The sequence below is a fragment of the Paramormyrops kingsleyae genome, chromosome 9, assembly GCF_048594095.1.
Source record: "Paramormyrops kingsleyae isolate MSU_618 chromosome 9, PKINGS_0.4, whole genome shotgun sequence".
Taxonomy (NCBI): Eukaryota; Metazoa; Chordata; class Actinopteri; order Osteoglossiformes; family Mormyridae; genus Paramormyrops; species Paramormyrops kingsleyae.
In genome coordinates this window covers 2,373,621-2,517,799 of record NC_132805.1, presented here as the reverse complement: position 1 = coordinate 2,517,799, position 144,179 = coordinate 2,373,621, and the positions used below count along the sequence as shown (strand labels likewise).

General features: G+C 43.5%; 4 protein-coding genes across 13 annotated transcripts; 1 reads left to right on the top strand and 3 right to left on the bottom strand.

The window, feature by feature from the left end:
* Nucleotides 1-15,911: 15,911 nt before the first annotated feature.
* Nucleotides 15,912-24,484, bottom strand: nr1d2a (nuclear receptor subfamily 1, group D, member 2a). Its single transcript, XM_023802624.2, has 8 exons — nt 24,048-24,484; nt 22,293-22,517; nt 21,507-21,595; nt 20,510-20,654; nt 19,340-20,022; nt 18,645-18,830; nt 18,088-18,298; nt 15,912-17,400 (listed from the first exon to the last, which is right to left on the bottom strand). Exons 1-8 carry the CDS (start codon nt 24,064-24,066, stop codon nt 17,204-17,206), a joined length of 1,755 nt encoding a protein of 584 aa, XP_023658392.1. The 5' UTR covers nt 24,067-24,484; the 3' UTR covers nt 15,912-17,203.
* A 4,860-nt stretch (nt 24,485-29,344) lies between these two features.
* On the bottom strand, nt 29,345-41,047 carry LOC111839057 (ubiquitin-conjugating enzyme E2 E1). 6 transcript variants are annotated; one of them, XM_072716023.1, is made up of 6 exons: nt 40,741-41,047; nt 39,719-39,879; nt 39,181-39,231; nt 34,568-34,700; nt 32,257-32,404; nt 29,345-31,169 (listed from the first exon to the last, which is right to left on the bottom strand). In XM_072716023.1, the coding sequence occupies exons 2-6, from the start codon at nt 39,871-39,873 to the stop codon at nt 31,072-31,074; spliced, it is 585 nt and encodes a 194-aa protein (XP_072572124.1). In that variant the 5' UTR covers nt 39,874-39,879; nt 40,741-41,047; the 3' UTR covers nt 29,345-31,071. The 6 variants fall into 6 exon arrangements, with proteins under 6 accessions (XP_072572124.1, XP_023658417.1, XP_023658418.1 ...); XM_023802649.2 differs by having other exon boundaries at nt 39,719-39,901; nt 40,741-41,041; XM_023802650.2 differs by having other exon boundaries at nt 39,719-39,810; nt 40,741-40,996.
* Nucleotides 41,048-45,128: 4,081 nt separating this feature from the next.
* Nucleotides 45,129-77,280, bottom strand: LOC111839013 (ubiquitin-conjugating enzyme E2 E2-like). Its single transcript, XM_072716022.1, has 6 exons — nt 77,075-77,280; nt 75,467-75,649; nt 74,407-74,457; nt 52,042-52,174; nt 48,346-48,493; nt 45,129-45,944 (listed from the first exon to the last, which is right to left on the bottom strand). The coding sequence occupies exons 2-6, from the start codon at nt 75,640-75,642 to the stop codon at nt 45,847-45,849; spliced, it is 606 nt and encodes a 201-aa protein (XP_072572123.1). The 5' UTR covers nt 75,643-75,649; nt 77,075-77,280; the 3' UTR covers nt 45,129-45,846.
* znf385d (zinc finger protein 385D) lies at nt 76,787-141,578 on the top strand. 5 transcript variants are annotated; one of them, XM_023802642.2, is made up of 9 exons: nt 76,787-76,925; nt 117,879-118,021; nt 129,177-129,263; nt 131,811-131,921; nt 134,618-134,759; nt 138,947-139,192; nt 139,425-139,606; nt 140,154-140,246; nt 140,881-141,578. In XM_023802642.2, the coding sequence occupies exons 2-9, from the start codon at nt 117,914-117,916 to the stop codon at nt 141,088-141,090; spliced, it is 1,179 nt and encodes a 392-aa protein (XP_023658410.1). In that variant the 5' UTR covers nt 76,787-76,925; nt 117,879-117,913; the 3' UTR covers nt 141,091-141,578. The 5 variants fall into 5 exon arrangements, with proteins under 5 accessions (XP_023658410.1, XP_072572121.1, XP_023658412.1 ...); XM_072716020.1 differs by lacking the exon at nt 76,787-76,925 and adding an exon at nt 99,068-99,087; XM_023802644.2 differs by lacking the exon at nt 76,787-76,925 and adding an exon at nt 106,712-106,848.
* Nucleotides 141,579-144,179: the final 2,601 nt, after the last annotated feature.

The window sequence follows — 144,179 nt, the reverse complement described above, 5'->3', positions numbered from 1 at the left end:
TTTATTTTTTATTTATTCATTTTCTCAGTAGATGAGAAAATGAGGGACTCATTGATCTTTCCCAGGAGCGACAGGACACATGGCTGCTCTCCTTCTCCTTTCATGGATCAGCAGCTACTATTTCACTTGGATCTGCCCCCGGAATACGGTGCATACATTCCCCTTTGGAGTATATGCTAAGGAACCAGTCATACATAAGACAGAAGATATTAAAAATCTTTAAAATTCACGTCATGAGAATTCATTCGAGACAAGTTATAACCATACCTCAGATATATTCTTCTGTAAGTACGAGAATGTTTTACAGGAATATTAATCTCGTCAACGGAAGAATGAAGACATTTTGAATATTGATGAAAGTGTACCACAGAAAATAAATATTAAAGCAATAATGCGCAGTGATATTCTGCAATATGTTATAGCCAAAGTCTTTTTAAAGTTCTTGTGTACAGTGCCTGTGATTATATATTAAGTGAGGACCAAAGTGTTTGAAATATATAAAATTCATTCCTGTAGAATGAATTTTGACCCAAACTTAGCAAGGTTGGGAGAGGTACCAACTGGGTAAAGTGGACAAAGTCAATCACTGACCTTGTTAAATGTTCACAGCTGTATGTTAAGCCCCACTGTATGATCAGCCCTGAGCTTGGCATTTGATGGCTGTGATCCCACAATGTTCGGTGTGTGATTTAGGGACAAGTGGTACAGTATAGAGACCAAGCTAACATTAATATTTCTTGGGGAAAAATTATCACAATAGACATGACTATTTACACTATTATTTTACTCTTGCACGGAAAATTCTGTATTGCATCTTAGATGCAATAGTTGTTTGCATGCACACAAATGTTATCCTTAAATCAAACGGACATGGTGAATGGCATTGATTTTTTTTGCAATACTGTCCTTCAGCCACTGTAGAACATACCAGGCGCTGCTGATACAGGCTAATTTCCTGCCAAAATTCAAATCTCCAGTGCTCAGTAAGTAGGTTACCTAATTATCCAGAAATAAATTTTGCCTCATACATCAGGCGGTAACACTGGAAAACAATTAAAGATTGTGTGAATCTCTCACTTAAAATGCCAAATGTCAAATCATTTCTGGAGAGGATCCAAGGCTGACAGCTTTGTTTGCACCAAAAGGTGATAAAAATGAAATATGCATCCTAGGCAAATGCCTTGAAGTGTTTTGACACAGACTTTCAAAATGAATACACTCAATATAGTGAAAGTCAATGGCACTTGGAGTAAAAGCAACTGTTCTGCTCTTATGAGTTATTTTATTGATATATTGATTGTAAAAGAAATTTTAATGCATATCATTGCACTCCCTTGACTGAGATTAAAACGATAATTTAAGTATAACTAATAGATATAATAACAGATGCAGTAATACAGAAGATTAATTTGGGGAATTATATTAGCTGCTTTGGTTAGCATAAAAACACTGTAAAAGGTTTGCCAAGACAAGCATCATTTAGTCCGCCTTTTAAAATGCACGATCACGAGCATTTGTAATGCTCATGCGCCATAATGTTTTACATCATTTAATGCGGAAAAAGAAGAAAAAAATCATTGCCAAACGTTTTGAGATGGAAAGTAAGTTTTGTTAGTCTGATCTATGAAGCTATAAAGTGATATCACGTAGGCATTTTCTACATTTTTTTAAAATTAAGAAAACAAAACAGTCATAAAAAAGAAGAAAATATAGTGATAGACCCAAACCCACATATCCATATGCATATAGAATTATAAGCAGTTAATTCACTGATAATGATACATATTTCTTTTAATTCATTTAATTGCTTGTCACAGCAGTCAGCATCACTCTTTTCAGCTGGATTCATTCTCAGCTGGATTCCCCACATTTTCTGTTATTTCTTGATATCCCCTAGGTTCCCTTTAACTAGGTACTTTCGGTTTTCAGACCCCATCACAAAATAATGAAACTGACCTAATTTTTCTCACTCAGCGGGGACAGATTTGGCTAAGATTTTTTTTTCTAATTGATTTTTGCTTCTCTTGGCTTCCTGTATTGATATATACCCTTCTCCAGCATAATTAATGTAATTTTTCATATCTATCTCTCTCTCTCGTAAACGATACACATTACACACATTTCTCCTCAGTGGTGATTTCTGTAACGGCAATGGCAGTCTTCTTAAGTCTCCTGCCAGTGGATTCAATGACCAGCCCTATCTAGTAGATCTATGGAGTGAAGCCTTTAATGGCTGTTTGAATTGGGTTAGTTACAGACAAAACAAAGGTTTTACAGTTTATGTCCTCTGCACTGCATCTGTAGGGCTCTGCACAAGAAAAGATGGAGCATGACCATCGCAGAACATCGGCTAATTCAGTTTGCACAATGAACATAAACTCTCGCACATTGCAGTTGAGATTCAAGACGTGTTACTAAATCAGGCATCGTACACGTATATCCTTAAATTTTCATTTACTCATAGAGGAAAAACGAGACCTATAAATGTGCAATATACACAGGACTGTATATCTGAACATAACGTAAAAGTATGCCGATACATACTACGGATTGTGTATTAAAGGCAATAATAAGAATGTTCTACATGTCCCTGCAGTGGAGGTGTTTTATGAGCAGAACACTGATAACACTGAATTGATCACTCAGTTTATTGTGATATTATATCATAAGCAATAAATGTCACTTGGTAAAGCATCTTTAAAAGTGGTAATGACTCCATTCTTAAAGAAGGATCAAGGCAGTATACCTTGCTGAACCAATTCATCGAGCAGAATTTGCTTAACAACCCGCTTGGAAGCCTCAGCGGGAACCAAAATGTTAAAGAAGTCTGCTATCTGTAGCAGATCATCCTTGCGGCACACATCAAATTGTTCGAGTGTGGGGTAAAGGGTGAACGCAACAAGGTCGAATTGGGCCATCACGATTACTGCAATCACCACAACACCCCCCCACACAAAAAAAATCCGCCAGACAAGCACGAAAGGGAAAGAAGGAAAGGACGAGCCCCCAATTTTGTTACGATCCAGTCTAGGGTTGGACCGCAACAAAGTGAAAGGGAAGGAGGGATTGGGGAGGACAGGACAACTAGGGCTAGGAGAAGGGAACACGGGACACAGAGGGAGTCTTTTTTTTATAGTTTTTTTTTATAGTTTTTCACAAACACAGTACAAACACTAGGTGTAACGAACGTCAGGAGTGACAAAGGCCAAAGAAACAAACAAAAGCACATCTACCGAGTATCCCAAGCTGAGCTACCTAAGTGAACACAAAGAAAATGGTGAAATGAAACAACAATGCCTAAATCTATCTCCCTGACCAAACAAACAATAATCCCCACGTTAACGAATAAACCAAAAAAGGCAGACACTCCCTACACACCTAGTGAAACACGAAACACCAAGCCGAGGCAAAGGTATCAAAAGGGAAAACCGAGAGGCGAAGTCGAAACACAGGCGAAAGTCCAAAACCAATCAAGCAATCAGAAACAAAGGCGAAAGTACAAATAAGGGCGAGGCGAGAATCGAAAGTCAAGGGCAAAACAGTCATACACGATCAATCAAACAAAGCAAAAGCGAACAGAGAGCGAGCTAGCAGGCGAGAAGCAAGTAGCGGGCAGACGAAGGGACGAAGCGGCGAACTCTTCAGCTGGCGAACCGGAAACGGCTCCGAGGGCAAGGGAGGCGGGGTCAGGTCCTGAGGGCGGAGTCGAGGGTGCGGGCGACCAATCGGCGAGTGGGCAGGACGTCCGAAGGACCTGCAGGCATCCTCCTAAACTTACGGCACGTAACACTTACGGCACGTACCCGAAACTTACGGCACGTAACACATCCATTGTGAAGTCTATACAGGTTTCCGGGTGGGATGTTATGGATCAGCAGCTTGTGTTGTGTTAGAGAAAAGACACCTTGAAAAGAAGAGCATTCAGTTGTTACCTCCTTGTGTCTGGCCCTTCGTTATATGATAGGACTGCAGTTTTAAAAAAAAAAACACAAACGTGCAGGGATTGTTAACCTGTTGGCACATGGACAAACGTGTCTGTGGCAAAATATTTTGAAAGAAAAAAAACTATGCAGATATTTATATTAAATATTAAATGTCGAGCACCAGGACAAAATCGGCTTTATTTGTGTATTCTGCTTTCCACACAATTGAAAATAAAGGACTTCTTAAATTTTCTTTGTTTATATTATTCATTTAGACTTCACCATGTCGGGGGAGGGTGAGTTGCAGGGGCCCATGGAGTTTTTTTGCCTAGGGCCCCCAGAGCTGCTATCAATTCCATCAGAATTTGCCATGTGACCCCTGCAAAGATGAGCTGACGAAGACCAGTGCTGTAGCTGCGGTAACATTAGCCGTCGACCTAATCCTCCAATCAATCTAGAAGGTCATGTGATGCTGTGCCACAAGCCACCCTCAAACGTTAAAACCTTTGTGCGCTTTCCTGAGAACAGAAAGAGATACTGTTGAATAATAATCCCATTACTCCTTGTCTCCAAAGTGGTGGCAAGAGTTGTAGACAGATGTCAAGAACTGCAACATAACCAGTGACCTTCAGATGCAAATGAAGACCATCCTCATCAGACCACACTGTTAAGATAACACTGACTGACATCATCAACAATTCTGTCTAAGTTCTATCATCTTCTGCTCAGTAATTATAGTACATGGGACATGTATAGAGACAGTTACGCCTACTGTGCAGCTGCTGAAGCACCTTCTAGGCCTTTATTTTCAGTTTATTTTTTATCCCATCTCTTCCCCATCAGAGACTTGTTGATGCAGTGAAGCATCTGATCGAGTTATTTTTATGCCTGTGTGTTTTGCGCCCGTTCGAATGATATGACCCCTACAAGGCTGTAACGGCTATCGTGAGAATAACATTCATTTTCAGAGGCAATTTACGCTTTTATCCAGCACGGTTTCCAGGGAACGTGCATTTGCTAACATCTCCCTGGCAGATCATGGCGTCAGTATTAAAATCATCTATAAATGAGGCAGGCGGCATGTGAGATGTCACCTGAGACACGCCCAGTTCCAGCCATGCCGTCATTCCTGTTCTCTGCTATCGTTTCCACATCAGGCTCAAATCAGTCACCAAATGTCAGAGTTTAGAGTTCACCTTCCGCCAGAATGGAGACCTTACCCTAGCGCACCCGACGGATCAGGCCAGGGCGCGACGTTTTCCAGGCTGGGACGGATTCAGCTTGGCTGCTCTGTTGTGTTACTAATACACTCGCACTTGCTCTGTAAGTCTGTCCTCAAATCCCAGGAATGTGGCTTCAGAGCAGTCAGACAAAGAAAAATTCGTAGCATGCTGGAAAAACGCAGTACTGACTATGCTGCCTTGCTGTGCTACTTATACCTAGGGATGGGACAAGAACCATTTTGAGAATCTGTTCTTCTTCCAGTATGAAGATATCATTACTTCTTAGGTTTGACATCTCCTAGATATACAGTACTAGGCAAAAGTCTTAATCAGTCAAAAAAAATATGCCTAAATGATCTTCATGCTGGTGTAAAACCATGATATTATGTCTAAAAATGTGTGAGTTAAGCCACATCAAAACCTCTCATAAAATCACCCCAGTATTTGCAGCAACCATTCAATACACCCTCTTGCACACCTCACATGGTTAATCAGTACCTCATTGACTTTTAAAACTGAGTTAGTTAGTTAGCTAGTTAGTTAGTCGGTCAGTCAGCCAATGTGAGCTGGGGGTGAAATTCAATGTATACATGTAATGGCAGGACGCCCCAGAGGGGAGTTTCGGGAACTGCAGTGCTGTTCATCTTGCCATCCAACCAGATATCAGTAACTTTGCGGAGAACAGAAGGAATTCCTGTTTTTTTTTTTTTGTTGTGTTGCTCTTCATTTTCACATGTTCTAATGTTGCATCGTGTTTTTTGTTCTGAGCACATATACACTTACCACTTAGATTAATAGCTTTAAACATTTCCTGTGACTGCCTAAAACTGTTGCACAGAACTGTATGATAATTCTGCTCTTTAGTGTTGTATTAGATAAGGATTAATAGAATGTAGCAATCCTTAAGAAATTAAGCCCACCTACAAGGTTTTTCTCCAAAAAGTCTGTAGTAGCATGTATTTAAACCTTCCTCCGTTTCACTGAATTTAATATTAAAATGTTCATTATAAAAGTACGACTAGCTAGCCACAACAGCCCCACCCCCCATGATTAATACGCCCTGGCAGGTTCCTTTCTGTTAACATACCCAATCTGTCAAGAACTAGCTATGGATCTCATGCCTGTAGGGTCACATCCATCTCTGTGTATCTGTCCAAACTGCAGCACTGGATGCTCATTTAAAACGTGGTACAAATCATCATTAGTCTGCAGCTGTCCAATCACTAGACGGTATGGTGTTGGTCTGGGGGGCGGGGGGCGGGGGTGGGGGACATCTGCAGCTGGCTCAGAGAAATACCGGGCCCCGTGTAAAAATATACACCAGCTCCGAAGTGGTGAAGTCTCCGCCGGATCCGATAAGAGATTTCACGGCATTCACAGATGGCGCTGCACACGTAACTGCCCAAGCTGGGCCGATAACTGATGTCATCCGGGGTAGCGCTGACATTTAAATCAATCTGCCTGCTTTACTTCTCCATCATAGCTGGAATAATAACTAAATTATATACAGCCTTTCACACCAGCAGCAGGTTGAATTATGACAAAATAATCAATAACAACAGGGTGCATCTGGTTACCGGAGAGCAGTTAGCATTTATACAAAGGGCTTGTGCATACTATCATTTCTGGAAGCGTAATTGGTGGTTTTATTTACTTATTTTTTGACTCTCTCCAGGATTTAGTGGAAAATTGTGTTAGGACTGTTAACTGAGTGGTCAGGGCCATGGCGGATGCCTGGCCAGAAGAAGACATCTATGTCCTTCCAGCAGTACAGGTCCTAGCCCACACGGCACCCTAGGTGAACATCACTGCTGGCACCCCCTGCAGGAGGCAATGGGAAATTGGCCAGCAAGTCGGTGCCCTCCTCAGTAGTGGGCCCTAGGCAGCCGCCTACATCGCATACAGGGTTAATGCCATCCCTGCCTATTTTTCTCAGACTTGAATTGAAGCGAAATCCCACACCACCGTGACACCCCCAAAGTCCTGAGCTGCTCCGTTTTCAGTTTTTTTTTTTTTCTATAATTTTTAATCCTAATAGTTCTAAATCAATTTCTTCAAGAACAAAAAAACATAATCAACTGAAATGACATATAAACAATGTTTGTCATTATGCAATATGCTCAGTACAAATAGTCCGTCACAAATAGCATGGCCTCTTAATAAGCTTCAGAAAAGAGAAGCACTATTTAATCAACAGCTGGTCTGTCAGAGCCCAAGTGAAGCGTTCTCGTCACCGGGGATCACGGCACTGGGTCGGCCTTTTAATTGTTATCCAGATGTGTTTTTTTTTTCTTTTTCTCAAAGGAGAAGGGAGCCTCATTTGTTGGGGATCTCATGATTAATTATTACTTCAGAGATTCTCTGTGCTGACAAGACTGGTATGGACTAACTACAGAAGGGGTTTCTTCTCTCTCTCGCTCTACATCAAAGTAGATCAGAGAAGCTGAGCAGCACACAGTCTAGGTGATTTTCATTAAGCTAGACTGGTGAATTGTTTAGTATGTAGCGCTGGGTTAGCGTCCCCCACATAACTTATGGAATTTGCAGTGCCTGGAAGTACAGCCTGGTCTTGTGAAGTATCTTCACCACAGGCGGGACAATTGTTACATTTTTTAACTTTAATTTTTAAATGTAGAAATAGGACAACGGAAAAGAACATTTTTTCCTTCCCAAGTAATGTTCTCAGAGGCGATTCTAGGGACCCTAGACAAAAAACTCCATGGGTCCCTCCAACTCACCCTCCCCCGGCATGGTGAAGTCTAAATTAATAATATAAACAAAGGGACATTAATAAACACAAATCCTTCATTTTCATTTTTGTGGAAAACAGAATACACAAATAAAGCAGATTTGTCGCTGCAATGTACTATGTAATCTGCCACCCTCGGGGGCCCCCTCCCAGCTCAGGACCCCTGTCCTGCCTGTCCTGTCACTATACCTCTGGTTGTAGTAGTTTGCTAAACATTAGTAGTGTTTGAGGGAATCTAAATTATGCAGGAAGACTGTATCTCTTCAAACAACTAACCCCATTCAACAATTGCTCCCAGTCTCCCCTAAAAAGACCCCTGTAATCCTGACCAGCAGCGCCACGATAGATGAACAATAACCATTGACTTTTGTGCAGTATATATAACAGATTAAATAATCAGACTGGTGTTTATCCTTGATTTGTGTGTCTGATGAGGTGAGTCTTCAATGGGAGACAAGTACTACTGGTAAACAATGAGTACTGGAACTATTATGCTCAGGAGTGAAATTTAATTTTTGGTACTGGTCAACTGGACTAGTTCAATGAAAAATGCAGTCTGACACACAATTTTTATACTAGTTAGCGGGCTAATGTTCAGTTTTTTGTACTAACGTTCCATTTTATTGTACTCTCCCTTTGTCTAAATTACTCGCCTCAGGCAAGAGGGCGAGCTTAATTTCCAGCCCTGATTATACTGCACATGAACTTTCAGTGCTCAGTTCAGGACATGGTCAACTGAGGGCAAAAGTATGCCAAGAACGCAACCTCCTTTTGGGTGGGTTTAGACAGAAAAGCAAATGGATGAAAAGCATTATGTAAAATGTCTTTTTTTTTGATACATGCAGATTTGATCAAAGATGATACTTTCTTTGTAAGAACATGTGCAGACAGACACTGGGTGTGTATGTATTAAATACTAGATAAAATGCACGCATTCTACCAATGTCAAAGGTACCTACTTTCCATTGGATGCTAAACACACAAATTAAACAATTCACCTGGGTTTGAAAAATATGCAAGGACGCAAACACAGCTCAGACAATTGGGGGGGGGGGACATTCTAGTTAATTTTAGTTAATTCAGGCTTGCTTGACATTCCAGGAAATATAACAGATCACAGGAGGATCCAAGGTTTTAAAGAGCTTTATATAATTTAGTCTGATTTTGTTTGTCAGGAGTTACAGATATTAAAAGAATGCTTTTCAAATGAAGCATTTCATCAATTTAGGTAATTCAAGTTATTCTCTTCAGTACTTAAGGGTTGAAATTTATAGTGAAACTCATAGTTTTTTACCTAGCAGTCTAATTCTGCTAAATTAAGTCCTTGGAGTAATGTTGAACTGGCGATTTGATAACCATCTAGTTCTCAGAACTAAGACAGCACTGATTCTCTTTCAGCTGTCAGGAGAATTTTTTTTAATTAACCAAGACTTTGCATAAGTCCGTATGTCAGAAGGGAAGGGCTGGGGCTCACTTTAGAGGTCACCTCTAAATCCTCAGCAAACGTGATTGTACTTAAAATCTTACTCTCAATTTGTAACAAATATGACACAAAGGGTTAAGTGTTGTAAATCTGTAGTCTCTTATTATTAAAAAACCTCACAAATCTGTGATGGGCCACAATTATGCAAGACGTCACAGGACCACTACAAAAATACACAAGATAGAAAATAATGCACAAAATGATACAATATAGATAGACAACGCTGTCTTCTGAACTGTCATGAATTAGAATTTATTTTTATTGAACACATATGAATGTCTGGGAATTTTAATAGTTTAAAAATAAATTTAAAATTTAGCTTCCTTTTGATTCACTTCATTGTTTTATATACCACTATTTTCATTCAGATTTGGTTTTCTTAAAGGGTTGGACAAACCCCTTGAGTTGCAGTGGTGCATTGACAGTGGTGGCTTGATGGTTAAAGAAGCGCACTTGTAATTGAAGGATTGCAAGTTTGAATCCCCGACCAGCAAGGCATCACTGAGGTACCCTGAGCAAGGTACCGCCCCCAAGCACTGCTCCCCGGGCGCTGAATTAGCTGCCCCCTGCTATGTCACGAAAGTCACATATGGGTTAAATGCAGAGGACACATTTCATTGTTGCGCATTGTGTGCTGTGGTGTGATGACAATGACTATTGATCACTAAATTTTAAGGAGAGGAACCATCCAGCAGCTGAATTGACTTAAGTCGTTCTGCACTAAAAATTTTGTGCTCTGCTATTAATGGACCGACGACAGCTGTGAGCTCCTGGGAGCTGCAGGAAACCTTCTGCCCCTCTGTCCTACCTGCACTTCACTTGGCCGTAAGTTACATACATACTCTCTAACGATGATGTAATGTAAACACATCCATGTAAAGCACCTTGGGATGCCTCTGTAGTGAAAGGCGCTATATAATAATGAACTGAATTGAATTGAACGTATGAGAGCCAGCAATTTAAAATTATAATATTTTTATATTTTAATACATGTTATCCATCCACGCACCTCCAGATTTTTATACAGTCATGTTCATAATGACAAGGTTTACTGCTGGTCTCGAAAAATAGGGCACATGACCGGGGAACTATGGACAACACACAGACACAGACACAGACACACACACACACACCCTGACAGTGAAACAGGACTCCTGCTATGATTCACATCAAATTCTCCTGAGAAAAATCGGTAATCCGCAGCAAAAACATATGGACACCAAAAGGGAAAGAAAACTTTGGAAAGCGACATAAACATTTTCAGCCATAATGCGTCAGTGAGGTAGATTTGGAGGTTGTTTATAGATCATGTCCAAAAAAAAAGAGACATACTGGTGGTTATATAACACTGACAGGTCTGTCTGGTGTTAAACTGCGTGTCACATTCACAAAACGGCCCCTTCTCTTTCATCTCACCTGCCAGGTCCCGGAGTCCCATTCTGGCCCAGTGGGAAGGGACCAGGGTTTATTTGGAGATTTTGTAATGAATTAGCATATGCTGCATCTCTAAGGGCAACCTGCCTCCCTTTCAAAGCAACTCAACCAGAAAACTGTCAGGTTAAGTTTGGTATCCTTTTGCTGTTGTCTTTGGACTTGCACCTGTAATTGTGATATTGCCTCAGCTTCTAAAGTATGGAGAGGACATTGTGCACAGCAATAAAACAATAGCCATATTTTTTGTTATTCAGATGTGCAAAACAGCACGTGCAAAACCTTTAACATTTTGAAGAGGATTTCGTTTTTATTAAAGTAGACTTGCAAATCACTAGGTACCTAATTAAAATAAAAACTAGCTTAGTGATGTCCACCTTGAGGAGAATTTTAAAACTATTATTAAAGAGCACATTCATAAAGAAAGAAAAGTGCATCAAATACCCTTTACTGTGACGCTGTGTGGTTTTGGTCTGATTGTGTTTTGCCACCTGCTGGTAAAATATTGTAACTACATGAGGCTGAACGACATCGTTCGTAAGTATGCCTTTCTTTTAAATAATTCTCCCCTACACATGAATGTATAAATTTTCGTATATAGACATTTTGTAATACATCATTACAATTAAACTAGTTTGTAGATTATTCTAAATACACTTATAAAGAACTATATATATATTTCAGTATTAAGAAGTCTTGGTACGGAGGCTACAATATAATATTTAAAAATTCTACAACTGAACATGCGTAATTCTGCAGTTTTCGCTTTCAAAACTATACATTAACGCAGTTTAAAAATACATTACATTTACTACATAACATTTGTGTTCTGCGCTTACCATAAATGCAGACTGGTCTTTACACAGAGTGGCAAAACCAGACTGAAAGTTTGCCACAGGTGTTTTTCTACAAGGTCACGAGCAAGCCTAATATAAACAACGAGCATCCTCTGTTTTCCATAACTGCTTATTCAATACGGGGTCACAGTGGACCTGGAGCAGATCCCAGGCAGCATAAGGCACTGTCATGGCCACCTGACAGAATTATAAAAAAGAAGTTTATTAAAAAGTTCTCGAACAAGGAATATTGGCAACAGCAACTGGATGGACCCCAAACTGCGTACACACATGATGCCAGGTCTTCTGCCTGTCAGACCTTCCTGGTCCCCGAGTGCTCAGTGCTGACTTGACCTGGGGCCGCAGACTGCGATATACGCAGATGAGACGGCTGCACTAGACTCGCGTGAGTAATCAAAGATGAGATCATAGGTAAAAGCAGGATCAGGTAAGCAAAAAAAATAATAAAAAAATCAAGGACTCTAAGTTAGACATTGGACCAGAAAATAATTCAATCCAAACCAAAACCTTAATCACCAAGCCAGCTAAAAAAACACACATAAAAGCCCAGCAAGCCGGACTAGGCCATGCCAAGACAGATCAAAGCACCGACAAGAAAGAGCTTAAACAGACCGGTAGACTGATGGGTATATTTGGTGGACGGTAATGACCCTGACTGCATCGGGTGACATGTCAGCATCGCGGTCACTGTCTTTTTAATTCGGCGGGGTCTATAAACACGTGGCTGCTGATTGGGTAACGCCTCTGACACGCCCACCAAACGAGAAAAAACGTAGCTGCACATCGTTTCGAGAAAATACGTCGTTCGATCCGGAAACCGTGACCAAACGTTGCACATCGTTTTAAGGATGTCTGTTCATTGTAAAGCATTACCAACATCCATGGTTGTGGGGTTAAGTTAATTTTAAAAATTAAAATAATCTTTAAGATGAGAGCAGCCCCAAGAAGCAAACTTATGTCAACAATACGCTTCTTGACCGACACTGACCGGTAGACTGATGGGTATATTTGGTGGACGGTAATGACCCTGACTGCATCGGGTGACATGTCAGCTTCAGCCTTCCACCTCATAATTTATTTTGTATGTATACACTCAATCCTGTGCGGATTTCTTTGGAGTATGCAGTGGTTTCTGCAACAGGATCAGTAATAAACAGAATTCAGTATGTTGAATCAAAGACGTAACTCTAACAGTGGCCTAATGAGTTTTAATTAAGAGTTTGTTTAGGGAGGGTTTCGAAGTACAGTACTCACCTGTGGTAATAATAAAAAGCACGTGGCGGGTTGTGCATACCTGTTTCCTTCACAGGGTTTGTTACTGGGTGGGGCAGGATTTTTTTGCGAAATATGAACAATAGTGCCGTGCCAGCGGTATTGAGCACTTGATTTTCTGCTTATTAGTGCAAGGGAATGAGGCAGAGTCGAGCCCGTCGCCTTTCATCGCCAGTCATCCAGGCGACTGGCAGACGCCACGCCGTCGGGCGCGAGAGAGACGTCTGGGGGGTATTTTACCCTCCACACCCCAAACAAAAAGCGAAGCAGGAGGCACGGTGCCTCCGCGCGCCGACCCGCGAACACTCGGGCGCTGCCGGCGCGCGGACAAGGAGACACGCGCGTGTCGGGTTTTTTTCCTCGAGGAAGTAAAGCAGCAGTAAACACCAGGTCGAAAACATCAAGATTCCCTCTTTATAATTCCTCTACGATGAAATACAGCACTTAATTATACGTGTATGTGTACTTCGGAAGCCGTCTCTGTGCTGAAAAAATGGACTCTAGCCTTCTTTTTTTTAATATTAAGCTATCCTTTTAAGCCTAAGACTAATTTACTTAATATACTTTAGACTGAGCGTGTGTAAAATTACATTCTATGTACAGCTAGAGCTGCAAATATTTGTTATAATAAATGCTTGTCATAATAGAAGCTAGAAATGTACCTGATTGACTTTCTTCAATCGTCTCTAATGCCATGACATGAATTCGTTACAAATAAAACCGTGACCTACCATGTACGCATCGCAAATCACTTCTTATACCTCACCACATGGAGGCAGTAAAGAGTTGTCTGTTGACCCATGATATCATTCTCTGCCATACATTTTAAGCTGAAAAGTCTGGAAGGAACGATTACAGATACAATACGGGGAAAAACAAAATACTCTATATTTATTTACTAAAATTAGGCAGACTGACTTCCCAGGCTCTTCGCAAGTAAACCCGTTACCCGTATCTTTCCAAGAGAGACGAAGACCAAAGGGGCCTGCAGAGGATGTATTGAAAGTGCCAATGACAGGATGTGGGAGGCAGTCTGTAGGAGGAACCAAGGAGATACAAACAGGCACAACGCCTGTTGCGCGTTAATTATGACTCGAAAAGAATTAAAATATGTATGAGCACTTCGAACAGGACCTGAACAGTTGTGGGCTGGAGTTAAATAGAAACCAGTTTGAGAATATGATTTTACTGGCAACAGAAGAAAAACAACACATTACACAAGAGTGACAAGAGTTTCAGATGTACATATGGGTACAGATATGTCTCCTGGCTAAATTTTTGCCTTGTGGCCTTGGCCTGTGCCAGCCCAGGTGTGCTTGCTGGAGTAAACTGGGTTGTCATCCTGGGTGCTAAACTCACTCCTGGCTGAAAGGGCCTCAAGAGAACAGCCTGAGCGCTGCTCCTTGTGCCATGTTTTCCACCTCGTGGCTGCTATATTTCAAGAATGCCAAGAATCATATTCCTCAAAGCAATGGCATTAAAATGATCTATTTTATAGCCAAAATCAGCACTTTCTCAATCACAAACTGTAACTTTTACTACTGTGATGGATCTGTGTAACAGATCATAGTACCACAACATAAAATCCTCAGGTTCCTTTTTGGTCGACTATAAAAATAATTTAACCCTGCTACTTGAACTCATATATTTTTAATTAAACACCCTGAATTTTTCCTTTCAGGTAGACCTGTTAATGCAACGGATTATGTTGTCAAACACAGTATTTTGTGAAGGCTTCCACAGCTGTGATTCTGGAGTTACTGCATATAAGCAGAACAGGAATTCTGAGTGGTCCAAGGTGGAGGTTTCTCTGCACCTTGTGTGGCACACGGCTAATGCATCATTGATTTTGCAAGGTTGGTTCACCCTGCAATTCCATTGTGCTGGTCAGAGTTGGGTAATTCAGGTCCAGAGAGTAAAAGTCCAGACCGGGATTTTGTTTCAACCAACCAGTTGTGTACTCTGTGACTGTGACTCTTTATGCTCAACTGGTTGGTTGAAACAATGTCTTGGTCTGGACTTTTACTCTCTGGATCTGAATTACCCAACTCTGGTGCTGGTACAGTGCTTCATGATGTCTTGTACTCCATTATTTGTATAAAAGAGCAACATAAATCTGAATGAGGAAGAAGATATGAGTCTTTGTACCTTTTATAAACCGCTTATGTCAAAACATAGTGTTAGCTATAGCACAGAAGGCGTTAAAAGAATTAAAATGCCAATGTTCTTTCACACATCAGGAAATAGCTTAAGTTAATTGGAAATGTAGTATCTATTTCCTCAAAATGAGTTGGTTATATGTGATTATATTTTATAAGCCAGCTAGCAGAAAGTATGACTTTACTTCAGAAAATATCAGTGAATATTTACCAGAATTTTCAAAGAACACTGCAACAAGCAAAAATGATTCAGTGAGTGACCAATATAGCTTGGGGTAGGTGGTGATTTAATCATTTTTACAGTAACAGGTTAGTGTGGTAGTTAGATTTGTCAGACTTCACAGAACAACAAAGAGAGAGTCACTTTTACCAGCTGGCTTGCAGCCATTTAGATCGGATTTAGTAATCTGGTTGCATCTGATTGGCATTGGTTTAAATCTTCAAGAGTATTAGTAGAACAATAAAGTGAATGTTTTAAATATTTGATGGATTCCTTCTGTTCATGTTGTTTGTGACTCATTAAATGAGCTTTGTACATGGTGAATAAAGAGAATTTTGTGTTTTCTTGTCACCATAGCAGCGTTCTATTAAGGCATTTTGACTATACTGTAATGTATACCTAGTAGACAGGTTGTTTGTGAAGAAATTTGTGTGTTTAAGTTTTTATTTGTTTTAGTACATATTTCTGGTCATTTCAGAGTGCAGTCAATTTGGAATAAACCTTTAAAAAAAACCCATAAACTATTGCTGTTTCAATTATAACAGACACTTGAACATTTAACACTACCTATTATTCAAAAAACCCACAACAGAACTTGCTCTTCTGTTTATTTATAACTTTACATTTTATATATATATTATATATATAGTGACAGATAAAATAGGGTGTGAAACAGGGATAGACAAAGACTGAGTGACTGATACTTATGTGAAAACGTATATATAATTAAGGATGTGTCTCTTTGGAAAGAGCACAGACAGATTACAGTGAGAGAGTGAGGACTGGGGGAACTGGGGAAAGCAAATGTGATAGAGAGCCGCGCAAAATATCAGACAATCTGTCAGGCAGATTGCAAGAAAAATGAACAGGAAGTTAACACAATTTCCAAAAATAGAAAAGGCCGCTATTAGATTAGCAAACCATCTTCATATTTGGGCCACACTGCGAGTTCTGGGTTTTTGTAGGTGAGCGTCATTTACACACACACACACACACACACACACACACACACCTACACCTGCCGGGAATTTGCTCGCCACAGACACGCATGATGCACGAAATGAGCCTGCGTACATCTCAAGTGTCGGCGACGAGCTAGCCCAGTTAGACGCAACGCGCACACAAACCACACCTCATCTCCGAAAGAATCTCAGCACTGAACTAGCAGTATCAGGCATTGCCAGGGTTAAGGTTAGGCACCAGTATGACATGCCCATCTAGATAGAACCCATTTTTTTTACATTACACATCATAGCAATGCAACAAAAGAGGAGAGTAGTATATATAAACCTGCAGTTATGCGTTTCACATTTGTCTCTCTGCTTTAGAAAAACATGATATCTGAAATTACTCCCCAGAACAGCAACAGTGCTCTCGTGTGATATAATATTGAATACTACTGAAACAGTAAAACCGCAATATGTCTGTCTGAATTTCCAACAGAGGTAGAATGTTTATAATGAAATCAGCACGCCGACAGATATCTACACCGCGATCAAGCCAAACAAGCTTTTCCTGCGGAGAAAGTGCTGGGTCACTACAGACTCCTTCTTCAGCACCACACCAGCTTCTGTGAAACCAGAACCTCCACATGTTCTACTTTGGCTTGGACTTACATTCATGCTTATTAAGTACAGTATGTCTCAAAAACACAAAGGAAATAACATCAAAATGGAAATAACTGGAAAGTGGATGGTTTTATATTGCACTGAACGATAACAAAGTGCTTCTTAAGTTCACAGATCTGCAAACCTTTGATAAATGTGTGCGTTTGTTTGGGCTTGGGGGGGTTCTGTGAGGCACACGCTGCCATTCACTCGTGGTCCCCTTTTCTGACAGTTCTGTACAAAGCGAATGAAGACGTCTGCATGAACGTTTCCTGTGGGTCAGGCATGCACTTTGAAGGTCAGCAGCTCCTCTGAGTGCACGCTGTTGAGGGAGCGCAGTTCCGGAAGCTTCAGCAGCAGCTTGGTGAAGGTCGCCACCGCGTTGGCGTGGTTCTTCATGATGAGACTCCTCAGGGCGCGGATCAGGGTCTCCTGCAGAGCCTCCACGGAGTTCACGTTCTCGATGCCGGAGCGGTCTGGATGAGGATGACACATTTGCTGAGGTTACACCAAGACTCCTGGATACGGGGTCATGTAGCTATAATTTAGCTACAGTCACAGGCATTTACGTTTTTATTTATTTAGCATTTATCTCGTTTTTTTTTTCCTCTCAAATCAATGTGCATTTTTTGAGACTGAAGCAACTAGGGCAGAGTTAAGGGCCTAGCTCAACCTGCTGACCCTGGGATTTGACCCTGGGTGACCTTATGACTGACAGGAACGGTGTCCTAACCCACTGAGCCACACACTACCCCTGCGAAAGTGCAAAGACTTGAACCCTGGTCTCACAGAAGTGAAGTAACAGTGCGAACCACTGCGCCACCCCCACTTCATGACTTTTGATTATATAACTAATGTCAGCTAAAGCTCCTGCAAGACATCCATCCATCCACTTTCCATTACTGCTGATTCAGTATAGGTTTACAGCAGAAAAAATTAAATAATATCCCTATTTTTGGTATATTTTGAACACATTCACTTATCTTTGCAAAGAAAACATACTCAATGTCCACATACAATTGGGACACAGTGATATTGTAGGTAACATTTTGGTCAGACAGCCACCTTCCCTCTGCTTGATGCATTCAGAGGATCTTTACTTTGAGACAGAAATACTCCGCAGTAAAGTATGTTCCCATGAAGCATGCGGCTTATGCACTGACCTGCAGAAACCAGGACGACGGCGGTGAACAGGCTCATCTCCTCCTCGCGGAGTTTCAGTGCCGCCAGCTTCTCGCTGAACTCAAACATGGACGTCAGCAGGTCACCGGCCCCCATGGAGCGCAGCGCCTCCACCCTGTACTTCTCGCCACCCAGGAAGGTCACCGTGCGGTCCGTCGAGTCGAACAGCGATGCAAAACGTACAACTAGCACCTGCCGAAACAAATCCTTCCTCAGTCCAGATTGAGAAGATTTATTTATTTGTTTGCAGTAATTATGCCATACTGGCTGACTGTAATTGACCAACTTCTAGAAGGGTCTAGAATTTAGTGAGAAAAATACAATATATTCCCAGAAATTAACTGCATGCTGTTGTGATTATATGCTTCATGCATATAATCTGATTTTGATATAACTCAAAATAATATTCATTGGCATAAACAGCAGTTACATAAAAAACTGGGGTTAAAATTGAGGAAGAGATTAAAAAAACATAAAGAGAAAAAGTCCAGATTAAGTCTGTTCACGTGTTATTTATTATATTCACAGACGCGCATACCTCAAACGTTCCAGCCTTCAGCAGGCAGATCTGGTCTTGTTGGGAGAGGTCCCGAAATCCAGGAATTCGCTTTGCAAACTCCACTACCTCGCGAACTGCTGGAGTGAAGCTCATGGAGAACTCCGCCCAGATTTCATGGCTGGATTTGCACGGGTTCACGAAGGGTGACAGGTTCATGGGACACACCTGTTATGGAGGAATGACGGCAGCAGAGGTGGAGTTAGTGACACAAACGTCTATTTACGGTATTCCTCCTAACCGACAAGTCAACATAATTGATAAGAAATCAACCCTGGACAAGGTGCCTTCCACTCTGCTGCAGAATATCATGACACACATGTTCACATATTGTGTCATAATGTGAAATACCCATTAAATCAAATTAACCAATTAAAAGATTCAGTCCTTTCAAGAATTCATTCAACAAACACAAATGTAATAGAATAATACAGTTTTATACTATAAAACTTTAAGTATAAAATATTATACTTTCAGCCTGGTTCCTTTGAATAATTTTAGAACAGTCCAACAGATTACAAACCACCAAATAAACTAGCTAGTAAGTAAATAAGTTTAAATAATAATTGCTGCGTTTACTTGATGACAATCTGAGCAAAATGGAAATTAATTTGTCCTGACCCAAAATTTCAGTTCTGGACCTAGAAACAGGTGTGGCAGTTGTACTGCTTACTCACCAAGTGCATCCTATTCCCTGTGGTCCAGGACGACCCAGCAAAACCTCCACCAGCCTCGACGATATGATGGCCTTTGAATGGCCGGCTATCTGTGTAGGCGGGACAGTGACTGGTAGGGGGGCTTTTATATTGCTGGTCTGGACAGTGGTTGAGGAAATCGTCCCTGTAGACTCTGTTGGTCTCTTGCTGGTCTTGTTGGGGGGGCAGGCTACAGTGTCCCATTGTAACGTGATCGTTCCAGTGATTCCAGTTCACTTGCTGCTCATCACTGCCGGCGCTCCCCTGCCCGGGGACGCCAGGAGATTGCGGGACCTCAGGCTCCGTGCCGCACTGCTCTTGGTTGTACATAAAGTTCTCCTTGTGCGCTGTGGTCACTGTCCCGATGACCTCTTCCTCCCCGCTGTCTGAAGAGAAGGAAGACGTGGATTGTGGGGAGGCGCTCATGGCTCCCCGGGGTTTGACGTTGTAGGGCTTCTCCTGAGGGCTTGGAGGGGAAGAAGCCGGCGAGCTCGGTGACGGGGAGCCTTTGGGATCGACGTGGATTTGCTTGGTGGGACAGAGAGCCGCCTGGTTGCCGTGCAGCTGATCATGCAGCGGGCTGCTCATCATGCTGTTCATGGCGCTCTGCATCTCCAGAAGCATGCGCTGCTTCTCACGCTTGGGAATGCGGCCAAACCTTACCGCTGTCGGAGGATGAAAAGAAAATAGGGGACATCATTACCAAATAGCAGGTACGATGTTACAAAATATCAGCTATGATTAGGTCATTTTTTACATTTCACAGCAAAAATACTTCCCATTTTCAATTGAAGATTTCTACCATCTATTCCTATGACCTCCTAAAACCTTCATGTGAGTGAGAGATTCTAAAACTCAACATTTCAGTAATAGATCCATAAAATTAATCGATCATTAATAACTCGTGTTATTGATTAATTAAGGAAGTATTTGCTTTCGTAAACTTTTTGCAGTAATACAAAGCAAAGGGGAGCACAATTACGTGAGGACCACCACACCTCTTTCGTCTAACGAAACAAGAACATCACATATCTTGACATTTTAAGCTGAAGCCATACGAAGGAGCCACTTTCTGAGTGAGTTTTACTCTCCACTGGACTCAGGTGAAGGTAGGTTGCCCTAATGATCCATCATTACTGTTCTTCAGCTCACCGTCTCTTGACATTCCCACTGACAAGCACTTCTTGAATCTGCATTGCTGGCATCGGTTCCTGTTTATCCGCATGATGGGGCAATTCTCATTCTTAAGACACTTCTTGTACTGGATGTTTTGCTGGATGCTCCGCCTGAAGAAACCCTGTGGGATTTGACAGTAAGGTCTTTTATTATGACATTGGTGACAGTAAGGTCTTTTATTATGACACTGGCTGCATCTCCACCCTTCACCCACATAACAAGCATGCGACTTGGCTCGTCTGCGGAAATGAGTGAAAATAAACCATCTGTTTATCTCCATTTGCAAATCTGTGACTTGTATGTGCGTTCTGGAACGCGCATAGTCATCAGTTGCCAAACTTGAAATAAAACAAGGAAGACGAAAATGGCTTCTACTATGTTTATAAGTGGAAATCCACATTTCAAAGTCTAATTAAGAGTGTTGTAAATCATCTTTCTTCATAAATGGAGCTGTGAGCAGAGGCTCAAATCGTTAAAGATATGTACCTATTCTGCATTAATTTGAAAAGGAAAATGGATTTGCACTCCGAAATGTCATATCATATTTACATCATTTCTTGTGGATAAAAAAGCCAATCAACGAAAACTCTCAATTTGATCATTATCATTATCATACAGATGAGGCCCGTTAAGAAATGTTTGTCCCTGCTTGCAAGTGCTTGATAAATAATCTTTACAGTATATTTATTTTCAATAAGTACTATTACCTTCTTCAGAGTATGAGCCACTTGTCTTCCTGGTTTATTTGTCTAGGCCACTATGCCACTAGTTCACGTCACCAATTTTATTAGTTGTTAGAAGGCAGCTCTCATCCTTTTTTAAAGATGAAGTTGCTAATTAAATGGTTAATTATTTTTGTTTGTCTGCACATGTTGGGGCCCGAGCAGATCAGCATTTACGGCAGGGGGTACAGGCCACCCACTGGTCATTTATCTCAAAGTTCAGTTTAATGGTCTCCGCCCGACTTCCTCACCTTGCAGCCCTCGCAGGCGTGGACGCCATAATGGAAGCCTGATGCCACGTCACCGCATACCTTGCAGAGTAACACCAAGCCACTGACCTCTGCCAACACAGGAAGGGAAACCACCCATATTACAACAGAGCTCAGTCCCAGGTCCTTCTACAGATACGATATAAGACGTCTTTTTCAAGTAAGAACATGCCATAAAACATGCCCCATCTTGCTCACCATGAGACACACAGACACATAAACAAGTGAGGGCAAACTTGGGGGTCACAGCACAGGGTCGGCCAGTGAGCAGCACCCCTGCAGTTGGGGTTAAGGGCCTCGCTCAAGGGCCCACAGACATGTGACTATTCTGCCGAGGCTGGACCTCAAACAGGAGACCTTCCAATGACAGACTTTGCTCACTGAACTACACATTGCCTACTAATATATATATATGTGTAAAGATCACACATGGGCTGCTGCTTCCCCTGGTATGGTGTGTGATAATGCCAGTAAGGACCGTGACCAGAAGGTCATCAGTTCAAATCCCACAGTAGGCAGAGTCACGTCCCCAGTGTGCCCTTGAGCAAGGCCCTTAACCCCAACTGCTCTAGGGAATGGCTGCCCCTGTGTTCTCAATTGCATGTCACTTTAGATAAAAGCGTCTGCTACCTAAGTAACTGTAAATATATTTACTAGAATGAATGCTTATAATCTATTTACATACCAGCAACACCACAAACAGGCTAAGACTTGCATAAGCAGTTTATTTGTCTTTACTAGACTGCGTGACGATCTCGGATGACTTACTAGAAGCGCCGCAATCAGTGTTGGGTACAGAGCGTGCCATCCTCTCTGACCCATGAGGGGGCCTGGTCACGGCGAAAGGAGTCTTGGCAAAGACGTCACATCTCTGGCTCAGGGACGGGTGGAGGGGCGGAGGAGACGGCTGCTGGCTGCTGTCGGAGCTGTCGCTGAGACACGACTCCGGGCTCGAGGAGGAGCTCGATGAGTGGATGTATGCGATGACTCCCCCTTGGAGGACAGGGGTGACAGACAAGCGGTGTCAGTGCAGACAGAACCCCAGGCGGGCTTTTGCAGTGTTTTTCCCATGTTTTTCCCATGTTTTTAGTAGATCACCTTAATGACAAGTCTAATGGCAATGTATATTTTTAAAGTTTATTTTTAGTTACTTCTGTAGAGGTACTCATTATAACCAGGGGTGCAGGAGCCAGGGGTGGGGGAGGTGTTCCTCCTATATTTAATTTGGCATCATTCGTCCCCCCAAAAGTAGACCTTTGCATTTAAATTATTCAGTAATGCCTCCATGAATATCAAATTAAATTCTTTCCCACGCCCATGGTTACAAAGACAAATTTCCAGTCTCAAACTGAATAAGTTCCATAGATTCTGTATTTAGACATTGTTCCATATAACTTTATTAAACCTTGTAATTTGCGGACAATGTACATTGTTACACTACCGTTAAAAGCAAAGTTACTGCCAATGGGTTTATGGATAGCAAGTTAAAACACTATTTTTGACTTAACCTTTGGAATGTACAGTGAAATGGATCGTAGTTTTCTCAACAACCAAGCTGTAACAATAAATGACACTAGTTATGACTTGTAGCCTGCCCAATATAGAAGAAATAACATAAACAGACCAAGTAGCAAGTATGATTTAACCACTGGGTTAAACTTTATTACGGCAATAAAACAATTCATTGCTGTTTATCTCTGTCGATTGTACAGCGTGTTCCCACAAAACGATGACGATGTAAGACTTCTCTTTGGCTTCTATTTAAACCCATGGATACAGTGGATTATAAACTGCCTTATGAATGAACAACAAGGGTTCCCTAACAGCTATTTAAAGTGCCTTATGGCATAGGAGTTTGAAAGTGAGACTGCGACAGCCCTTTCTCGGACCCGCGGAGGTCACGCATGACAGGCAGATGAATGAACGCGCTTCCCGGACACGCCTCCGCGCGCGCCTCTCACACGCTCACATTTTCTCCGGGAAAGCGGAAAACTAGGTCATGGCCGCGAGCTCCCACCCCTCACGTGGACTCGCAGCTTGTCGCCGCACCAGTACACCTCGCGCAATTATGCAACGTCTACGTCACATGCAGCGCTCGGCCAATCAGCGACAGCGAGCTGGGAGCGTGTACACAGTCACACATGGCTAGCGTGTTCGGTACATGTGAGTAAATGTACTTCTATAGGGAGCTATGAGTGCACTACGAACGTACATTTATAAATATATAAATACATAATGTCTGACATAGAATTAACAAAACAGGACGACTGAAGCCTTACATGCATGTAAGAGATATAATGGCGAAACAGAAAAAAGTGCGTTAAAACCTTGCACGTAGATTGAAGAAATATATTGTTACTAGTCATTTAGCCCCTAAGAAAATGTCATTCTGACGGTTATTTTCCTTTACAGACAGGCTACTGAATATCTAAAATCCCGGAAAGTGCAACAAATTAAAATGACACATTTCTATGGATTACACATTTCCATTTGTTTCACAATATTAACGATTTTCTGTCTTACCAGCCTTTGTCGATGCCATATCTTCCGACCGTTTAAGACCCGAAATCCAAAGTTTGAAGTAGTTGAAACAGAAAGACGGTACGTGTCTTTCTGTATCGAAGCTATTTATATTTGTAGGTTGGCGCTGACTCGTAAACACACCTAGCAAGCCAAGAACACTCTACACTTAAATGTGATCCCGCAGTCGACGAAGTTTACTATTTTTAATAAAATAAGCAAACACCGGCGACTTGCTGAATAGACAGTTCAATATTGGCCCATGCTTTCTTTCCTCTGCGAAATATCCCACTCGATAAATGAAATGGGTACTTGGACGCTGATGGAAATCAGAGTTGTGACTTTGACTGCTCTACTGTAACCTCGACCGTAATACTGAATTTTGCTCTTTAGAACAACTGCACTGGCTGTCCGGGACTGAATGTTCTAAGCAGCGCTAGCACGTGACCCAGCGCCCGGCCCCGCCCCCTGCCCCCGCGCTTGAGTCACTGTAACCCAGTGACACACTTCTGCAGTTCAAAGACGAGAATCCTCAGGGAACTTCCTCAAGTCTCGCTCGCCTCGGTTTGTCTCGTACTCGGTACCGATCTGATCAGCACAGGTTCGTGTGGGTTTACTGAAAAGTGTTTGGTTTCCAATGGCACGAAATGTTGAGATGTTTTGTGCCTGAAGTTATCAGATTTAGTATGTCGGTATCTTAAAATACCCGGAGAAATGGAAAGGCCATCGTTTAATCATTTAATATGTATAACCCATACTAGTTCATAAGGGTTAAATGGTTAAAGCATAAAATACATTTTTAGATGATATTTGAATGAAAAATATTTTTTTATTAGGAAAGGAATTGCACTAGTTTGGTGTGGAAGTGGAATAAGCTGATAAAGAAAAGCTTTATTTTGAAATGAGAAATTACAGATGCACATATATTAGACGATATGGGTGTTTCAGGAAAATAATTTTTCATATGGTTTTTGACATCTAAACCAATCCAAGTACATAGTGTCGATGTACTAAAATGTAAACTATTAGTATTTAACTGTGCACTGAAAATCAGTCAGGAAAGAAATCAGAGTAGTTTTATTTGAATAAATGGCCAGTCCATGTCTTCCACGCCACCTAGCAGAAATAAAGTTTCAAACCCCTTCTGGCATAGTTTCTAAGCTCTCTCAGTGAATGTAAACCGAATTTCTCCCCAACAATCTCGTTTAAACCCAGCAGTGGCGTGGTGCCTGTGCCAATATTTTAAAAAAATGTATTCTAATATAAATTATTCATATAATAAATAACATAGTAATGTACTTACATCGACCGTGAATAACACGTCGTTATACTTGCAGTAAGTAGCTTTTGGTATCTTCTACGCGTCGTCGATGACCGGTCACGCCGTCAGCGTCAGTAAACAAGGTTAGCTGGCTGTTGACAATGGCTAGCCACGTAAACGTGCTACTGCAAGTATAAGAGGGCGACTGAATTGTTTCTGTGTTGTTTTACAGATATATGCTTCATTAGCCTAAAACTGTCAAAATATATGTCGCACGTCTGCTCTGGTATCTATGTGATCAATGTGCTAATCCAGATCCCGTGACGCTGCTATAAGAATAGATGGCAGGTCAACTACGCTTGTAGTTAATGTACACTGTCCTTCAGTATTTGCTGGCTAGCCATACATAAACCAACACAGCACAGCCTTTACATTCCACATCTCACCATTTTGGACACATCTAGCAAACTATTTTCTGATTGATGTTAACTAGCAAGTCATCTAGCTAAGTATAATGTTGCATCTGCTTACTAGATCACCGCAAAATGCACGCCAACCGTAAACTGGTGATTCTCACGGGGTCTCGTCAGTGCAGTTGTGCAATTTTTAAAATTGAACTTCAGGGCTGAGATGGACCGTCGCAAAAAATTTACATCACCTCTTTGTCCAGCCAGTGTTACTTCTGTACTCGTAGGGAATCTCATTTGTCAGGTATGGGCCACAAAAGTATTACTCAGATTGTTAAACCTATATTTAATATGTGTTTGACTGCTCCTACGGTAACTGACTGCTGGCAACAACTTTAGTTTTAATCCGAAATACTTTGTATTTTGTAAATGGATAGTGTAAAATATATTCAATTGAAAACGTGGAATAGACACAATAAATCATGCGCCCATCAGATAAACAGATGTAATCAATTCAAGCTGCAACCTGCATGACTTTAAACAAGTGTGGTAGTGCTGGTTTTTGACCCTTTTGTTATTTTCCTGGTGAAAAAAAGAAGTGCTTTGCTGTGTTTACAATAACTGAAGATTTATATTGATTTATCAGAAATTGAAATGCCAGCAAAGTTATGTAACTACTCATTTGCGAAAAATACATTATATTCTTCACTTTCATAAATACAAACGATAACTAGATCGCGATTTGTATTACTAATTCGTTAACTGTATAACCAGGTATTTCCCCTTTTTACTGAGGAAAAGGAGGCCCCCTTTTTGCAAGCAGCACTGGAAACAGCTTTAAAATAGAGCAAAGCTGCCCATGCAGGGTTCACAATTTTCCAGAGCAAATTGCTTCAACAAAGGGACTGTCTGCTCCGGCGGTTTGTGCACCCGCGGTGTGGGCAAAGGGCAGACTGTTGGTATAGAGCTTCTGAGCATGAGCGCTTATTTGGAAAATGGAGCAGACTCATGTTGACAATCGCTGATATCACTTAAGGCAAAATGCCTCAGGCTACCATCACTGAAGGTTAAAGGCAATCTCCCCATTCAGAAACTAAAGGAAAATTCTTCACTCTGTGGTAGTATGCCAGTATTTATATTATTATTATTATTATTAATAATAAATACAAAGTATCATTGTGGTGCAATACGCTAAGCAGAGACACTGGCTTGAGGACTAAAAACAGGAAGAGATCGACCTGCACTGACAGGAAGTGGGATGGTGCGACAAAAACACATTGAATGCATCACGTGTGAAGCATGACCTAGTGAAACAATCGTTTCCAAATTTACTTTGTCATTTATACCTTTGTCCCCCATAGCACAATTACGTAACCCTCCTCGTGGAACAAAACAGCTACTGTCCACCTACATCAACTGCTTATAGAACGTTTTAAAAGCTGGGTCACTCTGATACGGTCATTTTTGTTCCAGATGAAGCTGAAATTTTGCCCTTAAATTAAAATTTACTTTAAGTGCATTCTGGTAAGAACCAGAGGTCTGTGACTGACTATGTACAGGTTTAGGGTTGTGGTGAATAAACGTAATTATTATGAATTTAAGTGCCAACCAAATGTTATGCTATTTATAGTCAGGACATCTATGGATTGAATGATAAACTAGATTAAATGCGAATGATGCTTTTGTTCGCTTTAAATGTTTAGTGATTTCAGTGCAAGACTGATGTGTCTCTTGTAAAACGATTAAATGTTTCAATGTTTAAACCTCCACACTTTCTTGGTAACAGCAGGGGAGTTGAACGGTCATGGACTCCCTGGCAAAAATCAAGGGGTCCCACAACTTCATAGGGGCCACAGAATGCATCTTTGGGGCCCAAGGTGAAGGGCCCGATCAGCAATATCTACTGTGAGGACCCCCTCCCCTCCACTGCCAACCCAACCCAGGATTTTGGGTGGGGTGGGGGGCAGAATTTCTAGATATACCCCTGGGTAAGAAGTTCTCTTAGATAGGAATGTAAAAAGACAAATGGACAACATTTATGGAAGCATTACATCCATGTATAGCTGGTTCCTCTATATCAGAAGATAGACCACATTAATTATCTTTAACAACTTCCTGATTTGTTATGTAAATAGTCAGTCTTAATCCTGCAGACCGCTTTGAATTTGAATTTTATACATTTTATACACATTTTATAATACCTATCTTTCCTTATTTGCAATCGATGGCCTATGTTTCAAGTTTTGTCATACACAACACGAAAAAATGTGAAAATTTGAAATGACAAATTAGTGGAATAAGCAGAGGGAAAAATTACTTTTAAAATAAATACACATACAATGGGATAGTAAAACAGAAACATGGGTATACACTTGTGTAAAATCACTGACATTAACCAGTCTTTACATAAACGCTGTAATGTTTTTGCAATAGTGTTATCTGACATGGGAGTCCAGGATAGTTCAGTTTATTATACATTGTTACCTACTCTGATCGATTGGACAGGAGTGCTCTCTGAACTTGGCAGTCGTAGTGTATGTTCAGCTTGCCAGAAAGAACAGCTTGTTGCTGAAAAGCGTAGGATCCTCAATGATGCTGTGGGCTCTCCTCCAACAAATAAACATTCTGAAGGCACGGGAGGACCTGCGACGTGTTGGGCCATCTTCAATGTGTTTGGGCAATCAGGCTCTGGAAAGTGTTTGTCTGGTCCTTCCTGTCAGTCGATTTAAAATCATCTAGACTAAAAATGTTCTTGGTTTTTAGGGGCCATGATCTCAAATTAGTTACTGACGACTAATTGGCCCAGACGTGAGCGGCAAATCTGCTTCATTTGTTCACAGTGCACTGAAGGTGTACTCAGAAACTGGGTTTTGGCCAAGCGGTTTCCTCATAGACCCGCAGAAGCAGGTTAACACCTGGATATCAAATGTGTGCCCTAGCGCAACTATGAACGAATGGCAGCCATCAAGAGCAAAGATGACTCTCCCCTGAAAGGATAAACAAGCTGACATTTACCTCTCAAGCCTGGGCAAAGGTAACATCAGATAGCTGTGTTTACATTAAACTTGTTCAAATTCAAATTTGTCACATGCATCATCATACACAGTACAACCTGCAGTGAAATGCTTTATTGCAATGCTCCGAGGAAATGACGGAGCAGCCGTCACGGCAGCCTACTGCAGCAGCGTCAGCTTGAACTTGTGCGCAAAAACACAAATTTTAAGTCTACAAAGTAAAATAGCAAACGGGGCAGAAAAACCAATTATCTTGCCCTACGTATTTGCTATTTCACAAATTCCGTTTGCGATTCACCACAAAAACCTCAAGCGAACATAAAAACATTTTTGCAATATTTGACTTTTTTTGGAGTACTTCCGTTAACAGTTTTTCATTTTGTTATTAGGGGGAACTTTTGACTGTTTGGATATTATCAATAGCAGAAAACAAGCCATTAACAACTGCTGATGGTTAGATGTGATAACCACCATATGTAACTAGCTACAGAATTAAAACTTTCATACCATAAAAGGAAAAATATTTATTTTTAATGCTGAATACTTTCATTGTTTTTTTAAATTGTGTGTGCTACCTCCCCTATATCCTTCTGAAATAAAAGAACCAAATCAAAACAATTTCACACAGTCCAAAAAGCCTGGTTTATTTTAGATGGGGAGACCAGAATCACATTGGAAAATGCAGCAATTGACAGATGCAGGCTGGAAGAAAAGCGCAAGTAGCTCTGTTAATTAACATGTATTAGTTCAATTGTGGACACTAATCCAAAGCAACCTTAAATTACAAAAAAAATAATAATAATAATTACAAGGGTTGAATGAAAAGTGATGCCTCTATTTCCATTTGTCGCAACTGGGATGGGAATTCTTATAATATGCTCTTTAACCTTTACTTCTATTTGTTTTTCTAGTCACCAGATAACTGCCAATGATGCAGAAGTTTGGTGGAGCCATCACATTACATTTTTAGCTTTTGCACTTGATATTAAGTTCCGTCCATGAAGGTCTTTAACACACTTTTGCTCAAAGGTATAAATAAAACTATGAAGGAGTCGAAGGGGCCAAAGAGGGGTTTACCCTGAAACATGCCAACGCCAAGCCACACACTTCACTGACCACCATGGAAGCAATAACTGAGGCTGAATCTCTGCATCCTTCCACTTGCAACTGCAACTTCAAACTCATACCAAAACCAGAAGACGACCTTCAAGGACACCGCTACGCATCCAGAGATATAGCTGAGGATGCTGTGAGGACATGATTACAGAAACGGTGTGGGGGATATATCCACCCATGACTGCTTCTTAAAGCTTCTTTATCACTGGTGAAAATGTATACAGCTATCTGGTGACTATGCAGAAAACCACCTGTATTTCTTGTTCAGAGCAGAGCTCCTCCTGGGACTTAAGCCAGCGATCTTTACTCAATGTTCTTAAACTCTGCTGCCCCAATTTAATAATAAACATTCTTTGCAATATTTACATTGCAAAAGCACACACGTTTTATTTGATACTGGGGATACACCATTTACAGGTAAGCATTTACACATTCTTATTCTTTCAGAAAGCTCCAAGTCTCATTCACAAGACAACAATCAAGGTAATGTGATTCATATCAGAGTCAATTTTGAATATTCAACAGCTACAACAAAAAATGTGTGAAGACTTGAACACTTCCCTTAAATTTAAAAAATAAAAATTTAATGTAAAACATCCAGGGGGAGAGGTGTTCCAGTGGTTTACCATTTACAATGAACTTATTAGCAGGTTCCACATGCACTTACAATGGAGTAGATATAGGATTTAAGTTCGCTTTGTAGCCGACATGTCACACCCCGACATTCCTAATTTCTTGTATCAATAAATAAAGATAGTAGTAATAAATAGATTACTCTGTCTCCACAAACAAAAAATTTTGAATGACCATAGGCTCTGGCAACCGAGCATATTAATATTTTTTTTGCTATCAAAATAAGCTGAGTGTAATAAATTATTCATCAAGAGGCTTTATTAAAATGTTCATATTTAACTGAAAATATCCAAAGAGGAAAAACTTATGCTTTAATATTCTTTACAAGTAGTCAATGTAAAAATGTATTTTTAAATTTCAAAGCACAAACACTGAAATCCATGAACACAAAGAGAGTAACTGACAAATCTAGCGTATTGCTGTTTTTTACTTTCTAGCAGGACTATGATAACTTACAATGGTGAAACCCAACAATCAGCGGGCAATAAAAGACCGCAATAAAATCTGCAATAGAAATTCCACCCACCCCACCCCGTCGGCATTCCATGAGCAGCTGTCAAAGCGCAGGCTCTGCGCGGGGGCTTGGGGCCGCCTGCTTATGTGGCATACCGCTTGGTCCACTGTTTGGCTATTCTGTCGTGCTCTGCTCTGTTTGTCATGTACTGAGTGGCGATGCTTCCAACCAGTGGGTCAGCTGGACAAGGAAAAAAAAAAAAAGATGTGTTCACCATTTCGCACAGAACAGCCATTAATATACTAACACAAGACAGATGAAGTGTTATGGAAGCACAGATCATCACAGCTCTGAGTAATTTCATAAGCGGTCCCTGCTTGAGTAAAAGTACAGAGGAAAGCTGCCAGGTCTCATCATTATGACAGTCTTGCGGACAACCACTGTAAATAAAACTAGTGAGATCTCATTTGTGCTGTTGGTTTGTCATATGGCATCCGCTAACATTTACTATCAATACATCGTGACAGTAAGAAATTATTAAATCAGCCCCACAAAAGAAACAAATCCAGATGGCATTTTTATATACGTATCTTACTTTAATGCAGGACTTCACTTTCAAACATTCGTGGCTCATTTTAATTACTTGAATTGTATTACTACAGACTCTCCTCACAAAAAACTACACTAGCATCTAATGGATGCCCTCTGTAGCTTTACTCTACTAAATAGGAAAAAACATTACTGAACAATAAGTTCTGTATTGCAGTGGAGCTACTTCCTTGTTACTAACCGTCAAATTTCTCTTTATTTGATGCAGAATCTCTTACAATACAAAAATATGGTGAAACATCAAGACACAAAATTGACACCTGATGAAGCAAGAGATCGCATGAATTGAAAGCGAATCAGGATTAGGTTTTAAAGCTACTTCAATACACCAGATTCAGGAAAAAAAACATTTTGCTTATTGGAATACGGGTACTTCATTGATCCCCATGGCGGAAGCACAGGTGAGAGGAGAGATAGAGACCAAGTACAGGTCATCTAGTGTTGGGGATAAGGCTTTGCTCATGGGCCCAATGGTGATATGAGTATTCTGTCAGCCACAAGGCTTCACCACACAGCCGGCACAGATCTCCAACTCACATGCTGCCCCCTGGGGGGTGGGGGCACCATTACCATTCCATACAAAACTACGCAGTCAGTCAATAAAAAAATAATAAAAAAAGAAAAAAAAAAACTTACGCATTAACCACTAAATACCTTCCTAAAAGGATCACCTTCTCAGTAAATGGCAGGGGGGCTAGAGCACTGCAGACACACCTACCAGGGTTACAGTCGGTGAGCAGGGAGCAGATGGAGAGCAGCACTTTGGAGATGGTGAGGGCAGGGCTCCAGTTGTCCTTAAGGATGTCCAGACAGATCACACCCTGACTGTTGATGTTGCAGTGGTAGATTCTTGTGCGAAATGTTACCTAACAGACAACAAAATTTCAGGTTTTGCTGTTACCTTAAAACATTTGTACTTATAAATATTCTATTCATATTTGCGTTTCATTCTCATTCAGTGTTATATTGGTATTTCAAGCAGTGACACTACCCTCTAGTGGTGGGAAAGAAACACAGCAAGCAGGGAGCACAAGGCATAGAATGCTTTTCTTTATGAGGTTTCCTATGCAGAATATATGCATAGCAAATCCACAAGCATTTTTCAGTCATTTTTCAAGCCCCATTCTCTAGAAAAAACATGCACTTTCCCATTTCTGAGCAGACAAACATACGAGTGTTGGAATGCCGTAAGCTTCAGTCTCGTCTGTGTAGCTTTACGGCAAACGTTCATTTAACTTATAAACCAGTATATCTGAATCCTTATCTGAAGGTGTGGTACCTTCTGATTGGAAGCATGCCAACATAACACCCATTTTCAAAAAAGGGGATAGAAGTAATTTGTCAAACTATAGGCCAATCAGTCTAACTTGTATAACTGGTAAAGTTATGGAGGCTATAATCAAAGAGAAAATGGTAGATTACCTGGACTCAAATAACATTTTGAGGGATAGCCAGCATGGATTTAGGAGAGGTGGATCCTGTTTAACAAATCTGTTGGAGTTTTTTGAGGAAGCTACTCAGGAAGTTGATGAGAAGAAGGCCTATGATGTCATCTACTTAGATTTCCAAAAGGCTTTTGATGTTGTCCCCCACAAGAGGCTCTCACTTAAACTCAAAGCGACAGGTATTTTAGGAACTGTAGCGACCTGGATTGATAAATGGTTAACGGATAGGAAGCAGCGAGTAGTTATAAGAGGCTCAATGTCACAGTGGGCCTGCGTTCATAGTGGGGTACCGCAGGGTTCAATTTTAGGACCACTAATGTTCCTAATTTACATAAATGATATAGACACCAATATATACAGTAAACTGGTGAAATTTGCAGATGACACCAAAGTGGGTGGTGTAGCAGATACTGAACTAGCGGCTCAGCAGCTACAGCGGGATCTTAATTTAATTAGTGACTGGGCCGACACCTGGCAGATGAAATTTAACATAGACAAATGTAAGGTACTCCATGTAGGGAGCAGAAATATAAAGCACAGGTATTTTATGGGACCTACTGAAATAAAGGTAGCTGATTATGAGAAAGACCTTGGTGTGTATGTTGATGCTTCCATGTCTCATTCTCGCCAGTGCGGGGAAGCAATAAAAAAGGCCAATAGGATGTTGGGGTATATCTCCAGGCGTGTGGAGTTTAAGTCAAGGGAGGTAATGCTAAGATTATACAATTCCTTGGTGAGACCTCACCTAGAATATTGTGTGCATGTTTGGTCACCATATCTTAAAAAGGACATTGCAGCCTTAGAAAAGGTGCAGCGTAGGGCCACAAGAATGATTCCTGGTCTTAGAGGAATGTCATATGAGGAAAGGTTGAGCTAAATCTGTTCAGCCTCAAGCAACGGAGACTGAGGGGGGACATGATCCAGGTCTATAAGATTCTAACAGGTTTGGATGCTGTTCAACCGAATAGTTACTTCAGCATTAGTTCAAATACAAGAACTCGTGGCCATAGGTGGAAATTAGCGGGAGAACATTTCAAACTGGATTTAAGGAAGCACTTCTTTACACAGCGTGTAGTCAGAGTATGGAATAGTCTTCCTGATAACGTAGTGCAAGCTGAATCCTTGGGTTCCTTTAAATCAGAGCTAGATAAGATTTTAACAACTCTGAGCTATTAGTTAAGTTCTCCCCAAGCGAGCTCGGTGGGCCGAATGGCCTCCTCTCGTTTGTATAGTTCTTATGTTCTTATAAGAGAAGCACATCATGGCCCCTAAACAGGTACCTTGAATTAGTACTAAATTGAAGGTGAGGAGTAAAACTGAATCTAGATAATGTCTATAATATGTTTTCTGTACTAGGTGAACCCTATAGGGAGAAAATGTCTTTTCTAGAAGTAAAGCAGCAGCAATAAAGATGAATGATGATTATACAATTCTGAAAAAATTTAGCTTATCTGGTTATAGATTCCAGTACAACACCTAGTAATACTTGTTCGGTTATTAAACAAACATCATGCTGAAATAAACTGAACAGTCATTACTAAGATTCTTGTATTTAAAATCGACAGAATGCAGGTTTGACAATACCTTGGGTGGTTTGAATGGGTAATCTGGTGTGAACGCAATGTCAAGGAAGAACACCCCTCCTTCATATACAGACCCAGGGGGCCCAAGAATCGTGGACCTCCATTCATATACGTTGTCTCCTTTTGGTCCAGCACTGAAAAATAATACCGCTGAATTAGAGCAGGATACAGAATCTAGACAGCAACTGTCCAAAATATAAATCTGTCACAGCAAGATACAAACGGGCCATTGTCTTGAAGCTTGGTGAAGGTATAGTGTAAAATACTGCAATACAAACCAACTGTTGGACAAACACACTAATTTATGTGATTAAGACATTTTATGGTACTTAAAATTCAGGAACTTCTGGCCACCCACCTAATGCAAATACCAACATTATAAGAACACAACTCAGATTTGGTGAATGATTGGTTAACACCTATTGCTTCAATAAAAACCTAGAGGGTAACAGTACAGGACTCGGTTTTGAGTTTATGGTTTGGTGCAATTTTAGTCCAGTATTTTTTTTAGTTGTTTATCATCTCAACTGCATTTAGAAGTGATAATAAACCAAACAAAAGGTAATGTGTTATCGACTTACAACAAATCCGTATAACAAAACCAGAGACGTGCACATTTGTAAAAATGTGTGGATTCATTTTTACATTTTTATTTTGCATCATATCGATCATAATGAACTAAATCCAGTCTAAATCCTGTGTTCCCAGTATGGCTGCATACCTGCAGAGATAAACACCCCTATAGCCTTAGTTATTTTTTGGCTCAGTCTGAATTTCTTGGCAATATGCGAGTTCGGTATAACAGCCAACAGACAGTCTCAGTCTTATCAACTACTCTCTCCAGTCGAATTTATTGGGAAACGAAAATGTTTTCAAACTACTGATTTAACTGATGAGGGTTTTCAAATTCTCACTTCACCACTATGACTGACTAACCAGCGTTAGCCAACTAACTGTATTCATTATCGCTTTTGAAGATCTATTTGTTAATTTAGGTTCCGTTCATGTCAAGAAATGTATGTTTCATTGTGCATTCTGAACCAAAAATGATGTCACCGAACAGCACAAGATGAATGTGTCTACCATTCCTTATCTGTACTGTGGAAAGAAAAAAGAAAAAAAGGCTCTTACTTCTGGCAGGTCCAATAGCAGCTAGTGTTAGGCCAAAGGCAATTGTTAACAGCATAGTTAGCACATAACTATCTACAGCATATCAAAAAAGGCCAGGTATCTGACAACACTGCACCCATTCTTCAAAAACTTTAAGAACTTGGAAAAGAGATACTAACCAAACAGCTCAGAAAACCCCTAACAATACAACCTAACTCATCTAATTCTCCAGAGTGGTCTAACAAAGGACAATTTCTCCATTCTGCATAAATATGGCCACTCGTGGGTGGGAAAATTGCCAGACAGCCCATTAGTTTTGTGTAGAAGATGAAGCTACTGTGGACACAAGCAGCAGGTACTGAAGACAGATGGGGATGGACTGTGGTTTTGGGCAATGTACAGAATTATGAAATCACAAGGCTCACCAACATCAAGTGTTTTTGCCACCATTGTATAAAGACTCAACGGGGTGAATGCACATTGCTCAACATGAAACCACACACATACACAATGACTCAGTAGCGTTTGAAACACTTCACCAAAATGAAGAACCAATAAGGACACAGAACAGCCTCAAGAGGGGGAAATCTGCCATCAACTTGTACCTAATACTCAGTGCAAACTCAGAGCTCATTACAGGTTCTGATGTTGCACAAAAAATTCATTATATCAAGAACATTTGTCAGTTGCCGTCTTCAAATGTGATGCATTACTCCTGATTAAGGGATTCAATTTTTTTCCCCTAGAGGAAATCTGTGCCAAGTAGTCATTTAAATTCTACTGTGAACACATATAATTCAAGTGGACCAGGTTGTCAGCGATGACAGTTTTGCTTGTTAAAGTGTTTTGGAGAGACGAAAAAGGACTACAATAGTTCTCTAAAACATGCATATTTTACGATAGTGTAATAAACGTTCAATCTCAGTGTCATTTCATAACAAAAACTACAAGCACAGTGAGCTAGGAATATCAGTGTGATGACAAGCCATGTCAATAAAAACTTAAAACGGATGCTTTATTTTACCTGATGAGCCACATAAATACTAAATTAATGCAGCATCTACAAAGGGTGTCAGTGACCATACGCATGCCACCATTCTTCAGAATTCCCAGGTGGACAATGTCGAGGGGTGCAAGAAGTCAGGTGTTACCAGACCATCCCGAGGTGCCATCTTTGCAGTTCACAGGACTAATCTGACATGGTCTGATGGGCCATTACAGATGGAGGCACAGGGGTACTTTTGGATGGGTTTCCTGTAACCTTGGCACTGTCAGGAGGCTGCCACCTTAGTGCCAAAGAGAGTTGTGATCAAAGCAGAACAGAACTGATGCCATTTCCCTGACCAAGTACTGAAACAGGTAGCTGAAATGGCAGAGTGGGTCTGTCCCTTTAAGAGATTTAAAGGGTCACACATAAATGTGCTAATAAACTGGCTAGTGTGCTGCAGCATTTCCCTGCTGTGTTCCACATGCAGGCAGGAGTCCATAGTGGGAGAAATGCAGCAGCAAAACCACACAGCAACACAGCCGGCGCTGGCCCCTCGCTCTGGCAAAGCCGGTGTCCAACGTGCATTTAGTGGCTCTGCCGCAGAGGCCACAGGGCGGGCTCACCCCCCTGCTCCCATAGTGCCGTGGTTTCAGAGGCAGAGTCTGGGCAGGAACTGCCACAAGAAAGGGTGCCAAACAGGTCACACAAAGCTTATTTACAAAATAAAAGAATATAAATCTAAACCCAGACCGTCTCTGGAGACCCACTGTGCATGCAGTCTTCATCCCTTTTTTCTGCCGTTTGCTTTTGCCTTACAGACCAAAAGGTCTGACCATATGCTTTGAAGAATCGTTTGCTTACATATCATTTGCTGGGATTTCCCCCCCGTCTATTTACTTTAGGAGTCACTTTGGCCAATCATTTAAACCTCTTGCTGAAATTATCACACAAGGTTTACTCATACTGACATATTAACTGACCGCAAATTAAACCCAGGCATTTGCATATCACAGAACACTAAGCACTTTTTCCCCCTGCCTCAGTATTTCTAACAGCTGCTTCAAATGTTTTAGCAAATATCAAATTATGCTATTCACACAACCATAAAACTTATGCTACCACCTGAAGGCATTACCAGTCTGAGAAATGAACTATCAAATCACATTGACCAAGGGCTCCACCTCTGTGGTTTCTCTAATGAACTGCTATACAGAGGCAGCCATGAGCATCAGCTCTCGCAAATCCATTAAAATAAAACAGCACATGGACAACTGCCAGTCAAACTCATGAATAGAAGAGAAATGCAGATATTTCTGTAGTCAAGGCACGGAATGTACATTAGAAATTCAACATTTCTATTTGAAAACTCTTAAAACAAAACTTATCATGCAGCAACCAGATTTTTTAAATGATAAAAACATTAAGGCTTCATTTATTTATTTTAGGCAAGATGTAGATTTAAGCCTGAAAAGTACCAAAAATGTACTCAAAATAATAGCCAAGAGCAAAAATTAACTTCCGTAGACTGAGCTTTTCCCTGTCACAGAATTGTCACATAAGCACTTTTGTACTTTGCATACAATATGACAAGCACTTCAAATTCTCAGCGGGGTGCCACATTTCACAGGCCCGGTGTCTACATTAAATTCAATGCAGACCACTCATTGTTTTACTTTTCAATGGTTGCTACCTGCCCTTACTAGTGCAAACTTTAGCTAAAACACTGATAATACCCAGTTAATTACAGACACACCCAGTTTACAAATATACATAGTATAATTGTATAGCACTCCATGAGGGTACAACTCTTATAGGCAGTCTACAGTTTCGCTGGAGATGCATTGCTACTTGTTTAAGTTGTAAAAGCAACAGTTAAACTAAGCTCAAAAATGAACATCAGCCTGTCACCATCATACAACACCCTGATCCACTTGCTTTCACACTTTAAGCCATTTTGGTTCAAATGTAGTCAAATCAGACTAAAATGCAGTCAAAACAGACATCTCAGTGCCAATGCCTGATATTCTCCCACACTGCTGTACTACATTTGAACAATTGAAGAACTTAGTCTGACCTACAAGTCAGCACTAGAGTGATGCTCTAACCACAATTTGTTGGGGGAAAAAAATGCTGAACTGCTTTCAGATAAAGCCTAAATGTATAGGAGGTACAGAACTGCGTAGAGGAGCAGGTTTAAGCAATTTACAGTAATTTTTTTAATTAAACCATGGCCATCTGCGTGCTTTACATACACTTCTAAACAAAAATATGGCAGCAGGTAAAGAACGCCAATTAATTAAAGCAAATACAGAAACACGATCCTTTTACAAACAAATGTGCAACGTATAACCATCATAGGTAGTTGGAAGTTTAAAATGAGAAACGTTGCGCAAAATTAACACATGCTAAAAACTCTAAAAACGCTATAACCTACAATCATCTGACCTTAATTTGACGATTAGCATGGATAAAAACGATTAGAAACTAGTTTACCGAAGATGGGTAAACAGACTTGCCTGCAGTTCGGCGGCGGATCCAGCGTGATGTCGGCCAACTCCTTCTGAATCCTGGCGGGGACAGAAAGCGGATCGCGCGTTACCTCCGCACACTCGGCACGCTCCCGATCGTCGGCGCGGCCTCGCCGACCCCCCGCACTCACAACATGGCCGTTTGCACTAAACGCCACTGCATGGTGTTTCCCCCCACCCGAAAAACACTAATAACTACTTCCGAAAGTGCCCCTGACGCAGACAACAAAAACTATACGGTGATTACAGATAGATCCCGAACCAGTACACGCAATTCAGTCAATCGGGTCGGAGTAACAAGCTGTTTAACTTAATATGCAAATGAGCCCGCTGACACCAGGGAGCGCGGCTCCCAGATCCCTCACGGTGAACACACACGTTCGAGCTCCTGCCGATCCGGACCTTCCCACCCAGGAGTCAGTCCCCGAGGGCCGGCCTTAAAACACAAACGGTCCGGATCCGTGCACTGTTCGGTCCGCTTTACAGCCCCCATCACATGTCGCCTTTCTCCCGGTGGACTCCTCACCTTTTCGCGCTGGTCGACAGCAGTTTGGACGGCTTGCTCATGCTGCTTCTGCCCTCCCGTTTGCTGGCGGGGGCGCCTTTCTGCTTGGGCTGCTGGGTCGAGGAAGAGGAGGATGATGAAGAGCTGGTGCTGGCTCTCGAATCCTCATCCGACATGCCGGCCTCAGGCGAAAAGGAAGCGTACCTACGGTTTTGTGGTTTTAAAGAAAGCCATACAGCACACCGTAAAAGTTTCCGAAAGAGCAGAGTTCTGCCCCGTCCTGCGGGTAGGGACACTTGGTTATAAACGCGGCTCGGTTAGCGGGGCGGCTACTTATAAAACGCCTACATATGAAGTTCAGCGCCGGGCTACTGCAGCCGCTTAGCTAGCCGGTGTCTATATGGCCGAGCGGTTCGGATGATAGTGAGAAAGATCCGGTCTCACACGGGCCGGTTCTTCCCGAAATCCGACACCGGTCTGACCTGCATGGTGGCCGCAGTTCGGTGGTTATGGGTTAATTAGCACTTAATTGACCGAGGTCAGCATAGCCGTTGCCTGCTGATAGTGACTTATCGCTGCGGTTCGCCCGGCACCACGAAGCACACACCGGCTCCATTCCCGAGACGTCCCACAGCCTAAGTTGAGTAGCTGGGTTACTAGCTGGTTAGTTAGGGTAACTAGCCGGCTGGCTAATTCTTCATGCTGCCTGGAAAAGTTTGACGTGACAGGAGCCGCGCGTCCCCTTTGACCGACCGTAAGCATACATTCGGCCGAAGGAGAGCGGCGGCTGCCTGAAGGCGGTCGGCTGGACCCTTCCGGGCCGATGAGACCCGACGGCTCTTCCTTGAAGCCCGACTGGCGTCTTTCTTTACACACCCAGCCGGTTCCGTCGAAAGCCCAGTTAGCTAACCAATTAGCCAGGCAGGCACTTCGGTCGGACGGGTCCCCCCTCCTCCTCGCTCGTCCTCCCTCCCCGACCCATCCACTATCCTGGCTCGGCTACCCAGAACTTTGACGAGCGGGCCAGCGGCGTTCCGGATTACCTTGGCGAACGTGCCCGTCTCCGTCTCCGTGTCCGCGCCTCGCGCCACTTCGCGGAGCGGAAGTGCGGCCGCGGCAGCAGCTATGGAGTCACGCTCCGGACTCGCGGATGATGAAGTTCAGGCGTGGAAAGAAGCGACTTCAGCGGAAACCCGATATGGTTCCACTTCAGTCGAGAGGCGTTAAACCACCTCAGAATAACTATTCAGCAAGCGATTCCCCTCCCCGAAATCGACCTCTACTTTCACAAATAAAAGTAATTTATATAGTAGTATATAAAACTCAATCCAATTGTATCCCTGGATTTAATTCCCCTTTAAGCACAACCTTCTCATGTAAACTTATTTTGAGCACTTCCCACACTAAATTGCTTTATTTGACAGTGTTATTAAAAAGCCATTTAACCGTTAAAAACGGCAGTGTCTATTTTAAATGCAATATTTACGGTTTTCTGCCGAAATAGCTAACGATTTCTCACGTTTTTCAGGTGGAGATGGCATCGATTGGTAAATAATTTAGTAATGGTAAAAGGCTGTTTTGTTTATATAATATGACAAATACTTATAAGCATAACAATTTAGAGACATCAAGTATGCTAATTTTCATTTGAACAAATATCCTTCTTTAATTTGCTTAGTGAGTGGTTTGTTTGTTTATTTATTCATTTTAATCCACGTGTGCCCCCAGTTCATTGTTTCTTTAGTGCTATAAAAATGTGGAAGAAAAATTAGCTCAATCAGAGTTATCAGAGAGGTTGATTTATAATTGAACTACCACAAAAACACACAATGGGTTTATAGTACGTGAATCAAAGAGAATGAGACTAAATAAATCATTGACAGATGGAGACAAGACTTTGAAAGATATTTGATTCAATGAAATCCTTTGAAATAAATATTGTAATATCAGTTAATGCCTTTTAAGTAATAGAGCTGTGCAAAGACTCATTACTGTGGTTGTAAGCAATGTGGTGTTCTACTTGACACACTTTGTAGACTACACCTCAAAGAGTGACAACATTTACACAGACCAAAATCGAAGACATGACAAATGCTAATCACGTTTTAACACGTTCCGTAATTGGCCAAGGTGATACTGTCTAGCTTCCTAGCACAAAGAAAACACCATGTCAGGTCTTGAAGAAGAGTGGATGAGCAGGAGAAGGAGTACAGCCTCTCTATTACAGCTGATGCAGTACCGTGGTTTTTATTGCCTCTACACGCAGCAGGTGAAAGGTGTAGGTAACGTAAATGGTCACATAGCATACCATGTCACTTGTGTCATATCAGTATAGGGTGGTTTGGGAAGGGCTCAAATACTAGCAATTATTTACAGCACTTATAATAGTGTCACATGTCACAAAGGTTAGAAACACACAGTATTTCCTGTTTTGTTAGCGAGATATCTGAGAATTTATCTTTAACATCACATCTGCTCTGCCTATTCTTCTTAACGTAATGAATTCCTTGGGCTTATGTTAAAGCTGAACGATTACACACTAGACATCTTCCAGTACTGAACAGTTCTACTTTGAAATCCATCCTTATGCTGTGAGAATGCTGGGCAAAAATGACAATGGAGGCCCGTAGATTGCTCAAAATGCCATATTCCATAAGAAGCACACAAAACAGGCCTGCCATCCTGCTCACAATGACCATTGTGTATTCATTATGTGCACACAGCATCTTTGTTTTGTCCAGAATGGTCTTCCTTAAACTCGAAGACCGTTTTGCTCAGAATGTGTGGCCGCCACGAGCTAAAGAGCGCAACTGGCTTATTATTGCATTTGCACTGTTTTGTTATGGTGCAACTAGCCTTGCTGGAAATAGATAAGACAACGACCCTTCACACACTACCCACATCAGTTAAACAAACACAGTGTTATGCATATTTAAGAAACCTTACCAAAAATAGTGAGTTAGACTGTAGTTTAATACAATCCGGGCAAGACATATTAACACAATACCGAACCCATGGTATAAGAGATGCTGGCACTTAATTTAGGGACCTTCCTTTTCCTCAGACTCTCAAACATTTTGTATTATTCTGAAAAGCACATCTTCCGTGCAGTAAGACTAGAGTCTTTTACCATAATCTCACTCTGCTTGCAGAAAAGACCCCAGAAAGCACTGTGATTTAACAGCTAGAGCAGACTCTGAGGAATGGGGCATAGACTCTTAAAGAGGACAGTACTGTTTTACATATGTACTGGTACATCCATCTTCTATATCTGCATACATGCTTCCTATCCCAGGAAGCACAGTACTCCAGATAGGAGATACATACACTTACTGTCTACAGGGAATTTGTGGACATCAGTCCACCTGACTGACATATTCTGTGGGAGAAAACCAAAGAAAACTAAGGAGAGCACATTGAGAACTCCACACACGTGCAAGCAAGCACACACACACACACACACACACAGACGCAGGAATCAAGCTCTGGGTGGCACGAAGCCACTGGGCTGCTATCTGTGTGAGCAGTTCGGTAGATGCGTAGAGATTATCTCAGCGAGCGTTAGAACTCAGGTGCAGCTGAAAGAAAATCAGCATTTTTCTCGTGTAAATTTTTCAGTAAAACCAGGTCTGCGTTTTTTTACCCTGAGAAGTTCCTTCTGCTTCGGCTGCGCAGCTTATCTTAGGCATTACAAGAATATGCACAGCCCATAAATATGAACCTTATCTCACTGTGAGCTCTTAGCTTGTTACTTACTTTTCCGCTAATACTTTTCACAGCTTTATCTCCAACAATCCCATGTTGTGTTTCTTTAAATAGGCAGTGCAAGGGGGATTCCTCAGCACTACAGAAACAGCCTTGAATGGTACTGATATTACATAAGCAGCTTCAGAGATCTGAATTGACTGCAGCTGAAAGATTCAGTCCAGTGTGCCCCGACTGCAGCAGAGATGTGAGATGTCATATTACGGCAGGAAAACCAAAAATACCAGAAAAGAACGAGGCTGCCCTCCAATACGGCAGAAAAACCCTGAGCAAAACTACCATTTTCAAAACACCGGGTCACTATTGGACACCCGTAATAAAGGTCGTTTGTGTAAAGGAGATGTGATCTTTTAAAAGGTGGGACAGTTACCAGTATTCTAATTCACCCCTCACCCCAGTTGGATCACTGATATAGAAACAGGACACTAACTGACTTAGTAATTGTAATTGGCGCAAGCAAGGGTGAAATAAAAATAAATAAATAAATAAAATGGACCTTTTCCCCAATCTATATGTGATCCTAGTGGAAATAAGGTTACTGCACAGGTGTGTTTTCTGCAAGTGTTACTCACTGTAATCAACGAGCATATATGACACTTGGAGGCAGGAAATCTGAACTGTTATAGCCAACATAACGAAGATGGCTTGCCATTAATACTATGTAGGAGTACTGGATCAGACCTTAGTCCAGAGGGAAATGTTATGCCCTTGGATCCTTATAGCACTGTAGTTAGAGTAGCTAAAGCCAAGGTCTATGGCTCTCTTATATCCCACATTCCCTTCCTCGCAAAAGCACAAAAGTCATGTCAAAATACTTATGTCATACTTTCTTTGTTCTACACATTACCAATATGGATCTGCCCCAAATAACGGAAAATTTAGAGGATTCATTTTACAATCTTTTGTTAAGTGGAGGTGGGGGGTGCCAGACCGCCTTTTAAGTACCATCGTAAAAGGAACATGGAGACTTGGAGAAGTCGATGGACAGAAGACAATCAGAGGCCCACACAGGAGAGGACAGCCAGGACAAGCAACTCCCCATAGACCTCCAGTACATCCCCATAGACCTCCAGTACATCCCCATAGACCTCCAGTACATCCCCATAGACCTCCAGTACATCCCCATAGACCTTCAGTACATACTAAAACATCTGGGGTTAAACAAGCAGTTGGTTGAATGTTCAAGGTATGCAGGATGCAAACTCCTTCAGGGCATTGACTGGAGTTGGACAGAAATCTCTCTCAAGCCATATTAAAACTATAAACATCTCCCACTTGAAAACACTACACGTCAGTTTCCCGTCCACGAGGTACAATCTTACACTGTACACCTGATTGTGTAACGGACACCATGTTACATTTTAATGGCAGGTCACCACTATCTTCATATCTTGGTATCATCCCATATTTTCACAGATTGCTCCCGGAGTCACAAGCAAGCATATGCCATGCCAGGCTAACGAACAACGGCAGATAGAAATTACAGTAACGACTGCGGTCAGAAAGGAAGCGATTTTCAGGAAGTAAATGAGATTGAACTTAAAACGAGAGCGAGAGAGCTGACGTCACTTCTTCAGTCTGAGTAAACAGGCCTCTGTTTGTGACCAGGCTGAGAGAAAATGCAGCGGACGGGAGCTGGAAAACAACACACGTTTCTTTGCCGTGGTTCAACCACAGTGTTTTATTGAGTACTTTAATAATGCGCGTGTACAACAAACTGCTCCCCGTGTCACGAGCGGCGGGGAGCTCGGAAAATTTACAAGTCCTGTCTCTTCACAAGCGGAGCTGATACTTCTGCAGTCCGCCTCAACAGCCCATCTTAAAAAATAATACGTACAAACAGAAATCGTGAAGGTAGGGCATGAACGCTACTTTTGGTGTCACATGACTGTGGAGAATGATAAAGATCATCAGCCTCGATCCTTTTAACATGCACATACCATTAATGACTCCAGTACAAAAAAAAACAAAACTTCTAAACACTACCATAAAGTAGAAACAAGATAGAAATCTGCAATCTGTCCGTGGGACCACTTAAAAATGAAGGAAAAAAACACACGCACACACGCACACACATTTACAAGCTTGGGTGACAATAATTATAATAATATACTTTTTCTATGAGAGTTCCAACATTCAGTCAATTGGAAAATAAAATCCCAATCTACTCTTTGTATAAAAAAAGAAGCTTTCAAGTCAACAAGGAAAAAAGGACAGGTCTTCTCACAAAAAGGTAAACAAAAGGTTCACGGAGGTGGGGGGGGGTCGACGGTCGCACTTAGTGAGTGTGCTTTGACGGGGTGCAGACGGGGTAAAGAGGAAGTGTGTTTTTTTGATTCTCTTTTTCTTTATTTTGAGGGATGGGTACAGGGCTTCCATGCGGTCTATGTGGCGTATCTCTTGGTCCACTGTTTGGCTATTCTGTCGTGCTCCACTCTGTTGGTCAAGTATTGTGTGGCGATGCTTCCAACCAGCGGGTCAGCTGCAAGAGGAAGGAAGGAGAGATTAAGGAGACTCTTCATGCTGATGTTTCCCAATCCGATCCTTGGAGACCTGCAGATAGTCCACGTTTTACCAAGAGCTGGGAGGGAGCAAAAATGTGAGCTGTCCGGGGAACCGCGAGGAACTGATTGAAAAACACTAATGTAGGGGAAGACTGTAACACGCCATGAATGAACACCAAGAACGAAGGCTGGATCCAGTGATCTGCGTTCCAACGATGCTTGGACATCATTACACAAGATGACTTCAGACAAAACAGATAACCAGGCTTAACTGATTTTGGCCTAAGTTGAGAGTTCTGGGGTCAGATTTTGTACTGTTAACCAAAATGTGTTTTTTGTGATTTTTTTCTGAGCTGATGCAATACAATGTTAAATGTGATGTTAGCAGTGTATTACAGGCTAAAGTATACAGTACTACTATTAGCTACTTAAAAAATGAGTATTACAATATATACCATAACATAATGTCTGTTGATATGAGGGAAAAAAGAAGAAGAAGAAAAAAAAAAGTATTTTTACACAAGAATGAAACTGAACAACTGTTTAATTTTCCTGCTTTCTGATTTGTTGAAATTCAACTTATGTTAAATAAAGTGTTTGGTGGCCACAGACGTCCCCCATTACAGCTGAGCACAATTCATCACACTTCTATTGAAGCGTCACATATTTACATGTCAGAAGTGATGGTGATTAAGAGTTTAGTGGGTGTAAAATCCTAATGGACACTGGTGGTATAAGCTACGTGAAGGACACTGGTGGTATAAGCTACGTGAAGGACACTGGTGGTATAAGCTACGTGAAGGACACTGGTGGTATAAGCTACGTGAAGGACACTGGTGGTATAAGCTACGTGAAGGACACTGGTGGTATAAGCTACGTGAAGGACACTGGTGGTATAAGCTACGTGAAGGACACTGGTGGTATAAGCTACGTGAAGGACACTGGTGGTATAAGCTACGTGAAGGACACTGGTGGTATAAGCTACCTGAAGGACACTGGTGGTATAAGCTACGTGAAGGACACTGGTGGTATAAGCTACGTGAAGGACACTGGTGGTATAAGCTACGTGAAGGACACTGGTGGTATAAGCTACCTGAAGGACACTGGTGGTATAAGCTACGTGAAGGACACTGGTGGTATAAGCTACGTGAAGGACACTGGTGGTATAAGCTACGTGAAGGACACTGGTGGTATAAGCTACGTGAAGGACACTGGTGGTATAAGCTACGTGAAGGACACTGGTGGTATAAGCTACGTGAAGGACACTGGTGGTATAAGCTACGTGAAGGACACTGGTGGTATAAGCTACATGAAGGACACTGGTGGTATAAGCTACGTGAAGGACACTGGTGGTATAAGCTACGTGTTATAAGCCCCCACACTCATGCACGGTCCAGAAACATGACCCTTGCACAAACGGGGCCCTAGTTGAGGTATCAGTATAAATATTTATAACTGAGGACCCAGCACCCAGAACTCCAGCACTTTTTGACCATCTGCGCTATTAAGTGCAACAGAGAGATCATTAGTGGTTTTTGTTTAACACCCCCCCACCCCCCCCCCACCCTGTTTCCTAGGTGTGTCTCGACAAACGCCTTCTCTTGGAAAGCGTGGCGCCACACGAGATAATGAACGGCCGTGACGGTTTAATTATCGGTCACTGCGCTCCTCTGCTCTCAGACAGCGCTGTCCCACAGACCACCTGGGAATTCCAGCTCTGCCGTGGCTGGGATGCGGGGGGGGGGGGGGGGGGGGCGAACGGAGCCCTTGCAGCCGGCGTGTCGCTAACAGGAGATCAGATCAAGTATAATAAAGCAGCAGCCGACTGTAACTTAGAGCCAGCCGAGCAGCGGCAGGACCAGGCGGCACCTGGGCGGCTTAATGCTGGATGTTTTTTTCTTTTCACCAGGGCTGAGATATCGCTCAAAATCACCGCTGTTCACTGGATGCCCTTGAAGCGGACGTGCGGGTCCGCGTGTGAAAGAGCAGCGCGGAGAACACTTCTCCCTTTCCCTTCAATGAGGAGAGCGGGAACGGAGCCGTCCTTCTAACTCTCTGCCCGTCGGTCGGTCCTCTAGCCATCTTAACTGGGAGTGTGTGCTCAGGACCCGGTGAACCACCTGACACCAAGTACATTAATAAAACCATGTATGGATGAACACTGCAAATAGGGTTATGGATGCAAGCAACTTCAATGCACCCAAATTCTGAGAAATCGCCCAAAATCATGCCTAAATACATATGATTGCCACATCACGCGGTCTGAAATTTTGCTGCCATTGATTAATCTTTGTTCAGCAGTTACCCTCCTCCTGCCGCCCACAGGAAGCCTCCAAGGGCGAACAAGTACTGCAGAGCTGCAGAGACAGAGACACCCACCAGGGTTACAGTCGGTGAGCAGGGAGCAGATGGAGAGCAGCACTTTGGAGATGGTGAGGGCAGGGCTCCAGTTGTCCTTAAGGATGTCCAGACAGATCACACCCTGACTGTTGATGTTGCAGTGGTAGATCCTTGTGCGAAATGTTACCTGATGCACAGGGGGAGAGGAGGAAAAAAAGAATCACCAATCTAAGGACTTAATCACTTTCACATTATAACGTCGAAAGCCTAGGAATAATTATTACCTTAAATATAATTTCAATATATAATTTGGGCTCAGTGTCAGTTTTGTGCAAGTGATCACATTTTATTTTAAATAAGATATTAAAAATGACATAAAAAAGAAGGGCTTTATAATATTACTCACATTATATGCAGACGTGATAAAAATACTCATTTCAGTTGCACTGCCTGTGTTGCCTGCAGCAGAAGATTAACCAGGTGGCCAAGACAGGGAGGGGACAAGTGCGTATTATGTGAGGGGAGGGGGGTGACAGTGCGTATATGTGAGGGGAGGGGGGTGACAGTGCGTATATGTGTGTGTGTGGGGGGGAATTATCAGTGCGTATATGTGAGGGGAGGGGTGGGATATCTGTGTGTATATGTGGGGGTGACAGTGCCTTTATGAAGGGGAAGGGGGTGACAGTGCGTATATGTGAGGGGAGGGGAGTGACAGTGCGTATATGTGAGGGGAGGGGGGTGACAGTGCGTGTATGTGAGGGGAGGGGAGTGACAGTGCGTATATGTGAGGGGAGGGGGGTGACAGTGTGTATATGTGAGGGGAAGGAGGTGACAGTGCGTATATGTGAGGGGAGGGGAGTGACAGTGCGTATATGTGAGGGGAGGGGGGTGACAGTGCGTATATGTGAGGGGAAGGAGGTGACAGTGCGTATATGTGAGGGGAGGGGGGTGACAGTGCGTATATGTGAGGGGAAGGAGGTGACAGTGCGTATATGTGAGGGGAGGGGAGTGACAGTGCGTATATGTGAGGGGAGGGGGGTGACAGTGCGTATATGTGAGGGGAGGGGGGTGACAGTGCGTATATGTGAGGGGAGGGGGGTGACAGTGCGTATATGTGAGGGGAGGGGGGTGACAGTGCGTATATGTGAGGGGAGGGGGGTGACAGTGCGTATATGTGAGGGGAGGGGGGTGACAGTGCGTATATGTGAGGGGAAGGAGGTGACAGTGCGTATATGTGAGGGGAGGGAGGTGACAGTGCGTATATGTGAGGGGAGGGGGGTGACAGTGCGTATATGTGAGGGGAAGGAGGTGACAGTGCGTATATGTGAGGGGAGGGGGGTGACAGTGCGTATATGTGAGGGGAGGGGGGTGACAGTGCGTATATGTGAGGGGAAGGAGGTGACAGTGCGTATATGTGAGGGGAGGGGGGTGACAGTGCGTATATGTGAGGGGAGGGGGGTGACAGTGCGTATATGTGAGGGGAAGGAGGTGACAGTGCGTGTATGTGAGGGGAGGGGGGTGACAGTGCGTATATGTGAGGGGAAGGAGGTGACAGTGCGTGTATGTGAGGGGAGGGGGGTGACAGTGCGTATATGTGAGGGGAGGGGGGTGACAGTGCGTATATGTGAGGGGAGGGAGGTGACAGTGCGTATATGTGAGGGGAGGGGGGTGACAGTGCGTATATGTGAGGGGAGGGGAGTGACAGTGCGTATATGTGAGGGGAGGGGGGTGACAGTGCGTATATGTGAGGGGAGGGGAGTGACAGTGCGTATATGTGAGGGGAGGGGGGTGACAGTGCGTATATGTGAGGGGAAGGAGGTGACAGTGCGTATATGTGAGGGGAGGGGGGTGACAGTGCGTATATGTGAGGGGAAGGAGGTGACAGTGCGTATATGTGAGGGGAGGGGGGTGACAGTGCGTATATGTGAGGGGAGGGAGGTGACAGTGCGTATATGTGAGGGGAGGGAGGTGACAGTGCGTATATGTGAGGGGAGGGGGGTGACAGTGCGTATATGTGAGGGGAGGGGGGTGACAGTGCATATATGTGAGGGGAGGGGGGTGACAATGCGTATATGTGAGGGGAGGGAGGTGACAGTGCGTATATGTGAGGGGAGGGAGGTGACAGTGCGTATATGTGAGGGGAGGGGGGTGACAGTGCGTATATGTGAGGGGAGGGGGGTGACAGTGCGTATATGTGAGGGGAGGGGGGTGACAGTGCGTATATGTGAGGGGAGGGGGGTGACAGTGCGTATATGTGAGGGGAGGGGGGTGACAGTGCGTATATGTGAGGGGAGGGGGGTGACAGTGCGTATATGTGAGGGGAGGGGGGTGACAGTGCGTATATGTGAGGGGAGGGGGGTGACAGTGCGTATATGTGAGGGGAGGGGGGTGACAGTGCGTATATGTGAGGGGAGGGGGGTGACAGTGCGTATATGTGAGGGGAGGGGGGTGACAGTGCGTATATGTGAGGGGAGGGGGGTGACAGTGCGTATATGTGAGGGGAGGGGGGTGACAGGATTAGGAGTCCAGTTGCTCCTCGCTGAAGATGAAGTATGACATCAGTGACCTGGCAGCAAACCCAGTCACTGGTGTACGGCTGAGCTTCAAAGAGCCGGACGCTTGGCGCTCCGTGTGCCGAGGTGACACCATCTCCGCTTTTTGCCATCTGCCGCGCGGCTGTGACGTGCCGTGCGGGGAATTACCTTCCCGCCAAAGATTACGGACGCAGATTCTCCTTTTAATGGTAACAATCCACAGGCCACTCAGCTTCTGCAGCCACAAGTGTCATTTTAACAACAGCTGGCATTTTGATGGAAACGCCTCTCCAGTTCCTAAAAATAACAACCTGTACCACCTGCAAGTAACGTAACTCAGCGTAACGCGCTCTGCTCCTGCTGCCTGACCGCAGGCTGACGGCGCCGCGTGACAGTGTGTCTGAAACAGCGTGAGAGGAAGAGAGCCAGCAATGTCATGGAGGCGTTTTTCACTGTGGTGTTCTTAATTCACCTTATTTTACCTCAAATACACTGAATTATTATGCATAATGGAATATAAAGTGCTCCTTCGGTCTAGCACAATCAAGACGTTGGCACGTGACGTAGGTCTTGTAATGTGGATATAATTAACGATACGGAGGGAATATTTTAATGTAACCAGCTACCCTTGCATGAATAAAATATCAAATACTGATACGTAGACATTTGACTTCCCACTGTGGAAAACCATTTAGCGTTTCTCAACGTACAAAACACAAGCACAAACTTCAAGCTCCATGCAGTTACCATAACTGCATAGGAATCATAACTTGTTTGTAAGACTACAGTTTTTTTCCCATATTTCGCTTTACTTCTGCAAACAAGCTTTTGCCTAACACTTCGAAATTTAACTTTTCTTTCCCCCAAACAAAGACCGATATCACTGATTCACCCCTAGCTATCAAAAACATACCCCCTACTGAGCCTGAAAATGAGGTCCCGAAAGGTGAGTATCTCAAAACTGGATACTCTGACCACAGGACTAAGCTGAGCCTGGGCCCAGACGAAGAAGGGAGAAACGTATCTATTATATGTACATAAGGCTGTAAGCAAAAATGTCCTCCACAATATCAGCATCCAAAAGAACCAAGTTTAGGTCCAGCCCTGGAAATAATTTAGCGAGCAACTCCTGAGGCCAAGATATAAACAAAAAGACATTAAAGGCAGCTGTGAGCAAACAGAGCCGAAGGAAAACTCTTACCTTGGGTGGTTTGAAGGGGTAGTCAGGTGTGAAGGCGATGTCGAGGAAGAAGACACCCCCCTCGTACACAGAACCCGGGGGTCCCAGAATGGTGGACCTCCACTCGTAGATGTTGTCTCCTTTTGGACCAGCACTGGACAGGATACAAGGGATAGCAGCATGCGTAAGTGTGTGCCGTGGATCTCCGAAATTCAGTCCCACGTTTGGTTCAAATTAAAGCAAAAATAAACAAATGTTTGTAAATCAAATTCAAGCAGCCAAGTTGGCTGGCTGACAGAGAGTGCATTTAATACGATAATGACACCAATACGTTCTCGACTCTCAAGTCAGCGAGGGAGTGGAGAGAGACTGTTCATTCAGTCAGTCTTACTTTGTGCTTAAATAGTCTCACTGTGCCAATTACCGGCACATTCCTTGCCTCCCTGTCCAGCCTTCCCTCAGAGATCAGACGCCACAAGAGGTAATTGTTTCATCAAGTGCACATATTTTAAGAACTCGAGAATTACGAGGTCTCACGTAACTAACAGGGGTACCAATCTTCAATGCATTTTTATTGAATAACCATTCAAGAATATACGGGGGATATCATCATTTACAGAGAACAGATATTCTTTGATGCAAGTGTAGTGACGTTACCTGGCAACAGAAGCAACAAGAGAGTAATGACTATATACTCTTGTGTAAACGCCAAAGTATCTTCCACAATTTTCTAGAATGCTGTTTATTAATTGACTGAAAACTGCCAGCATAAAAGCGTTGTGAAAATGATGTTAATCATTCCTGAGAAGACAACAGAAGTGTTGTTTGCACCAAGGAGGCTTGGTATTTGAATGAATTCGTAGATAATTTGTTCACTGCGGAAAGTTAGAAACTTTAAGGCTTCAGCACCAACTGCTTTCCATTCTGTTCATGGGAGATCAGCAAGACGAGGGAGGACAAGGTGCCCCAACATGTGACTGTTTGGGGGCGTGACAGTGTACAGGGTGCAGGGGCGAAGATGAGGCCTTACGCTCGCTTGAAATAGGACAAGAACAAAGGTACTGAATTGCGCTAGTGGAAGGTGTGTAGTACGTATATAATGACTGACCAGAGCTTCCTCGGGACTTCAGCATGTCTAACTGCTGTGGGTTAAGCTCAAAGGTCAGTGCAAGACAAGCCATTAGACTACTGAGTCTTACTAGGGTTTAGCGTGGCACATCTGTCAAGGAAGCACACACAGACAGAAATTCCCATTTTCATCTACATCGTCAAATGGCAGAAACGCCATAAGGGTCTTCATAACCCTTTTTCCTGTTCTTATTAAGCAAGTTATTATTCAAGTGAAAACTGGCCGCTTAACAAAATGCTACAGTGCTAATGCTAAGCGGTAACGCTAAAGCGATCGTCTGTTTCAAGGCTAGGCTCCAGACTTGGCGACAAAGTCATTTCCATGCCGCAATTCGTAACCTGCTGAGAGGTTAAAACTCATCCGGAGTTGAATTACTCAGACTGCATTTAACCTCAGCGCGCAGCATTTACGTTAGCTAATGAGAGTTTGTTCCATTTTATTTGTACCTGTCTATACTGTTCTGTTTGATGCTACATGCTTCTATCGACATGCACAGGAGTGATCTAATCGAACCCTCCCATCGTTTAACATGTCATTCAATTTCGATTTCTGAAAATGTTTTAGTTAATGATAATCTTGTGTAGTACATATTAAAATACTACTAGTCATATCCTCTATAACCACTTACACAATACAGGTATTGCTCATAAATAAAAAAAAATATTACAAATTATATAAGCATCTAACGAACATTCATAAGCTACTTTGTCACTTCCATTCTACACAAAGCCAGCAGACCAGCGAGAGACATCATGGGACACTGTGGACTCTCCTCCTCATAGTCTTTTGGTCCTCGATCTAGCTCAGTCCGAAGGTTAATGAGCACCGGAGCGTGTTAGTCCCTCCCGGCTCAGGCAGGCGAAGGACTTGAGGAAAGATCTTCATAGCTCCCCCCATCCCTCTACGGCACACTTCCTGTCAGTTTACGGCCCCCACACAGCCACCTTCTATCCCAGGTGACCATCGCAAACGTTCTTGCGGACTTGTCCTAGGACTGAAGCGGAACCTTTCCAGACAGAGATCAGCAGACGACATCATTATAGGCCTTAAAATAACGATGCTACACTAAAAATGGAATTTCGTTCAATAGTTCTGATATCTTAGTGTAGCCCGACTGGGTCAGAGAGATCACGTCCCAGCAAGCCTGAGGTTTGTTATCCTGCAACAGCAATGGAACACCAAGCAGGCACGAGACAGAGACGGATCCGTGCCGACACATGACCTGACGAGCCGCAGATTCACGGCAGCTGCCGAGGGCTGTTTTCACTCCCAAATCCAAGCGCACTTTCATTCCGCCGGTTCCCACCATAAGAGGCTTTTCTCACGACTGCTTCCTAAACAGTTTGCAGCGCTTGTGGCTGGTCCCAGCTAACACCCACCACACCCCCCTGCCCCAAGGTGAGGAGGCGTTTGGAAAAATTGCCGTTTGTTCGGCCGGAGACTTTCAGACACATCCAGGAAAACTTTAGACTCGCAACAGTGTTCAGCTTCCAAAAACTTGGACAGAAACATATTGTTCTGTTTCTCATAAATAAAAAAAAAAGAAAAACACACACATATATGATTGTGAGCTACTATAAGCCCAAAATATATTTTTAATGAAGCTGTAATCTTAAAACTGACCAATTATTTGTTTAATAAAAGTCATTTTTGTAGAAATTGAGCGAACAGAGCCACATCTGCTACCCCCCCTTGAGATGAATTTTCTTTCCATATTTAGGATTTATTCCGCTCGCCAACCACCCCCCCCCTACTCTGGAAGGGTCAGCGAGCTCCTTACTGGGCCAGCTCCAGAACCACTCTGGGACCAGATCCAGTTTACAGAGCCCAGGAAAACAAACAGCTTCCCAGGTTTGGGGGTAATTATTCGACATGTTTGGACTCACACGGGCACGAGCTGGGCCGTCCCTGAATTCTCGGGGTCTTAATGGCCATGCGAGGCAAAGTCAAGGCGCACAAATCGGATTGGATATCAATGGAGCCAACTCAGTCTGAGCCAGGGTTCGAGCTCAGGTCGTGTCACAATTACAAAGTCCCGGACAGTGACCCAAAGGGGTCTCTTCAAGAGAAAGGCTTCATCTGGCTTTCCGTAAGCATTCGACCCCTTAAACTCTTTGATCCCAACACGATTTAGCTGAGAAAAAGAAATCAAAAACAATGAAGAGCCTTTCCACTTGCCTGGCCGTTGTCTCAGTTATAGATCTGGCAAACTTCTTAAAGAATACATATTAGAAAAGAAAAAAAAAAAACAGCTGAATGACAACATTAATCATTAACAGCATTCAGCTAAGCCACAATAGCTTGGCGACGTGATTCCCACCAGAATGTTCTTAAAATAAAGCATTTTGGGGGGGGGGGGGATATGGAGTGAAATGCAAACAGCTGCCAAGATGTACAAATGGAGCTTTAAGAGATGAAATGGCTTAACCAATATTTAAGCACCATGTGGGAGTTACACCGTGCGTGTGTGTGTGGGAGATATCATCACTCAGTCCGGATCCCTTATTGCACCTTCTGTCACCTGAATTATGTATTATTTAGTAACAGACATATTGACCGAGACAAATCACACAAAGGATCTTCCCAGAGGAGTCTCCCAGCAAAGGACTCCTACCTCACAATTCGTGCACTAATGGCTGATAGGACTCTGCACGAGGACCGATGAACTGCAGTTATTCCTTGTCACTCATTAGGCGATTTCTGGCGATAATTGAGCATTTTCTCCAAATCACTCCCTCTCATGGGAAGGGCCCAGTTCCCCATAAACAAACGACTGAAGTTTTACGGTAAAAGAAACACCCAGAACACCAGGCATCGTGGCATCGGCGTTAAGCGCCAAACTTGGCCGCTGATCTATTTCACAGATACACGCCGAGATAAAAGCTCATTTTCGAAACTCCACTTTTCAGCAATAACATAATGTTAGTAGTTTGAAATTATTGCACCTCTTACCGGAGACAAAAGCAACAAAAAAGAAAAAATTACGGAAACATGCAGCAATGATTTCCACAGTTTACATCACTCGAGTCACATGACCTGGGAGCTCACTCAGTTCTGTTCAGGGGAACAGCCTTTAACTTTATCTCCATAAATAAAACCCAAGTGAAGCATTGTTTTATTAATCCTAAACACTGTTTTTTTATATAGCATGTGGATTTTTATAAGTGAACTCCCCTACAGATATAGTACACTTCACAGCTACAGCTACTAAAATGATTTGTTTACTGAGCCAATTCCCGTAAAAGAAAGCAGAAATAATTAGCTAAAATGAGCTGATGTCAATACGGTGAGCGGGCGGCTTTGGAAGCACTTTGTTAGCAATCAACAGGCATGTTTTCGAGCATAGAAATAAAACGCGATTCCCGAACAGGTTAAAACGAATCTGTGGAGAGACGAGGCGCGGGAGAGCGTGCAGACTGTCCGCCACGGTCCCAGTCTGACCCGCAGGTAAACCGCGAGAACACCTGCTGGCTGAGGCTGTTGCCTGGCAACCACATTACGAGGACATGTCGCGCCGTAGTGCCCGACCGAGCCGAGGACTCGAACGCTCCGGGTTTCGAGCCCCCAACAGCAGCACGTTTTACGTGCCCCGTGGCTACAGCCATCCTGCACGATACCAGCCAAAGGAAACAGGGACCTTGGCTTCTAGAGGATTAAGAGCCCCCATTTGCTGTTGGTTACGGGGTACTGGAGTAATCAACCTCATGACCAGGCCGTTTCCAAAGCCAAAAACCAACAAATTCAAATGTTTTCACGAGGAAAAAAAACTAGTAAAAATCAGCAAATATTACCTTTAAAGTCTCTGGTTTTTCTTGTGGGAAATGAGATAAGTTCTGTTTGTAGAACCCAAGAGCTGCAGATGTTCAGACATAAAACAGAGCATTTAATAGGAAAGCGGTTTAAATTCGAAGGGCAGGTGTTTCCAAGATTAGCAAACACAGCATTAGGATAATGTGTAAAAGGATCTGACAGGCTGACCAGAGCACTTCCACATGTGGGTGCGAAAAATGCCTGGAAAATGACTGCACTGTGAAAATCCATCACGGGTCAAGAGAAATATTTCTACAGTTGAAGTCTATTTAGAACCACAAGTGTGGATAAGTTTAAGATGAGGGGGGCGGCGAGTGGCTTAAAGGGTCAGAACGCTCTGGTCGGACAGTTGTAGGTTCAATTCCTGTGTTCGGCAGAAGGGATTTCACTACTGGGCCCCTGAGCGAGGCCCCAAAGCCCCCCCCAGCTACTCAGGGACTGGCTGACTCTGCTTTGGATAAAAGAATTTGTTAAAAAAAATATAAATGTTTTAAAAATGATTTAAAGATGCTGGTTAAAACTGAAAAGTTAAAGCTGACAGGCATAGATGTAACTACCAGAGGATACTGTACTGCTGTTTCCATGGACTACAATGGTGGTGATCAATGGCGGGACGAACTGTGGGAGAATCCGGGCCACACGTGTGCAGGAAGTGAGGGGTGTCTGTGGCGCGGCTCTGTGAGAACGGGCCCTAATCGCTCTGCCCAGATTTAGAGTACATGGGAAAAGGGCTGGCAGCTGGGTCTCCTTGTCATTCACGGCCCCCAACACTGACTGTGTTTAGGCGTAGCAATGTTCTACAGCGAGACATGTGTGCTGTGAAAAATAAGGGGATGTCTGACAAGTTCCCCACTCTGGCAGGTGTGTGTGTGTGTGTGTGTGTGTGTGTGTGAGGGGGGGGGGGGGGTAGTGTGAATGTTGGACTATTTCTGGGTAAAAACTGTCATCATTTTAAAAAGTGGTGGGGGGGGAATGCAGTGACTACCACTGGGGAGCATTCGCACTAGCAGTTCACAGTTCATGAGAGTTTTTTCAAATCCCTATTTTGGGGACAACATCCTTCTGCCGATGGAGGCTGTGTATGGTGAGGGGGGGGTGGCTTTCAGGGGAACTGGCATAGTTAGGCATTAACTACAGGTCACGGGGGTGTGTCCTGTTACATCAAACCGACACCTTAAGACAGGGGTGGGTAATCTTATCCACACAGGGCCGCTGTGTATGTAGGTTTTCGCCGCAACTGCCTAATTGGGTCACTAATTAGAGGACTGATTGGCTGAAGAGTCCTCACACCTGGGTTTGAACAGCTGACCTACTGGTTACACACAGCGGCCCTTTGCTGCCTTAAGCAGAGCGGCGACCAAGTGGGAAATACAGAGGCCTGGGACCGTTTTCAAAGGGACGGTTCATGATGCCACAAGGCCCCCCAATAATAATAAACAACAAATAAATAAACACTAAGGGGGTCGTTAGCCAAACACAAATTATCTAGAGAGCTGGTGGGGGTAATCGATTCAACGGCACAACAGGACCATAAAATCAGCCAGCAATGGCGGCAGCACTCCTGTCCTGCAGGGGGCGGTGTGGCGGCTGTAGGAGGGGGCAAGGTGACATCCACGCCTCCTTTCATTGGAGTACACAGCTCTGCTTCCGCCTGCCGCTTGCACGTTTGGGAGCGTGGGCCCCTGCCACATCCAGCGCTCAGCCCCCCCAGGCTGGGTTCCAAGCCCCAAACCCCCCCCCCCCTCCCAATACACCGAGGGTCACATTCCGGTGCCGTTTCCCGGAGGAGCCCATCTGCCTACAAAGAAGTCACCCTCCCCCCCTGCAGGAACCCCCCCCACCCCCCACCCCCCATCGAGGGGAGTTTCCAATGCAGCCCAACCTGACTGGATAACAAAGCAGTTCCTATAATTTCTTCCGTTAATTAAATGATATATTTGTTTGTTTATTCCCAGCAGCTACACCCCACCCCCACCCCAGCCACGCTCTGACTCCACGCACACCACCGGACAGGCCTCCGGGCAGCTGGAACGTGCCACAGCGCCCTATCTGTTCCCCATCATCCGCTATGGCCACCACGTGTCGGCGCAATGGCTGCACGTGCGTGGAAACCCCGCCACTCCCTCTCCCCGATTCGCTGGCCCCGTCCCGCACCCAGAAGCCCCCAGCAGAGCAGCAGCTCTGAGCACCTTGGCCTATGGATGTCCCCGTTCAGCTATTAAAGGAAAAAAAAAGAGGGTACTGATGAACTCTGACCCCAACAGAAAAACTGTCTGTCACACAGTAGGGAAAAACCATTAGTCTCCAAGCGGGAACTGGCATACTTCCCAGTTTGAAGATAAAAAAAACCTCAAGCTTGTACATCTCAAATCCCTTTTAAGCCATACTGTCACACTTCTTTTCTTATTGCATTTGTGACATTAACCAAAACTAATGCTTACAAGTGATTATTGAAATATCTGGGCTAAAACATGAGCTTCTTAGCTTCCAGAGACAATGTTCCAAGTTCATTATTGTAGTAGCTTCTGTTAACAAGCCTTAGCTAACTTTGGCTCAAGGGCCTCTAACGGTCAGCAGCCATTTGTATACAGTCAAGAACCGGACCTTTAACCTGTATGTATGCAATTAAGCATAAATAAATCACACTGAGCACCCAGTAGCATTCTGCCATTTGGATCTATGACTGAATTCTCATTTTTCTCTGGAAGCGCTGAGCTAATTCCTGAGATATAGTGATATACACAAAACAAACCCAATTTCTTAAACAAAATAAATAAATACACAAAACACCCACATTTGCATTGTCTCTGGGTGCTTAAGGGGCAAAACAAATTTGTAATCATTTATCCAGTAAATGTCTGGAACAGGCTTAAATCAGATTTGGCACTTTGGCTACCCTGCATTAAAAGTGTGCGTTAAAACACACTAACATATAAATTTTAAAAATATATAACTTTTTGGCCAGATTCTGAACAAGCTGGACGCCATGATTCTTCGCTTCCACTAAAAGGCAGTTTAAAATCCATGGTGTGCAAACCTTAGGGCATCTCAGCAGGGTCACACTGAAATGCTCCCGACATTCGAGCCCTGGGAATGCTGCTCGCTCAGTCTTAAGCAGCAGTGTTAAATAACGATGGATTAGGTAATGCAACATGTTCAATTAGAAATAAAAAGATTTACAGCTAAGTTCATAATTCTGTTGCGATTTATTAACTTTGGCTAGCACTAATTAGGCATTACCAAACACAAAATTAATTCTATAAAAAATTAAATATATATGTGTGTATATATAATTTTATATATATGAGTGTGTGTGTGTGTTTGTGTAGACACACACACACACACATATATATATATATATATATATATATACACAGCGCTTGATGAAGCACAAATTCAATACCAGGAAATATGTCAAAGTCTCCATTAAATTTAGGGCTTGATATATTGGTTGGTTGATGAAATCGGTTTTTATTAATGCTCTACGAACCCACTGGTGGAAACCCCTCCGATAAAAAACCAATAATGTCTCTTTAAACATTTATGATAAGAAAAGGAGCTCTCTCACTGGAGAGAATGCGGAGAAGCTGTAGATCCAGCATTACAGCGTACTAATAATACCAAGATGGGGAGTGGGAAGTGTCACGCTTCAGTCTAAGCTGTGACAAAATGAGTTTTTAGTTATAGACAAATAAGGACCACAAGTTTTATGATGATCTTAAGCTACAGTGGTTAAACGAGAGCAATGGATGGTCATAAGGTGGTTGGTTTTGTAATTGTATTCAAGACTCCTGCTTTTCTTCTGTTTGAGTTTGTCAAATTGGAATAATCATATCTTAGTAAGGCACTGCTTAACTAAAACTGCTGGCTGTCTGTTTTTTATTTCCCGACCATATAAAATTATATCAGCCAATATTATTTACCATCAGAATTTTAGCTCCTTAAAATACATACCCATATGGAATGCATGAAATAAGTCAGGCCCGGCTTAAAACAGTCTTTAGCAGGCAGCCTTTAAATGATCATGCAAGAAAAATGCAGGCAGGATGTGACTCAAAACATACAGTCACTCCACATCAGCTGAAGAGGCTGAGCCTCAGAGACTGTCCATTGCTCCTGATGACCTTCTGGCATACACACAAGTACATCCATCTCTCCATCTTTTATCACCATCTACCCATTGCAGGGCTGCATAGAGCCTGGGGCTACCTGAGGAAACTCACTCGACACAGGGAGAATGCAAACAGAGAGCAGAGGTCGGATTCGAACCCACAACCCTGGATGTGTCAGGAAAGTGTCATCCACAGAGTCACAGCGCATCATAAAAAACCCTGTTTACATTTATGTCCAAATTTTGAACTTAATCACAAGCACATACACTAGTGGCCTAAATTGTGAAAACGCTTCCTATTTTGAGCAATTGCAGAACTTTATCCCAGTTACTCCCGATACTTATTTTGTCCAATGTATGATATAACATTCTTTGACTGTTCAAAAACATTACTGAAATATTCATGTAGCAATTTTTAAAGCGAAATGGCAAAAATGCTGGGTGTTTCCACAATTCTGGCCACCAGTACATAACTCACTAATTAATTTTCAAAGTCTGTTAGGATGCGACTTTTAGGTCAGTCTCACTTTGGATGTGAGGATATCAAACCGGCGAATTTTCAATCACCGTTGTCTTTCTGTCAAAGAAAGCCTGACTAGCGCTGCCCACACAGACTCGGTACCTTCATTCGCGGACAGAGACGGCGGGATTAAAATGCCGCTTTGAAAGGACACGCGGCTCGTCTCTCAGGCGGGCGACAGCGGCACACTTTTCAAATGCTAATGAAACGCACAATTGCCGTTTTGAAAATATGTCACAATCGTTCAGTGCTGAGGGGGATTTTCTTCTAGACGGCCGATATCAAATCGTCAATATGCTTTTTTCCCCCCATTAAAACCAGCGGGCGTGCTTTTCATTGATTATTTAATTTATTCCCCAGAACCACAACAGATAATGACAGATCCTCCCTCCCATATCTGCCTCCATTATTGTGCAATAAAGAGCCTTATTCAGATTAAGTTTACATTCTTTTTATGCTTTCATTACATCACAGACAAAGAGATAAATTAACCTTGTTTGATTTGGGTGTGCGGTGCAATAAACCAGGCTAGCAGTCTAAGCGACCCCAAACCGGGACAGTCGATACCTTTTACTGCACAGGCAAGAGTCACCCATGCCAGCAGAGTCCCGGCCTCAGAAACCCCACAGAAAGAGGAATGCCACGAAAACCGCCCTCCTTCCCACGCTCAGAACTAGGCCCGAGAGCGGCCTGCTGCGTGCAGACAATGTGAAGTACATACATGTGTGGGAGAACGGAAAGTTTGATTATAAATACGAGGAACTGCACCACACCGTGACCTGCTACAGTGCTGGTGTGGAGGCAGACTGGCTGTGCAGGATGGGGTCAAGGTCCACACTGTGACAGATGGGCACAGGGAACATGAATGAGAGAAATCGATTTAATTACACCCAGCATTTATTTATTTAGCAGACAATTTTATTCAAAACAACGTAAAATTGGAGCGACTGGGGTTATGGGCCTTCATCAGGGATATCACTATGATATGACTAATTTGTCGGTCGTGGGATTTGAACCAATGACCTTCTGGTCAAGTCATAAACCATGGTGCCACCTACAGCCCCAAGAAAACTGTGCACCTTTGGAAATATTAAGCCAGAGCTCCTTGGATTTCTATTGCCCTTAACTAAAATAAATAAAACATATACATGTTACTATTATTATATAATATATCCATCAATCAATTTTCTGTAACCGCTTGTCTTATTTAGGGTTACTGGGGGTCAGGAGTCTACCCTGGGGGCTATGGGCACAAGACAGGGAACAACCCAGGATGGGGCACCAACCCATCGCAGGGCACACTCACTCACTCACTCACTCACTCACACACTCACTCACTCACTCACACACACCTATGTGCAATTTGGTAACTCCAATTAACCTCAGCATGATTTGGACTGTGGGGGGAAACCGGAGTACCTGGAGGAAACCCAACAACCACACGAGAAGAACCTGCAGACTCCACACACATGGAACCATGCAGGAGACTCGAACCCAGGTCCCAGAGGCTTCAGTGCTAACCACCACACCACCATGCTGCCCCAAAACACAAATAACACATTCAATAATAATTATTTGTCTTCATGAAATGCATGCAGGGGTTAAATACCAGTTGATAATTTTCCTTATTTTTCCCTTGACACCCAGAAGAAAGGCAAACAGTAAAAAGCCCCCCCTGCAGACCCAAAGCTCCTGCCAGCACCCATACGGCCCATATGGACCACCCCCATCTGGAGAGCGAGAGCGGACCTTTGAGAAGAAGATAAAATATGTAAAAAAAAAAAATAATAAAAATTTAAATAAATAAAATACACCTTAAAATACATTTTAAGCATGCTTTGAAATGGGGCTGCCTCCTCCCCCCCTCCCCCGTTAAAATCGACAGCCCTGCGCAGGCAGAATCACCGTCCCCCCGGAACAATCGCGCAGGGCATCTGCTAAGTGTATATCAACACAGGCTCGGTGAGGCAATTATCCTGGAGTCAAGCGGGACAGCGGATAAGCGTTACTATCTCCGCGATCTGTTTTCAAGCCTGATAACCAGAGAATAAATTATCCGCCTACCTATGAGGGGTGGGGGGGGGGGGGGTTGTGGAGGCTGAGGGATCTGTAAAATGGATCTTGTCTCCCCGTCACCGCCGATCCTCGTTTCGTCGCCTCCTGCTTGCTAACGGTGGGAATAGTCAGTAGACAGTGGGGCGGCTGGATCTGAAGACCTCTCTCCGCTGGGGGTCGCTCCCTCCCCCTGTTTTATCTGCATACGGCCCAGGTATCAACAGGAAGGATTATACTTCAGCTTAATATGGCATTTTCCCTTCTTCATGTGAGAATGAAACGACGTTTGATCGCAGGGACACATGCGCGTCCTTGATCGGGCTGTGGAGGGCACTCTCGGGATGTTTGGCGGCATGTTTATTTCGAATACCTGAGGTTTCGTTGTATGGTGATAAAAATTGAGTACACACAATTTTTTATGGTATATGGAGGTTTTAAAGCCACAGGGTGAAGAGAAAGATTTCCTGAGAGGGTGGTCTGTGTACAGATATGGGGTCTTTGAGAGGGTGGTCTTTGTACAGATATGGGGTCTTTGAGAGGGTAGTCTGTGTACAGATATGGGGTCTTTGAGAGGGTGGTCTGTGTACAGATATGGGGTCTTTGAGAGGGTGGTCTGTGTACAGATATGAGGTCTTTGAGTTTTGAGAAGTACCACCTAGGCTGCTCCCTGGCCCGGCTTCCAGCTCGAGTTCAGAGACCGAGCTCCGTCAAATTTTACAGCTACATTAAGAACAAAAGGCCTCCTGTTCTGCTCTGTGCTGTACCAGTAAATAAAAGCAGATTACCAATTAGCGTTCAAATCACCCACAGAAAAAACTCATTTAACAGGTAATGCTCCTTATAGGCAATAATCACCCCTGCAGTCTTTAACCATAATCACACCCGATCCAAAGATGAGACCCAGACCAAGTGAAATCCCACTTCTGTGTGAACAACCCACAGCCGTTTGGGGCATGTTATTGTCCGTCTGGTGCACAGTTATCCGACAGCGTCACGCAGGCAGGAAGGATGAAGTATGGAACATTCCAGTCTGTCATGTTTGAAGAATGGGGGACATACATCTGCTAGTGTGTACTGGGAATCAGGGTTACCAGTTCACACGTGAAGTGTTATTAGCGGGAACGCAGCTACTTACTGACACTTGTTTGATGTTTATTATTATAGTTCTGTATTTATTGGTGCTGTAATATTAAGAACGGTAGTAAGAAATTCATTGTACTTTGCACACATGGCAATAAAAACGAACCCCAGTAGTGTTAAACTCCTGAAATACATTAAATTAAGCAGCCTAAAAAAAAATCACTACAGATAAAATACACATAAAAGCATCGCCATTGAGAAATTAAATCAGACCTTTCAAAGCCAAGTCTGACTAAAAGAAGCACAACACTATATAATCCATCAGCTTCGATTTGTAGCTCAGAGTCTTTAAAACGAGTGAAATGAAGCCCCCCCCCCGGAGACCCACGTGACTGCACTGTGAATGCGGCCTCGTCACAGCGTCCCGCGCGCCCTGTCACTCTGCCGATAATTATTTCCTCCGCGCGCCGGCTCGTACCGCGCCACCGCCGAACGCGGACACTCCATCCGGACAGCAGATAGCGGAAGGCAATAGAGATTCCCGGTGCCGCCTTTGTGGCCGGGAGGAATCCATTCTGCTCCCGATGATATCTATGCCAAAACGGTAATGGAATCCCAGGGCGGGCGTCTGCTTTCCGCCTATTTGTTCCCACGCCAAGGTCCTGCCGTTCTGCTCGCGCATCAACCGCGGATTACAATTCCCGTGGACCCCCCCCCCCCATAGGAACGGCATTCCATTGTGAAATCTCCTTTTAAAAAACAGGACAAACTCTGCTTATTTTGTAAAATCGGCACTGAGCGCATTTTCCCGCTTTGTACGGCAGAGATAAAGGAGCCGTCGGCGAAGCCGAAAAGGGATCTGCGAGACAGGCATGCGGTGTTACGCATGAAAGGTGAGAGCTGCACACCGGAGAAATAACGACGAGTGGCAGACGGAAGCTGCGTACGGATGCTAGACATCGGCTTGGGAACGTACTACCCCGAAGGGCGCCGGTCGTGCTGACGACTCTGACCACAACAAATACCCATCAGCATCGGAAAGTCAATCATCACGTCTGATTCTGATCGTGCTTAGCTAAAGCGGCCGCGTGAGCAGCCCGGACGCCTACACCACAGCATCCCCACCATCCGTCTGTCCACCACGGCTGACCAAACCACCTCGACAAAGCCAGCCCCACGTGGTCAGCTTAGAAAAATGCTCAGGCGCGTCATGTGATCCTCAGACCTCAGGCTGCAATTTGTTCACCTTGAGAAAAGGTTAAACATACAGAGAGTAGAGTGAGGGGGAAACGTTACTGAGCAGATGCGAAACTGCAGATCGGATATTTATCCCAAACCCTCTCCAAAAAACACAGCCCCTCCTTCAATGTTCAACAGGGTTCACGATCAGTGCATGTAAACATCATGTGGAACCCGGAGCACAGCCACTGAACAGATCCAGTAGATGGTACCTTTTAACCGTGAAAGAACATGAGACACTGCACAGGTCACAGATGTGAAACACATGTTACGCAAGCTAAACTCACAGCACGGTAAAGTCACCTTGAGACTGTGAGGAAAATCAGGCCTCACTTCTACTTTCCTAGCAGCGATCCAAACACATTTTTCCTTTAATCATGTGCATGCTGACGCAAACAATGCTTCAAAGTACTCGGGGTATTAAAAAAATCCCTGCTGAAAACTTTATTCCCATGACACATGATTAGGTCATACACCAGACTCATTTTCTAAATCCTGAAAGATTCAATTTAAAGCCACTAATGGCATTTAAAATGTACTGTTGAGGCATGTTTACACACTAAACAATACATTACCCCGAGTAGACCACTAATTATGTACTGGCTGGACACATTTAATAAAATATAAAATTTAGCAAAGGAGTACAATATGTTTTCATATTAGGGGTAATGACTTGCTTCAGAAAGACTGAAATTCAGCCTAACAAAAAACAAATGTCCTAAAAGGCTGATGAAAAGCATTTTATGTTATATGTGATTTTCTCAACTTCATCTCATAAAATCTATTTAAATTAAATCAAAGGCTAATAATCCGTCAGAAAAGGCTACCTGGGGGGGGAAGTAAACGATGGAAAATGCAGCTCAGAGCAAACGAGTCCCAGTCAGAAGGCCACTGAACACATGGGAAAGGTATGGGGCTACATTTCTTCCAGGCGTGAGAATTAATCGGCTATATGATCGCAGGATGGAGGGAGAGAGAGAGAGAGAGAGAGAGAGATGGCAGATTTCCAGGATTCACGCGCCGGGCAGCATGCTGATATGAGGAATGAAAATCCACGGCTTCAACCACGAGCTGCACACAACAGCGGCTTGTCATGTAGTGTCTCTTCAGAGCCCGTCATCTTCATGTAGCCTGCATCTCCATCTCCATCTCCCTCTCTCCCTCTCTCTCTGCCGGCTTGAATCTATTACACATCCATCTATTAGTGGCAAAGCCTTTCCGCGCAGCCTACAATTTATACAGACAATTGATGCAGTCGGGGGCCAACGGCCAGAAGCATCATCAATACGTGAGTTGGCCGTTTAACGCAGCGAAAGTCTTGTCAGGTAAACAGCGTCCTCTTGTATAGCGAGTGATCTTCCTAACATTAGCGAGGTCGTGGGGGGGGGTTAGCCCTGTCGGAATCCGCATCAACTGTCTGCGGGATGCAAGTAATGAAATACACTGGATATCAGAGGTGGAGATTTCAGGTCCAGAGAGTACAAATCCAGACCAAGATTTTGTTTCAACCAACCAGTTGAGTACTCTGTGACTGTGACTCTTTATACTCAACTGGTTGGTTGAAACAAAATCTTGGTCTGGATTTGTACTCTCTGGACCTGAAATCTTCACCTCTGCTGGATATGAGAACTGAAGCAGAATCATAACTTCCTAACTGACAAGCCATGTGACCACCAAGCGGCCAATGAGCAAGACATGTCTGTATGTCGCACACTGGCCACTTTGTGGACACATGGCATGGCTATGTCTTGCTCATTAAATGCTTTGTGGTCACATGGTACAGCTGTGTCTCTCTCATTGGCCGCTTGGTGGTTACATGGCATGCCAGTTATAATTCTGCTTCAGTTGGTATGTACTGCGTTTTCCGGAATGCCGTGACCCCTGGTTGTGACATTTATTCACTCGGGATGATTCATTAAATCTTATTCCTGTGATATCTCAATTACAATTGGCTTTTAAAACCAATGCAATGAACACCAAAAAATATTTTTACACATGAAATGAAGCTGCTTTAACCTTTAATAATTTTTCATTGCGAGCACACTGACACACACCTCCAGTGTTACTACAGAATTCAGCATGTATACAGAAATTCCTGTCCCCCCCCCCCCCCCCACACACTGGTTAATTGGAGTTTTTTTGTGATTCTCAGGTCAGAAGGTTATTTTTCTGATTTAACACAAACAACAAGGGTACAATAAAATAAAAGCACAAGTCAGGCCTGCATAATAACGATGCCACTGTAGACAAAAAGACCAGAAGAACAACAACATTAATCACACTCACACACACACACACACACAGGACCTATTATCTTGGCTATGCCTCCCACTGTTCTTATTCGTTCTCTGGAAATCCTGTAAAATTTCTCAATTAAAAGAACTGTATTTCAAAAAAAAAAAACCTACATTAAACAAAAACATAATTCGTTACTATACTCAATATTTTTGTCATCTTCACCAATTATGGTATATAACAAAAAAAGACAGCAAACACCTTTAGGAGAACAAAAGGACATTAAACCTGCTTAAGCCGTCTATGACCTGTATTGTAAATTAACTGGGATGGGGACAGATGAGTCTGTTCTGAATGGCGGAATGAATGAATAGGTTCGATGGCTGACTGTGATTGGCTGAGTGAGTGTTGACCCGCCCTCCATCCAACACCGCCCAATCACCTTCATTCTGCTGCTAACGGCAGCAGCCCAGACCCAAACTTGTGCCGGCTAGCTTCAGACGGCACTGCTGAAAGGATTCTTTTCCCCAGCGGCGCGGACCCCACCAACCCCATACCCCCCATGAATATTCATCTCCAGCAAGGCCGCGATCAATCGATTGCCAGAACGCGTGCTGGTGAGAGCGGCACGTCGCCGCCGATTCTCTGAAGGAAGCATCAGACACAGAAGCCCTCAACAGCTACCGCTGCATGTGCAAAAGGGAGTGATGGCGTTTCCCATCAGCCTTTGGGTCACAGCCCCTGGGGTTGTGGCAGTTAGCTGGGCTGGATGCACCTGAAGACATGTGCAGATGTGATCTCTGTGACTTTTGACCCCTACAGCAGCCTCTCATACCCTCAGGACTGACCGACAGCATCCAATAAACAAACCGCACTCACTCTACACACCAGTTATTCTCAAAGAACCATTTCTCAAAATGCAATTAGTGATGTAATTGAATAATTTATCAGGTATGATTTACAGTAAATTGAAAAAGGGCGACACGGATTCCATGTGCGATGCCTGTAAAACATCTCAATAAGCCACGTCCCCCGCCGGCACGCCTCGGCAGAAGGGATACCGCCCGTCCGCTGATCTCCACGTCCTGCAGACTGTGCTTCAGGCAGATGCTCCCGTGAGCGTGAGGAGAAACACCCCAAAATGGTCTGCCCCCACATAAAAGCTCCCTTTCAAGTTGTGAACAGCCATGAAAGCCAGCGGTAGCTAATACACTTGGCAGCGACGGCTCCGGGTGAGCCAGATGTCGCATGAAAAAAAGGACTCAAACAGATCCGGCCATCAGGCCAAGGCAGACTTATAGCTTACCCCCCTCCCCCCCCCCCCACGACCTCCAGGGGAATCATGCTTGGACAGAACATAGTTCTGGATCTTTAATGTTAAACACTAAAATAATAATTCTATAACAGTATAAATAATATCAAAAAATACTTAGGAAAGTCCCTGGTCAGAAGGGGCAGGAAACTCATTCCTTTGCTCAGACAAAAGAATGTTTATTAAAAAAAAATTAAAAATCACTCATTCCATTGGCTGCTACACCAATGCATGGGACACACGAAGACAATCACCCAAAAAAAGGTCAACAGCCAAGAATTACAAAAAGTCCTTTAAATGGCACTTTTTTTTTTGCAGACTGCAGAACATAAACTACATCAGACGAACCTGGAAGCGGAGACCGTTAAACGGAGAGAGCTTATTACCGAGCAACATTTATCCTTACGATGGCTATTGCCATGGAAATGTCCCCATTCATCGCCGATGGCCTAGGATTCGGCTTGAAAATGTCACGCCGTTCTCTCAGAACGATATTAGGATATTCACATTTTTTCCCCTTTTAACTCAAAGACTACTCGTTCCTCCGGGACACGTGAGAAACTGTATTATTTGTGTTGTGTTGGCTTCAGCTGGGGCTCGCAGCCAATGGAGACACGGAGGAATGGGGTCTCAGACATCCCATCAGAATCTGCAGCGCTAACCGGGGGCATCAAAAAAAAGTAGTACAGTTGGAGAGGATCCATGCAAGACCACAGTCCGGGAAGCGGAGAAGCACGACTTGGTTAGCGTGAGGTTATTTATAAACCATCAACCTCACCCCCTCAGTTTCACTAAATATTATCCACCCTCATACTAACGCAGGTCACAAACAAATTAAAAAGGAATAAAGAAAATTCACAAACTGTAACTGGAGTCTTGCACCTTAAAACGTACAAAGAATTTACTTGTGATACATTTTAAGCAGGTATAGGAATCTGTTTAATGTATAGATAAAAAGCGGGGGGTCAAGGGTCATCCCGTAGTCAGGTGACACACATCCCTTCTACCTGCAGGCCATGAATAGTGAGAGTAAATTCGCTCCTAATTTGTAACATTACACATCTGCTGGAAGGGATTAAGGAATCCTGCGGTATCCGAGGTGCCTCCCAGCCGGGCCCTGCCCCGTCTCCCAGCTTTTACAGTAACTAATAGCTTCTCGTATCAGAGCTTTGTTAATCCCTAATTGAATAATGGCAACGCCGTGCCCAACAGATGACACTTCAGGACGACAAATCCCCAGCAGTCTCAAGCTTTTCCTTAAGGCCCCAAACTCCAAGAAAGAAAGCATGCAACCTCTATCCATCTTCCTGAAACGCTTATCTAGTACAGGGTCAGGGGAAGCCCTCTAAGAGATACATGCACTGTGGGCACTGCAGAGACACCAATTCACTGAAGCGCGTGTTTCTGGACTGCGGGAAGGAAGTCGCACAAACACGGGGAGACCTCGCGGATTCCACACGCGGCCGGAAGCGGGACTCAAACCCACAACCCCCCTAGCAACAGTGTTACCCAACCTACAGGCAATTAAAGCAACATTTGTGAGAGATACACCCACATACATCCTCTGAGTCTTCAAAGAACATAAAGTCTGTGCATCATTATACTAAGCAAATAAGATCTAACTGATGTGTCATAACGGAGGAAGAGAGAACTATATTACTGGTGTTTTCCGTACATATGGAGGAAGAGAGGTCCACCATTCTAGAGTTTTCCGTTCACGTGATCGGCATGACTCCCCCCGGCCCTGTCCCAGTCTCTCAGACAGGGACAGAGCTCTGTACAGCCGACACATTACGCTCCTAATCGTTTTCACCACATTCACGTATCTGAAGAGGCAGTCGTCACCAAGCGTGTGTTTCCTACAGCCACGTGTCATCGCCACCAGCACACGGGACCAGGGCTACTGCCACAGGCCGCAGGGGTGTAGGGGGAATTAAGCGGAACTAGCCGCCAAGGATCCGCTCTGCTCCGGACGGCCCCGGCACTGAGTTCTGGCTTCCTGGGTGCTGACCTCTTCCTCTCCAGCTACACGTCTCATCGCTCCATCGACCTCTGCGTCTCACCAAAACAACCCAAGAGCAAAAACCAAAAAAGAAGAAGAGGAGAAAACTGACCAATGGGGGAGGAGGATTGGATACTGGCCACTGGTCTAAAAACCAGCATAGGCCTGAGGTCAATCTGCGATAGAACAAAGATGGGAAAACACTGAACGCCAAGACCCACTGACAGAACAAAGATGGGAAAACACTGAACGCCAAGACCCACTGACAGAACAAAGATGGGAAAACACTGAACGCCAAGACCCACTGACAGAACAAAGCATGATAGCGGTCACGAAGGCAAACGTACCTTCACATTGTAACAAGAAATTTAATTTATGGGTCAGAAGATGCTTCCAAGCTCTGCTAACATCATGCACATCCCGTGCTAAGGCTAATGCCACCGAATCACGCAGGGCGTCGAATTTTCTGTAAGTCTGCACCTGCCCATTGGATTAACCCTTTAAGGACAACAGAAAGTGCACAGCTGTTGAGTAGTGGGTCCGGGGAGGGGGGGCGGGGGGGTAGGTACGCTGGGAGGCTGTAAAGAGGACAGGAGGAGTGGGAGAGACTGCGGGATGAAGGTGCAGACCAGGAGTCCCCAACTATTTTACCCAAGGGGCCACATTCCATCAGCACCACAAAGCCAAGGCGCATTGCGTCCAAATCAAAAAACGCCGACCAGAGGGGACGGGGTTCATTGTGTGGTCCGGATTCAACGGTTTCAGTCCAGATGCGGACTGGAGTCTGCCAGTTGGTAACTGCTGATTTAGAGCCGCAGAGGAAAATCATTGTGGAAATTCAGGGGAAACAATCGGCTAATAGATATTCTTAAAAAAGACACATTCCATGACAAACAAATTAAAGGCTGCATATTCTTATTTTCCAAGACCATGAGTATGAATGGTGACCCCACCCGGTTCAGCTCTCATTCACTCACACTTACAGGAAACATCAGAGAAGCAGACACACCCCCCCCCCCCCCATTAAAACCCACATGCTTCTGTTTATATGGGCTCTGCTGTACCCAGCGACGCTCGCTCTGTCCCCGAGTCCCAGAGTGCCCCAGATGACCACGGGCACGTCTGCCATTTAGACGTCAGCTCAGCGGGACGGACACGATCAGGACATCCGGGGACACAGCAGGACCCTTTTCCGGCTCAGACGTCAGAGGAAAGGGGCAAATCAGCCTACGGTGGCTCATTCCATCTTGCCGATGGAATTTATAGCATCTGTGTACTGACTTCTCAAAAATATCCCCAGCCATACTGTTCAAAGAGCCGGGATTGAACGGTAACCCACATCCTGCTAAAATAAAAATGATATAAGGAGTCAGACACTTCTGCCAGCTGCTGTTATTGTTTTGTAACATCAGTGCCATGGCATGCCTCGTCCTTGGACACGTCACCGCGGAAGCCTCCGCCCGCGTCCGCTCTCCAGCCGCCGGGAATGACGTCACAGCGTGCCGATTCACAAGACGGAGGAGGGGAGGAGAGGACCGGGACCGAACCCACAGCGAGGTGCTAAGGAACGGCCGATTAGCTCACGGTAACCGGGGCAAGCGGCTACGCTGTGTGTGGGCATTCGTTCGATTAAGGCTTAGAAAAACGCAACACACGCAAAACGAGCATCAGGAATGGCGGCGAAAGTTTCACTTTGTCATCTGTGTGCCTTTGTATAAAAAACGGCCAGGACTTGCTGGTAATGACTTTGTGTTTCAGGCCAAAAAAACAGGATTCAAAATGACCGATGTCACCTCAAAGTCCCCGGCCTCAGTCCCCCCGCAAACCCGGGTGTTTGCGCAGGTCACTAACGTGAAGCACTCGCGGCCAAAAGCACGGATTCCACCTGAGAAAATGAGAAGGGGGCTGTATCCCCTCCACTTTAATCTCTCCTGCTCGGGAAAAAACGTTGCGCTCGTTGCTCAACGACAGATTTGAATACGGTAGACTGACGCGGCAGGACGCTGTCAGTAAACAGAGGGGGGCAAGGGGGGGGGGGGGGCAATAATGGGATTTGAAGTCCATGAGAGGCGCTGGAAATATCCTCTCTGTCACCCTAACTGGTGTCAGAAGATGACTGCAGCTTTGCTCTGTGGGAGGGGGCCTTACAGTCCCACACAGAGGCACCAGAGTCCGTTTCTAATCAGAAAGGAGGAGCATGACTTGAGGCCTTCGCCCAGTCTCATTCATCAGAATCCATCACGTGTTTCTCAGAAACCTGGAAACTCCCCCCTCCAGATCCTACAGCCCCGCCCCCCCCCCAAACAGAGGACAGGTGCTATGAATCTCCAGGCAACAAAATCATGCTGCATTAACAGAAACATTGAACCTTGGGCCAGGTGGGGCTTTGCTATACTCAGAGGTATCATGTTAGCATGTCAGCCTAGCTGCGCCCCCCCCCCCCCCACACACACACACACACACGAGCAGCTACTGGCTGATCACACAATAAGCACGGTACATTAACAGCACAGGATTCCTCATTGCTCCTTATCTTTATAATAATACTGCCTCCCAAGGACTCGCCCAGGACCCGTGGCCCTGTAGTTCCAGCCAACATCCCAATGCCTCTCAACCAGTGAGAACCACAGACTGGGAACCAGCGCCAAACTCATCCCTAGTGCTGGACTCATCCCCACATCAGACTCATCCTCACTTCAGCCTCCAGACTCATCCCCACTTCAGCCTCACACTCATCCCCAGCCTCACACTCATCCCCAGTGCCTGCTATCCTAATAATCTTCCCAAGCAGCAGAAGTAGAAAGCTAGGGAACAGACCCCCCCCCCCCCACTGTGAAATGCCACTTTCTCAAGTGGCAGCCTGAAGCAAGGGGACAAAGGTACTGGCACTCACCTGCAGTTTGGTGGGGGGTCTAGCGTGATCTCGGCGAGTTCTTTCTGAATCCTGAAGAAAGAACAGATAGAGAGCCGTTTCAGGGCTGAGCAGACACCGGTGGACTGCCTGAGACTGTACGACGCAGAAATGCATGAATACCTCAGGAGCCCCCACCAACGCCCCCCCCCCCGCACACCTCACACACAAACCACAAAGACCACCAGCAACCTATTGTCAAAACTCTAAAGTCACTTTCAAAGAAAAGCCTTTCCGGAGACTCCTTTGCAGAGACGCATGGGGATTTCTCCCTCGTCGCCATAACAAAGGTGAAAGACGTCGATATTTCCCGACGCCTCCATCTTCCGGAACTGGATAAGAGGTTTTCTCGTTAATAAGTCGCCGTTCGTCAGCTCTGCCGATGTCGCATCCCCTTAAAGTCCCGCTCTCGCGTTACATGGTGTCTGCTATGAAGGGGGGCGCCGGCAGGCCAGCGTTTAAATCCGCTGCTGTGCCGGCTTCTGTTGATTTAGTGAGGAGATACTTACGGCTAAGGGGGGGGGGGGGGACATGAACCAAAAAAAAAAGCCCAGATAAGAAGAATAGAGGCAGCAGAAGACAAAACAAGCACTTGTAGCAGGAAATGTAACACTAAATCAGCCACATCACAGAGCGATCCCGGCCCCTTGAGGACGGGGGGGATTCACCGTACCCGAAAATGGCAGGCTGACTCACTCCATCTGCAGGGACACCAAATGGGAGGGGGCCCTGTTTTTTTTTTAACTGGGCCTGCTGAAGATCTACAACATTAAAATGTAATATAAAAGGGAGGGGCTTCATCCTCACAGAGAGACGGTACATTCTGGAAAGTTTCTGAAGGCCCGGCAACATCACCCATGGTTCTTACATAATCTTGTCTTTGCGGCGATTCTCTGGAGGAAAGAACAGGAGGTCGGTGTGTGAAATATAAAGGCCCACATGGATTCATAAATCCGGGCACCACGTCTCTGTCCTTGACGGCGTTTTTAAAAGCGGGTCTCAGGGTTCGGATCCATGCACCCATAGTCCCCTCTGGACTTACCGCTTGGCACTGGTGGAGAGTTTGGCTGCAGTCTTGCTGGAAATCTTGGTCTCCTTCTTCTTGGGCTGTGTCTGGTCCCTCTCCTGCTCCGGAGGGACTGACTCTCGTTGCTCGATATCCGAGCTGCCCCCGCTTGTACTGGGACTGTCGTCCGGCCTCTGGACCTCGTTGGACATCCTGGTCCTGCGGCCAGACGATGGAAACGGTCCGGGGGGGGGGGGGGCAATCGTGAGGTGCTTAACCTCAGAAATCCACCTCTTATTCATCCTCCCCACCACAATCCCTCCTCACTTGTTCTCCTCTCCTTCTACACCAGCCATCCAGTGTCTTTTATGTGGCTGGAAAATCTTTCATGATATTGTCAGTGTCTAAACACATTTCCAAAGAAACTGAAAGTAAAACAAACTCTGAATTAAATGGAGCTAAAGAGAATGAACTATCCTTCCTATTTTTTTTTTAACCACGAGCTAGTTTCACATCTTGATTATAACTCTTGCTTTTACAGTTGTCTTCTACAGGAGCAGTTCTTAAACTTTTCTTTCGTTTTTCATCAATCTTAAAAAAAGAAATCCATAAAAAGAATAATTTCAGAAAAGATATATTTGCGCTAGAAAAACCAGTCAGTAACGTATTTACGTATAACTGGGGACTACTTTGAACTTTCTATTCAGAAAACTTGGAAGCTGCTTCTTTATATTATGAAACGGAAGATTAAATAAAGCAATGCAGTATAACGTATCATAGGTAATTCAGAATGAGAGCTCTGTCTTGGTAATTTATTCGGGCGGTTTAATGGGAAGTCATGCATGCAAGCTCGGCTTTTCCGCTGAAAATTCAGGGAAGATGTGTGTAAAACTACACACCGACCAACATTCACATAACACAGATATCACTGGCTTGCAACCTGCATATCGCACACACACAGACACACACACATACATATAAATATATATATATATAATCTGGGCAGTAAAGTTCTCCCAGCAGCGCGGCTCGTTGACCGATGCAGCCTCTCAGATGCGCTCTGGGGGTCTCAGGCAGGGTGAGCAAAACATTAAATTATTAAAAATGATCCCATCGCCAGGCTGCCGCTTGTTTTGGAAATATACCCCCGTTTTTTAACGCGGAGCTGTCAAAATTCCCCGAGTTGGATAGCTAACTGCAGGCGGACGGGGGGGCAGGGGCGGGGGGGGGGGGGGGGGGCTGCCGTCGCCGCTGGTGGACCGGAGGAGGGGGGCGGCCGCGGATCATGTGCGCTGTTCATTAAATGAAGGCTATTTTAAGAGGCCTGGAAACGCACGTCCCGAAAGAAATATGCGGAGAGCACGCGTTTCGCCTGGATCTATTCCCAGGGCAGGGGGGGAAGAAAGGAAAGGGGGCTGGGGGTAAAAAGGGAGCCCGCCGATAGCGCGGGCACCGAGGCGGAGCCGCCGGGAAACGTGCCGATCCGCCAGCGATGGTAAGTGACCGGAATGATTGCCTCGGCACAAAGACAGCCCCCCGCACATCCCCCCTCTCAATGAAGGCGATCACTTTCGGGAGCCGCTTCCTCACTTTTTACGAGGCACTTTCCAAGCGCAGCTGCGGAGACCGGCGGTTTCGCGTTACCTGTCGAACGGGCGTCGATTTCGGGGAGGGGGAAACGATCTGGGGCTCTCAAATCCCGGCGTAAAGTCTCTCCCGTGTCGCTGGCTGACCCGATCGCTCCGGTCTGCTCGCTCCCTCGTCTTAAAGCTAAGCTAGCTAGCGAGTGAAAAGCGGAGGATGGAAGAACCTGAGGCAGCCGGACCGCCTCCGTGCGCGCTCCCGAAGCTCGATGCGTGCTGCGCGCTCCCGGTCGCTCCATGCCAGGGGTGGGGAGTGGGCAATAGGGATATTTGTGTTGCTTAACATCGGGTAATGTGGGCGATGATACTGCATCATTAAATCACACGCTGGGCTCGGCTTGGGAACGCTTAATAATAAAAGTAGCTTCGTGGTCCCGCAATAACTGTAGACAAGAGTGGTATAATAATAATAATAATAATAATAATAATAATAATAATAATAATAATAATGAGCAGCAGCAACAGCAGGATTGATGAAGACTGAGATTTAAAGACTAAAACAAAAAGATGTTTTAAGCGGGGTCAGACTCTTAAGTGTGCAGATTATTCTCAGACTTCCCCGGACTTTTCCACCTGCATTGGAAAGCACAGGATTTAAGTAAGATAATAGCTCTACTGTGTAGCCTACATCCTTATTTGCTTCCCGTTTACTGTATACTAATTACAGTCTACATTATTATTGACCTATCCTGACATATCGAATAATCAATGATCTTATTCTGAATTCTGTCATTCTTCAGTAAGAAAAGGAAAACAAATCGTTAATACTGTATGAACCTGAAATTTTAGACGGAATTTTCCGTTGTAATTTTAAACATAGAAAAAATGAATAGAAAAAGACGATACTCTTATTTTACAATCCATCCTCCCCTTTTAACTAGTTGGAGATTTTTTTAAAAAATGCACTGTGCTGCTTTTGTAAATATTATATTTAATTATAGTGTTTTTCTTATAATGCACAAAGCAGAAAACCAAGACTGTAGATACTGCTTTTTATCGCCTTTAAATTATCATTTCACAACCAGTTAGTTCAGTTCATTTCCGACTTGCAGATTTTGCGGTTTCGCACAGACTTGGCGATGAAGGATAAGTATGTAACGGTGTCTTATTTTTTATGCATCCATTAAGACTTTATTAAGCCTTCCAGACTTTAATTATGACACTCGGCCTGTTAAGTGGACATTATAAGGTTTTCAATCACTTGTTATTGTAGAAGTTTAAGTGCAGGCTAACTGTCATCACAGGCGGACACATAAAATCTGAAGAAGTGTGACACTCTAGAACAAAGGTGAAATGTATCTGTCATGCATCATTTGGCAGTCTTGAAGTAAACCCCAGACCTGGACTTTCAGGCTACCAGTGCATTACTGTACAAGTGACCCATCGGACTAATACTTTTCTTGTGCATTTAAGCTATTGTGCCACTGTGAAAAAAGAAAGATAGAAACAATCTATTGTCCATCCTTTTGTACTCGGTAAGGAGACTAAAGATGCATTGTGCTGATCACTGAAAGAGTACATTTGGTAACACTTCACATTAACTGCACCTATTCATTATGCATTCATAGAACATTCAGTTCCCCTTCAAAATGCATTTATAATGTGTTCATAGAACATTAATAAGCAGCATGTAACACCCTAACATACCTTAACAGCTTTAATATGCATTAATAATGAACATTCTCTAATGATATGATTATAATGTTTGTTATTATAATATAATGTTTCTTATGAATGTATATTAAAGCTGTTACTTACTTATACATGCTGCACATGAATGTTCTATGAATGTTCTATGAATGCATTATGAAGATGCATTGATGTAAAGCATTACTGCATATTTAATGATTTTTTCCTTAAATAAACATGAAGGCGCCAAGCTCATGGCTTGTGTTGTTGGTGCTTTTGGGAGGGCTGGGTTACCCCCCCCCCCCCGGGCCTCAGATCAGCATGGAAATTGGCATGGGGATATGCGCGTCCGGTGCTGACCCGTGGGCGTGTGTGAGGCCTCAGGCCCCAAGCTGTCTGCACGTCGCCTATGTGGGACTCCCGGGAAAGGGGCTGGGGGGTGTGGGGGGGGGTAGGGGGGGGCTGAAGGCTTTGTCATGGAAATGAATGCAATGTGGAAAACGGAACGCAGTTCTGCCCAGGTTGTGTGTTCATTACACTACACACTGCAGAGCTTGGTGACCAGCAGTGGGGGTGGGGGGTGTGGTGGGGGGCACCCCCTAGGTGCCTTTGGAGGTGATTGGGTGTTTGGTGTTTAGGGTTGGAGGCATTTCCTCTGCGGGTCATATATCCAGGTGGAGCTGATCCAGTCATTCTCAGATTTTAGAAAAATGAAATCGACATTATTAAATGCCAATGATTTTTAAGAATATGTCTCCCAAACCCTGCTCATTCTAATTGTGAGTTTTCAGAATGATTTACAACTGAAAAACATTGAGCTCTCAGATTTTGATTTTTATGCCTCATAGTGGGAAACTCTTAGGAGAATCACTTATAAGTAAATCATGGCGGACCAACCTTAATACAACCTTAATGGTTTACACCTGCTTGAAATCAGCTATAATATTTCCACTGTTGATATTCCCTACAGTGCTCACTGTAAGCATGAAAAGCCCATTTCCACTGTCTCTCCCAGATACCGCAGGGGTATCCGTGCGCACGTGTGCAGACGGTGCTGTTCCATTTAGCATCAGTGAAATGTGAAGTGTTTTCTCTCTGGTTTTCTGTAGCATCTGGAAATGCTCGCATCCCCTGTGACTTCACAGAAGACTTTAAGTTTAAGACCTTCCTCAACACCCTCAACTTTCCCTCAATCCGGAAGGGAAAAAAAAACACACGACTTGCTTAAAAACGGCACGACGGCAGAAACCGGAGTTCCAGAAATCCAGGAAAAACAGCTTTAACAGATTTATCGTCATCCCTTAGGCTGGATGTAGGAAAGTGCTGTTTAAAATCCACAGAAGTGCACTTAGTATCTCATTCAATCTCTGCTGTCATTTATAAAGCACAAATACTGCTTTTTTTGGCCCGAGGATGTAAAAGTTATTTGTAGCTCTGTGAATCTAGTTATATCTCACAGATATACTTTTGGAAACATTTACACAGCATAATGACATAACGTTTCAGCAATGCTGAGTGTGATGCATGCAGTGACCCTGCACTGGGTATGCAGTGTGGCTGTGCTGGAGTGACTGTGTTAACACCAAGTGAACAAGTCAGAATAGATAATGCGATATTAAAGTAATGTTTAAGTTTGTTAAAATGTTATGCAAATGCTGCAAATACACTCAATGACAAAAAAAGTTAAACACCCAGAAGCAATTTGGATGCATTTCGGTACACATGCAGAACAGTGATGGGCATGTAAATGATTCCATTTGCAAGGAGCTGACGGCTCTAGTCACCAGACACAGAGGATGCCTCGTAGAAGCATTAGACAGCATTACCAGCACTCGACGGAGTTTGATAGGGGTGGCATTGTGGGTTTGCATGAGGTCGGCTGGTCGTATCGTGCAACTGCCTGGCATATGGGGCATGCAGATGTCACAGTCGCCCGATGTTGGAACCAATGGGCACGTGAGGGCAGCCACACATGTCGTGAAGGTTCCGGTCGCCCGAGACAGACCACACCAAGGGAGGATCGTCATATTGTGCGCCAAGCATTACAGAACCCCATGACATCTCCTTCAGTGGCCAGCCAGTTCCCCCGATCTTCCCCAATCGAACATGAGTGGGATCAGCTTGGACGTCAAGTCAGACCCAGTGCCAGTGTGCAGTATCTCAAGGGCCAGTTACAACGGCTGTGGGCCGACTTGCTGCAGGAGAGGATACAACGGCTGTACGACTCCTTCCACACCGTATCGTCACGTGCATCCAGGCCCGGGGGGGGCACACCCTTCTGACATGGGACCAGCAGTGTGCTGTTTGATCTGATATTATAATTATTGTGATACAGTCACATGACCTTTCACCACGTGCGGATTCATTTCATTTCCACACGTCTGGGTGCTTAACTGTTTTTGTCACTAAGTATAAATATATATATTGCATATATACATTTATTTCCATTGATAAATTGCAATAAGCATTCTTTTCAAATTAATTCATGCTGCTAAATGTAGATTTTACGTCATTGCGGTTACATACTATGGTTATTACAAATTTGCAAGAACTGGTCATATCAAGAGATGCCCTGTATGACTTCACGTGGAAGTCACTTTTTGCATTAAAATCTGCAGAATGATTGCAATAGGCAGCATTATCACAAAATCTGAAAAAAATAAATGTTTTGGGATTTTCAAGAAACAGGACTTATCCTTATTTATAAATTATACTTAATATCTATGCATGTGGACAGCATAGTGGTTCAGTAGGAAGCTCCACTGCATCTCCCCTTGAGGGCTTAGGGGTCAGATCTGACCCCTGTTCTGTGTGTGTGTGTGTGTGTGTGTGTGTGTGTGTGTGTGTGTGTGTGGAGCTTATTCTCCCTGTATCACGTAGGTTTCCTGCCACAGTCCAAAGACATGCAGTTAGGCTAATTGGCATCTCTCAGATTCCAAGTAGTTCCCAGCTCCTTTAAAAGTCATTATTTTTATTGGGAGGTCAGGAGACCTTTGGCCTAAACCTGGTTTCCGCCTCAAGCCTTTTTTGTGGGGTCAGTGTCACCATCTGAGCCTCTGGGGGTCACTGAGAAGGCAGCATGCTCACTGGATTACTGTCTAGTGCACATGCCCCTCATGTGCTTGAAAGTCAGGCATTAAAATGGAATACCTATCTCGTCGATGCAGGATGTGGGACGCCGTGGGTGTGAAAACGTGTCGTGCCAGCTACCAGCGTGGCACGATGCTGTCACATGAGAGTGCCTAGTGCCCATCGATGGGTAAGCGCTGCCACCCCAACATCCGAGCTCAGGGTATGTAACAGACCGCCTTTTCTTGGCGGTCACTGTCAGAGCTGTAAATTGCCCATCACATGCCCCCCAAACCCCCTGTTCTGTAGTATCGCTTATTCTCACACTGCAAGACTGCTTTCCTCCTTTCACCCTTTTCCTCAATACCGTATTAGACATGGCCAAAATACAGCTGATCAGTTACCCACCAGAGTGCAGTGAAACAGCTGCCTCCTTATGTCGAAACGTTGACATATATGCATATAAAGCCTGAAAAGTAAATCTAAACAACTGGAAATCTGCTTCACATATGACCTTCAGATTAGACGTATATGTTTATTATGATAGCATTGACACAGATCTCCCACGGCATCTCTGGAAGAGAGCACTGGATTTGTGATTCGCTTTATTTATTTGGCCCAGTAGGGGGTTTTTCAAGCTTTGCATTCTCACGGTGCGTCTCCCGCCAGAAAATGACTGCCTTTCAAACTTCACCACAAGGTGGTGCTCTGGCACTTAGCACAGGTGGCCACAAAGGGCTTCTGCGTTCCTTGCAGCATTCCTTATCTGTCATGTGTCCTGCATGGCTAACTCTGCAGGCTGCCTCTCTGGAATTCTGTGGACTCGCATCCAGTGCTGATAGCATAAGGTCACTGTACTAACATGTGTCTGAAAGTTGTCTGTCATCCTTTCAATAACTGGATGTCAGTTCAGGGGATAATGGGCAGCCTGAATCAAAGAGAAAAACAAACAGGGGAATATCACAAAACTGTGCCTTTGCCTGGTCGTCTCCGCAAGATGCTTGTAACACTGGAGCCCTTTGTGGATAAATTGCAATGATTAGCCATCCTCTGTCCATGCTTCTTCTGTCACCAAGTCTTGTCCAGGTATCGTTGGGATGCAGAGAATGTCTGAAGACACGAGTTAAAGACAAGTTTGTTGTCTAGGCAACCATCGAGAGGAGAGTGACTGTGGGATTGCAACATATTTTGGCTGTGGGGTTGTGCTCACTGTCTGTGACAGACTGGGTTTGAAGTCCTTTTTGCACTAGACAATATCTAAAGAAAGCTGTGGGTGGGAAAACTGGTCTTCCTGAAGCAAAGCTCCTGTAATACAATAGCAGAGACTAATTCTACTATCAACAGGTTTTCCCCGCGCTGTTATTTGCTGAACTCCTATTGGTACATTCACACTGAGTATGAATCCAGCTATTGGACAGGAAGTAATGGAGGGGAAGCTGGTTGGCCATGGGAAATTATGTAGCAAAAGCAGGTCAGACTCAAAAGATTATCGTTGTGCATGAAAATGGCATTTAAATAGGTTCCTTTATCCCTCTTTTATGAAATATCTCTGAGACGGGTGGTCCATTAGCATGTGTGTCCATAGACGGCGACGGTCGATCAGAGTGATCGCTTTACAGAGCTTCAATCAGAAGCAAATTAGGCTATTAAGGGTTTTGGAGAGCTGACTCCGTAAGGACACAGAAGCGAAGCCCTTTGTTACCGTGTCGCTCTGTAGCCCCTAGCTAACGATGAGAGCTTGTCTTGAGATGAAAACTGCAGTTGCAAGGAAAAGACTTGAGGGGAAGTCATTGTAATAACCAATAGCAGCACTTAAAAATAAAATTCATATGAGACTAAAAGCCCACAAGCTGAGTCTACTGAAATACGTAAGAGAGCAACAGTGTTGGAGTGAAATGCAATTTAAACACCACACACACACACACACACACGCACATACGGAGTAATTAAATTGTTCCCTTAATTATTTTCTGTTTTCAATCGTAACTGGATCAGTGAATGTGACTGGATTCACAGAAAATGTTTTTGTCTTAATCTGAATGTTAATGTTGCCTCTGCTGAAGTTCTAGCCTGATTCATGAGGATCCCATCAACACCAATAATTGCTTGTGGTGTAATAAGATACAGTAATTCATTATGGGTGCGCATGGTGAATTTAGCATTTAGCGCTGCATATTTTTTTTGACATACACTGGAATAACCATTAAAACGTGACCGTGACCGTCATTATGTCTGGGTGAGTTAATGGCCACATGAGGAATGTGATAAATGACTAATTCACTTCTTCAGTATCTTTAAACAAAGCTAAATTAGTTAGCCAGTGACATCTTAAAACTTATATCAATTTAATTGCACATAGCATGCAACACTCCATTCATCCGTCTTCCTGAGCTGTGTGCCAATCCTGGAGCCTGTCCCAGGACAGAGGGGGCTGAAGGGGACTCTGGGTGTGAACAAGAAAAAAGGAAAAGAAGCAATGCTTTATTTGCACAATTCCACATGAATTCTTTCTTTTTTGCATGCCCCATTGTCCTCTGCTGTTAGACTCTCACCCATGTACAGGTGAGAGCAAAGCTTGAGGTCAGAGGTCTGGGTCAAGCATTTATTCAGCAGCCCTGGAGCATTTTTCGGGTGGGGGGGGGGGTTAAAGGCCTCGTTCAAGGGCCCAACGGTGATGGGGGGCAGTGTGTGGCTCAGTGGGTTAAGTCTCTGTGCCTCTGAGCAGGTCATTGGTTTGAGTCTCAGTAGGAACGTCACATCTTCGTTGAGCCCTTCAGCAAGGCCCTTATTCCTCCCCAAGCGTTCCAGTGTACCTATACATGCAAATGGAAAATAAATGATCCTTTCGTTTCATGTGGCTATTCTGCTGAAGATGGGACTCAGACTGGCAGGCTTCAAGGCACAGAGCCCAAACTGGCTCTAAACACCATCACTGAATGCCAGTCCATCATAGGTCCCAACGTCTCACAAACCACAGACAGGTTAGATATACAAGTTCATACAACCATATGTTTTTGAACTGCAGGAGGAGTCTGTGCAAACACATGGAGGACATGCAAACTCCTGACACACACAGCTTGGGTGGGTATCAAACCCACAACCTGCTGGTCTGAGGCTGCCTCACTAACCATTGAACCTCTGTAATCGTGTATATCAGTTAAATGCTTCCACCAGTGTTCACTGGATTACCTGAGAAAGGAAAACCAAGACAGGTATGACTGGGCGTTTATAAATAATAGAAGAGAAGCTTTTCTTTAAAGACACGCTGCATTTTATGCCTTAAGCTGACCCACTTTGTTCATTCATTTCTCCTTCCTCTCCTGTCCTGATCTTTGAATTCACATTTTGAGTTCACAGTCACGGTAACATTCACGTCAGCTTGGTTGGGGCATTTTAGGAGCCACTGGAGATCTCAATGTAAGTTCTTGATGTGAATTTCTGTGAGGTTTCTTTGAAAATAACTCAATCCCAGCATAAAAGAAGTAGCATATATAAATTTAAAAATAAGCTGAAAGTGCGGGGAGGGGAGTTAATTACAGCCCTGAGTTTTATGTTTGGCGTGAAGCTGCAGAGAAGCTGCACCATTTGTGCTCCATTATTTCCCATTTTTAACTGCTTAGGTTTAAGCCAACACTGTGTGCAGTGAATTGAAACATTCGCCGGCAATCTGACGCTTTCTTTTATTTTCTGCTTTCACAAGTACATTCTGCATTGTGCGAGTGTGTTCGTGAGGCTTCCTTTCCGTGCCACGGAGCTTGCTAACTTGATACGAATCCAAAACGTTGCTGGTAGGATGGGGAAGGATAACCATTTTTTATTTTTTTTTTGATGTGATTTGAAATGTTTTGGGTGCCACAGAGGCTCAGTGGGTGGCATTATAGCCTGACACTCCCAGGGGAGTGTGGGCTTGAATCCTACCTGCATTTGTTCTCCCCATGCTATTCAAGTCTACTCCACATAGCTCATGGTAGTTTCACTTACACAAAAATGTTCTCAGGGCAGAAGGAACAATGATTGGTTCAGAGAGATAACCAATCAAATCGTAGAGGAGGTGGGTTCAAGCAACTAGAGGGGGTGGGACCAACCAATCAGATGTCTTGGCCCCGTCTGTTCTAGTTGCTTTGACCCACTTCCTCTAAACAAGTTCCAGGTGTCTGCTGCCCTCCCACCATCCAAAAACATGCAGTTCTCCAAACCGCCCTTGGTGTGTAATTGTCTGTGTGTGCGCACTGTGATTGGCCGGTATCGCAGATCTTACTGCCTCCTGGGATTGCCTCCGGGCTCACCATGACTCTAGATAAGAGATTTCAGAAGACTAATGGGTGGATGAAAGTTTGAAGTATATACATCAAAATATTATTACTGTAGCTTGGATCCTACAAAATATCTATCAGTATGAACTTCATTACTTTGGCTTATGAGTTTGCTTAGGTGTCTGGATTGATTTTATCTCGTTATGGGTAATCAGCATTTACATTGCACACTACTTCTGGTGATGGGAACTAACGGAGTATTCTCAATAAGTTTGGCAATTCTTCATCAGGAGCCGATATCCATTTAATTAAGTTAGTTTTAATTCAAGCTACGGGTATTTTTTGGATTCTGTCAACTACTGCGCACATTTCCCAAAGCACCTTTCCATCCATCCATCCATCCATCTTCCAACTGTATATCCTGATCAGGTTCACGGGGTATGTATGTATGTTTGGGGGCAGTGTGTGGCTTAGTTGGTTAGGACTCTATCTGTGGTCAGAAGGTTGTTGGTTCCAATGCCAAGGCTGGCAGATTGATTTTATCGTTGAGCCCCTTAGCAAGGCCCTTAACCCCCCAATTGCTCCATGGACTGACTGACCCTACTTTCAAATAAATGTAGGTACTATCTGCTAAATAAATAAAACGTACATGACTTATTTTATTAATTATTCCTGGGAAATTATCCAGGCTCACTGTGACCCTGCATTAGATGTGTGTTTTTGGAAGACAGATGGTTTAGTCTTTAGTTCAGCAGAAAGACAGTGAGATATCTCGTGGCTCTGTATTTCACGTAATGTTTCTATCAACCTGGCAGGCAAACATGGAGTTTCCACAGAGACACACCAAACGTTTTTTTTAACAGCTTCAACAATGAGCAACTGAACATGTCATGCGGACAAAAATATACTCCAACAAACAAAACAAACACTGATAAACAGACCAGACCAGTAGGGTATTCTGCTGAAATCTCATGCCATTCACTGACCAGCCACTGAACGCTGAACTGAGGAATTATCACTAATGTATTACAGGTGAACTGGATTTTCACCTTTTAAATTAAAGTATAGCAAATTAGTAATGGTAACTGATATATATTTATTTAATATGCAGCCTCTCAAAAATATGACAATAAATAATGAGGTCAATGTAAATCAAAAGGATATAATTATATAAATATAATTAATGCCTGAAATAATTATCTGTCAGGTTTTTTCCCAACAAAGAACATGGTATAGAACCTTCAATCCATTCACAAATCAAGGCACCATGCATGAAGAGCCCTGAGCAAGATATAGCAAAATAATATATCAATGTATCCATCTATTCATCCATCCATTTTCTGTAAGCGTTTATCCTGTTCAGGGTCTCGGGGGGTCAGAAGTATATCCTGGAGGCTTTGGGCACAAGGCAGGGAGCGATCCGGGATGGGGGCCGACCCATCACAAAGTACAATGTATCTTCTTGGAAAAGATTAACACTCTGAACCGAAATGTGTATAGTATATAGTTCTGTATTTTCCCATTGAAAGATACATAAAATAAAGTGAATGACAAAGGTCTCGGTCATATTATAAATCCAGAGTCTCAGAAAATCATTTGTCATAAATTCATAGGCATGAAAACCTCTCTTAAATGCAAAGTACACCCTTGACCTGAACTGAATAGCTAGAGGTTGAGGCTTTTTCGATTAACTCAAGATTATCACAACATAAAGATGAGAGTCTTTCACTTCTCAGGCTTTTCTTGCAGCATCAAAGAAATCACCTTGTAGCTCTACAACCAGGACGTCTTACACAAAGCAGGATTTCTTTGTTAGCTGGGTTAACTTAAGATAGACGTCATGATTGTCCAATGAGAGTTTAGGTAAGGAGCATTCTTATTGGACAAACATAAGTTCTAAGTTAACCCAGCTAACTGAGAAATCCTGCTTGTGGAACACCCCCCTGGTTATTACTCATATACAAAACAAACTATCATGAGCAAATCCAATTCCTTTGCATTCTGGTGAAATAAAAAAATAATAATGAGTAAATTACATTAATGTATGAATGTTTGATTCTGTTCTTGCAGCAGCAGGATATTTCAATTTTTTTTTGTTCTCTAAAGCCATCCGTTCATGTTCTGTACCCGCTTGTTCAATACAGGGAAATGGTGTCCCATAGCCTATCACAGAAGCTCTGGGCACAACCCAGGATGGGGCACCAATCACATCGCAGGGCACACTCACACGGCATTCACACAGACAATTTGGCAATTCACTTTTGCCTGTGTTTGGAGTGTGGGGGGAAACTGGAGAACCCAGAAGGAACCCCACAGTGACATCATGCAAACTACACACACATGAAACCAAGGATTGGCATGACTGTCCAGTAGGGATTCTCCTTACCTAAATGCTTATTGGACAATCATCCGACTTCTACCTTAAGGTAACACATGACTATCCAGTAGGAATTCTCCTCACCTAAATGCTTATTGGACAATCATCCGACTTCTACCTTAAGGTAACACATGACTATCCAGTAGGAATTCTCCTCACCTAAATGCTTATTGGACAATCATCCGACTTCTACCTTAAGGTAACACATGACTATCCAGTAGGATTTCTCCTCACCTAAATGCTTATTGGACAATCATCCGACTTCTACCTTAAGGTAACACATGATTATCCAGTAGGATTTCTCCTCACCTAAATGCTTATTGGACAATCATCCGACTTCTACCTTAAGGTAACACATGATTATCCAGTAGGATTTCTCCTTATCTAAATGCTTTTTGGACAATCATGACTTCTACCTTAAGGTAACACAACTAACTGCATTCACAGAACACCCCTCCTGGTCAGAGATTCAAACCCTGGTCCTAGAGGCGTGAAGCAACATGCCACCCGCTGTGCCACCAGGAGCTCTAAGGCATTGGGGTAAATAATTATGTCAATAATTGATTTAATTGAACATTCTCTGGGTGCTGAGCTTACTGAAACTGGAAAACATATTGTGTTCACCAATTGATTTTTTCCCCTTGAGCTAAATTGTTTTACTTAGGTTTAGTTACACACTGTGACAATTTAATTACATTTTTTTTGTCATCTGCCTCAAATTCTGCTATAGTTTAAACATATTCACAATTCTGGGCACCTTCAATTGGAAATTCTCCTCATTTAAAAATATACACACGCTGAGCAGAATACCGTATACATTTTTTCGCCATAGAATCTCTTTGGCAATTGAGCCCTAGTGACAACAAATGGTCTTTCTGCATGCAGTCATGGTAAGATGTTCTGTTTTTAGTGAGCTAGATCGCTCCTGGAATAAAACCACTATTACAGTTCTCTACTTCTGTTACACACATTTCCTGCAGTTGGTTTGGTTTATTGAACTTTTGGGACTGCAGAGACAAAGCGGAGAGGAGATAAGGTAAGTGCAGCAGAAGTATCCTTTGTGTAATGAAATTACCCCACAAGAGAGCTCTTTAATTCAAATACACCTTTATCTGTTCCAGAGTGGGTCTTTCTCTAGCAAATGATTAATGTCCAGGGAGTTGCTATTTATTAACAGAGGTTGAATTTAAAGAGGAATTAAATTTGATTCATTTGTTTATTATTATGTGCCTGAATCATTGTTATTTCCTACATGATTTTCCTAAGCACTACAATATAAGCTATAAGCTTAAGAATAAATATTTCTCAGATATTTGAAGAGAGACACACACAAATGTGTGTGTGTGTGTAATTATATATACAAACACACACACACACACCTATATATGCATTGATTCTTCTACTCATCTGCTGTTTTTCCATCCATCTGTCTCATTGATTTCAGCTTCCCTTCACTTCTCTTTACTCAAGTTATATATTTTAAAATGACACTGATGAGAGTTCAATGAATGTAGTTCATCTCTTGTTCGCAAGTAAAAAAAGGTCAAATAAATCCTTTTCAAATTGAGAATTATAATTCCAAATTGTCCTTGATTACCATGCAAATTGCCACTGAGAGATGTGCCAATTTTTAATTTCCTTTCTTGGAACACAGTATGGCTTTTTTCAGTCTGACTGCTTATGTAAGAGGTATTATGTCATTATAAGTTTCAAACTGAACCACATTAAAAGTGAAAAATTATCTGTGTACACTGTATGCAAGTCGCTTTTTCAAGGTTGGTCTTCTGTGCTTCTGCACATTAACAAACAAATTAATTTATTACACTAAAAATATACCAAATGCCTGGAGGGTTTGGGCTGGTCTATAATGGGCTGCATGTGTGAGACTGAAAAAAAGAACACAAAAACAGAAAAAACTCCTTTTGCTCAACTAAAAGTTTCTGACGCTTATTGAAAATGGCAATAGGATTTTTAGGAACAAGGATTAAGTCACAGTTGCATTTTGGGTAACGATTTAACCAGTTGTCCCATTCTGGCGATCCCATAATTACTGTTAAATGAGACGAATAAATAAGAAGATAAAGACCAAATGTGTGTTTTCAGTTTGAACTTTTGTAAGCAGTATTCTGCACGAGAAATCCTGAGAAAAAGGCAAATGGGTGTAAAGAAGCCGAGGCTGAGACCACCCTGAGTATTCCCTACCAAAAGGCCGGGGTGCGATCTCCGCTTTGTGATGATGCGGATGAAAGCGGAGAATTGGCGCTTCAGCGTATCTGACGCAGCTTAGATGCAGACGCTGCCTGGCGTGGGGGTGACTGTCAGTTCGTTCTTCGGGCTTAGATGTTTTATTCAAAGCCGCGTGCGTGACTGTGATATTGCCGCAGGCAAGACGCGTTTCTCGAGGTGTCTAGTGGCTTTTGTCAACACGGAAAGGTCGCAATTAAACGGGGAAGGCAGTGACTCTGGATCCTTTGTTTTGTTCAAAAGCTAATGAGGGGAAACACTTTACATTTACAGTGGACTGTAAATGATGGTTAAAGACCATTCTCAAGGACCCTATAGTGAAATCACAGGGAATCAAACCAGTGACCTTCTGATTCCAAGCACAGCATTCTAACCAACGTAGCCATACACTACTATATACAACCAAATCCTTAGAAAGTGCCACTTCTTAAAAATACATAAGTTCACGTTACATGCTCTGTTCCTCTGCCTTCACTGTGACGCTGAACTGGATAAACAGTTGGAAGATGAATAGATGGATGGGTCCTTTTCTAGGTTTTTAAAATACATGCAACTGCTCCATGGTGTTCATTAGCTGGGTCAGTTGTGTAACACAGAAGTCTCCTGGAGATATTACCACTTCAATGGAGATGGAGTTTTCTGAAGCATCCTTGAAAAAAGGGTATTCAACAAGCATACATAAATCATGTACCTCAGAAAATATAGCATATCTAACATAAAAAGACAGAAAATGTAGGGGAATAATCAATACAACAGCTTACATGGCTAAATTGGACAGGGGTGTGAGATGTGGCCTGTAAACGCTAGGCTAAATCTTGCAACACTCAACTCAAAGATGAGTGATGGTACTGTGGAGCACAGTCTGTCGGAGGTCCATCCGTCAGCTCGCACCTGCAGCAAACCTCCGCACCTCCGCGCCTCAGTCTGCCCACGACACTCAATCCTGGCCTATGTGTGGACAGATGTTTCCCAGAAGACCCCACCCTCGCGGTTCTAGGGATGATGTATTACACATCTCCTTAAAAAAGAATGATGGCGTCCAGGAAGGATGGTTTGCCAGCAGCTAGGATACAAAAAATGCACCGATTTATCTGTGTATGAAAAGATTACCCTCTAAGTGAGACAGAGAGCCTGGTGTGTCTTCTATTATGAAGGCAGAATAGCCCCCTTCTCTCTTTAGTATGTTTCGCACAAAACACAAAACAGTCAGTTATGTATACAGCTCCTTCAACCTAACAGCAAAGTATTCTCAGTCATTTTCTTTCCATATAAGCAGTAAATACACATGATCTTTATTCTAAGTGGTTAGTATGGTGGCTCAGGGGTAGCAACCACTGGCTCCAAGATAGGGAGATTGAGCCCCGGCTTCATTGTGTGTGTATGTTTGCAAAGCCTCTCCCATCTCATGTGGCCTCGCCTTGTGTTATGTGTGTGTGTGGGGCGTAGCCCCGCCTTGTGTCACGTGTGCGTGAGGCGTAGCCCCGCCTTGTGTCACGTGTGCGTGAGGCGTAGCCCCGCTTTGTGTCACATGCCACCTGGGGTTAGCTGGTGTGGAAGATGGATGTGTCTTAAAGGTGCTTTCTCAAAGATGATTGTTCAGTGGTGTTCCGGGATCGTGTCTCTATCTTTCATTTGTGTGTGGTAACTCGTAGTCCAGACTTGCAACCACATCTCCATGAAGCTCCAGCAGATATCGGTTGCTGTGAACGATTTTCCCTTCCTGGAGTCGGGGCAGATGGAAGCACTGAGGCATATAATGAAGCTTACCGGTGCCCTCTCTGGTCTTTTTTTCCATTTGCTTATGTCAAGTACGGAGGCAGGGTTCCACATCATCACCTGACAAAGCCTGATGTGACAAAACGCCGCTTCCAGCACAAGGTCGATTAATAAACACCTGTGATGGCGATGGTGTACACATCCACTCATCTTCAGCAGGCCAATCAGGAGGAGCACGGGCAGGGGGCACCTGGGGCAGGATGGCAGCTCATAGCAGGGTGTTAACACACTTAATCACTCTTCGGGCAATTTCCAGCCGCCGGAACTGCGTGTTTTTTGGGCGGTGAGAGAATCTGGTGGCCAGCAGATATGTAAGAAGATAGCAGCTACGTTCACATAGAGCTAGAGCTTGATTTGAATGTGCAACCTCAGGAGTTAAAATGCTACTTCATAAACATCCATTAATGTACATGTAAGAAGCGGTCGGTGTTGATAGGTGACGGCCTTAGGACAAGGTGTTGGGTCTGTTTCCACCACCTGTTCCTTGCCATTGATCAGGATCGCGGTCTGTTTTTCTTTTTTTTCTCTTGAAAGGCACTTTGCTATCCCTTGGATCTCCTGCTTTGGTGGTCAGAAGAGAAGTGACTTGTTTGATTGAAGCGAGATTAATATTTTATATCGGCGATCATTAAAAGCCACTTCCTGCTTTTGTAGTTTCGCCGTTTCCTCCGCGTCTTGCCGCTGTTGTTCAATCGCAACGAACACCTATTTTACAACACTAGTCTGACATAAAGTGGCTTCGTAAAGTGAGCCACAGATCTTCCCCCTTTTATTACTCCCACTCATAGGTATTTTCGATAGCTTTTATTGATTTGGGGCCCGTGCACACAGCCCAGCTCTTACCCTGTTTGATTACACAGGCAGCTCTGTCATGTGACATACTGCTAGCGGAACAGCATTTTAAAGTTATTCTTTCTAATGACTAAATACTTTTGAAAGTGACGGAAAGTCAGCCATTAATATTTTCTGTGTCGAATGGTGCCCTGCAAGTCCGTTCACCCTGTGATTATTATTATTATTTTGAAATGTGTAAAAATCGCGACACGCCCGACAGCGTAAATCCATCTGCACCTGTGAGCTATGAACAGGCAGAGCTGGAAAAAAGTATGGACTGTGTTGCAAAGCACATTATCTCCGGTATTTACATAACGCTAGGATTTCGTCTGGCTCCCAGTGTACCAGATACCAGAAGACTTGCTTGTGCAGTAAGACGACAGTAAGGAATGATAAGTTCTTGTCCTGCACTGTGGTTAACAGTGATATCAATTACTTAGTCAATGACTTACTGCTTATGGACCATGCCTTTCGAATATATGCTCTTATAAAGATTTATAATTTTTCCATCCGGAATATTCCCTGAGATCCTGTATCTGGATAAGGCACTGGCAGCTGGATAGTTGGATGGAAGGATGGATGGTGTTATAATCCTTTAAACATAAAACTGCGCACTTACTCTGGTAAATTTTAAGAGGGATAAATCCTCCCTAAAATGTTCTTGCCTTTGTGCCAAAGCTGAGGTCTTTCAGGTTGGTTTTCTTTAAGGTTCTGATAAATATCCATCCGTTTTCTATACCCACTTGTCCTATTCATGGTTGCGGGGGTCTGGAGCCTTTCCTGGACGTTATGGGCACAAGGTAGGGAATGACCCAGCATGGGGAGCCAACCCAGTGCAGGGCAGACTCACCACTTTAGCAACTCCAGTTAAGCATGTTTGTGGACTGTGAGGGGAAACTGGAGTACCAGGAGGAAACCCCGGAATGACACGGGGAGAACCTGCAGACTCCACACACGGAGTCATGGCGAAGACCTAAATCCTCGTCCTAGAGGTGTGAGGCGACAGTGCTAATCACTGCACCACTGTGCCCCTCTGTAAGCTCTATGAAGTTCAGCCTCTTGACACTGGAATTAAGATGTACAAAGATGTCTGGTTTTGGTCTCACATGTTACAAATACAACACATCCAACATTGTCAAATCTCTCCTACTGGTAGCAGAGTGTGAAATCCCAAAACAGCCAGAGAGATTATACCTTAAGCATGAACTGGTTCATTGGTACAAAATGTTTACGAAATCCTTTTATGTGTTTCTTAAAAGAGATGTGGTATACTCTACCATGTTGTGTGGGGACACTGAGTATTGAGATATGTCACTGCTAAAGTTTAAAACAATGCAGTCATCCATTGGTACTGTGGGTAGAATTGAGGCCTTCAAGGACATGGGTTGAAAATTGGAGCTTGCATTTTCTCCCCATGTTAACAAGGGGTTACCTCCGAATCCTTTGACTTCTTCTCACATGGGGGTGTGTCCAAATTCCTCTTGTGTGATTGTACATGTGTGTGAATCTAGGGTCTACCCTAATATGGCCAATTATCTCAACTGAACAGCATGGATAGGTAGAGATCTCTGTATTAGAATAACTGAATGACTTGTGTTTTAGATAATGCTAAGACTAAGATTTTCTCAATGGAGTAGCTTAGCTAAATTTAACTTAGGCTTGTCCTTAATCTTAGCCCAGGAAAAAAGACAAACATTGCACTCTACCTACTCACAGGGTGGATATCAATGTTTCCTAGACACCACAAAGCACAAAATACAGGCCGTCCCCAAGTTATGACCGAGATCCGTTCCTTATATCGTCTTTATAAATTTGTCTTTATACCGAATTTGTAGGTAAGTTGGAAAAATAATAATACAGTATATGATAATAATAGCAATGCAGTAATAATAAAAGTGACCATATATGGTACTGCACTGTACCTCGAGCTGATGAATCTGCGCGATGTTTTCACAGCTTAATGGCAGCCCGTTCATAAGTACGAATTGTCCGTAAGTTGGACGATATTAACCCGGGGACTGCCTGAAATTAAGGTCCGGTCCGAAGTCTGATGGTTTACGCTGTTTTATCAGCGCGGGACAACGTAAAACATCAGAGTTCGGTCCCAATCCTCATCACTTTGTTATCAAAAATATTTATCATCCGTACTTTAAAAAAATCTGAATAGCGTGTGCAAAAAGTGAGTAAAAATAGATGAGTCTGCTGATCGATTGAAATTAAAGTCTTTACAAAAAAAAATAACCACCACATATCGACTGCATTGTTGTGATCTTCCTGCTGGTGCTTGTCTCTGGTGAGATTAAATGAGCTACAAAAGATGGCGGAATGATTGAAAAGATGAAAGCTATTTAATTGACTCAGCCTGCAGCTAATTATCTGGCCTTGTTGCAAAGGCCTGCTTCGTCCCCGTCGCATTTTCCCGTCAGAGTGATCGCTTCAATACTGAAGCAGTAAATACCCTCCCCCGCAGTCGCTCGCTTCTTCACAGAGCTCTCGGGGGGTGTTGACGGGTCTCCGCGGACACGTGGGGGGGTAGGGGGAATAACCCGCGTTAACATTCCTGAAGGGAGAGGAGCTCTGCAGTGGGGAGGAGTACAAACTGGGTCATGCAGCATAAAGGAGGAACAGGAAGAAAAGGGTTATGGCTCATCGGGTCGCAGGAGGACGGGGACGGTGTTTAGCTTTACCTGCCCAGTGGAGCGGCATGGCTTGGTGACATCAGTGCTGCTGTACTCACACACACACACACACACACACTCACACACACACACACACATTTGGATCTGGTCTAGCTTTGTGTAGGGTTCTCCTCACATTCTGGTCAAGTTCCACTGGATGTTCTGGTATTTTCCAACATTCATACACCATTAGGGCCCAGACTTACTGGTAACTGTGAATTGCTCATGTTATATGTGTAGGTGTGTGTGTGTGTCCGTCCAGACGTGTCCTGTACCAGGCCTCCCGCAGCTACAGATAAATTTTGTTGGAGGTCCAGCAACCATATCAATAGGTTTGATCCTGGGGGTGGTGGTGGTGGTGGTGGGGGGGGGGGGGGGGGTTGGTGATTGAAGGTTTATGTAGAGGCTTCTGCAAACAGCCAGCGGGATTTGTGGGAGGCGCTGTCTGAGAGAGCAGTAACAGGAAAAACGACAGAGATTTCCCTGTGTGACACATGAAGGCACAGAGCTTGGCTTATTTTCTGTATCTGATACATTTTCTGGAAATTTTCCCTGGATAACCATCATCTGATGGATTCAGATAAATTCCAGGGTCGCCGTGGTGTGATCACTGGTCGGACTGGAGAAGGGTGGGTAGCATGGAAAAGCATCCGTGCTGTTTGTACTGCACTGTTATCGCCTAAGGAGACGGCCTGCAGCAACAGGTACTGGGGGTGTCGGGGCACCGTGGAGACGCTGGCAGATTCAGGGGGCCCAGCTGTGATTCAGGGGGCCAGATGTGGGGGGGTTAAATTTCTCGCTATGTCCCTGCTTGGTACATTCCTCTTCTCACAATAATTACGCATAACTTTAGGAAGCTGAGGAATACATAGCTATTATTATATTTTATAACAGGCAAAGTGGGCGGGAGCTCATTCCTGGGGGGGCGGCCTAATGCCCAGGACGTGAAACTGAGTCCCCATTCTGTGTATCTAGCTTGTTTTACAATGGAAGTGTACAGCACACATAGGGGCACTGATTCAGAAATATTTATTGCCTTATTCCCCGCTCCGCCCCCCATAAACTATTTTATATGTCGCCGAGAAACCACATGTAGTGCGATATATCTATTTTAAATAAATGTTATTTTTAAAAAGTAACCCTGTACATGTGTGGCTTCTGTGTGATATTCTCTTTTATGTGTATAACATATTCCTGAAAACCTGTTTTATGTGGCTGCAAGATTTTTTAAAGGGCTTTCAAAGGCAAACCAAGGGTAATATTATGAGAGCAAATGAATCCTCAAATGGGTAAGATGGTCCATGCCTTTGGTACGGAGAATCCTGCACGTCGCAGTCGCCCAATCAAATGGTATTCCTCAGCGTCCACAGTTATACAAACCAGATGGCTGTAAAGCATCAGACCAGATAAACCAACAGAACAACAAATCTCTACAAACCCCTTGAAAGGCAATATAATCTCAAAATGATTATTTTCAGGATGGCAGTGCAGTTCAGTAAAGAAATAAACATCCTGGAAATAAGACTTCTGGTCTTAATTTCTGAAGTCGGCTGACTGCTGCCCTAATACCATATGGGGGTTGGCAAGGAGGGGGCTTTGGGTTCTTCTTCTGTGTTCTGTGGGGGGGGGGGGGGCAGGGTGGGGGAGGCAAGAAGAAAAGGTTGGTGTCTGTTGATGGGAGAGCCTCTCCTTCCAGAGACAAGGAATTCTGGGGGTTGATTGTCTGGTTCTCGTATTTTACAGCAATCCCTTGATTTATGAACATAATGTGTTTCTGATGTGTTTATGAGCCAAAAGTCTGTAAATTGAAAACACAAATCACACTGATTTTTAAGGGTTCTGAAATCCAAACATTTTTAATGTAAAATTTTTAAGGGTCTCCAAGACCAAATGCCAAAAATAATAACAAACATTATTATTCATTTATCATATATTTTGATTGTGGTTACAGGTTTTTATAAAATCGAGTTTCCCCTTGTCAGACTGAAAAAATGGTCCCAGCAACATCTGTAAAGAATTCATTTGTCAAGATCTCATTTACTAATTACCCTAAGATGACTGTTTACCAAAGTTTGTCTTTCTTAACCGTGTCTTTGTAAATAAATTGTACGGGCAATTGATGTAGAGAAACACAGAGCCTGGCACATTTCACAATTACACAAACCACCACAGGAATGAATTTTCACTTCTATTTCCACACGCTATTGCTTTTGATATTATTGGGCTTTTCGCTTTTCTTAATGATTTTTTAAAAGACATTTTCTCACCTTTAAGAGCTGCGATAATACTGAGAACCGCAAGAAATACTTATGAAATGTTTGCACTAAATAAGTTCAATATAGTGGTTATTTCTGGATGGAGTCTTTCTGTAACTGCGACTGTATATTAACAACATCTGAGTAATGCATGTGCGAAACTTGTTATAATCCTAATTGATGAACAAGCACTGTAAGACAGTGATACTGTGGAAACAGCCTAAATCAGTGAGTTCTTCATTGTGCTTGCAAATTTTTGTCTGGCTTTGGGAAAATAATATCCAGGGTATCTGATTGAGATTTTGGGCCCCATGAAGGTCTGTCACAATGGACCCCCAAACCAGACACATCCGATTGCATTCCAGATTTTTGGAACGTCACTCAGGGACCCTTGGAATCATCAACCCATCACCCCCCCCCCCCCCCTACAACATCCCAGTCTATATAATATGATTATTTTTAAGTAGGGATATGAAAAGGGTGGAAAAACATTTCAATTACTCAATGATAGCATTTCGTAATTAGTACAAACTACTCAGTATGAACTTACAATGGCATCTTATATGTTCGATACATCATTCGCTTTCATTAGAATCAAGGTCAAAAGCCAGCTGAAGGCAGAGAACCTTCATAAAAACCAGCTTGAAATACTATACATCTCCTTTTATCCTTAAAGTGAGGTGCTCTCTGATGATTTGAGGGATTGAATTACAGTTTTACAAAAGCTGAGGTCTCCTAGTTGCTATGTGCATCTGGACTGTATAGACTTGGTTCAGCATTTAAGAATTAATAACTTGTCCATTTATGAAGAAATAGTGTTTTTTTTCTGTGGTATTAATGATACTCCTGTCTGCAGTGCAGCTCTCCCTCACGCTGCCTGGCAGATGAGCAGAGAGCAGGTGAAGCAGCTTCAAACTGCCATGTTCTTTCGGCCTGAGGTGCTGACGTACTGCATCATCAAAGTAATGCTTGTTAGCTCATTAATACAACAATGCAGCTTTCGGGACTGATGTTCTGTAGTGTTCTGTTGCTAAGACGACCCAAAACCCGACTGGGCGGGAGCTGCTTGGACTATGCTAGTTTTTTTGGCTCGGAGCCCCTAACAGAGCTCATGCACTCACACCTGGTCCACTGAGGCAGGTTGCTGATCCCCCATCTGGATGCCATTAAAACAGGAAGGAGGGAAGCTTTGCTACTTCACACATGGTAGTGAAGGGCTATGGCTCAGTGAAGGGCTATGGCTCTGTAAATAGCCCCTTGTAAAACTGATTTGCTTGGTTTCTCATAGACGCTGGCTGCTGGGCTATTGCCGCTAGTGTCATTTATCGAAGGCTTTGATATATTTCAGTCCTGCAAGTGGCGGAGCCATCTTGTGTACACAAAGGAAATGTACTGTCTACACTAATCTAAGCTATAAGGTCTTTTTCCGCTACATACATACCCAGCATCGGCAATGGAGCACTAGGAAATGCTGCTTAAATAGAAATGGGATTGTGGCTTTGAGTTATTTAAATGGTAACATAAATTATAAACTAGATTACAATAATATGAGCTTCTCCGGTTAAAATTTTTTTTGGCCAGTCCAGCAAATTCATTATTAAAATAACATTGTAATACATTTTCCTTGTACAAAAAGAAAACTCATCTAAGTACAAAACAAAGTTCTTCCCGCCTCATTGATTTAAAACCATGAGGGGTGTAAATCAGACTCTGTTCACACTTGGTTTTAAAATGCATCTTGGGTGAATGGATCATAAGTAGAGAGCTGAGACACATCACTGTTTACACCTGTGTCTGTCACATCACTCTTTACACCTGTGTCTGTCACATCACTCTTTACACCTGTGTCTGTCACATCACTGTTTACACCTGTGTCTGTCACATCACTGTTTACATCTGTGCCTGTCACATCACTCTTTACACCTGTGTCTGTCACATCACTCTTTACACCTGTGTCTGTCACATCACTGTTTACACCTGTGTCTGTCACATCACTGTTTACACCTGTGTCTGTCACATCACTGTTTACACCTGTGTCTGTCACATCACTGTTTACATCTGTGTCTGTCACATCACTCTTTACACCTGTGTCTGTCACATCACTCTTTACACCTGTGTCTGTCACATCACTGTTTACATCTGTGTCTGTCATGCATCTCCAAGGTGTCCAGCAGACATGCAGTTATTCTCATTGTCAGGGATGCAATAGGGCACATTTGCATTTACGCTACAAAAGACAGGTTGTCAAGTGCGTCCCTGACCAACTCGGCAAGTGGATTGAGTGATCGGATCGCAGTGTATCTTGGTGGTCATTTAGACTTAGTATTTAGCGCCGTCTGCTTGCGATCCGATCCAAGATGCCTTTTAAAACCAAGTGTAAACAGAAAAGGTTACTCACACACAATACACACATGAGAGTTCAATGAGATGACATTCATTCAATTCTTTGACACTATTATTATTTTTTTTTTACGTCAAAGGTATTTATACCAGATGAGGACTTTTTGACCGTAAGAATGCGTCGGTTGGGAAAGTTTTGTTCCTCGGCACTCCAAAGTGCTGTATTTCAGCATCCTCACCACTTCCCATTAGAGAGGCAGTTCACGTAATTCATGCATCTCACAGGGCCCCACCGTATAGGGCTGACCTCACGCTGCCTGCTGAAGGCTAACTCTCCTTTCTCAAGTGTGCTCAACTCCAGTCAGCAGAGTGTCCCTCTTTTCACTCTCCCGCTGTGCAAGGTTAGCGTTTGTGTGTTTCCCATTAGCGGAGCATTTAACACTATTTCTCCTTGAAAATGAATGTGGTGATAAAGCCCTTTGCTTCAGCTTTTAATTATTAAAAATCTTATACATTGGCATTTTCAACATGGAGGGCTCTGGCATGTTTAACATACTAATGCAGCAGTGTTGCAGATAGAATGCATGCGGGCGGTTGGCTTTAGCGCCTGTGTTGCTGTTGGAGAATAAAGAGATGGATGGACTGAATGGGAAAAAAGAAACTGAGCAGAGAGAGCAAAAGCAGCCAATGGAGAAGAGCAGGAAAAAGCCTTGAAGATTCCAATGCCAACCTGGAGCCCAGCCTGAGAGATGCTAACTTTGTGTGAAAAGAAAGCGTGTTGTTGTGTCAGGAGGAAACCTTGGAGGTCCAGGCAGGCTGAGTGTCTCGTGTTCCCCTCCGACATCACAGTGTTCCTCCTGACATGGATTAGGTGTCTGCTTTCTGAGGACACTGAGGAAATGAGCATGATTTTGTGCACTTTGTAAGAGTGGCGTCTCAAGGAAAGATGGTGTTATGGCCTTAAGTGCAGCATTTTTACTTCATTTTAATTATTTATATGTAATTTGCGGGTCTGTATAGAAGCTGGTGGTCTGGTGGTAACTTTGTCTGCACCCCTATGCTGCGTGAGAGATGGTGATGAGCGACGAGTGACCCCTTGTGCAGTGACTCAGCTTGTGACCCAAGACTCCAGTGTGAGAGACAGAATGGGGGCAGTGAAGGTTAATGTCCTTTACATGACTGTGCAAAATCCATTGATTACAGGCCCTGTACGGAGGGCAGGCGAGATGTGCAGCCGTCAGCATAAAATCATCACGATACTGACGCCCTGTGGCCTGAAATAGCCAGGAAGGGCAGGGTGGCGTAGTGAAAGTGCAGTGGGGAATTCTGGGAAATGGTGAGCGAAAAACTATTTAATTGTTCTAGCACAGCTCTCGAATGTAAATAAATTAATCTTTCTAGCATTTACCTGTTGCATGTTTTTTTTTATCAGGTGAGTGCTAATTAGCTTACTCTAATTTACTTTCTACATTTATAAATGTTATGGCGTCTGCTTAAGTATCTCTGCACCAGACCCAGTGTGTTCCGGAAAGATCACTGGCTACAGCTGAAGCTGTGTGTTTGCACTTGCCATTCAGCATGATTTGCACGCGCATCCTTTCCTGGAAAAGGGGATGTCTGGTGTGTTTGCGGATTTTTACACTCACACACTTGTTATGTAAATACACTACTTCACGAACTTGATTTCGTGAAAAAAAAAAGGTTTTGACCTTGATTTCAGTCTGTTAACCTGATCCTTAGACTTATTACATATTTCTAATCACACACTCAATGGAATGCAGAAATAGTTTTCGCTGCCACACAGCCAGTTTGGGGGAAATTGTGTTGTTTAGACATATGTCTCGCTCAAGGGCCCAAAGACACGACTGCGGTGCTCAAACTGGGCTCAAACTGGGCTCAAACTGGTGACCTTCACAGAAAGCTGGCTCGCCGAGCCACAGGCTGCCCCCAAAAGGAGGGCCAAGCTGACACTGGGAATTCCCCACAAACAGACTTAAAAGGCATTAATGTCTGTTAATGCTTCAGCTATTATACAAAGAAGTTACATGGCTTTTTTTTCAGTATTTAGAGATACATACAGATTGGCATATATCATGCACACGCATATCAGTGTGATCCCAGGACACACCTCAGGGTAATGTTACAAAATGCATGCATTCATAGTTTATACACACGCATACAGTATAATTTGGTATGATTCTTTACATTTATTTATCAGATATACAAGTGAGGAAAGTTTGATGCCAGAGAGCAGTTACAGCTACTGATTAGCAGTCCTGGGGCAGTTGGGGTTAAGAATCTTGAACATTATTGAAAGGGTTACTCTGCTTGGCACAGTGTTTCACTCCACAATTGTACAGATAGACACAACTGGCAGCTCAACTATATGTTCAAACATAGGATGTTTGTCCATTGTTAGGCATGTGGCCCGTGGGAATACATTACCTTCCAGAGGGCAAGGCTGATTGGACGTCCTGATGTCGAACATTCCGTGATTGGAACACAACTGCCATTGAGAAATAAGTTAATGTAAGAGTTTAAGCGTGAACATGGAGGAATGGGCATAGACACAAATATTAATGTACTTGGTAGATATTAACAAATTAATGCACTGAGAGAGCAGGAATATCAAATATATATAGGAAATACTGGAACGGTGCCGAATACCACACAGTCACGCATATGTTCCTTCTCTGTTAAAAAACGATGATCTTCTGGCCCGATGTGAATTCGCAGTTAGGCGCCCGAGTCGACAATATGTCTTAGCCAGGATGACAAGCGCAGTGCACACGGGAGATGCATTCATCTTCGGTGAGCAGTTTAAACTTGCAGAATCACCCCAGCGCAGGTTCTGCAATCGTAGCTCCGTGAGAGTGTGCTTCCACTCTTCTGTTTTTGTTTTTTTAATCTCCAGTGTTTGCTGCAGCTATTTGCCTGCAGCAGTGCGGGGAATAGAAATCTGACAGCTCAAATCATCCAGCTTTGAGCTCTTGAATGTCGTGATGTTGAAACTAAGTTCATCCCGTCCTGTCGGCAGCTTGCACATTGCTTTTCAAACCGAATATTTCCTCACTTTTCCAACTGTCGTCCTTTTTTTTTTCTTCCTATTTACCTAGTCACTGTCTTTGCAAGGCAGGATTACATCATGGAAAACTGACTTTAGTGTGCAGAACCACGGTGGTGCAATGGTCTGCATGGCAACCTCCTGCCTCTGGAGATCCACGGTTGGCCTTGGCCCCAGAGTCTGCATGTTCTCCCCGTGTCACCATGGGGTGCCCCCCCCCCCCCCCACGAGTCCAATAACATGCTAAGGTACATCAGAGTTGCCAAATGGTGTGTGTGCCTTGCGATGGGGTTGCACCTCATCTTTAATCCCTGCCCTGCACCCACAGCCGTGCTGCTGAGCTCCAGCCCCCCCGCGGCCCTGAACAGAACATGTTTGCATGGAAAAGCGATGGACTTACATGCATGTAGTAAGGCTCAGAAACACGTTAGAGTATCCCCCGGATAGTGTCTGTTTCCTCTCAGCATGTGCAGACATGGAATTGATTCAGACAAACACACAGCCCTGGTCACCAAAGACTACAAGGGTTTAGAAGTGATTACAGCAAACTGACATTAATAAATCTGATCTATCATCAATGGGAAATCTATTTTCAAATCAGTACCAGGTACCTAAAGGGCATACCGTGTTATTGGTGTCTAACTAATATGCAAAAATCTGAAAGCAATTATATTTGTCTATTTGCTGCAAAATAATAAGATTTTAAAAGACACTCTATTAAATAATGTATACACATTTTTAAACTTCCTGATCTGAATGGAGAGCAAGCTCAAATGCTTTTAGGTTATATTTGCCTGCAAGGTTTGTTATAATAATTATTTAATTACATTATAAACATGCACTTAATCTCAGGTGACGAGGAGTTTAATTATCGATGGAAAAAAACAGCACAGAAAAGTTCTGTTAGTCACACATATATTAATTAAGTAGTATAATAGTAACTGAGTTCTCCTTCAGTGGGTTTTGCATGATGCTGTGAAGGCCCATCAGAGCCATTTATCTCTGTTTGCGTCTCTTGCAGCTTTAAACAAGTGCCACCCCGTTTCTGCTTCTCTTGCCAAATCAGAAATGTTTGCCTCATAGCAGATTTACGGTTGCATTTTATATTTTTGCCAGAATTTATTGTAGCGAGATACAGAGATGATGTAGTTCCACTATCCGATTTTCTCTGTTCAATCGAGATCCATAGCAATCCGTCTCGTCGCATATTGTAACAATTAACAGACACTGAGTTTTGAAGTACTGGATGCTTCTGGAATTACTTTTTAAGTAGCGTAGCAGGAATTGGTCTCTATTCATTTAGCTCTATAAAATAGCTGATAGACGGGGGGGATTTTATTTTTCAACTGATACCAATCAAATCTATCAAGGAGACTTTGAACTTCTTCCATGCTGTATGACTGGAAAGGAATTACCTTACTCCCATAGAAAGAGACTCTGAGACTGACGCTGTGCATCACTGAAATGTATATAGAGAACGGAATGATCCAAGTAATAAATTACAGCCCACGATCAAAGTCCTTACACAGCACTAAACCTACTAATGGAAAATATGAATGTATACCTGGCTAATTAAGAGCCGCTCCGTTTCTCTGCTCTGGTCTTGTTTTCTTCCCAGCATTGATGTTTTCTGAGTGTTTTTCCTCCTTCTGTCTTTTGCCTGAGCGGAAGATGTATATGTAGAATAGCAGAACATTTCAAATACACAAAATGTACAATATACAAATAGAGACTGAGAATGAAATGCATAATGCATCTATGCGCACAGAAAGGGTTTATTTTCAAACAGCGTCAATGGATTCCTGGAACAGTTTGCAATGAATGTGTATTGTAGACAACACTGACTGAATCGGTCTATACTGTCTGGGATTAAACAGATACATATCTGTACAGACTTGCTGGAGCAGGTTTGCATTTAGCAACTTTGTTTGTATAATCGTTTGTTTGTATAATCGTTCAGCCAGAAGCACTAGATGACATTAAAATAACAAAATTTCATTATTAAAGGCATGCAAATTGTCTGTTGGCCAATGGAATCCAAAGATTCTGGGGGAAATATATACATTCAGCTTCTTCATGATATTGGTTGGAGACCCATGATTTTACTGTAGCAGTAGCTGTTCTTTTTATTTAATAAAATGAGATTGCAGGGTCATTGTGGTAGCTTATGATCCTTCGATGCTGCATGTCTGGCTTCTATCGGGAAGATCGGAGCTCTTGCTGGTGGGTGTTTAGATGATGCCAGAGGGATGCTAGCGACACGTTAGCTATCAGCGCTCCAAGCGTGCTGATAAATGCGCTCACATTCACACAGCGTGGCCTGCATGCTGCCTCTCCTCCATGCCACCATGCGGGTCAAATTCTCAATCTGTGTTTTTCAATCTACCCAGCTAATCCCTTCCCAGATTAATTTAGCTAAGGTGAACTGTACCCCCCCCCCCCCCCCCCATCACCTGGGCGTGCCACATGGCGCAGATTCTCAAACAAAATGACATGTAGCGGCACGTCCACTTTATTAGCAACGACACCTGCGATTTATGCCGCTCTGTGAAATATACTTTTGCATTTGTCCACTTCTCACATTTTTCCCGGAATGGACGACTGCCAATATGTGCATGCGTCCCTGATTACCTGGAGCTAAAGTGGCTCTGTTAAAGAAACAGGCAGCAAGGCCACCTAAATGAATGACATGAGGACCCGTCGCATGGTGATGATTGCGAAACTTTGTCCTTGGTTTGGCCTTGAGAAGACGCATGTTTCTGATGAACAACAACTGACAGATGAGTGAGGCCTATTGAGTATCGCTGACCACCAGTGCATGCTGGTGCGGATGAGCCGGCTAGTGCGTCTGCAGGGACCAGCTCGGATTCTCATTCCGCTCAGCTCAGGCTCCTGCACTGTCCTGTTCCCTCGCGCTCAAATCAGATAGCAGTTGGGAAGCATTTGGCCGCCGAACGCATTCGAACTGCACACATCTGAAACGGAGTGGATCAGATAGCGCAGTGACTAATGAAAAGAGTCACGGAAGTGACAGCATGATTAATTAAGTCCATCCCACCATACGCTGGGATTCCGGGGCTCCAGTGCAGACAAGCACACTTCATGGTGACAAATACTGCACTTTTCCAGCACTGACATTTCAGTGTCAAGGATTAAAAAATCGAAACTTTTGCTGGCTCTGCAGTAGGAGACCGAGTCTGGAGAGGAGCTCCTGTCCTGTACATGGAATGCATCCCATTTCAGATGGGCCTGTGAGGTAAGGCAGGAAAGATGGGAGAATTAAAGGCTTATTGCAAACAGCTGTGCAAGGCCAGTATGTGCCATATCCGAACTGTAGCCAGTGGAAGGGAAAATGGGGAGGATAGTTCAGTAGGCTGCTCCTGATACAAACCACATGTATCACGATCGTGTGAATCGCCCGCATTTGTATAAGATGTAACATAATTGCATGGTAATCAGAGCACTTTTGTGCCGTGATGCATGTGGTGATTTGTAAATAACCAGCTGTCACTGTCAACTCAAAAAGTTAATTGATGTCACAGGAGTGGGATAAGAGACCAAAGTCATGCCTGTTTGGTCTGGGACGCTGAATGAGTGTCAGTAACACTGGTATAAAAGCTCTCTTACCCCCCATTCTGCCATCCCGCTTCCTGTGGTGTGCAATGGGGTGGGTGCCATGCTTGTCACCTGGCTACGGTGTCCTGGGGGGGGCGGGGGGGAATGAATTAGGCAGGATGGAGAAGCGGATCTGTCACCGGCGATAGTGCAGTGTTACCGGTTCTGGGAGGGCTGTTTAAGGAGGAGTCATATTACCACCAGTGAGAGAGAGAGAGAGAGAGAGAGAGAGAGAGAGGTGAAGAAGGGAAACGGAGGCAGGAGAGCCAGAGCTGAAGAACAGTAGACAAGGGGCCAAGCTTCTATGAAAAAAAAGGAAGGAGAGAGAGCAGGAGAGCGAGCGTGGCGAAGAGGAGGGCCAGCAGCGAACGCGGGAGGCCAGTCAGAGTGCTGGAGAGGAGCGATACGGGAGCCAGACATCCCAGGCAAATCCTCCCGGGGGGAGAAGGAGGAGAAGGAGGAGGAGGACACCAGGACAACTTACTGAGTAGACGGGATGGCTGGAGTGATACGCCGCACGGAATGCGATGGTGCTCGGTGACGCGCTGAAGTTGCAGGGGAAGCACGGAGGAGAGAGAAAACAAGAGGACGAGAGAGAGAGAGAGAGAGGGGGAGAGTTTCTGATGTGCGATCGATAAGTGGCAGCATGTATTTCGGTGAGTGGCCGCCGTCGGACTCAGCCCCCGTTTGCCGGGGACGTCGTAGCACATGGCGGTGTGGAGACACGGAGCTGTCATCAGCACGCATCGTTATTTAGACGAGGATGTGAAGGAATATCACTGTATAATAACACAGGTCCCAGCCCCTATTCACAACACCGCATTTATGAGAATGTTTGATATTTTGTCTTTAAATGCCACAGGCAGTGCATGCTGGTTTTACGATGAATTATGAGTCGGCATAAAGTGGGATTTGGTGAGATCTTGTCAGAAGTGATATCGCATCCAAATGCAGTGACGACGGGAAAGGTTACATTCAGAACACTTTCCTTTAATGTCATTGTCTTGATAGAAAAAGAATCTAGAAGTGAGTTATAGACCTGTAGAGTTGGGAGTGTTTTTCATTACGACTTATTATATACCAAAAACAGGCAGCAAGTCCTGATCGTAAGGGACTTGGGGCAGCTAAGCCAGGGTGTGTTTCGGGGGGCTGAGCTGTACCGTGGTTTAGAAGAAGATTTACCAGTTCTGGCTCCGACACCCACAGGCAACAGAATTATATAGAGACGGCTTCATCCCGACAGCAAAATATCACTTCTCAGTTTTATGCAAACTGATTCCTGTTTGGGCAAGGTTAGAACTGAAGCCCAAGCATTAGAAATATAATAAAGATTTACATTCAAATACAAATACAAGTAGTTAAAAATGAGTACAGAGTGCAAATAAAATAACTTCTACAATTATTTTCTGTAAAAAATAGGTAATTATATGAATTTGTTTAAAAAGAAAGCACTGATAAAATAAAAGGTCATGAAAGTAAATATGAATATGCGTTTCAAGAAATCTGTCGATATGAAGAAATACGGAGATGAGGCACTCAGTCCTCAGCTGTACATATGCATGCTTTTGTTTATTTATGTCTGCATGTGCAGACAGTCTGCAAAGCAGACGGACGAGTGCTGAGTGAGGATGCCGGCGTTTGTTGCCTTCTAGCCCCTTGCTGTCTGTCCGCCGGCGCTGACGGATATGCGCAGCACACGCCCGGCCTGCTGTGTGCCTTTTACAGAACATAAATAGCTCCTTGGTAAACTTCAGACTGCAGCGTGCATGATGGATGGGCGCGCGAGCGGGCTGTGTGCTGCCTGTGCATAATGATGATTAAGAGGTGCGTGACGCTTTGCCATTGTTCCAGAAACGGAGCCATATCAATAAAAACACCCTTTTACATTCGTGAGTATATCATAAACACAAGAACAGAACAGAATGCTTTTATTGTCATTGTGCAGGTGATATCAAGCACAACGTAATTCAATCTCTGCATGCTCAGTGTCGCTCTTCTATTAGACAGTGGTGAGGGTAAGCCTGGTGTCAGAGGGCAGGGTTAGGGTTAGGTTTAGGGTTAGGCATTTATCCGGCACCCCAATAAGGGCCTCGCTCAAGGGCCCATCAATGATACGGGTTTTCTGCCTTTGATTGACCATCAGGCAAGTCTTAAACCCACAGAGCCCCATATTATCCATTAATACTATTAATTATTCATATTATCCATACCTGATGGAAAATTACCGTCAATCACTTTCTGTAGTCATGATACCAAAAAAGAAAAAAAGCATAATTATTATATGACTTTGGACCACTGCCCGTGTGTTTTTATGGATTGACTGTATTGAAAATATTAAATATAAGTAGCCTTGGTGCACTTATGCAGGAATGTTTGGTAATCAGTCTATCTCAATCATACTTAATGTGATTTGATGTTAAAAAATATGTAAAATGTTCAATGAATACAAAACAAACATAGAAACTGTACAAACTATCCTTTCATACGAGTAGCGTCTATTTTTCCTGGTAATTTCTGTGCAGTAACTAATTAGTAGGTTATAAGTCATTCTCAACCACTCCAGGCAAACACAGAAGATAAACAGCCTTGTTAGAATGGAAATGTTAGAAACATTTATTGCTAAATACTGCACAAGTCAAAATCACGACTAAAACCACATTGGGTCAAGGAGAAATTTGGTGGTAAACTGCAGGGAGATGATGCTCTGAAGCAGGACCGGGAGACGGGGACTGGGAGACGGGGACTGGGAGACGGGGACCGTGGGTCTGCTCTGCTGCTCTCTGAATCAGAGGAGCGATGACAGAGTCGCAGTTTGGCCGGCGCAAGGGAACATTATATCAGACTCTAACTCAATATTGTTGAAGACCACTTATCTGAAGTAGAAGGAAGGTTTGGGCCAACATCTCTGTCACGGGACTTCAGTATGAAAGGGAAAATGCTACACAAGAGGTAGGCCACCAGAGAACAGCTGGCAGCTATAATGTTCTGGATATTTCCTGAAGCTTTGTAATCTGAAGGTTGGTGGTTTGAGACCCGGGAGGAGCCAATACCCCCCATCCCCCCAGGCGGTGCACTTAATGTGAACTGCTCCAGTAAGACTAACAGCAGTAAAAATGTGCAGAAATGTGTGCCCTGCTGCAGAGGCAGAAAAGAGTCAAGTCAGCAACAAAATAGCAATAAATCACAGGAGGTTATGAGTTTGGTTTTGTCAGTCTTATTCTCACTTCTGTGATGAATCTCAGAGCGGACTATTTCAATCTATCTTCTGCAAATCAGTCAGCACCACAGCGGAATTCCATTCCATCAGACCAATTTCCAGCCGTAGCGTACAGCACAGAGAAGACATGTACCATAACACAATTACAGAGTTTATTTTATAGTCAATATCGCAGTTTTTACGGTACTTAAGTCTACACTTTGGTGTAGGCATATTTATACTCTGTCACCTATAAAATTGTAGATATTGCCAGAGATTTCTAAGCTAGCCCATTTATTGTCAATAGATTTCAAATAGAGAGTAAATCGAGGTTCATTTTTTTGTTAGCCTCCTGTCGCATCGGTTTCATGTGTTCAGGTTCTGCTGAAACTCACAGTGTTCCTGCAGTCAAAAGTCAATTTTAGAATTTAGTGATCGATTGTCATTGTTGATACACCACAACAACAAAATGTGTCCTCTGCATTTAAACCATATATGACATTGTGATATAGCAGCAGGCAGCTAAATCATCAGCTGGGGGGGGACGGTACCATGCTCAGAGTACCTCAGTGGTGCCTTGCTGGTCAGGGATTCAAACCTGTAATCTTTCAATTACAAGTGCACTTCCCTAACCATTAAGCCACCATTGCCCACTAGCCCACTAGTAACCATTAAGCCACCATTAATCTGTTGAGAAGCGGCCTGGTCGTATCGCTGCCAGGACAAAGATGGCTTTGTGTCAGTGCGAGTTGTGGGTCTAATTTTCATTATTATCCCTTAATGCCTGCATGTAACCCCACCCAGGTCAGAGACCATATCAGGGCATTTTTCCTTAGTTAAGCCTTGCTCCTTAATACCTGTTCTTTTTCTATGTTATCTGTTCTGCGTTATTTGCTAGTTCATTAAGGAAATTTCAATGGTTTGTTATCCGCCAACTTTCCTAAAATATGGCAGATTAGCCGAAACTCAGGTGATCCGCCATACAGAATGCAGCTGGTCTTTCCCAAAACACGATACGAAACTGAATGATTGTAAGTCTGTCACTGGGTTAGACTGATAAAACGTAGAGTGCAGTGCTGATAAACCCACGGCTCAGGAAAATGCACTCTACTTTAACGTGGAATTATTTTTACAAAGAGCACTTTTGTAGAACAAAAGTAATTACAGATATAAAATTCTCACCAATGTAATAAAACATTTGTTTATAAATACAAAAACAAGCTATATATTTAGTATGTCTATGTAATGGTTAAGTCTTTATAGAAGATTGATATATAATAATATTATATAATTAATGGTTAGAAAAATATTGAACAATTTATGTTAAATACTTTTTTTGGTCACTGTCAGTGTTGGTAGTAATGCTTTACAAAGTAACAATTACCGTAGTTAAGTACTGAAATTTAAATGGACTCACTAAATGTTACTTTTGTATTATATTATTGTATTGTATTATTATTTTGTAAATATTAATGCAACCTGTTCCCCCTAATTTCCTGTTTATGATCTAACGTCATCTGACCTCACGGTGGTGCAATATTTACATTTACGGCATTTGGCAGATGTCCTTAGCCAACTTACATTAGTGCTTAGAAGTCTCATCAGTGAATACAATCTGATAATGGTTCAATAGAACCAGGCTAAGAATACTATCACTCTAAAAAGCTCTGCTGCCAAATAATACATTTTTTTTATAATAAGAGTATTATTCTGGATGTGATAATCCAAGTACCTCCGAAAGAGGAAGGTCTTTAGCTGTTGTTTGAAGACACCCAATGACTCGGCTGTTCAGACATCTAGGGGGAGTTCATTCCACCACATAGGTGCCAAAACAGAGAGGAGTCTAGATGCATGTCTTGCTTGCACCTTGAGAGACGGTGGGAGCAGTGGAGCAGTGCTGCAGGATCAGAGAGAGCGTGGTGCAGTGCGGGGTGTGATCGGTTCTTTTAGGTAGATGAATTGGTGAATGAATGGGTGATATTAGGTACAGTGATAGATAAAATTAGTCTCACACTGTCACAGCAGTAACACTGAAATAAGATGACTGCCCAGACAGAACACATGCATAGGCGCGATGTTACTGAGATGCTTTACAATCCATCGGCAAAGCATCTCTATTGGGTCATTTGCTCACTGCTACAATGTTGCAGAATCATTGCTACTAAATATTTATTCGACATTCCCCGGATGTCTATGCAATGTATTTCAACAGCAACGTGATGTTAACGAGATTACTGTGCGATGTTTAGCCTATTGTTATTTTCCCCGATTAGACTATATAACCACAATAGAGTTATACTAAATATATCTATATACTATAGGCTAGATTTCTTCCGTTTACCCTGCATGTAGGCATATTGTTTAAAACCATATACCAAACAAATCATCCATCTTCTTGCTAATTGCTAATCCTATTCAGGATCACAGTGGGTCTGGAGCCTATGGGTGCAGGACAGGGAATAACCCAGGATGAGATGTCAAGCCATTGCAGGGAAACACTCACACACACCATTCACTGTGGAGTATTCGGAGGAAACCCCACAATGACACGGGGAGAACCTGCAGACTCCACACACAGGGAACTCTGGCAGAGACTCGAACCCAGGACCCACAGGTGTAAGATTACAGTGCTAACCACTGCACCAAACCAACCATTTAATGGATTAAAAGTTAGATATTTGTTATCTTTTGGATTATGAGAGAACGTCAGTCACGGCACTGTGACCATGTAGCGTGTTTCCCTGATGATCCGGCTCGTAGGATCCTCATTGCTGAGGACCTGAGCGGCTGGACCAGGTCGAGGGGACGCCCACGTACTGCACCACCTGGCTGTGTTTTCCGGAGGGTGGACCTGGACCTCGTATTGGCCTGGGGGGCGTCCAACCGGGATCCCAAGGGGTTTCATTGTGTGGTGGGTGCGACAATGTGCTGTACCAGCGCGCCCCCCAACCTGACCTCACCTATTCATTATTTTAAATATTGACAACATGAGAGAACCAATAACAACAGACATAACATTTATGCTGAACTTATTATTGAAAATTATTGTAAAAAAATGCACCTGCTGAAACACACATTAGTGTATGTAATGATATAAAATATTATAAATAGGACTAAATGGAATGCAATCATTTAATGTCATTCCCCTCTTAAACCAATGTCCCAGAGACATATGTTAATTTTGAATTAAGTAACTAGCAACTGTACCTAATTACTAATTTTCAGTAACTTACACAACACTACACTTCCTGAGAGTCGTCTGAATGAATATGTACAGACCTCTGGTGTGCAGACTGCAGACTGATGGTGGGCGTGCTGTTCCACGGTTCCTGGGCCACTCCCACCTCAGCGTGTAACAAAACCAGTGTTATTCCATAAACCAAGGCACAGCTGTTACTATAGACTGATACCAATGCCGCTTAACGGCCTCATAGTGGAACATTTTCATCTGTGCTCAGCTTCTAGATGAGCCTTTTAAACCGGAGATGAACTGCTGTGGTGATTTCAGTATTTTATTCCTGGGTCCCTTCATCCCACGACAAAAAACAAACTAAAACACATGGTAGGGCCATAATTTAAAAATCCTTGTAGTGTTTTGTTGCATAGTGAGCAAATGTATTATATATAATATAGCATATTTATATATATGCCATACAACCTATACACAATTTAGGTCTAACAAGAGCTTGCTCATTGTGATGTGCCTCTACAACAGCTGTAGTCCAGACCAGCCAAAGTGTCTGCAGCTCTTTCTGGCTAATTTTAGATCAGAGGTGGAAACCTCAATACCTCAAGAGTCATAATCATCGTTTTCCCAGCCGAGGTTTGCAGTGGCAGCTCATGGAGCAGAGCAGACCAGGGATCTCATTTATCAAACTTTGCGTACATTTCATTGCGAAAAAGTGCGTAGGCATAAAAATGAAAAAAAAATGCGTACGCACAAAACAATTTGGATCGATCATTTCTGCTTGGAAATGTCTTGTAAACGTGCATATGTGCATAAGCCTGAGATCCTGTCCATTTGCTGTCCACAAATAACCATAAATATAATATGCAAATTATATAATATGCAAATCAAGCCTTTCTGGTTGCAAACTTCAATGAGAATGGCAGTAAATAACTAACCAAGAAGAGGAATTTTGAACAATGGGAGATAGAGGCACAATAAAAAGTTACATCTGAGGGCCTAATCACATGTATCATAAGATCTACATATAGATCTACATTTTTATCATTTATTTATAGTGTTTCTATAGCACTTTCACAAAATTTAGCACTTTAGGATTAGATGCCAAACTGCATTTCCTTGTCTGAGTACTTGTACTTGATACAATGATAATAAAGATGAATCTATTAAAGTGTGCTGATCGGCAGCACATTGCACTGAATTCCGTCAGCTCTACAAAAAGCTCTATACGCGAAATAAATATATATAAAACATATAAAAATATCGTAGCGCCGGCGCGGTGTGCATGTCCCAAAGCCCTTGCTTTGTTGTTTTATTGTTATAATTAATACTTGTATTTCCCGATTGTGGCTTCTATGTTTGCCCGTGTCGTATGCGCACCGTGTCCGATTCACGCGTGTCTTTAGATGTGTATTAACCTCCCACCGTGTGCGTCTCTTACACTTCAGCGTCTGACTGACGTGTTTGCGGGGTTGTGGTGCTGGTTGCATCGGCATTACAGTGTTATGGAGGAGCGCACGTGTGAAGAGCGTGTTTTTCCCAGCAAGCGGGTCTGCGTGTCCTTCGCTGCTCTTGTGGGGACTCGGTCTGTCCGGCGTTATAACGTATAAAGACGTGGTCGTATTCCAAGATAAAGAGAAAGGAAGGACTGTCTGCGCCCCCGGGCAGTGTGATTGCAGCTGTCGGGGGCAAAACCCCCATCTTCGCCCTCGAACTTCATCGTGCATGTGGCAGCGCAGGCAGGAGATTCTGATGTGAAACTCAACGTGACTGAATCGTAACGCGCGTTACAGATTACGTTACGCATTAATATAATGGAACGGCTTTCGGTTGACAAAAGTAGCTTAACTGAAACTCATTTCAGTGTCTATTTATTCCAGAAATATACACATTTTTTCCTGCCAAGCTTTGCTTGATATACCCTGGATTTTGCCTAAGAAGTTGCATACGCACATTTTCAGCTTTTTTTTCCATCCTGGGGGAGCGTCTTTTCGAGCTCGTCTCGATCCTAAAGTGCAGCGGCTCTGTTGGATGTCCGGCTAGATCTCAACCTCAAGAGTAATATTTGGTTCGATTAGCATAACAATTAATGCGATCTTTGATTCTGATTTAGACCATAAACATGCAAAAAAGGGCCAGGTTCCAGATAAGCTGAGTCAGAGACGGATCGAAATGTCTGCATCGTATTGATATTTTTAATGAACCATCAATGCTAGCATCTTCAAATAGAATAGTCTCTTTCAGGGTACTGCAGACGGGTGCTAACAGCATTGTGCCCCCCCCCCCCCATCCATGCCCATTAGCTTCAAACTCATCAATACGCTACACCTGAGCATTGTTGCATTAATGTTTTAACCACACGTTCCAAGCAGAGACTGAAAGTGTATGTCCTTGCTAGATTCCCACAAAACCCAAAATTAGACAGTCATTGCTACAATACCAGACAAACGTCTGGATACACTTACTGAAAACCATTTTTCAACAGCTATAAACACAGTTTGAGGTTATGTAGCAAGTATTATCTTGTGAACAAGGAATGAGTTGGAGGCTGTGACTGATGGAAGAGTAAAAGTAAGGTGGCCAACTTACGGCCAGAACTTGTGGAAACTCCTTCGGGACTGTTGGAGAAGCGTTCCAGGTGGCTACATCTGCAAGCTGGTTGAAAGAATGCAAATAGTCTGTAATGCTGTCATCGAAGCAAAAGGGGGAATATCCAAAGAGTCTAAAATCTGATAACATTTTGAAATGTTTACCACCTCTCTGGGTGGTTGCATTATTTGGTTTTATTCCTTGCCTCAAGATCGCTTGCTAATAGGTGAATAACATGGTTAAAATAAAGAAAAGTGCATCAAAAGCAGCTGTGTCCAGAGTTTCGACTGGCAGGATGCATGCGTGCTAACGGGAAGCTCTGCAAGCTGTGTAGATATCCTGCGGACGAAAGCAGAATGTACTCGTACTCATAGACATGCAGAGCCACAGAGCCCCGGATGCCGTCAAAATAAAACAACACAACAAAACAACAGCAGGCAGAGCCACAATTAAATTCAACTTTCACCTGGACCTCTCGATCTGCCGAAGGGCCACAAGGCATAATTTTATGGTGCGCATTACAAGTTATAGTTGATTAAAACATAGTTTTATCTGGTTTTCTTTTAATTGCCCTGCAGCATTAGGCCTCACTTAGCGGTCACATTTACCAACAGCGAGGAAGGGCATGTTGCCAACTGATCAGACTATACCTTTGATCAGAGAGAAAGGGCGAGCAGGCAGTTTAGACCGAAAGGCAATGCAGCATGGAGCCGTCGAGAAAAGCACATGCATTATTTATTGAGTAATTATGTACTCATGTTTGCACTAAGTAACAGAATCGCTTCTTAAGGGTCCAGGGCAGGCCCTTACTCTGATTTTGGCCAATGAATTTTAATGTGCCACAAATACGTTACGCGTTAGACGCACTGCCGATATGCGGCAGCCTAACATAGCAAACACTTTGCAATCTGCTAGCACATTATAGTCACGGTTAATTGAATTTGCTGATGTGGAAATGCTGACGTCTATGTGTTCTAGACCTTCTGAGTGTGAATAAGGGGGTGCAGGTTGTGCTACTTCGCTAGCTCTGCGGTTCACATACGAGCGACACTGAACCTGATGCCCTTTGGGAGAGACTCGACTTCATACCTAAATTGGCAGTAAAACACGAAGCAAAGGAAATGTTTCTCAACCCCTGCAACGTCATTACAGTGTCAACGTGAGTTCAGAGCCGTTCAAATTCCAAATAAGTATTTATGTGGTGGTTTGAGTGGTGGTTGGAGAGGGGGGGAGGTTGAAGTCATCTTCAATTACTGAAGGAGTGGGATGATGATAGACAGGTGACTACAGGGGGCAGCAGTTCCACTCTGCCGGCTTCATAACTTCTGGATTTTTTTATCTGGGTCAGAGTTCCACGACTTTTCCATCAATCCATCTAGAACAGAAATGCTTTTGTTTTTGAAGGTTATTGATCGTCTGATTTGCTGATCGTGAAAGGAAATGGGAAAATGTTTTGCGGAAACCGTGAAAAACTGACTGAGACTGACAAATCTCGCTGCACGTTCTGTGAAACATCTGAAGTACGTCTAACTCCAATTCAGCTTAGTGTGAGTGTGGGCTCTGGTGGTAAACTGCACACACACAGAGCCAGGTCAGGGAATTCAATGCTGCTGTCCTGATACGGGAAGCAACAGTGCTAACTACTGCACCACCATGCCGCCCTCATTTAATGCGAGTACCTCTTTCCTGAATCGCCTAGGAAGCGCATGCCAAAGCGCCATCCTGCCTGCACTGATGCGCCCCCCGGTGGCCAATGTCCAGCCATCGCTGGGAACGAAGCAGTTCCTCCCGTTAGCCCTGGACACCACAATGCAAGTCAACCTGTTGCCAAACTTCCGGCTGGTGAGTCTCACGCTCCGGCGTGTTTGAAAGATCTTCTTAACGCTATGAGTTACATCGAGCGTGTAACAGGGAACGGTGTTCAGCTCCCGCTAAAAGTCCGGCTTTGGCTTGTTTCTGGAGAGTCTGGCTGGTCTGTATCGTGCTCTAATTGACCATCTTGCCTGTGATGCTTCACCTTCCTGCAGTTTCTCTGACTGAGCAGTTTATTATGTTTTCCGAAGCAGCAGCAGATGCTGGGATGGAAAACGATGCGTCTTGTTTAAGCGCAGCCAGGGCGCTATATCACACGCCGCAGAGGGACCCACAAGCAGTAAATGAGAAAAATCTTACATATCTCATTACAATTCATTCTCACCCGGCAAGCCAGTATTGCCTCATTTTATTAAATAGATCCAGTACATTCTATGCAATATGTAATCTATATTGTGCTTCTGCTACGTAAATTGCAGTACAGAAGCTGTGAATAATAGCAATAATAAAAAGAATAATCAAAACAAAAAAACCTCAATATTTAAATATGCGAGCTATAATGCTTTTATGAATTTACCTACATAATCATTCCATCATATATAAGAAAGTGTATGTATATATTTGAAATATAAATATATGAATATATTTAATATATACACATACATACACAAACACATGTATATATGTATGTGGGGAATGACTATGTCAACATAAGAATTTTTTGGCATAATAATTCATCATTGATTCATTCATTGTCTTCCAGGTTTTAAATTATACAGTCAGTTTTCACAGTTCTGTGATGCTCAGGGCAGCAAATATAATTCATACAGAAAGAGAACTATTATATATAATTCATGTAAAAGCATATACATGTATACTTTCCCATGCAGCTGCTATAACTGTGAGTAAATACTCTCTGGAGTGAAAAAAATATTAAATTCAAACGACATTTTTTGTGGGGATGAATTCTTCCTTCTTAGGTTTTGAAGTGTTCCTTAGATTTCTCACCACTTTATGAAAAAAAAAAACAGCTGTCAAATTTGCCCAAAAAGTCTCCTCATGTGGTGAATTTCATCATCTTTTATAAAAAAAAAAAACCCTTGCTGGATGGAAATGTTGTGGGGAGAATTTGTCACTAGTTATTCGCATGTGAACCCAAGAGAAACTGTAATCTGGTTTGGGCAGATTCCTCTTTGGGCTGTAAATAATCTCCCAACCAGCCATGAATCAGGCTGTGTAGCAGCTCTGTGGTTTTGGCTGGTGATGGGATTAATATTCCATTAAGGGGGCTTTCTTCCGTGTTATGGTGTCCCTGAAAGCCAGGCTTAATGACAGATGCACCTTCTTTTTTTGAATATGTACACAATCTCCATTAAATGAATTTGTAATCTGTCTAAAAAGTCCTTTAGGAAATACGTACAAATGAGATTAGACCTCGCTTCCAAGTGGAAGTATTGCCTTTAAAGCTAATTCTTCAGAACAACTGTCAAACGAATAAGATTCAGACCGCAAACTAGTTATTAATTATTAGCTGTATAGTGTAATTGCGGATAAGCGGGAGATAATGGATGGATGGATGGATGGATAGTGTAATTGCCTTTATGATCTGTATATCTGTGGACACCTTTTGTTATAAAGGGAAATCATATAAACCCAGTTGATTTAATGTGGAATCAGTTCTCAGTTACTCTGCTTAGCCTGTGATTTCCTAATTCATTCTGGATTTTATGTGCTCTTGTGCTGCCCAGATTTTGCCATACACATGTCAACATCCTTCAGCGCTGGTTCGTGTCATTTCTGTGCCAACATTTTCGCTGCGTATTTATTTCAGTACTCACTGTTTTCTAGTGTAGAACATAGCTATTGCCACAGTAGCTGCCATTGGCTGTTTTTTATCTAGCAGGTTGTCTCTGACTGTATTCCTTCCCCAAATGTAAGATTTAACATCTCGGTGACAAAGTCCCATTTATTTAGCTTTCCTGTTCGTTTCACTCAGGGCTACCGGGCAAGGGGGCGAGGAGGGCAGGATTGGCTTCAAGAGGTACATTATCCTTGGGCCCAGGGGTCTGTAGCTGATGTCGATGAGAAGTATGGCAGGCCTACCTTTAAAGGCCATTTCCCCTTAGAAATATCTGTCAAGCCACAGTCGATGAATGAGAATTCAGCCTACAGTCAGGAGCACGTAGCATTAGCGCCCAGTCGTAAGCCCGTCTCTCAGCGTCAGCCTGCAAATTTAGCGTAATTTGAAGCTAAAACAGGAGGTCCAATTACATCTGCATGTCAATTCACGGAGTTGCAGCACAAACAGTGCAGTGTGCCTTAAATCACGTTATATCAGAGCCTAGTCATCTATTGTGTATATTTTATTATAGATAAGTTTTATTCTAGGTAGCTGCTGGCTGAATTAAAACAAGAGTATAATATATTATATAAACGATGGTTCTGTTACAGATGGTTCCATTCCTGTGTACTTGCGGCCTTCCTCAGCCTGCCCTTTTCGTCTTGCTCACCATCGTAATGCACTGGATTTGTTCTCACAGCAATTCCCAAGATGGCAGTCATAGATTGGCACCCTTAGAAGGATCTGAGAATTAGTCAGAGCCTCATTCTTCTGTTCTGAGTGTCAGAGTGGTCTCTCCTCTGCTTGTTTAATTTCTGTATGCAGGGTTTCCATGGCGTTTGGAATGCGGGTGTGCAACTGAGAGTTTTAAATAACAGATGGGATCCATAAATTGGGATGAAGAGTGATTTTTCTGGGGTCTAGTCAAGTTACAGTGTGGAAGCACACCCATTTATATAGCTCTCAGTCTTATTGTTAAGCCCAAAGTAATAAATGACTAAGTACCGGATGCTATTTCCAGTACAGCAGACATTTTTAAGAACCTTACAACACATTGTGATACACATACATCAAAACTTGGAAATTACATCCGATTTACTTAGGTCCTTAAGAATTTTAGGCAATTTAGTGAATCCCCAGTTAATACAGTGAGACTTGATATCTGTTACAGGTGAAGTTGGAGTGTGGGAGTAAGAGATGCAAAAAAATACAGGAAAAGGGAGCAGTTATTGGTTATTGGGTAGGACTGCATCAGTGTGTGGGACTCACTCTGAGAGAGAGAGAGAGAGAGAGAGTGTGTGTGTGTGTGTGTGTGTGTGTGAGAGAGAGAGAGAGAGAGATTATATTGTTTGTGATACGGCACAGGTGAAGTGAATCAATGCCCTTACTACATAACTTTAACTTAGGGGATGTGTCCCCCACCTTACAGGAAATGCTGTTTAATTTGGAAAGCCAATGATGAAATCAGCTTTGACAAAAACTGCTTTCTTTGGTAAAACATGGATATTCACTTTCTCTACAATGTACAGTTCTCCTCAGAAATATCTGTGGAACGCTTGCATTTGAGGTTAAGCACAAGCAGCACTAGTGGTAAAGTTTTCTGTATCAGAATGGAGGAGTTGAGAAATCCTGTTTCCCAACAGAGCTTTCTAGAAGCAACAAAGTGCAGTTATGCAGATGCACTTTCAGAAAGCCGCTGTATGCTTGTGATGAATCACGCTAACAGAATAGTGCGGCATCGTGAGTGTTGTGTTCGTACCATGGCGGCCACAGAGGCCAAGGGAAGCTGCATGGAAGCTGCATGCTTGAGGGAAACTGCTGACTGCTTCAGTGGCTTCAGATTAGATGAAACAAAGTCCTCAGAAGAAGGGGGGGGGCAGCGCCACGTCAAAAAGAGGACTTAAAAAGGATGTCGAACGAAACAAGGTGCAGGGAAGGCAGAGAGCGAAATGATGTAGAGAGTGGAGAGAGTGACTGACGGAGGACAGAAGAGGGCCGAAGGTAAGGCTCCCCCCCCCCCCGGAAAAATATTGCTTGTGAAGTTTGAATAGAACATTTGTCTTTTGGAAACAATACAAGTGCCCCCTGTTTCTCCCAGTTAGTCATCAGCGGCGTCAGCTGTTGGTTTCCCTTAGTGCTGCTCTGCGGAAAATTGTTTAAAACTGTAAGACGTGAGAATGACACGTGGGCTGGGAGGGGGGGCGGGGGGGGGGGGGGGAATCGCGTCACTGAAGAATAACTGTCTGACTTGATTCTCAAAGCAGATGCCGGGGGAAAAAAAAGAGCAAAAAATCAGGCAATGAAATAAAAAAAATAAATAAATGAAAACATAAAAGTGTACGTGTTTCAATGTCTTTGTGATGGGTGAGGTATCCATGGAAGGAATGCATGAGCTGGTTTTGCAGTGAAACCGCAATCAGGATTAACTTACTCTGCGATCACTGTGCCGGCTCACTCACCGCCAGCGTCGCCGCTCTAACTGCGCCGGAATCATTCCCGTCGCGCTAGTGCACTGTTAACCAATCTTGCACATCCTTGTGAATTTCTGTGCATTTCTACTCCTTTCCTATTGCATTTAGTCCTGTTTTTTTTTTTTTTTGGCACATTGCAGTCGTGACGTGCATCACAATTTCGTCGATTATGAAAAGTTTTAATTAGAATCTGTTTAAATCTAGGAGATCATTCTTAAAGTGCTTAAGTGAGAACCACCCCAGGCCCTTTCAAACAAATTTGAAAATTAGTTCCAGAACCTCGAATATCAGACAAAGAGAGAATTATTTCAGCTGTGAAAATAGTCAATTCTTATGGATATTATGTCACAGACCTTGATGGCAAAAAGCCCCCTATTTGCTTATCTCTGCCAGCAAATTTCGGAGTGCTCTTCAAACTATGGAAATTCGGTGTGTCAGGAGGCACTCGTGAAATCCAGCTGTGATGTTTTATTTTCAGTGCCGTACGTGGAGTGGAGTAACTTTGGCATTGACCACGCCACGGAAAGAGGGCTTTTTCCAGGCAGTAACCTGAAACTTTTTAAAAGCACAACAAACAACGGGAATTTAGAAAGCCACAAAACCAGACACAGAACAAAGATCATCAAAACCTCATTAATATTTATATTTATTACAATAACATTTACGTTTTTACAGATCATTCACTCTCAACATTTCAAATGACAAATCTCCATCATATGCTAATAGGAAACACTGTCAGGATACTGCAGCTCTCCTTACCACAGTAATACTTTTCCCGTCTGTCATATAATCATCCAGAATACCACACACACTCTGTAGCTGCAGCATTTGGGAGGATGCATGCAATTTTTGTGCCTGCGATTCATATATCTTTCAAGTCTTTACGCATGATTTCGACGGATTACGACAGGAACGACCCTGCTATTTTTAAAGCCTGCTAAAGTTATCTGTCCTAGACCAGTGTAAATTGGGACTGTTGATTTTTAAAATCTACCCCATATTTAAATGACTTTTCTCATTACAAATACACTTGGGTCCATCCTAATATGAAATTCTGTTTACCATTGTGTCATATTCACCAAACCTAAACACAGGGTTGCCTAGAATTTGTAGGATTTCTTAGGCAGAGTTGGTGAGGTGTTAATTGGGCATGAGATTGTAAAGGCTGCTGTTTCAGCTCTGGCTGTAAGCACAAACCAATGGATTTGGCAGGGATTGGATTTGTGTGCTTCATGTTGCTGTCTGTCCCAAGCTGATAATGGACAGCTGGATAGATTCAGAATTAACGGTAAAGTGATATAAAATATTACTTGAAAGGTGACTGTAAATATAGAGGAAGAATAACGAAACCACACTGCAGCTAAATCACTCATGTTTTCACCCAACCGTGATGTGAACGTTGTAGGTTGAGGAACGCGTGACTGCATGACCGTATGACCGCATGACCGTATGACCGCATGACCGCATGACCGGATGACCGCATGACCGTATGACCGCATGACCGTATGACCGCATGACCGTGGCCGTTAATCAGAAGTCAGATGAGCTGAGCTGCTTCCCTGCTTCAGGAAAAAACCAGCTGATTGCAGGTCACAATGTACATTAACACAGGTGTGTTTGGCTGAAACGGTCATGAAATGAAAAATGAAATTATCCTTTATTTGCAGAGGTACATTGGAATGTTTGGTCTTGCATATCCCATCGTGTTCTCATCTGAGACACACACACACACACACACACACACATATATATATATATATATATATATATATATATATATATATATATATATACACACACATGAGTTCAGAGCAAAGCCTAGGGTTCGAGCATGGGGTCATTTAGTCCTAGAGCACTTTGGGAGTTAAGGGCCCCGCTCAAGGGCCCAGTGGAGATGTAGCTATTCTGTCAAAGTCGGGGCTCAAGCTGGCAAGTTTCTAATCACAGGTATAGAGGGTCAGCCCCCTGAAGCACACGCTGCCCCCTCATGGTCTTCCAGGAATGGTACCGGGGGTATATAGGCTACACAAAAAAGAAAAACAAATAGTGCAGTAAGAGGTTTGTTACATCTGGGGTGCAAAGGAAGGGATTTTGGGGGCAAAGGGGCCATATGAAGGTCACAGATGTCACCAGAGCTAAAGGTCGCGCTTTGAGGCGGTAAAGTGAACGGTAATTCCCAGGATAAAGGGGATGAAAATGGTGCCTTTGCCGTTTCGGTTGGGCCTGCAAGAGCAGAGAAGGTGGGTGGAGAAGCAGCGGAACCTATGATAACCACTGTGAGCACCAGAGGTGTAGCGACGGGACAGGCAAGGATGATAACCACTGTGAGCACCAGAGGTGTAGCGACGGGACAGGCAAGGATGATAACCACTGTGAGCACCAGAGGTGTAGCGACGGGACAGGCAAGGATGATAACCACTGTGAGCACCAGAGGTGTAGCGACGGGACAGGCAAGGATGATAACCACTGTGAGCACCAGAGGTGTAGCGACGGGACAGGCAAGGATGATAACCACTGTGAGCACCAGAGGTGTAGCGACGGGACAGGCAAGGATGATAACCACTGTGAGCACCAGAGGTGCAGCGACGGGACAGGCAAGGATGATAACCACTGTGAGCACCAGAGGTGTAGCGACGGGACAGGCAAGGATGATAACCACTGTGAGCACCAGAGGTGTAGCGACGGGACAGGCAAGGATGATAACCACTGTGAGCACCAGAGGTGTAGCGACGGGACAGGCAAGGATGATAACCACTGTGAGCACCAGAGGTGTAGCGACGGGACAGGCAAGGATGATAACCACTGTGAGCACCAGAGGTGTAGCGACGGGACAGGCAAGGATGATAACCACTGTGAGCACCAGAGGTGTAGCGACGGGACAGGCAAGGATGATAACCACTGTGAGCACCAGAGGTGTAGCGACGGGACAGGCAAGGATGATAACCACTGTGAGCACCAGAGGTGTAGCGACGGGACAGGCAAGGATGATAACCACTGTGAGCACCAGAGGTGTAGCGACGGGACAGGCAAGGATGATAACCACTGTGAGCACCAGAGGTGCAGCGACGGGACAGGCAAGGATGATAACCACTGTGAGCACCAGAGGTGTAGCGACGGGACAGGCAAGGATGATAACCACTGTGAGCACCAGAGGTGTAGCGACGGGACAGGCAAGGATGATAACCACTGTGAGCACCAGAGGTGTAGCGACGGGACAGGCAAGGATGATAACCACTGTGAGCACCAGAGGTGTAGCGACGGGACAGGCAAGGATGATAACCACTGTGAGCACCAGAGGTGTAGCGACGGGACAGGCAAGGATGATAACCACTGTGAGCACCAGAGGTGTAGCGACGGGACAGGCAAGGATGATAACCACTGTGAGCCCCGAGGACCCCGATTACATAGTACATTGCAGCGACTAAAGACCTTGTGTTTATTAAATTCTCTTTGTTGATATTATTCATTTAGATTTCACCATGTCGGGGGAGGGTGAATTGGAGGGGCCCATGGAGTTTTTTGCTGTGCCTCCCCGCCCCCCCAGAGCCCCTAGAGTCGCCTCTGCTTGCCACCCAGCATGCAGTGCTGAATTCGCACATCTTGCCCCCTGATGGAGGCTGAGAGCTACACAGACGTGCATCCAGGGAGCTTTTATTTATTTATTGAAAAGCTAATAAAACTTTATAAGTAGAACAATCATTTCGCAAAACACTTAATGAAAGTCCTTATATGCCCCAATTCCGACAGCACAGTATTAAATACAAAGAGTAACATGCTTTTCTTTTACAATTTACCTTTATGAGTGCTCTAAAGATTAATGGTGCTTTATCTCGCTTGTTAGACAGTGTTTGCAAGGGCGTTTGGAAGAAGCAGCGTGGACCCTGATGAACAGGGTGTTTCCTTTAATATAACAAGGTGCTGTTTTATAAAAATAAAAAAGTACACCATCCCATAGAAGATTATTTCCAGATTTCCCCCATAATTTTTAATAAAATACTTTTGAAAGTCTGCCATTAATAGAAGATTATTTCACGATATTATTTTTTATCTGTATAATTCATTCTTCCAGTGACTCACAAAGCTCACGGTTTTAAAAAGAAAAAGCCTTTTATCTTTGCATATTTAGTTAGGGTGGAACAAGATGTCATATTGAAGTTGATTCTCACAAAGACTTCTAGTGTCTCTTAAGGGGAGCATGGCGTCTATGAATATATGACTGTTGAAACAGGTTATATAGTGAATTATAAAAGTTTGCCTAGACTAGAACACCCACTTAGTAAGGTAATGAAAAAAATCTGTTACAAAGAAGTTTCCAGTAAGGTTTCATACTACATTTATATACTGACCTTCAACAGCATCACATACTTAAGTTTCTATGCTCGTTAACCAGGAGTTCAGTTGACAGCTAGACTAATATACTTTAACTAAATAGAAATTACAAGTAAAAAGCCAAATGCAGTGACTGACATATTTTTTATTTCATCATACATCATGCAACCAGTGACATAAAAAAATTATATATGTGTGTGTGTGTGTATACACACGACCAGTCAAAAGTTTTTGTACACCACAGATTTTAACTACTTTTCCATTTATTGCATAAACTGCAGATTTTTTATTCTTGTAAAGTATTGGAAAGTTGAGTGAACAACTATAAATGAAAATATAAGTGAAATAAAACAAGTTTCCTTTATAACATGGAAAGAGTATGTAACGTGTCTGACATCCTATTAACTGGTTGTGTGGTGATGGCAGAGTCAGATTCTAGGCCGTCCTTTAACTTTAACTGTTAAAGCACTTTTAACTGTTTCATCCCATGACACACAGCAGTATTTAATGTCCCTTGTAGAAAGAATGTCTCAGATTTTCTCTGCTGTTATAACTGCTAGAGCAGGTTACTTTGATGAATCAAAAATATGACATTTTCTTGCTAATAACGGTACTCAAATGGTGAACATACTGTAAATTTATTTGTTAGCAAAGATAGACTTTGATACATGGTTTTATACATATATTCATATATGTATATTCATGTATGTATACATGATTTCTGACTTTAAAATGCACTTTGAAAGACCAATGCATTAAGGTTTTTCCACCTTATTATTTTGTTGCCAAGGCAATGATTTATTCATTTATTCAGGTGGGTATTTTACTGCAGCAGTTTGACCAGAGTACATCGCCAAGGGGATCGACAGGAGAGTCCTTTCCTGCCCTTGATGTGGCAGCGTGTGAGTGTTTAGTATGGCCCTCTTTCAATGCCCTGTCTAATATTTTTACAGATCATAAAAGGAACTTGGTCTGCAGATGCCTTTTTTAACCTTTTAAACATCTCATTGGAAGCTTTTGGCCTGATGTTTCTAAAGCGTTTTGCAAAACTATATATTTTATTTATGAAGCACATTGAAAATTATTTCATTTGCATGGATTTACAGAGCTGGGTGCCCCCCAGAATCATTTATATTAAGTAGCTCCAGACCATGTTATCGGAGCGCAGCTTGGGAATTGAACTTGCAGTGATTGTAAATTGAAACCCCCTACCTGTAAATCAGTTACCATATCAGATGAAGGTGATTAGTTACCGTCTATCTCCACTCTGGAAGTTCACCTTGGAAGCTGTACCCTCTTCGTGTAGCCAGGTCATGTGACATCATCTCTAAACTGGCTACAGTGTGTGAGCATATGTCCACGCATATGGCTAGTATCCCATCCAGGGTGGATGAGGGGTTATGGAAGACGGATGGATGGATAATTATCTTTTATTTGATTTAATGAGAAATCCTTCAGCAAACCATATCACATTTTCAAACTTGTCCTCTTTCGTTTTTCAATGTTTTCAGCCGTGTTCCAGCAAGCTTTGCTGATTCAGGTCATTCATGGTTAAACTAATGATGCGCCTGAATTGTTTTCATAGCTACGGGGCGTTTCGCCCGTGTCAGCGGCAAATTATTCAAATACTGCAATTATTTATGCTGCTGGGTCACCGAATGTTTGTATTTTATATGTCAGCATGCAGCAGTTTTATGGCCTCCTTTATAATATGGGTCTTGGCACTATTTTGGGGTGATGCATTACACAGAATTTTACAGTTCAACCTCTCACATATTCTCACATATTAAGAAGAAAAAAGACTGTCAGAGAAGTGACACACGTGTGACAGAAAGGACAGATTCCAAGAAATCATGATATGTTTCCTCTTAACGTTTTCATACGTTAGATAAAACATAGATTAATCATATTACCCCAGAGACAGCAGAGCAGAAAGAGAAGCATTAGCTTTTGTTAATGCTTGTCACATGTCTACTCTGACAACTGGATTAGACAATCTATAAAAAAGGCACATTAAAGTAAAACAACTGTAAGGCGAATGCGGGGTTATGCAGTCTGGTTAAATGTAACAATTTGCAAGTCAGTTTCACATAAGTACTAGAAAGAAATTTACCATGGATACATCTATTAGGGTTAAAGTGGCTTTCCAAGCAAATATTTGAATAGCATTTTAAAATTTGTTATTATTGAGTGGTCAAGACAGTTATAATAATAATTAAATATGTATTTTCAATCGTATCCAATCTGTAGAATAGAATAGAATAGAATAGAATATATCTTTATTGTCATTGTAGATACAACGAAATGTGAATGCCCGACTTCCAGTGCAAAAAAATAAATAAATAAAATTAATTAGTAGCTAGTTTATGTGCATTGTGAAGAAATCAAATAAATATGTATAGCACTGAATGCCTTAGTCTATAGGTCTGAAGGTGGTCTCTCTCTCTCCCCAGTGCCTCTGGTCTGGATGAGTCGTGTTACTGTCTCTGTTTGTGGTGCTGTAACAGAGAGAGACACTGCGCTCCCTTTGCTCTCTTCCTGCTAGAGTATAGTGGATCTCCCCCCAGCTGGTCAAAGCCCCACGCTCAGCAAATGGAAGAGGGGGCAGGCTGTCAGGCAGCTGAATTTGAGTGTGAGTACAAAGGGCTCCCAAAACCACATTTCTGAGGGGATCACTGCTCATCACACACGTCCGCACGTGTCCATGCATGTCTGTGACCATCTGGAGGGCCCGTCGACTCTCCCGGGCTGCCTGTGTAATTGGGGAAAAATATAGGTTTAAAGATTACTTTGGACAGGTCATTTATCCCACTAGCTTGCAGCAGATAGTGAATTTGACATGAGTTAATGTTGGATTCAGACTTCAGGTTGGAGGAATCTGTCCTCATCACTCAGTGTCCTGTCTTTCACATCGTCATCAGTATCATCATGAGTCTGTTTACAAATAAACGAACAATTTGCCACGTAGAAGTGCTACCTCCGTAGAGCGGATCTTATCCAGCACTACAAAGCTTCGGCTCTTACTAACTACTTGGTAGAAATAAAAGGAACTGGTTTTAAACAAAGCGATTGGGATGCAAATTGTGTCTGATATGAGCCGTGCAGAAGTGCGTAGGTATGAAGAGCCACAGCTCCTTAGCTAACTGCTTAGCGAAAATAAATGTCTTTTATAACAGCTGCAGAGATGGGAGAACATTACAAGATCCTACACACGTGTTGCTATGGAACATGGGCTTTGGCAACTGACATCTGCTCACATTTCTATGCATTTGTCTTAAGGAAAATCCTCCTCTTCTAAGAATTTGTTCCCAGGTCTTGCTGAGGACCATTTGAAGTCATTTGCATGGTAATTAGACACTATTAGAGCAACATGCCTCTCTCTGTGCAGCCCCCCCCCCCCCCTTGTGCCCCCCCCCCCACACACACACAGCCATGTGTTTTTCTCCGTTTCCATGGAGTTAATCAGGGCCATGTTACTCCCCTCACTCCACCCACCAACGACGTTGAAGTCCGATAAGGATGCTGTTAGATTAAAGGAATAGAGGCAGGCAGATGTTTATTTCAGCTCATGTACCAGAGAAATGGAATAAAATGCATCGAAAGTGAAAGAAATGACCCAATGGGGAGTATAAATGGTCTGTCACCATGACCTTTCGGTCAACTTTCGGTGAACACAGAAACCCAACCACCATCTGATTTCTATGGGGAAAACTCTGATCTCAACATGGCAAGATAATAGATAACAGAAATAATAGAAACGACAGTTAACACCATAAGACACTCCCAGGGATCAGAGAGCTCAGCTCAGAGGGCTGCCTCGCTCAGCTCAGAGGGCTGCCTCGCTCAGCTTAGAGGGCTCCCTGGTTCAGCTCAGAGGGCTGCCTCGCTCAGCTCAGAGGGCTGCCTCGCTCAGCTTAGAGGGCTCCCTGGTTCAGCTCAGAGGGCTGCCTCGCTCAGCTCAGAGGGCTCCCTGGTTCAGCTCAGAGGGCTGCCTTGCTCAGCTCAGAGGGCTGCCTCGCTCAGCTCAGAGGGCTGCCTGGTTCAGCTCAGAGGGCTGCCTCGCTCAGCTCAGAGGGCTGCCTCGCTCAGCTTAGAGGGCTCCCTGGTTCAGCTCAGAGGGCTGTCTCGCTCAGCTTAGAGGGCTCCCTGGTTCAGCTCAGAGGGCTGCCTCGCTCAGCTCAGAGGGCTGCCTCACTCAGCTTAGAGGGCTCCCTGGTTCAGCTCAGAGTGCTGCCTCGTTCAGCTTAGAGGGCTGCCTCGCTCATCTTAGAGGGCTCCCTGGTTCAGCTCAGAGGGCTGCCTCGCTCAGCTCAGAGGGCTGCCTCGCTCAGCTCAGAGGGCTCCCTGGTTCAGCTCAGAGGGCTGCCTCGCTCAGCTGAGAGGGCTCCCTGGTTCAGCTCAGAGGGCTGCCTCGCTCAGCTCAGAGGGCTGCCTCACTCAGCTTAGAGGGCTCCCTGGTTCAGCTCAGAGTGCTGCCTCGCTCAGTTTAGAGGGCTGCCTCGCTCATCTTAGAGGGCTCCCTGGTTCAGCTCAGAGGGCTGCCTCGCTCAGCTCAGAGGGCTCCCTGGTTCAGCTCAGAGGGCTGCCTCACTCAGCTTAGAGGGCTCCCTGGTTCAGCTCAGAGGGCTGCCTCGCTCAGCTCAGAGGGCTGCCTCACTCAGCACTGCCCCATTTGAACTGCACAGCATGTAGTGCCCAGTGCATATAAATAAAGCTCCTGCCCTGACATTCTGCTGCAGCTGCTCCTCACACGACGCAGACAAACAAAATAATTCTTCAGCCAAATAACCATCTGTGAAGCAGCCGATTAGGCACTTAGCAGAACCCATATAAGACCCTCCGGACGCACAGGATCTTGAGGGTTCTGCTGTGCATCTGGTATACCTTCTCCATCATTAAAATGTGCACATGACACTGTTCAGGAGATTCGTTGTAGTATTTAGAGCCTTACTGGAGATCAGAACATCCCATCGCAGGTTAATTTGCTTGGCTATTCAACCGCAAGACGTCTCGAAATGCTTGAAAACGTGAAGCAAAGTGATTTTTAACGTGTCCCGGGGGCACTGGCCTGAGCTGGAGTGAATAACCCCCCCTGTGACTTACTGCCCCCCCCCCCCCCAGGTGTGTACGGGGTGACACACTGCTGTATTTTAATTGGCTCATCTTCCTCTTTTTTCAGCTGAACCAGACTCAGAAAGCTGTCGTAACTCACACTTTGGGAATCCCTCTACCCCCCCCCAAAAAACACGTTGTTTCCTGCAGTGTGTGTCAGCTAAGATTTAATTCTGAGGTGAGTGCAAATACATTGTTTCTAACAAATATCTTTCAAACTTTTTGACATAGATGCTATTTCTTAAGTTGTGCATTTCTCAACCATATATTATGATCATATATCATTATCTGAATACGTTGCTTTCCATAGTAACAAATCATTTCACAAATTGTAAATGACTCTTATTGGCTTTAGAAGTGTCTGTATTTGTTTTGGATGTTTATATGCAGGCCTAAAAGACAGTGCAGGCCTAAAAGACAGTGCAGGTCATTCTATCTACCTTATCAGGACTGAGCAAACCAGGATAATTATAAAACATGCCGGTTTCTCTTAAGTTGAGCAGCTGCCTGTTCTGTAGTGGAAATTTATGCTGGGCCTGGACTAATGTATTCACCACAGAGCTGATCTTTCCTCTACACTGGGGATTATTTCACGATAATCTGCATTCATCAAAACCATCCGTCACAGTCCCTCTCGGCAGTGGCTGAAGGGTGACCAGGGGATGTTTCCCATTTCCTTGGCAGAGATTTAAGGCGACTGTGACATCTTAATTTCCATCAAAAAGTAGTTTATTATAATCTCTTCTTGAAATGCACTTCAATGCATAAAATTGCCTTTTAGAGGATGTTTATCCAAACATCAGGTTGGTATATCACCTCAATCTGTTTATCGATATATGATTTACGATGAGGTTATGCACCCTACTGGACCTCAGCTGGGCGGCTGTACGGATGTTACGGGAAAGCCGTGAAATGTGCACGCATCATAATGGCTAATACTCATGGTTTTAGTGAGTGGATTTCGCTATGTCCATCTTTCGTATTAGTCATTTATGGCAAGCAGTTCTTCCTGTCAAAATGAATCGGCAGCTGTACGAAATATGAAAGGAAAAAAAAGCTCTCACTTATTATAAGTAATGCACTGTCCATTTCAAAGTGAGTTCACCAAATGAGCAATCGGAGTATGGTGGTCTTTCATCGCTACAGTGGACAACTCATTGATTTACTCGCGTCGCTCCTAAGGCACGTTGTTTTTCGGAATATTCAATTTGGAGATTACAAGCTGACACTCATACATATTTCAATAGACCGGACTGTAAATATATCTGGAAAATAATGCATAGTAAAAATACCATTTCAATTTTCCTCCTTGTAATGTCTTTATTACTGATGTTACTTTTGTATATAATAACGCCTGACAGCAAGGGTAATAAGTAATTATTTAAAACATCAATAATACTCCTTTTTTCCACCTGGTTAATGTCAGAAATGGAAAATGACAAAAACACAGAAGAAACTCATTTTATTTTAAGCTCTTAAACTTCAGAAAGTGACAAGTACAGATCAAAAGTCGTCTTACCGTTTTCTGTAAACCCCGAATGTAACTGCAAGTGAGAAAATGGAACCTTTAATTGGTGTGCTGGTGGGAGTCTCTTTCCTGATGGGCCTTTGCTGGGCTACAGGCCTGCAGCGCTGCCAAAGAGGAATGAAGGCAAAGCTGCTGCGGACATCACAAATAAAGGCTTTTAGAAAACACAGAAGACGCTCGCGGGAGGGTCAAGGCCTTCATTCTACATATTGTCAGGTTTTATTAAAATAAATGTGATATAAGTTACACACAGGGACAATTCTGGGATTTGATTGAGCCCCTTGTAGGGTCGCCATTTTCAATCTGAAAAAATAGCAGACACCAGCCTTCCTGGGTCTCTGATAACCAAATTTGCCACCCGGGGGAGTGGGGGAGACAAATCAGCAAGTGGATTACAATTTTTTTTTCAAGGGGGTGAGACAAAATAATGGGGAGACTGAAACCCCCCCCCCCCCCCAAATAGGATTTAGAATTGACTATAGTTATATAATATGACTACAAGCCATACAGCACACAGAATTAAAGTGGCTAATAATTTTTTTGTCGAGTTATCATTCATTCAGGTATTTTCAGAGGCTGTAGGCGGACAAAAAAACTATTTGTTTGCAGTTTTGTGTTACACCCGCAATGCAGGAACTGCCGGAATGAAAGCAGAGGCAGTGTGGAAAAGGGATTTCATTTGATTGAGCTTTCATATTCATGTAACCCTCAGTGTCTCATGTGTGCAGCTCCTGTAAACAGTCAGCTGAAGGGGCCCCGTGAGTGTGACAGAAAAGCGTCCTTCAGCAAACCAGGCTGCGGTACCATGAGTATCAGCACCTCAGAAATGTGTGATTATGGAGACAAATCGTGACTTCAGCACCACATCTGCGACCTTCTCAGACAATGCTAAATTAGCTTCTATCACACAGACGTTACAAAGACCTCAGAAGCTAACATTCATACTTTCAGTGTGATATCTTCAGTGCATAACTCCATCCATCAAACCATCCACTTTCCATATCTGCTCGTCCTATGCACGATCTCGGGGGTCCGGAGCCAATTCCGGAAACTACCAATGCTATCATGTCCACAGTTTTACAGTATATAGCAAAATGCAATTGCAGTGAAGAAGGCCTTTGCGGATAATTCTGGAGTTCTTAAAGCAGATTAGACAGCCACTAAACTAAGATATCCTCCGCCTCCTTACTTAGAAACACTCTCATAACTAAGGGCACCGCCGCTTACGGATAAATGTCACCAGCATTAGTGCAGACACAGTTTTTGCCACATTTTTGAAAGCAGATCAGTGTGCTGTAACCGTTGGTTGCCTGTAGACTAATTCTGTCTGCATGCTGCACTTGCAGAGCCAAGCTTCAGCCCACTACAACGGAACTAAGCATGCGAAGAGGCTGAAAGCGCTGGGGGCCCTGAACAATGTGATGGTCTCCAATGAATCCACAAAGGGCAGCCAGCCTACGCTGCCCCCTACAGGCCCTGAAACAGCAGGTCAGGTTGTTGGGGGTTTTCCTTCCGCAGATGTGCCCCTCTGTTACCCTCCCTCTCTCTCAGTTTGGCTGATTTCTGCTCACACCTGCCATGGGTCTGTCTATCCAAACCAGATCACGTATCAAGTCTTCTTCCCAGAGAGTGCGTTCTTTCACATTCAATTTCAGTTTGCCTGGGCTTGACTGTGGATAAGGGAACTATGTTGATCTATTGAAATGTTTTGACTTAAAGGTGACCTACATGCTCGAGAGCCAATGTTCATATTTCAGTGGTAGAACCGTCGCGGAAAAGGGAACGTTATGCTAGTTAAAGAGTTACAGAGGATTAGATGTCAGTGAACCAGCTTGCTGTGTTTTTCACTCCAGCCCAGTTCAGTAGGAAACATCCCCAGATAAAAGCCACTGAGGAAGCGAGACGGCAGCATAATCAGCCGTGTAGCTACAGCCATCCGAATAAGCAGGAACCAGCTGTGTAGCTACAGCCATCCGAATAGGCAGGAACCAGCTGTGTAGCTACAGCCATCCGAATAGGCAGGAACCAGCTGTGTGAGCCTCAGGCATCCGAATAGGCAGGAACCAGCTGTGTGAGCCTCAGACATCCGAATAGGCAGGAACCAGCTGTGTGAGCCTCAGACATCCGAATAGGCAGGAACCAGCTGTGTGAGCCTCAGCCATCCGAATAGGCAGGAACCAGCTGTGTGAGCCTCAGACAGCCGAATAGGCAGGAACCAGCTGTGTGAGCCTCAGACATCCGAATAGGCAGGAACCAGCTGTGTGAGCCTCAGCCATCCGAATAGGCAGGAACCAGCCGTGTGAGCCTCAGACATCCGAATAGGCAGGAACCAGCCGTGTGAGCCTCAGACATCCGAATAGGCAGGAACCAGCCGTGTGAGCCTCAGACATCCGAATAGGCAGGAACCAGCCGTGTGAGCCTCAGCCATCCGAATAGGCAGGAACCAGCTGTGTGAGCCTCAGCCATCCGAATAGGCAGGAACCAGCCGTGTGAGCCTCAGCCATCCGAATAGGCAGGAACCAGCTGTGTGAGCCTCAGACATCCGAATAGGCAGGAACCAGCCGTGTGAGCCTCAGACATCAATCCTGCCAAAGACAGTGAAAGACCACATGACATGAAAATTATATTGTAAACAAGACTGATTTTTGCAAATAAACAATTTAATTACATTTTTATGTTTGTGGCAAAAAAGACAGTTTCCATTATAGGAAAAGATATTAATTAAAATCCTTAATTGCTTTTATGTTGCATGGCATTGCATTATTGTAGTGTCATTTACAAAGAAACTCTGGGCAATAGAAAAATCCATTGGGTTTGTTTATGAACATCAGCATTTTGGATGGAGAACTAAGGAGATTTATACACTTGGAATATGAAAGGATAAAACTAATAAAATAACAACAAAAGCATAACTTCAGAGAGCTGAATCACTGTCTAATTTTCACAGTAGTGATACATCATTGAACTTAATTATTTGAATAAAAGTGCTAAATTTTCTAATGCTGATAAGGGAGTAGGAGAGTCTCAAGGACTTTGATTACATGGTAGAAAAAGAGGTAGAAAGTATGGAAGAGTTTTATAAATGGATTCTTCTCTGATCCTGACTTTTATCAGAAGTAAGTGGTGAACCGTGTCTGAAAGGAAAGTGTTGTCAAGCCTTACATGACGAAAATAGAGTCTGGTGCAGTGAAACATCTAATCAGGAAGGGCTGTTAGCTGAACAGGAAACAGCTCTCCCCAGTTCTGTGGAGAGATACCACTGCTGCAGACAGGTCTCCTTATGTTGTCATGAACACCTTATTGTGTCTGTAGATTGGAGGGGATGTTAATGTGCGGCCCCTTAACAGTGATACAAAAGCAAAACAGTCTTGCGAGACATGTCTCAGAAAGGGAGGAGCATGATTGATTGGGACATTCATGCATCATGCTGGTTGTCCTTTGGCATGTTTGCCTCTGATTGCCTCTGATTGCCTCTGATTGCTTCATGTTGCCATTTATTAGCAGGTATGTCAAGGTGAACAGCTCCTACAAATTGCAAAAATAGGCAGCAAATTTCTTCCATATTGCTCTTAGCCAGGATTCCTATTCAATGAGCTGCACAGCCTTCTAGAATGAGCATTCTCTTCACTGTGAATCCCCAAACAATGAATAATCGTATCACAAATATAGTAATTGCTTGTGATATAGGATGTCACAATTCATTAATGATGAACGAACTTGTGATCAGTAAGTAGCTTAGTTTGTGGTTAATTAATACATAAGCAATGACAAAATACTACAGTTGTTTGTGCCAAGTGAAGTTTTACTTAATGCGTTTGTAATTTGGCACCTTTTCCACCTTATAGTAAAAAGCCTCGAAGCAATGAAGTAATACATGTCAAACTTTCTCAAATTTTAGATTCTTGAGAATAACCCCCCTTCTGCTACGATGACAGCATTACAGACTATTTGCATTCTTTCAATCAGCTTGCAGATGTAGCCACCTGGAACGCTTCTCCAACAGTCCCGAAGGTGTTTCCACAAGTTCTGGGCACAAGTTGCCTACCTTGCTCTTATTCTTCAATACAACTCTAACTCTTTCCTTGTTCATAATAATACAGATACAGTAATAATAATACAGTAATACAAGATAATACCGTACCTACATGACCTCCAGGTGTGCTTAGGCTTCTTCTCTTGTTGGAAATGATTGAATGATTTCAGAAGACTTTTCACTGGTTACATTCCACTGTTATATACTTTGTAAATATATCACTATCAAAAAAAAGCAATAAGTGTCTTCTTGTGGACTGACGGAATTCTCTACCCAATCTGATGAAATGTTACACTTGAGAGAAGACCCAGAAATCGCTTGCAGCGTGGTTGCTGTCCTACCATGGTGAGCGACTCTAATTGGCTGGACATCCTGCATCATGCTGCCCCAAGAAAAAATTGTTGTTAGAGTTTGTTCAGCTGCTTAGGATATTCAGTAGAGCAGACCAGTGGACCAGTGGACCAGGACCCAGACAACTGGGACTCAGCGCTTGGCATTCAGATGCTATACAGAAAGCTGTGGCATATGGGGCATGACCCTGAAACTCAAAGCGCCACAGTTTTTACCAGGAGCTAAAGAACAAAGTGTCTGCCTTCTTTACACAAAAAACATGCATTGGCTTGGCAGTCACTGAAATTTAATAAATATATGCAAGGACATTTGGGTTGCGTGAACTTATGCATTGTATACAGGGGGAATATATCAAGTTACGGAATTCAGATAAAATATTGTGGCAAACCCAAGAAATCATAAGCTCTTGTATTTCTGGTGATTTTCTCAGTCAAAGGTGATTCCCCCCCCACCCCCCCCTGAAAAAAGGGCTCCTCCTGTCAGGTGCCGGGCACTGAAACAAAGAGGCAATCTGTGATTACAGCTAATCACAGCATGCAAATCTGTCAACTGACTGGGTTCATTTGCACTCTAATGAGATGCTGTCATAGAGGACATTAATAAGGGAATGGATTATACTTGGGAGAGTTTTTATTTTTTCTAATCCATTTGACACACTGCAAGATTTGGTTTATTGTCGATCAATTATGAGGGCTTAATGACTTTAGTGTAAGTAACCTGTACAAATATCCAGATATGAGATTTGCATGCATCGATTTCAAGTATATAGAAATCCCTCCCCAGGCATATTGAGTTCAGGAAGGTTGGTGCGGGACCATCTACAGCAGTTTTCTCATTTGAAAATATCGCCCCCACCCCAACACCCTGGCAAATATTTTATCTAAATTCAGGAATAGCATTGCTTTTTAAAATACCATCAAAATACCATATATTGTGCCATAATGTCAGAGGCGTGAGGGTCACTGAAAATTAAACAGCACTCTAGCTTAGTGCCGGCTCAGGGTGGAGGGGGCGGTGTTGTGCGAGCAGGATTTGTTGTCTGGGGGTGGTGGTAGCGATAAAATTTGCCGACTGGATTGGGTCTTGGTGATAAAACTGCTTGCTGACTAATTACACTGCTGCTGAATAGCAGAGGAACAGATTTCCCGGACATTGGGCATCATTCGTGGGTGTCAAGGATCTGAGGTCAATTTGTGGGAGACTCCGGGAAAGTCCGGGAGAGGTGGAGTACTGAGCATAGCCGACTCAGCGTGGCCTCCGTCTTGTGCAGATGATCTTCTTCTGTCCACAGGCAGCTTAGTGAGGGCGGCGTCTCTGCCATCCTTACCCGCGAGCGCGAGCAAGTCGCCGTCGCTCCACGATGTCCCTGAAAAGCCCGAGGCCGCCGCGGTAGAGGGAAGCCACGAGTCGCCTGAAAGTGACTCCTCTGGAGAGCCAGGGGAGGAGACGGAGGAGGAGAAGGCGAGGCGCCTCCTCTATTGCTCCCTCTGCAAGGTGGCTGTCAACTCCGCATCGCAGCTGGAAGCCCACAACGTCGGTGAGGAGGCTCGCGATCTCCGTCCTGACGCCAGGCCCAGTCTCTTACGAAAATGAAGGCTAATAACACACCAAAACTCTTCAGACTGCTCAGAATCCTTCAATGTTTTCCCTCTCAGGTGCAATAAATCTGAACTCTATTACACACCACATGAACACATTGTCAAAAGCAGATGGTGTCATATATTGATATAATTTAATAGCTGTTGTTAATGGCTGCCTTCCATGGTCAGGTGCCAAGCACAAAACGATGCTCGAAGCCAGGACTGGAAACGGAACCATTAAGTCTTTCCCGAGGCCAGGGGTCAAGGGCAAAGTGAGCCAGGCCACCAAAGCATGGACAGGCCTGCAGAACAGAATGTTCCACTGTGAGACGTGTGACGTGCACGTGAACTCAGAAACGCAGCTCAAACAGGTGACTAGAGTTCATTCTGTGTAGGGGGGGGGCACTGAATCCCATACAACAGTCAATATTTTGCTTGGCTTACCCTGCTGGTTTAAATCAAATCTCCTTCCTAGATGTTTTTGTATTCCATCAATATGTCTATTTATGAAATTCTACAGGATGTACAATAATGGATATACAACTATCTGTACTATTTGTATGTATTCGTAATATAAGAATTGCAATATGAATTTCATAACTTATGAACAAGGTTCATGGGAGTTATACTTGTTTACTTATTCTGAGGGCAGAATGAAAAATTATTGGTGCAGGGAGATAACCAATCAGATTGTAGAGGAGGTGAGTCTGTGCAACTAGAGGATGCGAGACCAACCAATCAGATGTCTTGGTCCCACATCCTCTATTTACTTGGACCCACCTCCTCTACAATCTGATTGGATATCTCCCTGAACCAATCATTTGTTCTGCCCTCAGATCAGTTCTGCATAAGTAAAGCTCACATGAACATGAAGAGGGTGACTTTTGTGATTCAGCTTAGATTCTGTTTCTTCTCCAGCATATCAGCAGCAGACGACACAAAGACAGAGCAGCAGGCAAACCTCCCAAACCAAAGTACAATCCCTACAGCAAAGCACAGAAAGGCCAGAGCGTGAGTCCTCCTGCATGCCATCACCGCCACCATGACACGTGACCTATCAGCGCTCCTCTTATTATCATTATTGGGCGCCATGTTCCTCTTTTAATTTACACCTTTTCAATCATTGTGGCCTTCTATGATGCTCTGGCTCTTCTTGTAATATGTCGGAAATCAAATAGCTTTAGTCTGGTCATTAGGAATTTGAGTGAAAATTCGGGAGCTGCACAACAGTATGTAAATATTACGAACTACAGTAAAACATTCCCTTCATCTACACAGAGATGACTTCTCTCTTTTGATTAAGGTATAATATTGCCTTCAATGACATAAATCTGGGATGGACATAATCTCACTGTATATGGCACCTTACAATTTAGAATTACACTTACACTACAATTTACATCACAATTACATTACAATTCCAATTTACATTGGAATTCTAATTTACATTACAATTACAATTTACACTAGAATTCCAATTTACATTACAATTATAATTTATTTTACAAACTCTGAATCACTTGTGACAACAATGGCCTTAGACAAGCAAACTAACTTGATAATCTTAAATAGCATATGCAAGACATCCAGTGCTGTGGTCCTTTTGGCAAACTGACTGCAGTTTGGTGAAACTGTCTCTGTTTAGGTGAACTTAGGCTTGAAGAAGGGCCTGGACCAGCCTCTCCCAGCCTGCCTGTTACCAAGCCCCCTGGCACCCGTGGCCCCCCACTTCCCCCTCCGTTCAAGCCCCGCCGCCACCTTATTCCAGACACAGCCTCTCCCAGCCGCCCTGCTCCGCCCGGCCCCCGGGCCCATCCGGACAACTCCCTCTCCTGTTCTGTTTGCTCCCTACTGACTGGCCGGCTCCCACCTGCAATCGGGACTTTCCGTGATTCTGTCGCAGGGGAACATGGACCCGTTTCTGTGTGTCGTTCTCCCCCCTCTTGCTGATCCAAAGGGACCCTCCGTCGCCCTCACACCTGTGAAGTTTTCTTCCACCTGATTGCGTCTGGGACTGGGACTTCAGTTCCTGCCTTAAGGTGCACTGCAGTAAATTAAACAGAAAACCAGGGAGCTATGCAGAGTTTTTTTGGCTGTATTAATCACTAAGGAGGGCACTAAGGGGAGAGATTAGATTAGGTTGTAAGTATCAAAAAGAAACCTCGCTTTTTATAACATCAACATTGGCAGTTCTTATTACTAGAACTTACTAGAGCTCCAGATCTAGCACTAAAGACTTACAGTATAATGAAGGAAAGAGACTGAAAGAACGCATCACTGTATTGATCTCACTTTATCTCCCAAATGTAACATCAGAAATAAAAAATACTCCAAATAAGGTAACACTGTCCAACAATGAACTCATCGTTAAAAGTCTTGTTGAGTCCGCATTAACACTGAGATGACTGTAAAAACTGAAATTAAGATTATCCATAATCTGCATTATTGCCTTGACCAATTTAACAAAAATTGATTAAGCCTCTGATGATATATAAGAAATAGTTGAACTGTCTGTTTTTAGCACTTTCAAGCACAGTCACCTAGTATTGGTTGGTTAGTTACATTCTTCTAACTGCATTATACGAACAAGGATGGCCCTCTGTGCTCCTTAACCTTCACCCCCCAACCCCAACACTATGCACCACCTAACTTCATGGGTTCATTTTTTCCACTACCGGGGAAGTGGACATATTTCTCTTATACTAATACCATTCCGCACAAGTTTGTTTCAAGTGTATGATGAAGCCCAAATGCAATTTCCAAAATCCATCCAAGGTAAATTCACAGCCAGCAACAGAACTGTCTTGCGTCGTAACGCAAATTCAAGTCAGATTTGCAGTGTAAGCTGTATTTAGCTGCCTTTTATGGTTCAAGTCGACCCACTTGTTTTCCAGGCTAATATGTTGTTTACAGTCCAGATGTGGCCCAAGGTTATACTAAGTATAGTTATTATGCTAGTGTAAGTGTCCCGCGCACACACACACACACACACACACACACACACACAGTACAGTGCTGTGCAAAGAGTCAGCAGCACGTGGACTGGATCTGCACGCTTGCTGTGAAAAAGACCAAATGAGGCCAATCGAGGGTCAAACAGAGCACAGTACATTTTAAGCAGAGCCTGCTGCATTCATACGATGCTGTCAGTTTCCAGTTAGTTGGGTTTCCTTGGTACTTAGACCAGCTGACTTTTAGGTAAAGCAAAAGTCCACAGCCACAGCTAGTATGAATGCTGCAGATGGACATTATTGTAATAGTCTTACTGTAAATAATCTATATCTGCATAACAATGTACGTCCATCTTTTTATTTATGTTTATCCTTGTCAGGGGGTGCTGCTAATGATTTTGGGCCCCATGGAAGCACATCATATTGGGTCCCCAACGCAGACCAGTCCAAACAAGTTCCAGTTTAACTTTACCCGCCTTCACCGTACCCCGTGTGCACGAAAATGCCGTCGGATCCTGTTTTCATTGATGCCCCAGGTGTTATAACATTATATATACATTTTACATATAACAACAGAATCATGGATATGCTTTCAAAGTTGTGTAATGTTTTAATGTTATCTTTTAGTTGATTCCAATCATGAAGCCAATTTAAAAGTGGAATTCTTTCGTTTTTTATGACTTGAGATGTTATCGACAATTACTTTCTGTCATTTTCTGTCACTTGCTGCTGTTTCTTACCCATTCGGCCCATTATGGAAATGCAGTGACTTAAGTGATATCAGATTGTTATCGCTGAATCATACCCGATCCACTGCGTGCAAGACTAAGACTTTCCAGCAGTACAGGGAAATTGGCAATGTGACATGCAGGATATTCAGAGGCACGACGGAAATGTTATTATTTGAGGTGCATGAGTCTAGTAGCGCGAGATTGTGTGGTTCCTGTGAGACCCGCAACGTTAGTGCCATGATTTCCAGGCAGAGCTGGAAGTACTGATTTTGGATCCGCAGAGGGCAGTTACACTCATACAACCGGCCCCCCTCCCCCCCACTTTTGTTCACCTGTTCTACTATCTCTCCTTTCAGTTTGTGTTGTTTCAGCTTGCAACTAATCTTAAATTTCCTGACATATGAAATGTGTGTCCCGAAAGTCAGTGTGGTTAATTCATATCTCTGTTGTTATTCCAAAACCAATATAGCCTGCAGTTACTGGAGAAAATTAAATTGTTTTGGGCGCCCTCATCAGTCCTTCTTGGTCTGATTAATTCGGAGAAAGAATCTTGAACATTGTGAGATGTCTTGAATTACAGTTCAGGGGAAGTTTAATCATTTTCACATGCGGTGATGAAATTGTACAAGTTGCCATGACACCTATCTTCCTCTACCTCTACAGACAGTTGATTTTCAATGTAAATTTAAAGGAAAGGAAAAAACTTTATCTGATTAAATCACTCTTTGAGCTTCAGAACGAATATTTTGTTCTTCGTTCCCCAAAAGACTCATTCAAACACAATCTTGAGTTTGCATCCCCCATGTTAGCCGCCTACATCTTATCCAACTAGTACTCGGGCTCAGCAGTTATTGTCTCCTTATTTATTTTTTGGTCATGCCTAGAATATGACTGCAACACTTCAATACAGATATAAAAAACAGGCTGTCAGTTCAGTGGCGAATACAATAATGATGGGAAAAATGTCTAGCGGCAAAAACAGGAGCCAGTGTTTTGATCTGGAAGAAAAAGTCCGTGTTAGAATTGTCTGCACATGTACCCTCTTATAAGGCAGCAATGTAATGAGTTCTGACTGTTCAGGAACGGTTTGAGGAACATGAACGTTGACTTGGCCCCCAAAGTCCCCAGATCTCAATCTAATCAGGCATCTGCAGCATCTGCTGGACAAACAAAGAAAGTCCGATCCATGGAGGCCCAACCTCACAACTTTCAGGACTTAAAGGATCTGCTGCTAAAGTCTTGGTGCCTGATACCACAGGACA

What these genes read in the sequence shown, in the direction of transcription:
- nr1d2a (XM_023802624.2), bottom strand. An exon ending in CAGGGAATAGGATGCACTTG is followed by an intron (nt 18,831 to 19,339) that starts GTGAGTAAGCAG and finishes CCTCCATAACAG; the next exon opens with GTGTGTCCCATGAACCTGTC. An exon ending in CGTCGTCCTGGTTTCTGCAG is followed by an intron (nt 17,401 to 18,087) that starts GTCAGTGCATAA and finishes ATCCTCATCCAG; the next exon opens with ACCGCTCCGGCATCGAGAAC.
- LOC111839057 (XM_072716023.1), bottom strand. Translation starts at nt 39,873, where the DNA reads ATGTCGGATGAGGATTCGAGAGCCAGCACCAGCTCTTCATCATCCTCC. An exon ending in ACCCATTCAAACCACCCAAG is followed by an intron (nt 32,405 to 34,567) that starts GTATTGTCAAAC and finishes GTTGTCTGTTAG; the next exon opens with GTAACATTTCGCACAAGAAT. An exon ending in GCTCACCGACTGTAACCCTG is followed by an intron (nt 31,170 to 32,256) that starts GTAGGTGTGTCT and finishes TTCCTTGTCCAG; the next exon opens with CTGACCCACTGGTTGGAAGC.
- LOC111839013 (XM_072716022.1), bottom strand. Translation starts at nt 75,642, where the DNA reads ATGTCCAACGAGGTCCAGAGGCCGGACGACAGTCCCAGTACAAGCGGG. An exon ending in CTCTCCACCAGTGCCAAGCG is followed by an intron (nt 74,458 to 75,466) that starts GTAAGTCCAGAG and finishes TTCTTTCTTCAG; the next exon opens with GATTCAGAAAGAACTCGCCG. An exon ending in ACCCCTTCAAACCACCCAAG is followed by an intron (nt 48,494 to 52,041) that starts GTAAGAGTTTTC and finishes CCTGTGCATCAG; the next exon opens with GTAACATTTCGCACAAGGAT.
- znf385d (XM_023802641.2), top strand. An exon ending in TACAGGCCCTGAAACAGCAG is followed by an intron (nt 134,760 to 138,946) that starts GTCAGGTTGTTG and finishes TTCTGTCCACAG; the next exon opens with GCAGCTTAGTGAGGGCGGCG. An exon ending in AAGCACAGAAAGGCCAGAGC is followed by an intron (nt 140,247 to 140,880) that starts GTGAGTCCTCCT and finishes GTCTCTGTTTAG; the next exon opens with GTGAACTTAGGCTTGAAGAA.